The following is a 144,179-nucleotide window of genomic DNA, read 5'->3' on the forward strand; positions in this document are numbered from 1 at the left end:
ATTATTCACAATAGCCAAGATGCAGTGTCCATCAACGAATGAACGGATTGAGAAAATGTGGTATATACATACAATGGAATATTATTCAGCTTTAAAAAAAAAAAAAAGGAAATCCTACCATATGTGACAACATGGATGGACAATATGTTAAGTGAAATAAGAAGTCACAGAAGGAAAAAATACAATGTAATATCACTTACATGAGATTTATAAAATAGTCAAACACATGGAAGCACAGCGTGGTATGGTAATTGCCATGGGCTACAGAGGCAAAGGGAGGGATGGTGAGTTGCTACTCAACATGTGTAAGGTTTCAGTGACACATGATTAAGTTCTAGAGATCTTCTGTACAGCATATTGTTTGTAGTTAACAATACAGTCTTATACACCTACAAATTTTTTACAAGGGTAGATTTCATATTAAGTATCTTACCACAATATGTATATAAAATGTGATCAATGTACTTTCCTACTTCAAACACTTGGTGGATTTAACATATTTATAAGTGTGGTGGAAGGATTATTTTGAAATATTCACTTTGGATTTTAAAAAGGAAAAATTCATGATTATTACTTGTGTGAGTCCATATGGACAAGATATTATAATTCAAATGGATGTCTTAGGATCTACCAGTCTAATGGTTTATGGTGCTCTCCTGGTACACAATGGTAGTCAAGAAAGTGTGTGTCCTGAAAAATACCTGACTTTTGCTAATGTCATGAATGGAAAAGAGAATCAGCTAATGTTGGTGGAATTCTTCTTACCCTCCTCATTTGTATATTTTTGTTACTTTTAATTACTTGTTTATTTTGTATTATCTGAAAGTTATCACTGCATTAGAACACTTTATTTTCAAAAATGAGATACAAAGGTCTTCCAGGAAGGTGAAGTAGGGGTATAACCGAGGGGGAATAATAATAATTCCCCCTAATAATTCATGTATGATGTATGTAAATACAGGCATTGTATAGCTCTACAAATTGACCAAAATGTGTGTCAGCCCAATATTCAGAAAACCAAAGAAGAATGAGAGCAAGCTAAATCAGAAATTTCTGAGTAAAGAATAATTTAATTAATTCTTGATTAGTACAATGTAATTAAAATTGATTGTATTTGTTTCATTTTTTCCTAAAAATGAATACAAAGATATTTTTCAGGTCTTGTTCAGACCTATACTGAATTTACTTTTAATCCCCAATACTACCGTTATCCTCTGAGATTGCTTAGGTTAAGCATTCTACTTAGGTTAATGTGCATATGGATGTCTGCACAAATGTCAATGACAAATGTGGGACCATTTATCTCAAATGTATCTTCTTTCACCCCTAATAGTTTAGTTACTTTTAAATACATTTCTTAATTTTATAGGTCATTTTTGCCTTTAGCCTGTAACATGTTTTAAAGAGCTTAAATTCCTCCCTCTAGCTCATTAGCACCAGGACTGGAACAGACCTGCCCAGCAGCCTGCCTGCACCAGTACTGGGATGCATCAGGCCCAGCCAAGCAAGTAGCCAGGCAAGGACAGAGCCCCACTCACCAGCAGGCAAGCTGCTTTAAGACCCCCTGAGCCCACAGCTGCTGTGGGACACAGCCTGCACACCAGAGGGTCCAGGACCTGACCCCCACACACCAGTGCACAGGACCAGTGCCAAGGACCCTGAGGGCCCTGCAGACAGATATCTTAGGTAGTAGCTCTGCCCATCAGTAAGCAGGAACCAGCCCCAGAACCCCCTAGGTCCATGGAGGTTCCTCAAAAAATAAAATATAGAACTACTACATGACCAGCAATTCCACTCCTGGGTATATATCCAAAGAAAATGAAACCTTTAATTTGAAAAGATGCATACACTAATTTACAATTGTAAATAGCATTAGTATTCACAATTGCCAAGAAATGGAAGTAAGCTAAGTATCCAACAAGAAATGAATGTATAAAGAAGATGTCATATATATTTGCAACAGAATATTGCTTAGCCATAAAAAAGAATAAATTTTGCCATTTACAACAATGTGGATGGACATGGAGGGTATTATGTTTAGTGAAAGAGAAAGACAAATACTCTATGTTATCACTTATATGCAGAATCAAAAAATAAAACGAGTGAATATAACAAAACAGAAGCAGACTCATATATAAAGAACAAATAGTTGTTAGCAGTGGGAGAGGTAAGGGAGGAGGACAAGATAGGTGCAGGGGATTAAAAGGTGCAAACTACTATGAATAAAATAAATATGCTACAATAATATATTTACACAGCACAGGGAAGAGTCAAAATTTTATAACTTTAGATGGAGTAAAAGGGCTTTTCTTTTAATGTAAAGCTAAAATTTATAAGTTACAGGGATATTGTTGAGCACAATGTATCTGACAGTGTTAGCAACTAAGGTATAGATAGCTAATGGTATCCAACTGCCTTCCCAAATGAAAAAGCTACTGCTCAGTAGTATTGGCCAAATTATTCTCACAACTCTTTCTGTTTCCTATGAGCTCTAATTCAACCTCTAGGATAACAGAAAAATCTCCCTCCCTGGCATGTGATTTCTGCTATTTTACTTGCTCAAGGTCAGTGTTTCTTCATTACTTTAGCTCTTATCCTCTTTGCAAGCCCCTCGACCTGTATCTCAGGTCAGATTGTTCCACATATATTAATAGTGTACTCTGAGAACCCCAGGTGCTTATTTCTATACAGTCATATGTTGCTCTGGAAACAACAGGGTTTAATTATTCTTTCAGATCCTTTCTAATGATATTTTTATGATTTTTTGGGTCATATACATATTAAAACTAATTTTACAATAAAAGTAATATGAGTTAAAATACAAAAGTTAAATGGATCAGGTTATATAAAGTGAACATAGACCCCTCCTGCCATCCTAACTTCTTCCACAGTCCCAGAAATAATCTCTATTAATTGCATCTAACATGTTTTACTAAAAATGTTCTACACATAGGTGTAAGTATTGTCATACTATCATAAAATATATTCTTTCACTTAACAGTATATATATATATATATATATATATATATATATATATATATATATATAGAAAAGTTTTTCTTCTGTTAGGACATATTACTTGATCTCATATTTTAACAGATATATATATTATCTTACCACACAAATGTGACATTTCATATTGAAGCTGTATTCTACTGGTGAACATTTATGTTCTAATTTGTATAAATTATAAGCCATTTTGCACAGCATTCCTTTATACTTCTGAATGTGTTTTCTACAACCTGTGATTATACAAAATAAGTTCCTACAAATGGAACTGCTTAATCAAAAATAATGTGAATTTATTATATAGCCTGTATTGGCAAATAGACTTTAAAAATTGTAACACTTTACAAAAAATATCATTAGTATTATTTTTCTATTAACTTGATAAACTTATTAATTACTTTAATGTTTGTTAATTTAGTTGGTAATAAAAATAATCTAGTTATTATTAGTACCCTTAAATATGTGTGAAGCCCAAAATATTTTCATATGTAAATCATCTTTTTAAATGTATTTTTCTGTGAACTGTCAGTTAATTTCTTTTTACCCTCTTTTTCCTCTTTTTAATTATTTTTGAGAGATTAAGGAAGGTATCTATTTGTTTCCTATGAATTTTACAACTCCATATTTTTACTTGGTACTATCTAGTATTTTTCTAACCTTACATTTCTTGAATTAATTCCAAATGATAATGTAGAATTATTTTTATAATAGTTCTCAAATAATTTACATATGGTATCTGCATCACTACTCATAGTAAATTTGGCCTCTATTTTATTTATTTATTTTTATTTTTGTGCTGTGCTACATGGAACCCTCCACACCAGACGTACCAAAAACCAGTGTTAAAGCAGAGATGATATGAATCAGAACAAACTCTGAAACAAGGAATCCCTTACTGTTGAGACAATGTGTGCCCCATTATAAGTCTACTCTGTGACTGAGTTTTCAGTGTGATACTACAACGAGTCCTAAGTCCATAACTGATTTCATTGATTGATTTTCATTATCTCTATACTTCACAACACTTTCTAGCTTCTTCTCATTTTCGGTCAATTCTTTATCTAGTTTGGTGGCCTTACCTGACAGTAATCCAGACTTCTATCGCAGAAAAGTCTGAGAATTTGTTTTTCTTGATTTTTGTCAGGCAATGGCTCCATCAAATACACATTTAGGAGTATCATGGAGCATGAAAACACTGAGAGATTTCCCAGGGACACCTGAGCTCTAGACATGCTTATAGGTCCTTTTGTATAACACCATACCTGGCTCATAATAATATGAATTTATTATCCATGCCAGTAGTATAACTCATTTCTCTTCTTTCTAATATACCAGCTTACAATGCTTAAAATGACCAGAAAAGAAGTCATTACTTTAGATTTACTGTAATCTTATTGTATTCTTTGGAGGAAGGGTTCTGCCTAGAAAGAAGGACATGTTAACCATCAGAATTTAAAGTACCAAGTCATTGTGAGTGACAGTGAGGCCAATCCTACTTCCATTTTACCTCCAAACATACCCATTCGAGTTAAAACATTATATATCTGCACTTGACCAAGTGCATTTATTACAATTCTGAGGCTATCTCTCAAAATGTTTTCCCTGAGGTGGCAACTTATCTAAGCTTTCAGTAGGCTACCCTGTCATTCTTTTAGCCTGTTGGTTTCTCATAATGTGTTATATGGTAGGAATAGTGTGTTAATTATAGTACTTCCTTTGCCTTTATTAAATACCTTGATCTGAGACAATATTATGTTACCTTCTATGTCAGTAAATGTAATTTTCTACAAGGCTTGCCACTGCTGTTGGCAAAAATCCATAGTTGTATTAGTTCTCAATTCTTGTGAGAAAAAATTAATACCTTTTCCAAGGTGGAAGGGATATAACTGAATTAAACTGAAGCCAAGTAACTCTGATCATCTGAAAGAATGGTACAACTGGAGAATCTGTGCAAAGTTTTCCAGTAAAGATACCATATATGACAAAGTTGCTGAAAATACCACTTAAGTAAGTTTACTGAGTTCCATTTTTGGGTCTTCCTTTAAGGGAGGGATGACATACAGGTGAAATGAAGAGAAAGTAATAGGGACTACAAAACTCTGCATCCTTTAAAGTCATGGATTGCACTGAAAATTTCAACTCTTTATCTCACGACGAAGTATCAATATAACTTATGATTTATTAAGTTGGAAAGAAGGGATGGGAAGCAGCCTGGAGGGCTTCAATTTGGCCTTTTCTAAGATCATCTTTCTACATATCAAGTCAGGAAGTCACTGTGAGGACTCTTCTACCAGTGTGTGTCCATTCTAATTATGCACTAAAGTACCAAGTAAATAAACACAAATGGGGTCTGTGTACCTATTGTATCAAATGTGAGATGTTTGTGCCAGAATGCCATGTATTATCTCATCCCAAAAGGCTCCCTCTAACAAATAGGCCATAATAGTAATTCAGGATCAGTGCTAGTGAGACTCTACATATAACAGACTTAAAATACCTGGTATTCCTCTTTCTCCAATGGTCTGCTTCAAGGAAGGATTAAAGGGTGTTGCAACAATGTCCTCCTCAAGGAACCCAACGTCCACCTCAGTCAGTGTGCTTCAGGTCTGATAATAGAATTGGATCTAAAAAGTGAATGAAAATTGCAATGATATCCTTGTAGCAGCTGACTGAGCTTTCTTTTTACCACCTCTATTTTTAATTTTTTTAGTCACACAAATGAAGTAATATCCTAGATGACAGCCTATTTTGCCTTTAGCTCCTATGGCTATTATCTTGTTCTTTGTCCTCCTAAACAACCCTTGATTTACTTGGCTAATTTCCAATAAACATTTAAAATTGAACTCTCCTTTTTGTCTCTTCTATTTTCTCACCTACTCTAGCCCAAAATATTTCATTACATAATCTTTTCAGGTACTTATAAAAGAATTCAGTTAAAGGCCCCAAATAAACACACAGCTTGTCATTGGCATCTTTTACTTGTTTCCAGTTCTCTGCAGTTTTATCTTAACCTAAATCTTATGCTATTCTGCTTGAAGATAAGGCTTATACTACAGCTTTACAGTTATATTCAAATGGAGCTTTCAACTAAAAATATATAAAATTTCATTTGGAACATCAAATAGTCATTTAAAGTATGGTCATATTGTACTCTTATAGGTGACATGTAGAATAATCTAATTCAGAACTGGGAGAATTTTGATGAAATGATCTTTTCTTAAATATATCCAAATGGGGGCTTCCCTGGTGGCGCAGTGGTTGAGAGTCCGCCTGCCGATGCAGGGGACACGGGTTCGTGCCCTGGTCTGGGAGGATCCCACATGCCGCGGAGCGGCTTGGCCCATGAGCCATGGCCATTGAGCCTGCGTGTCCGGAGCCTGTGCTCCGCAACGGGAGAGGCCACAACAGTGAGAGGCCCACATACCGCAAAAAAAAAAAAAAAAATATATATATATATATATCTCCAAATGATAAGTCATTTAAAAATACAGTTATGATAAATCACCAAAAATATACAATTATAATGGCAAGTAGACAATTTAAAACACTTAATTTTTAGGTAACTTTGTCTTTTTAGCATCTATACTAATAGGTAGTATAGATATTTAAATAATTCTCTTTACATATTAGGTTCACATCAATTCATATTCTTGGTCTCATTTTAATAATGCTTCTTTTATTTCCTACTACTTTAGCAAGTTCTTTTCATATGTTCACTCCTTGTGATTAATAAAAAGTCATAGAAAAGTATAAAATCCTGTTTAAATTGAATATTTTTTATATTCTAGGCTAGAAACGCTTTCTATATTAAGCAAGACCACTTGAGTTTTAATGCATACTTACAGAAATATGATCCATTTATTTTATATTATCTGCTGGAAATGAAAACTGTTCCTGGAGGTCTTCAGCTACCTGAAATGGATCAAAGTTCACATGTTAAGGGTAATCAGTATGTACAGTCAGTCATCATTTTCTGCAAGCTGAAGGAGCCATACTGAGTACCTCTAGCCATTGAAAAAACTTAATTGTTCACTTCAGTTCATGTTGTATCAGGAATCAAACATATTAAAAATATGTTGATTGTGATTCTGTTTCAATTCCTAAAGGAATCTGAGGGATGTCTTCTGGCCTTGGGCAATGGCTGTCTGTTTTTCTTTCTTGTACTTTTTTTTTTTTTTTTTTGCGGTACGCAGGCCTCTCACTGTTGTGGCCTGTCCCGCCGCGGAGCACAGGCTCCGGACGCGCAGGCTCAGCGGCCATGGCTCACGGGCCCAGCCGCTCCGCGGCACGCGGGATCCTCCCTGACCGGGGCACGAACCCGTGTCCCCTGTATCGGCAGGCGGACTCCCAACCACTGCGCCACCAGGGAAGCCCTCTTGTACATTTAAAGCAGAAAACTAAGAGACAGCAAATTGTGGCAGAGCTGAGTATATTTTTTCATATAATATGCTTCTTAGAAGTATGCAATGCACAAGAAATCAGCAGTAATACTTTAACATACTTAATTTTAAGTATCAAGCTGCAGACTACTTTTCTCTAATACACTTAAAACCATATGGTTGTTTCTGTTTTCGGTGTCAATTTGGTTGGGTGGGCAATACTTAGGCACAACATAAGACAATTTCATTGAGTCTTAAAAGGTCTTTATTCACACTTGAGCTAAAGCAGCTGGTGGAGGGTTAGAGAGCACTCGAGTCACCAAATCTCTGGATATTGCCTTCTGTTGCACCATCTGTGCCCTGTTAAATATTCTTGATTTTTGCCAAGTTTGGGCCAATTTATATGTTAAATCAGTTACTGAAATCAGGATCCAAGAAGCTTCAGGGAGGAAAAAAAAGTGATACTAAACTGCACAACTCTTATACATTAATCATTAGTATTGGAATGGGAAGTTCAAGTACTGCCACTCAAAAGATCATTGTGAGAAATCAGGCTCGCTGAATTTTGGGAGGACTGTGAAGGTGAATTATTTTTCAAAAGCATTCACCCCAGAAAAATGTACCCCATCCTAATCTTTCAAGATAGTGTGTGAATTTTGTATGGGATGCTACAGAGCAGCTGCAGACTCAATTCTGCTCACAAATGTTTTTTAATCTTCTATACACCATAGCCTAGCAAAGCCTAATACAGTGGCTAATTACGTTGTTAGCCTAACAGTTTACTGTCTTGTACCTGACAACAGCTTCAAGTAACACAAATTAGTCAGTATGTAACTTTTTACTTTAAGAAGTATAACATTCTAAATTGCCACATGGAACAAGGGCTCAAATTAGGAAGGCTACTGTCCTGCTTTTGAGATATTGATTTTTGACAGTGAACCAGACTGTAATATTTCAAAATTAAAAGAAAATCTTAGGATATAAAAGTCAAATTACATTACATTTTTAGATCTCTTTGACTAAATTAAATATAAAGTTTCAATGAGACTAGTAGCTAAGAAGGTAAAACACTAAAAATTGACTCTGAAAATTTTAGTGCAAATAAAAGAGAAAGACTAATGGATAATTAAGAAACAGCAGGATTAAAAAAAGCATGTAGACACAATGCCCCAAAATATTTAGCAAAGCTATATACATGAAACCATAATTAATCTAATTAGAATTTTTTTTAGTGAAAGATCAACATGTTCTAATATGACTAATGAGATGGATGTTAGCTAATATTTGCCAATTATCATCTCTGTGATCAGTTCTCTGCTGAATGCATTGATTCATTACCTCATCCAATCCACTCAAACCATACATGTGTATACACTCAAAATATACAGTAAAAACTATATAAGACGTTTCAGTGTCATACAAAGGAGGCAGTAAGGAACTATTTATCGACATCAAAGCCATATCAAATTCACTCACTGCCAAAGTTCCTGTTAAATCATATACAAATGTCTTCAACAATTGTCTCACATTAACTAACTGAGACAACAATGTTTGACATCCCATATTAAGGAGTAGTAACATATTCTGCAAAGAGATAGCATTCAGTACATTGCCCCAAAAAAGAAACAAAGGTAAAAACCATGGCCTACTGGCAAACTATCAAAGAAAATTAGCCAAGCATATTTTTAGAATTATTTGAATATTTGCCAAGTTTTCAATTCAGTATTTACATCTAAAACAACAATATTCTTTTCTTTTCTTTTTTTTTTTTTTGGCTGCACTGCATGTGGGATCTTCGTTCCCTGACCAGGGATTCAACCCACACCTCCTGCATTGGAAGCGTGGAGTCTTAACAACTGGACTGCCAAGGAAGTACCAAACAACAATATTCTTTAGGATTAAATGTTAGTTTTGTTTGCCACAAGTAAAGCTAGGAATCACTTAGTCTGTACTGGGATGTTCAGGCATTCTGTCATGATCGTCAAAGTTCAGATAGTACTACCAGGTTTCGAAGTATTTTTGGAAGAAGGGAGGTCGTGTTAAATAAAACCAATAAAACCAATCTCTTTGAATAGGTCAAAGAGATTGGGGTTTTTAAAATTATTTTTCAATTCCGGAAAGAGAAACATATGTATTTTCTTAGAGAAGGTAAATGTAACTTCACAAAATTCAATATGATTTAAAAGTTCCTGAGAACCGACTGTAAAAAAATGTTAAAATTGGGAAATTTGTCTAAGTTTATGTAATTTCTCCAGGATAGAATACTAAATTATGATATAATTTTTTAAAGATCAAGTATTCCACACATTATTTTTATTTAAATGCACAATTTTCCCAGTTTACTTTATCCCTGATAAGGACAATGATAGTGAAGGTGGAGAATAACATATATATATTTAAATAACAGCTCAAGTATAGAATTACCCAAATTGTCTTCTATACCACAATCAGTCAATAGACACCATGCCCTTCAAGCAGTAAAGCAAAATCTAAATGAATGACAATGATACTTCCTCAGTAAGAATCAACCATATAAGCCAAGGTGAGTGGAGAGATCAAGATGGGGGAGTAAGAGGACATGGAGCTTACCTCCCCCATGAACACACTGAAAATTCATTTACATGTGGAACAATACTCACTGTTAAATAATTGGAAATTGGCAGAAGGACTCTTGTACAACTAAGGCTCTAAGAAAGATAGATGTGTAGTTTGGTAGGAAGGGAAGAAGAGTGATTATGTCAGAATCTATACCCCTGGAAGGGGAACTTAGAAAAAAAAGGAGCTTGCATGGGGGGAAATCCACCCTGAGGAGTGAGCAGTTCTGGCCACAGACTGGATGCTCATGTCCTGGGGTCCTACATAGGAGAGATAAGCCCCCTTAGCTGGTTGGAGGAATGCTGGAACAGACAGAATGGCTGTGGGAAGCCTGGACTCTGCTGATGAGGAGCAAGCATTTGCTGGCTAGCCCCCAGGCAGGGCAGGGAGAGGTCTGCTTTAGTGGTGGCTGGATTTCCTATGGAAGCCTTGCTGCGCACCCCAGCCTGACCTGAATGAAAACTCTGGACCTGCTTACTCCACATCACAGTGTGGCACTGTGTCTGGGGCACCCTCAACCGAGGAAAAGACTCAACCATGGGACACAGAGGTAACCAAGTCACAGGGTAGAGCCTGAGGGAGTAGTAGTGACCATTTTTGGTGCTTACTCAATGGATATCTCAGAAGTCTCTCCATCACATCTCACCTCCTGATACACTCTGAGAGTCCACACAGGCCCAGCCCTGCTGAGTGATTCCACAACAGGGTTGGGGCAGTGGAGGCTGGGGGTAGTTATCAGTTATGAGAGAAAAAGGAGAGTTGCACTCCAGGCTGGGTCTGAGCGGAGGTATGGGCACCTACACAGACAGCCAATTGGACCTCTGTCTATGCACAGGCCCCACTTGCCTCAGCACTCCCCTCTTCTGGGGCAAAGTTCCTGGTGAGGGGACAGAAAAAAACACACACTTGAAAAGGAGCAGAGCCAGCTTGGGCCTGACCCTCAGAGCTTCTGCTTCCACAATTCGGGATCACACCCAATCCCTGGTAGGGCAGTGATGGTCATTAAATCAAGAGGAAGTAGTGCCTCACACCTGGCACCAGCTCTAGCTCCTCCGTTTACAGCCCCACCCCCTACCAAGATGTTAACTACCAGCACTTCTTGAGGAAAGACATGACTTTCATCCATGTCAAATCCATCTTTCCCACCAAAAGGCACTGGACACATGCAATGGGTATAGGGATGTCCCTCATAAGAATACCCTTTCAAGACCATAATATGTAATGGTTTCACCTAAATTCATAATGGCAGAGAAATTAAGCAAAATGAAAAGGCAGAGAAATTATTCTCAAATTAAAGAGCAATGGAATATCCCAGAAAAAATTAATAAAACAGAAACAAAAAATTAATCAGATAAATAATTCAAAACATTAGTACTTGGTAATAAAAATGTTAAGTGAATTAGGGAAAGGAATTGATGTAAACAGTGAATACTTTAAAAAGAAAATAGAAAAATGAACCAATCAGAAATGACTAACTCAATGGATGAAGCTTTTTTAAAAACACACTAGAGGAAGTGAACACCAAATTAAGAGATACAAAAGAACACATAGTGAAGTGAAAGATAGAATAATGGAAATAACCCAATCAGAACAGAAGAAAGAAAAACAAATTTTAACAATGAGAACAGTTTAAGAGATCTCTGGAATAATATTAAGTGTTCCAATATACTCATTATAGGGGGTCCCAGAAGGAGAACAGAGAGAGAATGGAATGGAAAATGTAATTGAGAAAATCATGGTTGAAAGCTTCCCAAACCTGAAGAAGGAAACAGATCTCCAGATACAGGAAGCACAGAAAGTTCCAAACAAGATGAAACCAAAGAGACCCACACTAAGACATAACATAATTAAAATGGCAATAGTTAAAGATAAAGAGAGAATTCTAAAGGCAGCAAGAGAAAAGCAAACAGTCATATATAAGGGAATCCCCATAAGGTTATCAGCTGATTTATCTGCAGAAACTTTGAAGGCCAGAGGGAGTGGCATGATATATTCAAAGTCTTGAAAGGGGAAAACCTGCATCCTAGAACACTATACACAGCAAGATCATCACTTAGAATAGAAGGAGAAATAAAGAACTTCTAAGACAAGAAAAAACTAAATGAGTTCATTAATACTTAGCCTACCCTAAAAGAAACGCTACAGGGTCTTCTCTAAGTGGAAAATCTATAGGATTTATATAGGAAAATCTAAGTGGATTCTACAGGAAAAGGAAAATCTCACTAGGAAAGGCAAATATATAGTAAGGACTGAGAATCAACCACTTAAATGAGCCAGTACAAAAATTAAAAGACAAAAAATGTAAAAGCAATTATAACTACAATAAACAGATAAAGGATAAGCATGGAGATGTAAAATATGACATCAAAAACGTGAAATGTGGAGGAGAAGAATAAAAAATGTAGATATTTTAGAATGTATTTGAACTAAATGACTACCAGTTTAAAACAAGTAGATATAATTATAGGTCAACATATATGAACCCCGTGGTAAGCTCAAATCAAAAACATACAATAGAGACACAAAAACTAAAAAGAAAGGAACACAAGCGTACTAATAAAGAAAATCATCAAACCACAAGGGAAGAAACAAAAAGAAGAAATGAATAGTGAAGAACAACAAAAACAACCAGAAAACAAGTAATAAAATGGCAGTAAGTACATAACTATCAATAATTACTTTAAATGTCAACGGATTAAATGCCAATCAAAAGGTATAGGGTGACTGATAGAAAAAAAAAAAGACCCTTCAATATGCTACATACAAGAGACTCATTTCAGGGCTAAAGACACAAACAGACTGGAAATGATGGGATGAAGAACGGTATTTCATGCAAATGGAAATGACAAGACAGTGGGGGTAGAAATACTCTTATCAGACAAAACAGACTTTAAAACAAAGGGTATAACTAAAGACAAAAATGGGCATTATATAATGATAAGTGGATCAATACAAAAAGAGGATATTATACTCATTAACTTATATGTACCCAATACTGGAGCACTAAATATAAAAAGCAGATAGTATTAGATATAAAGGGAGAAATTAACAATAATACAACAGTAGGGGAATTTGACACCCCACTTCCATCAATGGACAGATCATCCAGACAGAAAATTAATAAGATAACAGTTGTCTTAAATGACACAATTGGCCATTAAGATTTAATTGCTATCTACAGGACATTCATTCTAGAAACAGCAGAGTACACATTCTTTCCAAGGCCACAAGGAATGTTCTCCAGGGTAGATCACATGCAGGGCCACAAAAGAAGTCTCAACAAATTTAAGAACATAGAAATTATATCAAGCATTTTTTCCAACCACAACAGGATGAAACTAGAAACCAATTACAGAAAGAAAAATGGAAAAAGAACAAACACATGAAGACTAAACAACATGATACTAAGAAACAATTGGGTCAATGAAGAAATCAAAGAGGAAATCAGAAAATACCTCAACACAAATGCAAATGGAAACAAAACACTCCAAAATCTACGGGATGCAGCAAAAGCAGTTCTAAGAGGGAAGCTTATAGGAATACAGGCCTTCCTCAACAAACAAGAAAAATCCTCCCAAATAAACAACCTTATCTCCCACCTGAAAGAATTAGCAAAAGAATACATAAAGCCCAAAGTCAGCAGAAGGAAGGAAATAATAAAGATCAGAGAAAATAAATGAGATCAAAAAAATAGAAAAGATAAATGAAACCAAGAGCCATTTTTTTTGAAGAAATAAACAAAACTGATAAACCTTTAGCCAGACTAATCAAGAAAGAGAGGGCCCAAATCAATAAAATCTGAAATGAAATGGAAGAAGTTACAACCAGCACCACAGAAATACAAAGGATATAAGAGATTACTATGAACAACTATAAGCCAATAAAATGGAAAACCTAAAAGAAATGTACAAATTCTTAGAAAGCTACAATCTCCCAAGACTGAACCAGGAAGAAATAGAAAATATGAACTGATCAATAATGAGTAATGAAATTGACTCAGTAATTAAAAACTCCAAACAAACAAAAGTTCTGAACCAGATGGCTTCACAAGTGAATTATAACAAACATTTAGAGAAGAGTTAACACCTATCCTTCTCAAACTATTTCAAAATATAGCAGAGAAAGGAACACTTCCAAACTCATTCTATGAGGCCTGCATCATCCTAATACCAAAACCAGAGAAAGGTATCACGAAAAAAAGAAATCTACAAGCCAGTATCACTGGTGAACATAGATTCAAAAATCCTCAACAAAATAACAGCTAAATGAATCCAACAATACACTAAAAGGTCCATACACCACAATCAAGTGGGATTTATCCCAGGGATGCAGGGATTTTCCAATACCCACAAATCCATCAATGTGATACAGTATGAAGGATAAAAACCATATAGTCATCTCAACAGATGCAGAAAAGCTTTTGACAAAATTCTACATCCATTTATGATAAAAATTTTTCAGAAAATGGCCATAGAGGGAACATACTTCAACATAATAAAAGCCATATATGACAAACCCAGAGCTAACATCATACTCAAAGATGAACAGCAGAAATCATTTCCTCTAAGGTCAGGAATAAGACAAGGATGTCTACTCTCACCACTTTTATTCAACATCGTTTTGGAAGTCATAGCCATGGCAATCAGAATAGAAAAAGAATAAAAGGAATCCAAATTGGAAAGGAAGAAATACAGCTATCACTATTTGCAGATGACATGGTACTAGAAAATCCTAAAGACACCACCAGAAAACTCATAGATCTCATGGATGAATTTGGTTAAGTTACAAGATACATAATTAATATACAGAAATCTGTTGCATTTCCATACCCTAACAGCAAACTATCAGAAAGAGAAATTAAGGAAACAATTCCATGTACCATCCCATTGAAAAGAATAAAATACTTAGAAATAAACCTACCTAAAGAGGTAAAAGACCTGTACTCAGAAAACTATAAGACACTGAAAAAGAAAGTGAAGATGACACATACAAATGGAAAGATATACAATGTTTATGGATTGGAAGAATTAATATTGTTAAAATGACCAATATACCCAAGGCAATCAACAGATTCGATGCAATCCCTATCAAATTACCAATGGCATTTTTCACAGAACAGAAACAAATAATAAATAATTTAAAAATTTGTATAGAAACACAAAAGACCCTGAATAGCCAAAACAATCTTGAGAAAGAGCACAGCTGGAGGAATCATGCTCCCTGATTTCAGACTATACTGCAAAGAAACAATAATCAAAACAGTATGGGACTGGCACAAAAACAGACACATAGATTAATGGAACAGGATAGAGGGCCCAGAAATAAACCTGCACACTTATGGTCAATTAATCTATGATAATGGAAGCAAGAATATGCAGTGGAGAAAAGACAGTCTCTTCAATAAATGGTGCCAGCAAAACTGGATGGCTACATTTAAAATAATAAAATTAGAACATTCTATAAAATCATATACAAAATAAACTCAAAATGGACTAGAGACCTAAATGTAAGACTGGATACTATATAACTCGTAGAAGAAAACACAGGCAGAATACTCTTTGACATAAATCATAGCAATATTTTCTTGGATCTGTCTCAAATGCAAAGGAAATAAAAGCAAAAATAAACAAATGGGACATAATTAAACTTAAAAAAGCTTTTGTATAGCAAAGGAAACCATCAACAAAATGAAAATACAACAGGTTGAATGGGAGAAAATATTTGCAAGTAATATGACTGATCAGGGATTAATATCCAATATACATTAAGGGCTCATACAGCTCAGTATCAAAAAACCAACAGCCCAATTAAAAAATGGGCAGGAGAACTGAAAAGACATTTTTCCAAAGAGGAAATGCAAATGGCCAACAGGCACTTGAAAAGTTGCTCAACATCATTAATCATCAGAGAAATGCAAATCAAAACCACAATGAGATATCACCTCACAGCTGTCAGAATGGCTATCATCAAAAAGAACACACATAATAAATGTTGATGAGGATATGGAGAAAAGGGAACCTTCATACACTGTTGGGGGAAATATAAATTGGTGCAGCCACTGTGGAAAACAGTATGGAGGTTTCTCAAAAAACTAAAAGTAGAAGTAATATATGATCCAGCAATTCCAATCAAGGGTGTATATCCAGAAAAAAATGAAAACATTAATTTGAAAAGATACATGCATTCTAATGTTCATAGCAGTACTATTTACCATAACCAAGATATGGAAGCAACCCAAGTATCCATTAAGAAACCAACAGATAAAGAAGATGTGGTATATATATTTACAAAGGAATATTACTGAGCCATGTAAAAGAATGAAATTCTGCCATTTGCAGCAGTGTGGATGAATCTAGTGAATATTATGCTTGGTGAAGTAAGTCAGACAGAGAAAGACAAATACTGTATGATACCACTTCTATGTGGAATCTAAAAAATAATACAAACAAATGTATATAGCAAAAGAGAAGCAGACTCACAGATACAGAAAACAAACTAGTGGTTTCCAGTGGAGAAAGGGAAGCAGAGAGGGGGATGGTAGGAATATGGGATTAAGAGATACAACCTACTATGTACAATGTAGATAAGCAACAAGGATAAGTTGTATTACACAGGGAATTATAGCCATTAACTTATAATAACTTTTAATGGAGTATAATCTATAAAAGAATGAATCATTATTCTGTACACCTGACACAAATATAATATTTAAAATATTTTATACTTCAATAAAATAATATTTTTAATTTAAAAAGGAACAACCATAAAAAATAGATAAATAGATAAACAAACAAACCAAAGTGGGTGTATCAAGGCTGATAATGTGGTAATTATTTTCCATAATATATCATACTGTCATTTATTACTTTATTAAGGATTGATGAAGTACCATTTCTATATTCACATCAAAATTTCAAATATTAACAATTTATAATGTTTGACATTATTAATGGATAATTAATGGCAATTTTTATAATATTCACTGATGTTTTATGAATACAAAATGACTTTCAGGTTGGTTCTACTTCAGGATATAGGCAGCCACTAAATTTAATATAAAGAGATGATAATGCTATTAACACTTCATAAATACCCTATGTTTCTATATATTGGTTATAAAAATTCGAATAAATAACACAAAACTTATTTCATTTTGACTAGCTGTGATTTTCAAAATTTAGACACTGAAATCCAGCCCAATAAAGAATTTGCTTTATGCTGGGGCAAAGTCCAACTATCTCAGGGCTCCTGTTCCATCCCCTTGGGCTTAGCCTCACGGGCTTAGCCTCACCCAAGATAGGGCAGAAAATGCCACTGAGCATGGGATAAACCCTGACTCACACTTGGCTCCAGCTGTAGCCCCTCTGACTCCAGCCCTTCCTCCCATCAATGCAGTGGCTGCCCGTATATCATGGCAGAAGACGTGGACTCTGCTCACTTCAGATCCAGCTCTCTCACCAAAGCCACTGGGCACATGTAAACTGCATAGGCATGCTCCCACACAAGGACATGCCTTCAAGACCAGGATAGGTTACGCTTTCACCTAATTTCATAGAGAAAAACTGAGAAAGTCAAACAAAATGAGAAGAGGAATATGTTTCAGATGAAAGAAAAAGATAAAACCTGAGGGAAAAAAATCCTAATGAAATAGATAAATAATTTACCTGATAAAGAATTCAAAGCAATAGTAATAAAAATGTTCATTGAACTCAGAAAAACTTCAACAAAGAACTGGAAAATATAAAAACGAATCAATCAGAGCTAAGGAATACAATAACTGAAATGAAAAATACACTAGAAGGAATTAACAGCAGATTAGGTGATGAAGAATGCATAAGCAAACTGGAAGAGAGAAGAGGGAAATCACCCAGTCAGATGAGCAAAAAAAAAAAAAAAAAAAAAAAGAGGGATAGGGGACCTCTAGGACAACATCAGGCATACTAACATTCACATTATAGGGGTCCCAGAAGGAGAAGAGAGAGAGAAAGGGGCAGAAAATGTATTTGATGAAATTATGGATGAAAACTTAGCTAACCTGAAGAAGGAAATATTTCAAAAATACTGTAGATATAACATCTTCAAGATTAATGGTCACGTTATCCCAAAAGAACGTTTTGATAGAAGGAGGTGAATTGGTCAATTTCATAACTTAATAATAATAAGCTGTGTATTATGAGGCATTATTTTCTAAAGAGATCAAAATGTTTCTTTGGATGCACTAGACCTAATAATAGGAGAAAATTTGCATATCTCCATGGTAATTTCCACATAGGTCATAGATACTGATTAAGGTGGTGAGGTGTAATGGATATGTTCAACGGTGACTTTTTAGATTAACAAGAAAAAGAAGCATATAGCTCAAAATAAAACTTGTGGCCGCGGGGCTTCCCTGGTGGCGCAGTGGTTGAGAGTCCACCTGCCGATGTAAGGGACACGGGTTCGTGCCCCAGTCTGCGAGGATCCCACATGCTGCGGAGCGGCTGGGCCTGTGAGCCATGGCCGCTGAGCCTGCACGTCTGGAGCCTGTGATCCGCAATGGGAGAGGCCACAACAGTGAGAGGCCCACGTACCGCAAAAAAAAAAAAAAAAAAAAAAAAATCATAATACGTCTCTGAAAATAAGGTAAATGAATACATAATAACAAGAAGGGAAGAGTATTTTAGGATACATAAATGAAACTTATGTTGTACCAAATTGAGTGTTGGAAAGAAAAATGGAAGAATAAAACTTACAGGTTTCTCTTCTAGATAATTAGAAGGCTAGTGTGAACATTATCTGAGTTAGGTAAAACTATATAAAAGCAGTTTTTCCTGACGGAACTTGACTATGATTAATACAAGGAAATGAAAATTTAGATGCAAAGTGTGGAATTGGTATCAGGATCAGAAAAACAGATTTCAGAGAAATCAGAGTTAATGTTTGAAGGCTATTGTAGTAATGAGGAAAAATTGAACAAGAGTTTCAAAAGGATAAATTTTAGTTATTGCCTTTTCTTATATCTCTTTTTTCCAAATTTGCATTGTGAAGTAGGAGCAATGCCTCCTCCCCAAACTATTTTATAGAAAACTAAGGCAGTGAATTCTGTATCTCAAGTTCATGCAGATGGGAAGAGCAAATCAATGTTTAAGACTCTCAGGCTTAGCACAGGGAGATCAGGTCAGTGCTTTGTGACCAGCTAGAGGGGTGGGATAGGGAGGGTGGGAGGGAGATGCAAGAGGGAGGAGATATGGGGATATATGTTTATGTATAGCTGATTCACTTTGTTATAAAGCAGAAACTAACAGACCATTGTAAAGCAATTATGCTCAAATAAAGATGTTAAAAAAAAAAGACTCTCAGGCTTCTGCTGTTTATAACATATCTTTACACTAGGAAAGAGTTGTTTAAAATGAAGGAAAAGAACCAGGATAAAATATTGTTATTGAAAAGGTTCAATAAATATTACTCAAATGAATTAAAAGAGCAAAGAAGTGATAATTTAATGAGTCACTACCTTAAAGACTAGATAAAAATATCCAGATCCTATAAATGTTATGATTTCAGGGAGATTGGAATTCCATCAACATATATCTAAACAATCATTTATAAATGAAAACATATATAGATATAGATTCAAAAATTAATGAAAATCTGATTTATATTTTGGAGAGAGTGAATTAAAAGTTGATGTATGGAGGTTTAATACAGCTACAGGTGACGTCTTATTTGTACAGTCAGATTATGATGGAAAATTCCAACCAGGTTATTATTGAATATCAGTTCACTAAACAGCCATGGGCAGATGCAAACCCTGTCTCCAAGTCCAGATGTAAAACCCCTTCTTGACACAGTTCAAGGCTTGTCTAATACCAAAGTTATGTTGGAGAGTCCTGTAGCAGAGGAGTTTAATTTGCTTATGTACTTAGAAAGACACCTTGAAAACAAGAAAGGATTTTTTTTTCCTTTTAGCTACCAGCTTTTTAATATAATATTATTATTTCATAGTGTGCTGGTGATGACAGGAACTGTATGTAAATTGGAGTTTGACATTGATAACTGATTCGCTTCTCTGCAGAATGTAGAAGATGCATTTGCTTCAATCTATGCTGCATCTGAAGTATTCTGGCTCCTACTCTATTCCCTCTCTCCTGGGCTTTGGAAATCTAGACATGCATTAGAATGTGGGAAATGTTCTTCCTATGTGATTCACTAGCCTGACAATGGGTAATAAAAACCTGATGGAAATGTTTTATTAGGCAGTGGAAGTAGAGTAACTGAAGCTAAGTTAGAAAAAGAAAACTAGGCTCCAGTAATATATTTAATATATTTGTGTATGTTTGCAGAAGAGTGAGATAGAGAGAGAAAGAGGTTGCTTTGAAGGAGCAACGAAGGCATGCAACTAAATTTTATCATTAGGATACGTATTTTGTGTAATGTCAGTGAACACAAAGCAGAAACTTTATTGTGCATTTACAGTATAATAAAAACATTACTGCAAAGAAAACAAGAACAAGAAAATCAACATATTCTAAAATAAAAAACTTAAAAGTTACTAAGAATTAAGGGGGAAAAATAAGCTCTATAGTTTTTATATGTAATTAGAAGCTGAGATAAAAAAATCATTCAAGAAAAAAAGAAATTCTGAATGTAGACTAAAAGACTTAGAAGACAAATATGTTTTTAATTAAAAAAATCATAAAAGCGCCTTTTGAATTATGAGTCAGAGTCTCAATTAAGGCAATATTAACATATGTTTTAAGAGAGGCCAAGGACTCGTAGCATAATAAAATAAAATTACTGAAAACCACAAAGATCAGCACAAAAGCTGGATGTTCTCCAAGAAAACTTGGCATGACAAAGTAGATCAATTTATAAACTACATCTACTCTGTTAGAATGCCAGCCAATTAGACTTAATATTTTCTTGAATATACATTACAGTTTTAGATAAGCAAAAATGTGAACCATTCGTTATCAAGCTAGTTGAGAAAATTTTCTTGAAGATATGATTAACTACTAAAATTGCATTTTAAGGATTTCTTTTTTTTTTTTTTTTTTTTTTTTTTTGCGGTATGTGGGCCTCGCGCTGTTGTGGCCTCTCCCGTTGCGGAGCACAGGCTCTAGACGTGCAGGCTCAACGGCCATGGCTCACGGGCCCAGCCGCTCCACGGCATGTGGGATCTTCCGGGACCGGGGCACGAACCCGCGTCCCCTGCATCGGCAGGCGGGCTCTCAACCACTGCGCCACCAGGGAAGCCCCTAAGGATTTCTAATGTTTAAGGAGCTGTGAGTTACAGGAGTTACAAAGGTTTATTTTCTGCCCACTTATTCTACAATTATCAATGTATTAGTTAACTCTTGTTCAAATATATTTTCACATCAATATACTGGAAATTAATGTTTTCTTAAATATTAAAGTTTGATCTAAAATAGCCAATTAATAGCTTTGAGAAAAATATAACATGTTAAGAAAACCCCACAAACATATTAAATATGACCAAGCTGAAGCCAAGGGCCAGTTATGAAAGTGTTTATGTTATTTGCATTCAATTTAGTTATTTATTTAGAACCTTCTATATGTTGGAAACAAACAGGGTTGTGATAATGAATAAGACCGTATTTATTGTGTCTAATTGAACTTTCATTCCAGTCAGCTGTTTTTGGATTAGTCACATAATTTGTTGATAAATGGAAGCAAAGTTTACCTACTTTTCACTTTTTTTCCTCTATCCGAAATAAATCTGAGGAATTAACTCTCTTTTGAAATTTATATTTTGCAAATTTTTACGATGAAAGTTTCCAAAATTACAGAACAGGTTAAAATAATAAAATGATAGTATAGGTTAATCAATTAATATTTTTCACATTTGCTTTAACATCTATCTCTATGTATCTCTTTCTATCATCATCATCTAATCTATATTTATTAATCCATTTATCTTTGCTTTTTTTGTTTCTTTATTGAACATTTGCAAGTAGTCCACATTCAAATATGTTGAACCATTATTCACTCAAAAATAACACATTATATTTGGCTCTTAAATGTCTTTAAATTATTTGAATGTAATATAAACATTTTTACTATTAATTTTTTTATAAGATCAAGATAGTTGTTTTATAGACTGTACTGAAGTCTGGACTTGTCTGCTTTTACATTTGTTGTATTGTTCAATTTGTTCCTTCATACAGTGTATTCTTTATGAACTGGAACACATGTCTAAAGACAGATCAGATACAGGTTACACATTTTATTGGCAAAAATACATCTTAGTTGATTGGCTAGAACTAGGATCATAAGGATCCACTTACTGACAAGTTGTCCTACTACTAATCATGCTCATTTGGATCACTTGATTTCTTTGGAGACAATGAGATCTTCTCATTGTAAAGGTACATTTTCAGACTCTCTGATATTAGTAAGTAACATTTATGGATGATGCCTAGTCCATTAATAACATGTACCTGAATAATTATTGCTTTGAATTTAAATCATAGAAATTTTCTTAATTTGTCTTGTTTTTAATTCCCCTATTTGTTCCTTTTTTTTCTTTCTTTGTAAATTTATTTTATGTATTTATTTTTGTCTGTGTTGGGTCTTTGTTGCTGCACCTGTGCTTTCTCTAGTTGTAGCAAGCGGGTGCTACTCTTCGTTGTGGTGCGTGGACTTCTCATTGCAGTGGCTTCTCTTGTTGTGGAGCACGGGCTCTTGGTGAGCAGGCTTTAGTAGTTGTGGCTAGCGGGCTCTAGAGCACAGGCTCAGTAGTTGTCATGCACGGGCTTAGTTGCTCCACAGCATGTGAGATCTTCCTGGACCAGGGCTCGAACATATGTCCCCTGTATTGGCAGGTGGATTTTTAACCACTATGCCACCAGGAAAGACCCCCTATTTGTTAACAGGTGTTCTTTACAAAGGATTAGAGCTAATCTCATGGAGCCAATCTCATCAATTATGATAAACTACAATGCTGCCCTTGAAAATAAGATATAAGCTTGATTCTTTTTCTTTACCATTTCTTTAGTAAGGATTTGTATGTCATTTATTTTCATTTTATTTCTTTATGGGCATCCATATGTACTTACATATATTTATATATTTAGTGTATTACAATCAATTATAATGCATTTTAATGGTTAAATTGTTCTAAATTTGGCCAGGGAGCTCCTTCAATTTTTCATCTGTGTCTTTTGACATGTCCCCAAATTAGTCTTTGAAAGCTTCCTTGCTTTTTAAGATATATCATATTTTTCTTGTAATTTCCCTGCCTTATATACAGAAATACTCACTTCTCTAACTGACCCTATATTCTGTTGGTGAGGAATGGTGCTTAGTATCCAAGATTTGCTGTTTAGGGGTATTCATTGCTAATGGCCTTCTAGTAGACAGAGCTCAGATATTAAATTTTTTAGGACTATGTTTGTATTTATTTGTTTATTAATTTAAAACATTGGATCCAAAACCTGACATGTTTTATGTATTTGCTTACCCTATAATAAACATTTAATAGCTTCAATATTACTAGTAACATTGCTATATTACTTTAGTATTATATTTGTGTTATGCTTGTGAGGGAACTGTATAATTTATTTGTGGTTCTTTTTTTTCTCCTTGGGTTATATGCCATTAATGATTTACAATATTAAAAAATCATGAATAGGGTGTCAGGATTTTATTGTCTTCACTTATGAGTGTTTGCAATTGTTTTTGGAAATAATTAAATTGCTTGCATATCATCTTAGTTCTTTTAAGACTTGTTTGAAAATTTTGTAAGGGCAGGTTTAAAGTATCCTTTACTATAGAGCGAATTGAGCCCTACTGATAAAGTGTGACCTTCTGTGGTCTCTACTAAATTTACCATGTTTCCCTACTAGGGCTGATTAAAACTCAAATGTCACCCAGCATGGTTGGAGCTCCGTTGTTGAGCTTACATCTTGGTTTTTGTTTATTTGTTTGTTTTGCTGCTGTTGTGCATACATGTGTGTAGGTGCATGCTCTTGAAATTGTATAAGTTACAGCTTTTTTAATGCCTGGCTTCATAAAGCCTCACTTACATATACAGCCTAACATTTAGCCTGAAATTCATTAAAAAAAAAAAAAAACCTCTGCATATTTCTGGAGCTCCTTCTCTGTAGTTTCCTTCTCTTTGTTACTCAGCCCCATAAATTTTCACTGTTCTCGTCCTTCCAAATATTAGTCTCATTCTCAACAACTTAGAGAGACCAAACACCAGCTTGTATTTCATGGACTCCCTTCTCTAGCCATGATCCAGATAGGGCATGTGGGCATAAAGTCACAGCAATCATAGAATTGTCTCATTTGTTTCTTATCTCTAAGGGAAAAATAAAGTCACATTTTGCCTGTTGTCCAATATCTATAACTGTTATTTTTATCTTTTGTTCAGTTTTTTTATTGTTTACTTCAGAATGTGAGTCCAATATTAGAAACATTTTCATAGATAATAATGGAAATCCTTCATATTCATTTTTCATATGCTTGATAGATAATATTAGCTCAGTGAGGCACACGTCTTAGTATTTTAACCAAGTTTTCATTAAATATATAAACTAATTTAGATGGAATTGTCATTATTAAATGTCGAGTCCTCTTATCCAAAAACAAGTAAGAGCTTCCCTTTTGTTCAAGTCTACTTTTGTGTCTTTCATCTGTGTTTTAAACTTCCCTCACATTTATTTGTGTAACTTTTAAAATTTATTACTATTTTATATTTTTCTTGCTATTATAAATATATTTTGCTTTGTTATATTTTATAATTGGTTATTTGTTGAGAATATTGACTATTTAGTTCATATTAAATTTATATCCTGCTATATTTTAAAATTAATTTTTCATTGATTTTATCAATCATTCTTGGATTTTCCAGTTATTCAATCATATCATTCACAAAGAGAAAAAAAAATTATTACTTCTTTTCCAATTTGTATCCTTTCATTTTTTCTTTCTTGTTTAATTGTATTGTCTAATAATTACAATAAAATGTTAAATAGCACAGAAGTCCGTGGTCAACTCTGCCCTTTTCCTGTCCACGGTGGAAATACTTGAGTTTTCCCCATTAAGAAAGATGTTAGTCCAGAATAAAGTATATATGCTTTGTCAGGGTAATAAAGATAGCATCATTTAATATTACTCCATGTATGTGTTTTAACCAGAAATGAGTATTGAAATTTGAGGAAAGTCTTTTCGGCATTTTTGAAGATAATCATAATATTTTCCTTAGGCCTATTAATATGAAAATCTTAATATTTTAATCCTCTACTCCCTCAGCTGTAGAACACCATAATTGGGTAACTAGTTTTTTCTTTAAACAGTAGCTTTTAGGGCAAAAGACAATTAACACCCACATCAGTCTTATAAATAATCAACCTCATATAATTAATAAATTATAAGTTGTGTTTAAAAAATGAGGTATATCAAATTTAATTTCTTTTTTAAGTCATCTTGAACTTTCTGAATAAAACATCAGATGAATTTTCATTTGTATTTAACAGATATGGAGCATACAGCATTATTTTGTATTACTAAGAAGGTATTCTTATTTTTTAATTTTAAAGTGGTATGTTTTTAAAATTTTTTTTCATAGATGAATATTGTCACTAACAGACAATATATACATCATAACCCCATTTGTAAAAATGTGTAGAAATATATATAAACAAGTGTTCTAAGATGCTATTCTCTTTCATTTGACTATTGTTCTATACTTCAGCCTTCTTATTCTCACTTCAAAAATTTATATTTACTCCTAAAAATGTGAGTAAGACTAGCTAAACATATTATAGAATAATAGAAACAAGCCAATATAAGACTCTGGCTATATCTACAAAAATGTTACAAGTATATATCTTTTACCTCAGCAAGTCCACTTAAAAAGTTATAAAATATAAACTTATAAATGTCTAAAAATATATGGAGAATGATATTCATTATAACTTGTTTTGCAAGTATCAAAACTGGAAAGAATCAGTATGTTCATCTGGGACTGCTTATGTCAAGTATAATGTATTATAGGGTATATATACTATGGAATATTCTTAAACTCTTTTAAAAAAATGAAAATTAGTATATGTTGACATAGAACAATCTCAAAAATATGGTAAAAATGAAAGAAATTTTTAAATAAGTATAATATGACCCCAATTGAAAATTAATATGTGCCCAGAGAATTTCTGAGAGAGGATATACAAAAAATTTTACCTTGGAAGAAGGAATTTAAGTCAATGGGAAGGAGGTTTTTATATTTTTTAGAATTAAACATGTTCACATATTGCTTTTACAATAAGCAGTTTAAGTTAAAAAGTGTGCAAAGGTATATTATTATATGTGTCTAAATAAAAATCAAATCATGCATAGAAAATCCATGATTGAATTTTTACCTCAAATTAAAATTTTATTATTTTGTTCTAACAATCAGATTCAAACACAATTTTCCAAATTATATAAGCTTTAGAAATTTTTGGCTTCAAATAACCACTTCATTTTTTTTCTCTTTTGGTTGTTATTCCTCAGAATCAGAGAATTCAAAGCTAAATATCAATATATTGGGTAGTTAGGGAATGCACCATGCAGGGGTGAACCTATCTTTCCTTCCATCACTCTTGTTTGTATATGAAATTTATTGTTCTAGGAGGCTAAACAATAAAAGCTAAGGAGGTCTAGATATGTTCCTCTATACGTTATAGGTACGTAGTAGTTGGAGATGTCTTTGAAACTCCACTGGCCAGAAAATGTTAGATTCTGTATCTGAATAGCCTTTTCCAGCACATCTCAGAATGACTGCTTAACAAAGAGCCAAGTTAGGCTATGAAAAGCCAACCCAGAATTCAGAGGCAGCTTATATGCATCTAGAAACTGTTGAATCCCAAACTAACTGCATACAGATCCCAAAAGTGAAATGAAGTTCATAGAAAAAAAAAAATGTCCTCTGGAAGTAGACTTTCATTAGCTACTCTGGCTTTCAAGCTTTTAAACAATGACAATCTCCTTTCTTCCCAGTGCAGAGGTCTTTAACCAAGTAGTTTTTGTTTGTTTGTTTTTGTTTTTACCTGAAAAAGAAAGCTGATCTCTTAAATGCCCTTCAGTGTCTACTTATTGGACACACACAGTTGGAATCACTTTTAGATAACTTTTATATTTTTCAGTCCAAGGTGGGTGAAACAAGAACATGTTATGAAGTTTCCTCTATGAGATGAGCCCTTGGAGAAATAGATAACCTAAATAAAGGCAAGTTTGCCTATATGGGTAGTATTAAAGAAAAAAAATTAATTTGGTTGAATATCTAAGCTTTAATGTATTTTTGGCCTTAGATGGTACTTTTGGGCACCATTGTGGATCATAAAATGTAAGCTATTAGTTTGGAAATGGGCTTTAGAGGTCATAGAGTGCTAGTCCAACTTTCCTTCTAAGTATCACTTATCCCTGGAGTATGCTGGGAAAAATGAGAATTTATTTTGAACATGAATATTTTCAGTGAGAACTTGACCACTTATGAGATTGGCATAATGATTAGAATTACCTTCTTTAAGTTAAATTCTGTCTCCTTGTGTCCCTACCCAATAGTCTTTGGTTTTCCCTCAAAACAATGTAGAACCAAGTCTCCCAATTTCATAATACAACTCATAGCTGAATATTTCTACCTAAACTCCATTTAGCTACTACAAATTAATAGTCCTCTGTACCTTAAATCACTCTCCCTTGAACATAATAACCAAACAATTCAATGCTTAAGTGTAGTGTAGAACTGTCTTTTAGACCTCCTTGTCTTCTGTTTTCAAACTCCTAGCCATTCTTAAGAATCAAGAGATAGCTTATGCTACTTCTTCCTCTAACAAGCACTTTAAAATGCCACTTTTTGTCCACTCTAGCATCATACAAACTTCAAAACATCAAGAACTCTGTATCTAATTTAAAATTCAGGCTTCATGTGAGGTTTTCTTCACTTTCAAACAACAGTTGTTCTCAGTTCAGTTCATAGACCCATGGGCATCCCCAAGACAGTTTTAGGGGACTTGCAGTGTCAAACTTATTTTTAAAATAATATTAAGATGCCATTTATCTTTCACTGCATTGATATTTGCACTTCTAGTACAAAAATAATGGTAGATAAATGTGCTGAATCCATTCAATGAATCATGGTAGTTGTAGTCATTTTATTTTCACCACCATGCTCTTAAAGGAAAAAGACTGCTTAAGATTAACTTTATGAATAAGTAAAAATTATTATTTTATTAAATATCAAACTTTATTATTCTATGTAATGAAATGGAAAATATATATAACAAGGAAATGATAAAAAAAAAATGTGATCAATTACAAGGTATGACCATGAGAGAAAGAGATAAAATGGAGAAAATCATAATTGAAAGTGAGTAGTTCAAGAGACTGCGGAGCCAAAGTGTTTGTAGATCCCAATATGGATGATGATATCATTGAGGTGGTGACAACAGAGATGGAGGAGAAAAAAGTGAGGTAGAATACAAAAAATACTCTTCAGTGATTGAAGAGGGTGACATAGATATCTAAAGGTTGGTAAATGACAAATTAGGGGAGCTAATTTTTTTTTTCAGTAGTGGATGGCACAAGCTTCAAAGAAGCTGATTTTGAGAGAGTAGCTAAGATAAATGGTTTCATTTTAGAGTGGGATACAGTAAAACACTTATACTACCCCTGGTGCCTAGTTATATGGAATAAAAGGGATAAAATATCTTCCACTAGAGAAGTCTACAAGGGAAATTGATTATTCAAGAAGCAAGAGAACTCCAGTTCTCACTAAGAGTGAGAAGATTAAAGAAACATCAAGAGAAGTTCTTTAGATTAGAGAGGACTTTTAAAATCCCATGTCTAAAGTGTGGGGGAAGAGAGGAGTAAAGCATTAGGTCTATGAGAAAGTGAGTGGACTAGTATGGTAACGACTGTTCTCTGTATAATTGATGGCCTGAGATGAACAGGGATAAAAGGGATGAAGATATAAGTCCTGATCAATTTCCTGCTTTAAAGTAAGCAGCTCAGTCAATTCAAACTGTGATCCTGAACTTTCAGAAATCTTTGCAATTACTCCCTCTAGAAGCTACTAAAGATATGCCTGTGAGGGTAGAAGAGTGAAGGAAGTCTTTTATTGAAGGCAGGAGGAAAATGTTTTTCTTTCCTGTATTCTGTCTTACCTTCTGTGTTAGTGAAATACCATAAGGTGTCAACTGTTCCCATTCTTTCAAATATGTTGCTGCTCCTGGAGGTACAAGGCCCTTGATGTGATGTAACAGAGTGGCTGACGAAGAGAGAAGAAAGCAGTCTTCTTGGCTCAGATCAGTGTGATAAATTAACACAGTTGGAAAAATAGCGCCAAGATGCACATGACTGGGGGCTGAAACTTGATGTTACTATGCAGTGGCTTACATGAAAGATGCTGACTAAGAAGGATGAAGTTGAAAGCAATGAAGTGATATTTAACAAGCATACAGCATGACTCAGTGAGGAGTAGAAATCAATGAGGCAGAAACAGACTCCTCTTGAAAACAAATGAGGCTAAAATGGACCAACTCCCAGACCTTTTCAGGTTCCCTTTCTTGTTTGCAACTAAGTCAGCCAAGCTGAGTTCTAGTCATATTTCTTCCTGCTCTGAATTGCCTATATTTATGTCCAGTTATGGACATGAAAAACAGCCCACTAGAAGCATAATTGCCCATCCTCCTTACTCCTCAGCCAAAATTGCTGTTTATATTGCACTAGTTCTAACTCACAATGTGCTTAAATGTCATCACTCAGTCAGTGTCCAGCTTAAACCAAATACATCATCCCATTTCTCTTTTCAGAATACTGGGTTTGAAGTAAACAAGGACATTAGAGAGGACATGGATCTAGTGGATAGGAGTAGAATTCACACACAAACATCAGGATCCAAAGGAAATATTCAAACCAAAATTTATGTTGTATTCCTAGGAACAGGTGTGCAATTTCATAAGGCTCTGAGAATATTTTTAGTTTGGTTCAGAGTTAAGAGTCCATCTTTTTTTTTTTTTTTTTTAACATGTTGGGGGTAGGAGTTTATTAATTAATTTATTTTTGGCTGCGTTGGGTCTTCATTTCTGTGCGTGGGCTTTCTCTAGTTGTGGCAAGTGGGGGCCACTCTTCATCGCGGTGCGTGGGCCTCTCACTATCGCGGCCTCTCTTGTTGCGGAGCACAGGCTCCAGACACGCAAGCTTAGTAGTTGTGGCTCACGGGCATAGTTGCTCCGCGGCATGTGGGATCCTCCCAGACCAGGGCTCGAACCCGTGTCCCCTGCATCGGCAGGCAGATTCTCAACCACTATGCCACCAGGGAAGCCCAAGGGTCCATCTTTAAAAAATAGTTGAAAAGCATGGGATGAGTTCACTCTTGGGTAGCAAATATTCAGGCAAGGATGTGTGGAGGAGTTAGTGTCTTAGAAAAATCTATGGAATTTGTAAGGAGGCAAGAATAATGCACTCTAAGTTTCTGGGTAAAAGTTCAAATTCTCTAGTATTGTTTTCAAGGCATTCTATGATCCACTGCCTGCTTCCTCACCAGACTTATTGCTCACTAAAGGCACTGGTAACATAGAGAGAGTGTACACCTCCCCTTTGCAAGTTTTATAATGTTGTTCTCAGCATGGAATGCCAAGTACCAATGCTCAGGATATGAAAACCTTACTCTCCAAAGCCAGTATTACCTCTCTGTTTTCCCGTTCTTAAAATATCATAAATCACTTGGAGGAAAAGCCTGGGACATTTTTTTCCCTCTACACTGTGTCTAGCACAGAGTTTTGAATTATATATATTGAGGTTGGATTTTGAGATGACATGAAACATGGCAGAAAACATCCTTGAGTTGTGGACTTGGAGACACAGGTCTGATATTTAATTCTGCCTCCACTGAGTACAAACTCTGACATTTTAGAAAAATTTAGATTCTTTGTGTGTATAATAATGATAACAGATCAAATTAAATATAGCATATAAAGGGGTTTAGCACAATATAACAATAAATGATCATCTAATGTTAATTCATTTTATTTTCCAGCCTAAAATAATGACTCAAATAAAATAAAAGAGAAGAATTCTGGACTTTGAAAATAGATATCAAGTTTGGCCAAGCTTTGAAACAAAGTTGTAGAGATAGCATACCTCTGAGAAGAAAGGTATTTCTTTCTTTTTCTGAAACTTTTTTCTCTTAACATTGAAATAAGAAAAAGGAAATCTGACTAGAGTATTTTCCACTGATTTTTTAAAAATTATTTTATGTGCAAGGCCTATGTTATGCATACAACTTTGGGCAAAGACCTAGGCCTCAGTTTTAACTTTAAATGAGGAATGGGGTGATATGTTCTTTTATCCCTTAAAAGATGAAGAATATAATTCTTTATGAATATAACATCTCTTATGATTGTATTAGTGTCAGTGAGCAAAGAATACTAAGCCAACTTAAGGAATTAGTTATGGAGTTGTAGAGACAGGTGTAGTGATGATGTTTCTTAATGTCTTTAAATTTTATTACTTAAAGGACAGCTATTTTAAGGCAGGTATATCTTTAATATCTGAATATTTCAGATAATTATAATTCAGATGGACTAGCTTAGAGCTCAGAAGCAGATGCAATGTAAAAAAGAAGTAGCATTGCAGTTTGCCACTTATATCCTCATTGATTTTAACAGTGATTAATTTTGCCTGATTATTTGAAACACTAGACCATTTTGTTTATCTGAGGTGAATCAAAGTTAATCAAACAATCTTCATGTTTAATTTTGATGGATTAACAAAATATGGTATCATCATTTTCTCTTAATCTAAGTTTCTTTCTTTTTTGGCCACGCTGTGTGGCATGCGGGATCTTAGTTCCCCGACCAGGGGTCGAACACATGCCCCCTGAATTGGGAGTGCAGTCTTAACCACTGGACCACCAGGGAAGTTCCAAATTTTCTCTTAATTTAAAATGTAAAATTCTAATAACAGATTATCTTGACTTAAGTGGTAGTCTTAAGTGGTTTCTACCAACAGGTACAGGTCTCCCCTATCTTGACACATGGAAAGATTGCAATTCCTGGAACCTTGAAGTTAAGTGTGATCATGCAACTTACTTGGCTAATAGAATGTGGGGGGAAATGACATATACTGCTTCTAGGCAGAAGTCTTTTAAAGTAGATAAGTAACTGTTGAAGTTCCTTCTCCCTGCTACTATAAGCAGTCTGCATGTGTGAGTGAGGAGCACATAAAACATAGTCCCCAGTTTACATATGAAGGACTTGTCCCATCAGTGAAAACTAAAGCTTCTTTTTAAGCCACTCATACGGTGAGGCTATTTTTAACTGCAGCATTAGACTCTCCTGAGTGATCAAGAAACTGAAACCAGAAATTGAGTGTGTTCATAACAAAAATCATAAGATATTTTACATAGGCTTAATGGTTAAGTGGCTGACAGCAAGGAAACTCTAATCCAGAGTTTGAAATATGGCCATTCATGTAAGGCAGTAGCAAATTTTTTGGTAATACTGTTGCCTTTGTATGTTAAACAGGTTCTCTGGGAGAAGAAGTCACACAACACAGTATTAGTTATGTGTGTTGTTTGTTGAAGACTGTCATTGGTAGAGTATCACAGGAGAGAGATGACCCCAGAAAATAAGTGGACAATTTGAAAGCAGGAATGAAAGGGATTAGAGAGACTCTAATATTGGAAACTTTTAGGTTTAGAAGAGACAAGTAATTCTCAGTTTGGCATAATAAAATTATAAGTAAAAATGGCTGAAAGTAACAAAGACTTACTAAGGTTATCAGCAAAGGCCATTAAACCATTGTAAAAACCTGTGAATAAACTTAAAGCATGTGAGAGTAAACATCCAACCAATCATGTATTGCAAGTGAAACATGACCACTGGAAATGGTAAATACGGTTCATAAAAAGCTAAGTATCTCTGTTTTCCACCATCACACGATAGGCTCAAGGCACTCATAGTTACCTTGAAAGAGAAAGATATATGGCAGTAAGAAAGAAAGAAATATTGTAAATATGAGAATTATAACTCAGAGGACACTTTGTGGATATTAGCACATGGAGCTGTTTGGAATCAGATAAGAAGTTCACTCAATTTTTGAAAGATATAGAAGGCAAAAAAAAAAAAAAAGAAAGAAAGAAAGAAACCCAGCATCAGTTTGGCTGAAAATTATTTAAAGGCTAAAAATGACCATTGGGCCTCAAACTATTTGCATAGAAGATGAGCTGAGAAATAAGCTGAGGTTTTAGTAAGTGTAAATTTATCACTACCTAATTGAGGATAACGGAAAAGGAAAAGTCTCCCAGGTGTCAGTGCCAGAGCTACGAGAAATAATGGACAAGGATGCTATACATTAGGGAAGCGGCCTAATGAAACATCATCTCTTCCAGAATAGAAAGGGAATTTCTATACCTGCTCATAGAGATGTCAAAATTCCTACAGAGCAGGAATCAAGAACCAACGTTTGTCTTCCCCTTTTCTTCCTTTCCAACAGGAGATATTTATTTTAATTATTCCTCCTCCTTTGCCATGGACTATTTCTTCTTAATTCATAGGTCTCCAGACCAAGTAAATCCACATCTAGAAATCTAGAACCAGTTTAGGACCACTTCACAGCATCCCCAACTCAAGGATTGCCATGAACTCTCAGAGATTCTGTTCTTGGAAATGAATAAAGTGACCTACACAGGACTTTTGGATTTCTCCCTTGAAAAGGGGATATGTTTGTGTCTAGGAGAAAGAAACTGAATATTTGGTGACTAGAAGGCAAATTATGGTAGTCACTTGTGTGGTTACATTACTTCCAGTTCTCCTGTGGGAATATAGTTGTTTTGTACACACTTATAATTAGGTGAAGTCATGACAACTGCCTTGAAACAAATGAATAGAAACTATATGTGTCACTTTCAGGTTGAAGATTTTAAGAGTAAGTGTATAATTTATCATGCTCTCTTTTCTCTTATTCAGCAACCGGTGATGTCTAGATGGTGGAGGTTATGTTAAGCTGTGTATCTGAAAGAGGAAAATATGGAGCAGAGTTGTAACTAAATTATAATAACCACATGTCACACAAACAATAAGGGAGGCTGGGGTTGTTTATTACTGCAATATATCCTAACCTAACTAAATTTTGAATGTTTAAAAGGTCTATTTCCTTTAAACCACTTCAAATTATTTCTAACTGATGTATGTATGATGTGCTTAAAAAAAAAAAGGTAGACATACTCCTCCATTCACTATCTGAAATATTGAAAATCAGAAAAGAAACCCAGGTAGGATTCAATACATGATTGCTTTAACCCTCAGCCTTCTATTCCATAACTATAGATAAATTGAACAAATTATTCTACTCTGTCCCTTTCTTTGTAAAATAAATGACGTCTACCAAATTTAATTCCAAGGTTTCATGATTCTTAAATGTAAAATGAATTAGAAAAACTTAATGAATGTTAACTCCTTTCAATGCAATTAATTTAAATTTAGCAATAGATTGTAAGTGTAATTACCTACAGTGTATACATATTATTTAGCATTTATCCAGAAATCAGGATAATATACTATAAATTTTGAGAAAAATGCTGCTCATATTTCTTAAGATCTCTCTTCCTTTAGGTTTCCTCACTGTCATTAGTGGATTTGATACTCACTTTAGCTTTCCAAAACTCAGAGCCTCACTACTGTTATCTGCCTTGAGATCACCGAGATCTTTATGCCAGTCACCAAAATAAACCCCAGAACCCCAGGCCCCCTCTCATCTTCTACATTAAAATTCCCATAAGGGTTTATATATTCTTACTTTATTCCAATATCACTCTCTCTCTCAAAGTCCTAAAACTCCTACTTATCATTTTAGAAATTGTGGTCAACCATAAGCAAACTCTTTTATATATTTAGCTCCTTGCATTAGTCAGGGTTTTCCAGAGAAACAGAAGCAACAGAATAGACAAACATATATAAAAGGAGATTTATTATAGGAATTGGCTAATGCCATTCTAGAGGTTGAGAAGTCCCATGATCTGCCATCCACAAATCTGCAAGCTGAAGAACCAGGGAAGCTGATGGTATAATCCAGTCCAAGTCAAAAGACCTGAAAATTGGGGGAAGGGAGTGGGGGTTGGAGAGTGTAAGTCCTGGTCCAAGTTGGAGAACTTGAGAATCAGGAGCACTGATGTCCAAGGGCAAGAAAAGATGGATGTCTCAGCTTAAGCACAGAGAATGAATTCCTTCTTTCTTGGCCATTTTGTTCTATTCAAGCCCTCAATTGTGAGAATGATCTTTATTCAGTCTACTGATACACATGCTAATCTCTTCCAGAGACAACCTCATAGACACACCCAGAATTAATGTTTTACCAGGTATCCTGGTATCCCTTAGCCCAGTCAAATTGACTCATAAACCCATGATACCCCTTGTTCTATATTCTCTAAATGTCTTTATCTAAATGTCAATCTAAATCTGCCCAGGTTAACAGCTTCCTCTGCATTCTTTCCTACAGTCCTTACACAGCTGGTCTCAGATACAAAATATGTATCATTATCCCCACTATGGTTCCTAGACAGGTAATTCCCTCTCCCTCCTCAGGTAACTCACAATTATTTTTTGGATAATGTAACTTCTATATCACTGTAAGTCTTTCTAAAATTCCTAGTCTTAATGTTTAGTAAATTCAAATATATGTTCTGATAAAACAACTATGTAAAAGTTATGGATTTGGACTAGATATCTTATCTTCTGATTTTTTAAAAATTATTTCCCTTATATATTATCAGCTAGCATTCAAGGGACATTGTTAGGAAAAGTAATAGGTTACTAAATATCATATTAATGATAAAATACTGAGTGGAATATTTACTTTATCATATAGACTTCCTTTAAGGCCATGTTTTCCCAAGCAACTGGTTTGCTTGGAACAGAATAACTTTTATAAATGTTTATGATTACCTCTTTGTTTTGCTAACAACTCCAAAGCCCATTTGGAATCTATATCTAGCAATTATAATTTATAACATGGAGTCTTTGTTCCACTTTCTTCTTATTTTATGGCAATCTTTTTCTTATGCTACAGCCCATTCATCTATTTGTTTGCTTTACTTTATAGTAGTGTAGATTTTTCTCTGTAACTTGGCTTATATCTTCCTTGAACTAGGCTGAATATCAATCAGTTAATTTAAAAACAACAACAAAAATATGTCTGGCATACTGATTATAGGTTTCAAAGAAAACTTTATATGACATCAGACATAATGGACAGATTATCCAAGCAGACCCAAGCACTAAGGAAAAGAAAGATTCACTCTCCAGAGATGAGGTTCATGACATAGGGACTCCTGAGGAAAAATTCTGTTTATCAGGAAAATGAATAGAGCTATGTAAATGAATGTTGTCTAATGTGAGGAAAAGTTTGAGACATTTGGATAGGGCACAACGTGCTGAGGGGATTGTTAATAGAATTCAATATAGGGAAGAGGAAAGAAAAGCCTGAGGTAAGGTGTCTTGTCCTAGATGAGTTTTTCAAGGATATAGTAAATTCCCACTTCCTGAACCTAAATCCAGGTGCCTCCTCCCTCACTTAAACCAGCTTGAAACTGGTAACAGTTCTTTGTGTGTTTCCTTTAGGTATAGTCTTAATGTTATGACCTCAAAACTTACCTATAAATTCATGAGATCACTCTAGAATTTAAGTGGATTTTACTTTATGTCTGATCACTTTCACAAGCAAGACAACCCAAAGTACACTTCATGTATTCAAACATGTACTCAAAATGCATAATTTAATTTTATGTTCAGCAAGCATAGGGCATTTGTCATGATGCATGTTGAAGATTGAGAATATTTACATCTACAAAGCTTAATTATTGTGACTAAGAAGAAACTCTACCTCTTTCAACATCAGTTGACTATTTATTCCAAAATTATTTCTCAGGCAGATAAAACTGTAAACCAACAAATAATTTTATTATTTGGTTTTGGAAAATCTTGCAAACCAATTCACCCAGACAAAAATTTGCTCACATGGGCAAACAGCTTGCTTTATCAAACACTTTATCAAGGCCCTTAGCCTCTCCTTACTGTGTCCATGAATTCTACACTATTATGTCATTAAATTTGCCCAATTAATACTCAATAATAAGATAAATTGTCCCCCTTCATAAAAGATTTATCTTAAGCTGCCTGAGTCCATATCCCAAAGCCTATAGATACACTTCCCTGACCCTCCCTTCCCAGACACTACCGAAATGTTTTTAAGATTATGTTCTTTACTTCACCTATTTTAATGAACTTAGCTTTCTTTCACTAGCACTTTTCTTAGTGGTCTTTGGTGGAAGGCTGACAGCTGACAATGTAATACAAAGCATTGTATCCTTGTAGATTTGCCAGAAAGCATCATCTGTAATTTTATGACTAACATTGAAAGACAGCCAGAAATTAACAGACTTTGGAATACAAAAGGCTTGGTTTGAAGTCTACATTGTCCACTAAGTAACTATCATATCATATCCATGATACACACAATATATATCACTGTATATGCTCTACTGGCATGTAAATCCAAAAGTTTGAGTTAAATAGAAGAAAAAGTTATAATTAGGAGAACAGAACAAAGGATAAAATTAGGCACCATGAGAATGCTGGGTTTGACAGGTAGCAAAAGCAAGTGTCTAGGGAATGAGGTAGCAGAAAGAATTTAACCAAATTGATAGTAGGCCTCAAAACCCACCATCAGGAAGAAAAGTAATAATTGTAAGTAGGATTGGTGGCAACAATCACCTTAAACCTGAGCCAACTTCTTTCAAGAGGATCTTTGTAACTTCCTCATGCAGAGACACACTCATGATAACAAACTTGCTACAGAACACTACATATATTCTCAAGAGGAGTTCAGGAGCAGAAAGCCAAGTGGGTTCTTGGAAATGTCCTAATAACATCTGCCTAAATATTAGAACAAATGAATCCTCTTAGCTAGCATCATCTAATTTGACATAGACTCAGAAAAGGAAATGTAGCTGAGAATGTGTATGATTTGCTTCTTTTCATTTTACAAAATTGCATGAGAAGGAGGAAAATTTTATAGCTTTTCCAGGTAATTTTTAATCCTTTCTATGAGGGGATTCAAGGTAGATTGTTTTCTTTTTAGTATTTTTACTTGTCCAGGCAAGTTAAACATTTCACATGACTGACATATCTGACAGACATTGCATCAATTGAGAAGGTGCTTTTCCAAAAGCATTATTGTGAATTTCTATTATGCCAGTTATTATTTGAAGATACAATGTCGTCTCTTCCTTCAACTTAGCTGTCAGACTTTTTCTTTCATTCCATTTCCACAAAGGTAATGGCCATCACTGACAATTTCCATTTGGAATGTTGAATATGATATAGAAATGCTTCTCACTGATAAGTGTTAATGATGTGGAGTTCATTATTGTTTTACTAATAAGTTCTTAATATTAGTTGCCATTCTCAAAGGGTTTTTATTCTGAATGCTTATGATCCATTTTAGCACACATCCTTGTTGAAATACAGTTTATTTGTTCCAATTACAGTTGTAATGTTTCATTGAAGGAAAAATTTTAAAATACAGAGCTGAGCCACAGTTGGGATGTTTAATTTGCTCTGGTTAACCTTACAGACATCATTCATTTAACTATAAAATATAAAAAATTAAAAATATATGAAGAGGGGCTTCCCTGGTGGCGCAGTGGTTGGGAGTCCGCCTGCCGATGAAGGGGACACGGGTTCGTGCCCCGGTCCGGGAGGATCCCACATGCCGCGGAGCGGCTGGGCCCGTGAGCCATGGCCGCTGGGCCTGCGCGTCCGGAGCCTGTGCTCCGCAACGGGAGAGGCCACAGCAGTGAGAGGCCCGTGTACCACCAAAAAAAAAAAAAAAAAAAAAAAAAAATATATATATATATATATATATATATGAAGAGGGTAAGCTGTGACAAAGTGAGAGAGTGGCATGGACATATATACACTACCAAACGTAAAATAGATAGCTAGTGGGAAGCAGCCGCATAGCACAGGGAGATCAGCTAGGTGGTTTGTGACCACCTAGAGGGGTGGGATAGGGAGGGTGGGAGGGAGGGAGACCCAAGAGAGAAGAGATATGGGAACATATGTATATGTATAACTGATTCACTTTGTTATAAAGCAGAAACTAACACACCATTGTAAAGCAATTATACTCCAATAAAGATGTTAAAAAAAAAAAAGGGAGGGCTTCCCTAGTGGTGCAGTGGTTGGGGGTCCGCCTGCCGATGCAGGGGATGCGGGTTCGTGCCCCGGTCCGGGAGGATCCCACGTGCCGCAGAGCGGCTGGGCCCGTGGGCCATGGCCGCTGGGTCTGCGCGTCCGGAGCCTGTGCTCCACGTTGGGAGAGGCCACAGCAGTGAGAGGCCCGCGTACCGCAAAAAAAAAAAAAAAAAAAAAAAAAGGAAAATAACATGTGTTGACAAGGCTATGGAGAAACTGTAACCCCTGTGCATTGCTGGTGGGAGTGTAAAATGGTGCAGCCACTGTGGAAAACAGTTTGGTGCTTTCTCAAAAAGTTAAACATAGAACTACCATATGACCCAGCATTTCACTCCTAGGTATATACCCAAAAGAACAGAAAACAGAGATTCAGGCAGACTTATACACCAGTGTTCAAAGAAGTATTATTCACAATAGCTAAAAGGTGGAAACAACTCAAGTGTCTATCAACAGAGAATGGAAAACAGAATGTGGTATGTACATACAATGGAATGTTATTCAATCGTAAAGAGGAATGAAGCTCTGATACTTGCTACAACATAGATAAACTTTGAAAACATTATGCTAAGTGCAATAAGCCATACACAAAGGACAAATGTGGTATGATTCCATTTATATGAAGTATCCAGAATAGACAAATTCATAGAGACAAAAAGTAAAATACAGGTTACCAGGGGCTGAGATAGGGGGGCAGTTATTGCTTAACGGGTACAGAGTTTCTCCTTGGGATGGTGAAAAAGTTCTGGAAATAGATAGTGGTGATGATTATACAATGTTGTGAATGCCACTAAACTGTAAACTTAAAAATGGTTAAAACAGTAAATTTTATGTTACGTAAATTTTACCACAATAAAAAAATTAATAATAAAAAATATATGAAGAATCAAAATGAAACTTTAAGCAACACCTTACATTTTTAAAAATAAAAACAAATGTTGCCTCAAATTATTTTTTAGGTTTGAACTTTTTTAGTTTTTCTGCTTATATTTTGCTGAAATTGATCTTAGGGCTTTTGTACAAGGTATTTCCATGCCTTGGGACATATTTTCTCCTATTCATCATCTAAGTCCTATTCACTCTTCAATTCTCAGTTTTTCATTTTAACTAAAAGCATCTCTTTTGAACATAATCTACATCAGATCTCCTGATTTTCCCTCACAGCTCGCATATTTACTCTGCTAGAGTGATTATTTCTTTATATTTGCCTCTATTACTCTTATGGAGACTGCATAATGGCAGAGACTATGCAGTGATATCTATGAGCTTGTGTGCATTGTCTTTGTATTATGTTGTTTCTGATATTAAATTCAAATGCTTTGAAATTTAATCAAAATGTATCTTAGCCTAATCAAATATTTATCTCTTAGTTATGTTTAATTCATCTCTTATCATTCACTTAGTCTTTTATTCATTTTGTTGGTAACATACTGAGTGCCTACTCTGTGCTAGATATGGTGCCAGGTAATAGAAACGTAGTTTTTAAGATTAACTCAACACTTGAAAGATACTAGGTTCATATATGAAGAGAGAGAGTAGACAACAAAACTTAACTGTCAATAGTACACTAATTATGTTAGAAAAAAACAAAAAGGGGGGCGTCCCTGGTGGTGCAGTGGTTGAGAGTCCACCTGCCGATGCAGGGGGCACGGGTTCCTGCCCCGGTCCGGGAAGATCCCACATGCCGCGGAGTGGCTGGGCCCGTGAACCATGGCTGCTGAGCCTGCACGTCCAGAGCCCGTGTTCCGCAACGGGAGTGGCCACAACTGTGAGAGGCCCGCGTACCGCAAAAAACAAACAAAAAACAGAAAGGGGGAGAATCTGTATCAGTTAAAATAATTCAAATTAGGCTTTATAAATTAGGCTTTTAATACACCACAGGAGATGACTTATTAAATTTTAAGTAGAAATTAGCCAGTTTGAAAAAGACTACAGAGCATAGAGAAAGTGATGGCATGAATAAAATATTTCAGATAGAGGATTTGAATTAGACAGTAGCTGGGCATGCCCTTGGGAGTTTTTCCTCAGTTATTTTTCTCTGCCTAAAGCATTAATCTCTTAGATGGACAAATGGTTGACTTCTTTACATTTTTGAAGTTTTATGCACATTTTACCTCAGTAAGTCTTTTTGGCCAAACTATTTAAAATTGCAGTTTTGCAGATCTCTCAATACCCTTTGCCTTGCTCTGTTATTAACATATTTTTAAAACACTGCTCATTTATGAATTTTATGAAGTTATATATCTATGACTTGCTTTTATTCATTTGACATTTTGTCACTAATTTTCATAGTCTGTTATGTGAAGCTATTGTTCACTCATTTTCACAATTAAATATGACTCCAAATATACCACAATTTCTTTTTTCATTTTCCTTTCAATAGGCCTTTGCATTGTTTCCAGGTTTGTGCTATTACGAAGAGAGGTGTTAATAACTTTTGTTTTGGGGTCCTTTGGTCTACATGAGTGAAAGTAAATTTTTCAGATTCCAGGAGTACAGTTGTTGAGTCATAGGGTAGAGGGAAGCACTGCCTTTGAAAATGATGCCAAATTGTTTAACCAAGTGTATATAACAATTTACACATACATCAGTAATGTATAAAATCTTTATTTCTGTTATCAGTCTTCTCTTCAAGTCATTTTTCAGCCTAAATGAAGGACATAATCTTAGAGACATGTTCAATCCAGATCTGCCTCTCTGTTCCACATGTTGTGGTAGGACACTGATGAGGTTTAACTTCTGTAAGTGTCAGATTTCCTTGAACTTTTTCTTTAATGGTCATTTATCAAATAATGTGATGTGACTGCAAATGTACAACATTTGAGACTCTGGAAATTACATATATGAGCACTGCAACACAAATGAAAATTAAGAGAAAGATTATGGTCATAGTTGGTGGTTCACTTTTAAGCCAGGATCAAATAAAATTTAGGTTCTAGATCTTGTTTCCAAATTAAAACGTTCAGAACTATTAGACAGCCAAGAAAATAAAGAATAAGAGCATAAAGATTAAACCTGATAATATGTGGTTCTGGATTTTGTTTCATCAGACTGAGGAAGAAATAATTATTTGCACACTGGGATCCATTGGATGTGGAATTACTACACCTGAAAGGTCTTTTGTAGAAACTATCTCTTCCTGAAAATCATCAGATACTTTCAGTTTGAAGTCTCTGGCTAGAACAGTTTTCTAATATTCCATGAATTCCTGAAAAATATGCATGTGAGAATCATTGCTTTAGAATTTTTTTTTAACAAATCATTGTTTTTTAAATTTATTTATTTTATTTTTGGCTGTGTTGGGTCTTCGTTGCTGCATGTGGGCTTTCTCTAGTTGCGGCAAAGGGGGGCTACTCTTCGTTGTGGTGCACAGGCTTCTCATTGTGGTGGCTTCTCTTTGTTGTGGAGCATGGGCTCTAGGCATGCGGGCTTCAGTAGTTGTGGCACATGGGCTCAGTAGTTGTGGCTCGCGGGCTCTAGAGCACAGGCTCAGTAGTTGTGGCACACGAGCTTAGTTGCTCTGTGGAATGTGGGATCTTCCCGGACCAGGGCTTGAACTTGTGTGCCTTGCACTGGAAGGCGGATTCTTAACCACTGAGCCACGAGGGAAGCCCTTGCCTTAGAATTTTATTTCTGGGCTTGCTTTTATAACACCCAACAATATCCTGTATTGAGGTTCAAGGGCTATCTTTCTCTGCAGTCTTCCAGAAGACACAGTCTCTAGATTTTAGGTGATAGAGAAGTTCTTTAGGCGGATGTTGAGGAAAATCTAGCTGTATCAGCTGGTGATAACAGAATGTGAATTTCATAAGCCATTTGCAGTATTTTGCCATGTCTGCTTGTAATAGAGCAGAATCTAGTGTCAAAGGTGGTATTTCTACATGCATGGGTGTCTCGTTACTAATTCATAAAAGTAGGAAAAAAATTAAACAGAAGGAGTTGATCTCATTGTTCATAGAGCTGTTGACACTACTTTTTAGATGTGGAAGTTTGACAGTTTCTGAATGTTTTCTATTTTTAATTCAGAATTCCATTTGTTCTTTCTATTTTTTTTCAGGTGATTTCTGTAATATGAACAGTGAAGTTTCTGAGTAAATGTCAAGGGTTTTCAAAGATTTCCCAGTAAAATGAGCATATAGTCCCTAGAGAAACAGATTGGAATTCTCTAGAACAAGAACACAGAATCAAACAATTTTGTTTTGGTTGTTACTATCAGAGCCAGGGATTTCTAACAAGGAACAGCTACATTCCATTTTGGGAAAAAGAAAATAATAAACAGAATATATTAAAAATCCAGTGCATGGGTATAGTTCCATAAAATGCACTTGGAAATATTCAAAGCAGCCTTGAGCTGTGGTCAATTTTCTAGGCCCAGTCTTTACAGTTTTACAATGACTATGTTGGTGACAGACAGGACATGAACGGAAGAGAGTCTCGGCCGGTTTAGTATAGTTAAGCCAACAATGTTGATGGAGTACATAGGTTGTCCTTTGTGTGGTGACTGATTTTTATGGAAAATTTTTGCAGGGTTCCATGTGAGAACATTGGTAGTACATAGAGAGCCATCCTGATAGCATCAGGGGTGATCATCATGTAATACTCAACAATATTAGTTTCTGATTATGGAGTCAATTATTGACCTTCCATCATAGCCCCTCGGAACTTCTTCACAGAATTAGCTCTTGGGGTAACATAGGGATAGGGCTTAGTCTTAGATATAAAGCTAGTTGATAATCTAGGACATGTGCTTTGGTCTCCATGTTACTCCATTATACTGGTCACTTTCTTACAGAACAATAGAGAACTTAAAAATTATTTAATCTGATGATCTTTCTGCATTGGGGTCTCTGCTGGGGTCAAGAATTCCTACTCTCTTAAAAGCATTTCAAAATTATGTATTACCTTAGAGGTGTACTCGCTTGTTTGTATATAACTGGCAATCTCTACTGAGTGCAATGAGTTCTATCTTCTCACCTGATTTAGCCTCTGGACATGTTAATTTTGATGGGTGGGTTGAGGCCTTTTTTTTGGCGGTACACGGGTCTCTCACTGTTGTGACCTCTCCCGTTGAGAAGCACAGGCTCCGGATGCACAGGCTCAGCGGCCATGGCCCATGGACCTAGTCGCTCCACGGCATGTGGGATCTTCCCGGACCGAGGCACGAACCCATGTCCCCTGCATCGGCAGGCAGACTCTCAACCACTGCGCCACCAGGGAAGCCCAGTTGAGGTCTTTTATAATGTTATCTAACCTGATAGTTTACTCTTCCAGTTGTAAACAAACAAGAATATATTTGGATTTTTAAGGGGTTATATAATAAATTCTTTGGAATTTGGATAATTCCCAGATAAATCTAGTCAATTTTAAGATTGTTCTTTTTCCAGTAATGGAAGGAATGAAGCATGGTTTAGCTATTTACAAAGATGGATGGAAATCTGTGAAAAAAGAAAGCAATATAATCTCATAAATGGTCACCCTAATTGCAGAGAAATTGTAGTTTTTGTTGAGCAATAATTAGTACACAATCTAAAGGAACATCAAATTTGAGGGAGGCCCTAAATTCACGTAAGCAGAGACATTCATTCATTTAATTTATTCACCTAACAGCTTCTATTGCCCTGAGACAAGATGTATAAGCTTTTACTACTAATTAAGAGAAATGCCATGATAATCTACCTATTTCTAATCATTTCCATGAAGCTGAATCAGAACATCGATGACAGTTCACATCATTTACATAAACTTGGAAGAAAGGTTTATGACAGTTAAAAAGGCCAAATAAGGGAAGCCATCCAAGAGTTCATTTTTTAAAAACTGCCTATTCATCCTTAGGATGTAAAGGAAGAATTCTGGATACTAGCCCCTTGGTCATGTCATATGGCGTGGCAATTTCAAGGAAGTTGGAAATTCAGTATCTGAATTACTAGGAGATTCACAAGAATCTCCCTAATTGACACTTAGTAACCTGCCTGGAAAATATTTGAATGGGTTATAAGTCTGCCAGAAATGAGAGATTTGGGGACAAAGACAGGCAGAGAGGCAAACAGTTAAAAACAAGAAAGTATTTTACCAAGAAAATGGTATTCTTACATATGAACAGTCATTGAAAACATCCCTAATAGAATCGTCTTCATTCATAGGAGGCAGAACAAACACAGAATTTTGGAAGTCAATGAAAATAAAACACAGCTTTGATATAATCTGGGACCTGCCTCACTGTCATGAACACAGAGGCTCCTTGGACCTAAGGGAATATGGTCTTCCTGGATCAAGGGTCTCGGTATGTGAAAATGAGGTTGTCTTGGCTGGCACTTTGTGAGACACCAGGCATGCCAAAGCTTCCACAAACACTACAAGAAAATAGTTACTTTAGCAAAACTAAGGCTACCATATTTACTACAACAAGTGAAAATGCCATCATTAAAGAGCCCTTTAGTGTCTCAAGGTTATTTTCTAAGATATCTGAAAATGTATATTCCCTTAAAAATCTGCTTTTCATTGCCCCTTCACAAATATTACATTTATTAATTACTGCTAACACTGTAATAAATAATAATAAATTATTATAAATAACAGTACCATTATAGCTGATATTAACTGAGTGCCCAATATGTGTTGGGCAATATGAAAAATGTTTTATTGTGTATGGGTTTCTCTTGCATGTCTCATAAAAGCCTATGGTGTAAGAAATAGTACAGATAAGAAAATTGAGATAGAGACATCAAATTGCTATGTGTTACAACCGAAGTTGGAATCAAATCAAATTCCTATTATGTACCAGTCACTGTTATAAGCACCACAGATTCAGAAAGATAAAAATGCTTATATTTGTGGAGCTTATATTCCACTAAATAGAGAAAGACAGTACGAAATATAAGCAAGGGAAATGGTTGGAGGGTGATAGTCAAAATGTGAACAATATAGCAGCAAAGAAAAGTGGGGAGGGAAGAGGAGGTAAGATAAATGTGATGGTCAGAGAAGGCCTATTGAGAGGAAGCATTTGAGAAAAGATAGAGATGAGCTGATGGAGTAAGCCGTGGGGTTATCAGAGTGAAGGGAATTCTGACAAAGTTGAACAACAAATAGAAATGTCTCAAGAGAGGGCACTCCTGACATTCCAGAAATAACACTGAGATCAAAGTGGATTTAGGAAAGAGAAGACAAGGAAGGGTTAAAGGGAGGTCAGATCATAAGGTCCACGGAAGTCATTTTATTTTACTTATTTACTTTTCTACTGAAGTATAGTTGATTTACAATATCATATCATATCAGTTTCAGGTGTACAGTGTAGTGATTCAATGTTTTTATAGATTATAATCCATTAAAAGTTATTACAAGATAATGGCTATAATTTGCTGTGCTATAAAATATACCCTTAATGCTTATTTATTTATGCATAGTAGTTTGTAGCTTTTAATCCCATATACTTATCTTGCCCCTCTCCATTTCATTCACCCTACTGGTAATCACTAGTTTTCTATATCTGTGAGTCTGTTTCTATTTTGTTATACACATTCATTTTATATTTTTAGATTCTACATATAAATAATAACATACAGTATTTGTCTTTCTCTGTCTGAATTATTACACTAAACATAATATTTACTAGGTTCACCACATTGTTACAAATGGCAGAATTTTATTCTTTTTTATGGCTGAGTAATATTCCATTAAAAAAAATATATATATATATACACACACACACATAAGCCAATGGATAAAGAAGAAGTGGTATATATACCACTTCTTTATTCATCCATTCATCTCTTAATGGACACTCAGGTTGCTTCCGTATTTTGGCTATTGTAATTAATGCTGCTGTGAACATTGGGGTGTAAGTATCCTTTTGAATTAGTATTTACATTTTTTACAGATATGTACCCAGGAGTAGAATTGCAAGATCATATTGTAGTTCTAGGTTTAGTTTTTTGAGGCCCCTTTATACTCTTTTCCATAGTGGTTGCACCAATTTACATTCCCACCAACAGTGTAAAAGGGTTCCGTTTCTATACATCCTCGCTAACATTTATTTGAAGACTTTTTGATGAGTCACTCTGACAGGTGAGAGTTGATATCACATTGTTGTTTCCATTTGCATTTCTCTAATGATTGGTGACACTGAGCATCTTTTCATGTGACTGTTAGCCATCTGTATGACTTTGGAAAAATGTCTATTCAGGTTATTGGCCCAGTTTTTGATTGGGCTGTTTATTTTCTTGATATTGAGTTGTATGAGCTGTTTATATATGTCAGATATTAACCTCTTATCTGTCATATTATTTGAAAATATTTTCTCCCATTAAGTAGGTTGCCCTTTTGTTATGTCAATAGGTTCATTTGTTGTGCAAAAAACTTTTAAGTTTAATTAGGTTCCATTTGTTTATTTTTGCTTTGATTTCTTTTGCCTTAGGAGACAGATCCAAAAAATTTATTACTAATATACATACCTAAGAACGTTTTGCCAATGTTCTCTTCTAGGAATTTTATGGTTTCAGGACTTACATTTAGGTCTTCAGTCCATTTTGTATATGTCATGTGGAAATGTTCTAATTTAATTGTTTTACATGTGGGTGTCCAATTTTTCCAACATCACTTATTAAACAGACTGTCTTTTATCCACTGTATATTCTTGCCTCCTTTGTTGTAGATTAATTGACCATAAGTGTGTAAGTTTATTTCTGGAAACTCTATTCTGTTCCATTGATCTATGTGTCTGTTTTTGTGCCAGCACTATTCTGTTTTGATTATTGTAGCTTTGTAGTATATATAGTCTGAAGTCAGGGAGTGACATACCTCCAGGTTTGTTCTTTTTTTCTTAATATTTCTTTGGCAATTCAGGGTCTTCTGTGATTCCATATAAATTTTAGGATTATTTGTTCTAGTTCTGTGAAAAATGTCATGGGTATTTTGATAGGGATTTCATTAAATCTGTAGATCACTTTGGGTAATATGGACATTTTTACAATATTAATTCTTCCAACCCAAGAGCATGGGATATCTTCCCATTTCTTTGTATAACCTTCAATTTCTTTTATCACTGTTTTATAGTTTTCAGAGTGTAGTCCTTTCACCTCCTTGGTTAACTTTATTCCTAATATTTTGTTCTATTTGTTGTGATTTTAAACCAGATTATTATTAATTTTTTGCATTCTTTCTGATAGTTTATATTAGTGTATAGAAAAGCAACAAATTTCTGTATTTAACCTTGTGTCTTGCATTTATTAAATTCATTTATTAGTTCTAATAATTTTGGGGTGGAGACTTAGGGTTTTCAATATATTTATTATGTCATCAGCAAATAGTGAGTTTTACCTCTTCCCTTCCAATTTTGATGGCTTTTGTTTCTTTTTCTTGTCTGATTGCTATTTCTAGGACTTCCAACACTATGTTAAATAAAAGTGTTCAGAGTGGAAATTCTTGCCTTATGCCTGATTTTAGAGAAAAGGCTTTCAGATTTTTTTCTTTACTTTTCTTTTTTTTTTTTGGATTTTGGACCATAGTTTATTCCTGCAAGTCACATTGAAAAGAAAAAAACAGCTAACATGGAGGTGGTGGGTGTATGCTGTTGTTAGAAGCTTGCACCACTAAAGGTCTCCATGGAACAAATTATACCCCTTTTGTTGTCGTAATAAATATACAAAATTTTTCTTTATTAATTTTTTTACATCTTTATTGGATTATAATTGCTTTACAATGTTGTATTAGTTTCTTCTGTACAACAAAGTGAATCAACTAGATGTATACATATATCCCCTCCATCTTGAGCCTCCCTCCCTCCCTCCCCATCCTACCCCTCTAGGTCATCACAAAGCACTGAGCTGATATCCCTGTATTACGCAGAAGCTTCCCACTAGCTATCTATTTTACACATGGTAGTGTATATATGTCAGTACTACTGTCACACTTCTTCCCAGCCTCCCCTTCCCCCACTGTGTCCTCAAGTCCTTTCTCTATATATGTGTCTTTATTCCTGCCCTGCCACTAGGTTCATCAGTACCATTTTTCTAGATTCCATATATATGAGTTAATACACGGTATTTGTTTTTCTCTTTCTGACTTCCTTCACTCCGTATGACAGACTCTATTGACTGTTGAGTATAATGATAGCTGTGGGTTTGTCATAAAGGCCTTTATTATGTTGACATATGGTCCCTCTAAACCCACTGTGATGAGGGTTTTATCATAAGTGGATGTTGAATTTTGTCAAATTCTTCTTCTGCATCTATTGAGATGATTATGTGATTTTTATGCTTCCTTTTTTAACCCTCATGTATCATAGTGATTGATTTGCCAATATTGAACCATCCTTGTAATCCTGGAATAAATCCAATTTTGTGGTGTATGATCCTTTTTATATATTGTTGAATTCAGTTTGCTAATTTACTGTTGAGCATTTTTACATTTATATCATAAAAGTTGTCACTTGTATTTTTCTTTCACTCGTTTTGATATCAGGGTAATTGTGGCCCTGTTGAATGAATTTGGGAGTGTTTCATTCTGAAAGATTTTTTGGAATAGTTTGAGAAGAATAGGTATTAGCTTTACATTATAATTTTGGTAGAATTTCCCTGTGGAGCCATCTGGAACTGGATGTTTGTTTGCTGGGAGGTTTTTATTATTATTATTATAATCAGTTTATCTACTAGTGACCAATCTGTTCAAATTGTCTGTTTCCTCTTGATTCAGTCTTAGCAGATTGTATAAATTTATCCATTTCTTATAGGTTGTCCTATTTATTGACATATAACTGTATGTAGTTTTCTCTTATGAGTTTTTTCTGTCTCTGTGGCATTGGTTGTTGTTTCTCCTCTTTCGTTACTTATTGTGTTTATCTGACATTCTCTTTTCTTCATGATGAGCCATGATAAAAATTTGTTAATTTTGTTTATCTTTTCATAAAACCAGCTCTTGGTTGTATTGATATTTTCTATTGGTTTTTCAGTCTCTATTTTATTTATTTCCTCTCTGATCTTTATTATTTCCTTCCTTCCACTGATATTGTGCTTTGTTCCTCTTTTATTCATTCCTTTATTTGAGATTTTTCTTGTTTCATGAGGTAGGCCTGTATCACTACACACTTCCCTCTCAAAACTGCTTTTGCTGCATCGCATGGGTTTTGGAAAGTTGTTTTCCCATTTTCATTTGTCTCAAGGTATTTTCTGATTTCCTCTTTGATTTCTTCATCAGCTTATTGGTTTTGTAGTAGCCTATTGTTTAGTCTCTACTTGTTTTTGATTTTCTTCTTTTTTGTTCTGTAGTTGATTTCAAGTTTCATACTATTGTGGTCAGAAAAAATGCTTGATATATAATGTCTAGCCTCTTAAATTACTGAGACTTGCTTTGTGACCTAGGATGTTGTCTATCCTGGAGAATGGTCCATGTGTATTCTACTGGTTTTGGATGGAATGTCTCACATATATATATTATGTCCAACTGGCTTATTGTGTTATTTAAGACTACTGTTTCCTTATTGACTTTCTGTCTGGATGATCTGTACACTGATTTAAGTGGGGTGTTAAAGTCCCCTCCTATTATGGTATTGTCAAATTTTCCCTTTATATCTGTTAATATTTGTTCTATATATTTAGGTGCTCCTGTATTAGATGCATGTATGTTAACAAGTGTAACACCCTTTTCTTGTACTGATTCCTTTATCATTATATAATGTCCTTTGTCATTTGTAATAGACTTTGTATCAAAGTTTATTTTGGGGGGGCTTCCCTGGTGGTGCAGTGGTTGGGAGTCCGCCTGCCGATGCAGGGGACACGGGTTCGAGCCCTGGTCTGGGAAGATCCCACATGCCACGGAGCAGTTGGGCCCATGAGCCACGGCCGCTGAGTCTGCGCATCCGGAGCCTGTGCTCCGCAACGGGAGAGGCCACAACAGTGAGAGGCCCACGTACCGCAAAAAAAAGAAAAAAAAGTTTATTTTGTTTGATATAAGTATTGCTACCTCTCCTTTCTTGTCCTTTTTATTTGCATGAAATATTTTTTCCATCCTCTCACTTTCAGTCCATGTGTGTCTTTAGTTCTGAAGTGAGTCTCTTGCAAGCAGCATATAGATGGGTCTTTTTTTCCCCCTCCAATTAGCCACCCTATGTCTTTTGATTGGAACATTTAGTTCATTGACATTTATTACTTGTTTTACTGTTGTTTTTGTAGTTCTTTTCTGTTCATTTCTTCTTTTTTTGTTTCTTCCTTTGTGGTTTGATGATTTCCTTTAGTGGTATGCTTGTGTTCCTTTCTTTCTAGCTTTTGTGTATCTATTGTTTGTTTTTGATTAGGGATTACCATGGGGTTCATATATGTTGACCTATAACTGTCTGCTTTTTTTAAACTGGTAGTCATTTTTAAGTTCAAGCACGTTATAAAAGATCTACATATTTTACTCCCCTCCCCTATATTTTTTTCTTTCTGATGTCTTATTTTACATCTCCATGTTTATACTTAACTATTTATTATAGTTACAGTTGCTTTTACAATTTTTTGTCTTTTAATCTTCATACTAGCTTATTTAAGTGGTTGGTCTCCAGCCCTTATTATATATTTGCCTTTCCTTGTTGGATTTTTTCTTCCCTATATATTCTCACTTATTGTTATATCCTTTTTTTCCACTTAGAGAAGACCCTTTAACATTTCTTTATAGAGTACATTTAGATTTGATGAACTCTTCTGGTGTTTGCTTGTCTGAGTTCTTTATCTCTCCTTCAATTCTAAATGATAATCTTCTGGGGTAGAGTATCCTACATTGCAAGTTTTTCCCTTTTAGGACTTTGAATATAACATGGCACTTCCTCTGCCGTGCAAAGTTTCTGCAGAAAAATCAGCTGTTGGCCTTATAGAAGTTCCCTTGTATATGACGCTTTTTCTCTCACTGCCTTTAGAATTCTTTCTTTAACTTTACCATATTAATTTTGATATGTCTCGGTTTGGATCTCTTTGGGTTCATCTTGTTTGGACCGTCTGTGCTTCCTGTACCTGGATATCTGTTTCCTTCTTAAGGTTTGGAAAGTTTTCAACCATAATTTCATCAAGTACATTTTTGACTGCCTTCTCTCTCTTCTCCTTCTGGGACCCCTATAATGTAAATGCTTGTTTTTTTTTCCCCCAGAGATCTTATAAAATATTCTTATTTTTTAAGTTGTTTTTCTTTTTGCTGTTCTGATTAGGTAATTTTCATTACCCTATCTTCTGTATCATTTACGCATTCTTCTGTATCATTAGTCTGCTGTTAATTACTTGTAGTGTTTTTTATGTCAGCTATTGTATTCTTCAGTTCTGACTGCTGCTTTTTTATATTTTCTAGTTCCTTGTTAAAATTCTCACTGTGTTCATCTACTATTTTTCCCAATTCAGTTAGCATTCTTATTACTAATGCTTTGAATTCTTTAACTGATAAATTGTTTATTTCTGTTTCATTATTTATTTTTACATGGGTTTTCTCTTGCTCTTTCAATTGGGACCTATTTCTCCATCTTCTCATTTTGCTTACTGTTCTTTATGTCTATGAATTTAGGAGAAACAGTTACCAATTGCAGTCTTGAAGAGGTGTTCTTATGTGGGAAAATCCCTATACAGTCTGTGTGTCCCCAGGGCCTTTGGTGGGAGTGCTGGATTCAATGTGAACACCAATCATGTTTTTACTCTGGGTGTGCTGGCAGCTATCACCTTGATAGGAGGTGGGGTTAGAGATGGAGGGGCTTAGGCCAGAACCAGGAGTGAAGTGCAGCTTCCCTTATACTCAGCGCTGTCTGAGCCCTATCTGGGGCAGGATCAGATCTCAAGTAGCTGGAGGAGGCCCCCTGAGGGTCAGATCTGAGCTGGGTCTGTTCGCTCTAATCGTGTACTCTCCCCTCTCCCAGCACTAGCACCCATGCCTCAGATGGGAGCAGTGCTGTAGCAAGAGAGGCCCATGAGGTCTCTAGGCTTGTTTTGGGGCCAAGGCTGTGGCCGTCTGGTTACAGACAAAGGTCTTGGCTGCTTCTGATGTGCTGCCTGTGCAAGCACCAGTAATGGCTGCCTACACCCTGCTCAGGCACTGCTTCCTCACAAGAGATCTTTCCCCTCAACCTCTGCTGCCCCTGCCCTGGTGTGGAACCTTGCCATAGGGCAGACAGGGATTGTGTGGGCTCTCAACATGTGTTGGAGTATGGGCTATGGCAGTCCACCTTTCCTCAGAGATTGGAACTGCTTCTGATGCCTTGTCTGTGTAGCAGTAGCTGCTCCCAAATCACTGAGACACTGTTTGGGGTTTTAGTTGCTTCTGTGTCTCATGGCTGATCAAATTCCACAGTTGTGTCAGCCCTCACTCCAGTTTGGAGCTTCAAAGTGAAGTAAGCAGGGTTAGAGTATTCCGTTGGCTTAGGCTGGGGCATGTGCCAGGGCAGTTGTGGGAAACTAGGAAGCCACTCATGCAGTTTTCAATCTGCCCTCTCCTCCCTGCTTTGGGAGTAAGCATGCTCACAAGCATGTGCTCCTCGCAAGTGAAATCCGGGCTTGCCACAGCCCTCCTGTTAGTCCCACCAGCCCTCCGACCAGCAAGAGAGCTCGCCTCCCCTGTGGTGGACATCAGGACTGGAGCCACCAATATGTGGCTCGAACTACTCACTCTCCAGGGAGGATTTCCACTTCTGTAATCATTTTCCTCTGAGTCTTCTCCCAGGGGAACAGGTCCCAATCTGACTGCTTCTTTTCCCTTCTTTCTTAATTCCATGTAGATCTTTCTTACAGGCTTGGTTGTACAGAAGTATTTCTGCTAGTTTCCAGTTAGTTTTCAGTGAGAATATTTCCATGTGTAGATGCATTTTTGATGTGTTTGAAGGGGAAGGTGAGTTCCACATCCTCCTACTCTGCCCTCTTGCTCAGTCTCCAAAGTCTTTTTATTTTTATTTTAAATACTCTTTTATTCTGAGAGGGCTTGAGAGATATTAGAGGACAGGATACAACTGCACTTCCATTTTGAAAATCTCTTTTTGGCAGCTGTCTTCAGTATAGTTTGTAGGAGCTCAAGAATGGAAGCAAGGAGACTATACAGGAGAAATGGTGGCTATTAGGATATTTCCTCTCAGCTTAAACCCATTCTTCTATGTTATGCCTTGTGATCTGTGGTAGTACTCTCTAAACCTGCTACCTTACAATTAGTTGTGTCAATAGAGGTGCCAGTGGCTGCCTGGAAGCTGAAGGAGAAAGGAATGACACTGTCCTTCCCTTTTGCTCTTCCCCTTTCAGCTGGACCCCAGCAGTTCATTAATAGTTCCAGAGGCAGTAACTGATTCCAGTTTGTAGGTTCTTCACAGCTCCATTAACCAGCATCCTTGTGCCTTCTCTAAGCATAAGCATCAACACTTCAGTGATTCTGAGTCTCAGATCCATAAGTCCCCTGCTTGAGCTCCTGGGCTACCTTTTTTTTTTCCCTTGTCTATAGCACCGTTTAGAGATCATGAAACACATACACGAACTGAAAAGAAAAGCAAGTGAGTGACTACTATAAATGTCAGAACAGTGTTTACCCCCAAAAAGATCAAGAGGATCTAGAAGGGGAAACTTGGGGGGGATGGGGACTTCTGCTGTGATTGAAACTTTATTGATATGGGTAATAATTTTATAATAATTTGCTGTATAATTATTCACTATGATGTATATTTCTGTTTTATACACTTTCCTGTGCATTTTTTTCACAATAAAAATCATAGAAAAATTTAATGTAAATTGTAGAAATATCCTCTCAATATGTGAACAATATCAATAAATTGCTTAATAGATCTCTAAGTTATTAAAACAAAAGGAAATCTGGGAAAATCTACCAAATAATTGGGTTAACAATGTTCTCTCCTCAATTCAAATTTGTATGCAATGTTTTGATACATGTCTTTTGAATTTTTTTCCAATCTTTTTCTTCTGCTATTGAGATATATATGATGTTTTTTCCTTTTATTTGTTATTGCAATGAATTACATTTATAGCATTTTAATGTTAAATACATCTTTCCTTCTTAAAGACAATTTGTCCACTGGCTTCTGAAATTTAAATTGAAGGAAGATTAAAAATACAAAATTTTATTTGAATGCTTATAGGATTACTCAGACTTATCACTTTTTCATAATTTAGTTAGTAATTTTATTGAAAACTTAAAATTCATTTGCTTTGATTTATTCATATAAATACTGTATTTTAGTTTTTTAATATTTAATTTCATTTTATACTGTAATTCTTGTTTATTTGTGCATTCTTTATCAGTCTCAAAGTTATTTTTTAGCTATTATTCTTTTAAAAGTAAACTTTGCCTTTGCTAACTCTTTACATCTTATAATTTTATTTTTCCATTCTCTTTGCCTTCATCCTCTTATTCCTCTTCTAACTTACCTCTGTAATTAAAGCATTAATTATCAGCTTCTCTTTCTCTTCTAAGAACATATTATTCTTTAAAATACTACATAAGAAACTCATGTTTCTATATGTAACAACTTTTGTTTCCTTGCATTCTCAATGGGTTTTAAACTTTCATTTTGTGGATATTTATATTTCTAAATGTACGAAATTTTAAGTTGGCTTTTGCTTACCTTTTAGCTTCATTATATAGTACATAGAGAAGGCTGCCTATATGTTACAGTTATTTGAAATTTGTTGATATATTTTTCAGGGCCTAATATATTATGATTTTTTGCAAATGCGTCAAGTGTTCTTGAGAAGAATGTGTATTCTGTAATTGTTTGGTGCAGTATTTTATATGTGTACTTGTTAATTGAACATTAAAAATATATTATAGCTCAACTATCTATACTTGGGATATTTGTCTTGGCAGCTCTCACAAGATAAAGATTTAGCTTCTCTTTGAACTTCTATCAATTTTTGTTTCATATATTTACCAAAGCTCTCTTGTTACATGCAGACAAGCATAAAACTGTTAATTCTTTCTGAGTAATTGAGTTCTTCATCATTACATAGTGATTTCTATATGATGATTTTGCATTAAAATCTATTTTGTGGTAAATCAACATAACTTTATTTTGATTAACATTTTAGGGGGGTTTCCATCCATTAAATGACTTAAAGACATTCAACGTTAGAACATTCTGGTGCCTATCTCATACAAAGCCTGTAGTTTGATTTTGCATTTTCATCCAGACTGACTATTACAGTTTTGTGTTTTTAATCTAGCATGCTTAGTTTGTTTGCATATTGTATTCTTACTGATATTTTGCACATAATTCTATATATTGTGTACTTCCAAATCACCTCTCTCTTTTTTTATCCTTCTTTTATTCTCTTTTATTACCATATTATGGACTGCATAAGGTTACCCTTTCCCATGCCACTTTATTTCTTGCTATCAATTTGGATGTATATAACTTAAAAAAAATTCTTTTAGTTGGCCCTTTAATATTTTTACCTTGAATACTTATTTTTAAATTCTAGAACAAATTGGTATTTTAACCTTCTTAATACCAGATTTTAAAACATTTTAACACACCTCCCCATCCAAAATTACAAGATTTTAGTTTTGTCTTTTTACTGTCAAACACATGTGATGCATTCTGTAGTCTTAGAGTTTATTGCATATTTATTGCATTAACATCAGATAATAGTTAGATAATTTTACAAATTTCCGAATATTTAGCCTAATGTTTGATTAGAAAATATTTTAAATTAAAATTTATTTTACATTTGAAAGATAATTTTCTTCTGAATTATGTACCTTTTTATGGGATGCATGCATATATTTCTCCAATTTTATTTCCCTTTAGAATTGCCTTGTAGTATTTTAGGTAATAGCATTCAAAGTTCCTGTCTTTAGATAATGTTATTTAATTGGTCTAGGTTGCAACCTGAGCATCTGTACTTTTATAGACGACTTCCCCTCCACTCTCACTCAGGTGATTACAATAGCAGCCAAGTTTAAAACAACTGGTAAATTGTGGGCTCTTTGAAATCTGAAAAAAAATGTCTTGCTATTTTTTCTATTCCTAGTACACAATACATCAGACACAGTGGTTGCATATTAGACAAATAAGAGAACAACCACATATCATAATGACATTCACAGCTCATATGGTACCAAAGTCCAGCATGATAACACAGTTCTTCAATTCAGGTTAAAAATTAGAAACAAAAGTAAACAAAAATAATATCCATTCACTTTTCTCTTGAAGTGATTTTATTTTTAAGGTTTCATTTGCTTTTTGAGAATAGGATTATTTCCATCATCATAATTTTCCATCTCCTTATTTTATCCATCATTTGAAACTGTTAGCCATTGTTAGTATTTCACAATGCACCTATTTATCTTCATTATATAAAGTCAGACTTATTTATTTGCTGATTATAACTGAAAGAGTTTGAAGTTAGTGATATTTTTAAATGCAAGCAGCAGTTTTGACTTGTAGCTTATTCCACAGGACAGCGCTGAACTAAGGTTGTTTTAGAACTGCTAGATCTCTGATGAGGTAGGTAGGCTTAATTAATGCCAAATGATGCTCACACCAGGAAAGAGATTTCTTGTAGTGAGGGAGGAAGCAGCACATTTAATTTGTTATTACTAAAGGAAATGTGATACTGGGATTGGATGTTGTAGAAGGCAGAAGGGCCTATCTAGCAATCTGTCAGTTTAGGCTCATTTGCATTCAATAGATAATAAAGCTCTATTTAAATAAATATCAATACAAGCTATATTTGTGCTAGATTGATTGCTCTTAATTTTGGTTTCTAGCATTTTTTGAAAGTCAAATTCATTGTGGAGAGCTACAGGAGAAATGTCATTCAGTCACATCTCACCATTACTATAGATCATTCTGGATCTTCCTTGATTGCCAGTTTATGTATTAAACTTTCTATTTAATCATTAATTCATATTCCTGGTTGAAGATATATTGGCACATATAATAAACAGAGTCTACATATATTTGTATGTGTGCATATAATTCTCATATATATGTTTTTATTTTCTCTAGACACATTATTTTCTAACATATCTAGAAATGAAGTTTACAGAAGTCTATTAATAAGACTGAACTTTTTTTCAAGTTTTCATTGTAGTTCTAAACTTTAAAAAATGTATTTAACTGATTTGTTATATGGTGCATACAATTTTAGAACTACTGTGTTTTCTTTATAAATTTTGAACTTTATCATGACCCAATGTCCTTTTATACTCCTCAGTGATTTGTATTTTAAAGTCCATATTTTCTTTATTTGTATTTTAGTATGCATGACTATTGATAGGTACTGTTCCTTGGAATAACACCTGTAGAAAGAAGGTGAGAAGACACTGTTGTATACATCTTTTAGCATGTTTATAATTGTTGCTTTGAAATTATGGTCTGATAACTCCAACATCTGTGTCATCTCAGATGGTCTTTGCTTTTGAGAATTAATCCCATTTTTCTTATTTTCCATATGTAGGCTCATTCTGGATTGTATCTTGGACATAGCAAGTATTATATTGTAGAGGCTCTGTACTGTTTTATGACTCTGAAGAGTGTGGGGTTATTGATGTTATTGTTGTTCTTATAATAAACACTTAATTTTGTTGCATTCAAACTGCAGTTAATTGAGATTTAGATGTGGCTGTTAGAATTATTTTTAAAAGTAGGAATCCACATGGGAAGAGCTAAGAGGTCTCTATTTCTCTGAACTTGGCATGCAGAGGCAGGCTTCCTGTGGAACCTCTGTTGATGGTTTCCTGTTAGCACACATAAAGAAAGGCTCCTTACTCTCCAGGCTCCCTGTACTCTTTGAGGTAGGTAAGACTCAGCCTACATAAACACTTCTTTTGCTTTTAGAAATCAGAGTGTACTTAAACTCAATGAATTAAAAGAAGCTAATTTCTGCAATGATCCCTTTAACCATAGATCTCTGAAGCCAAACTCTGCCACTTTCCTCAAACCTACACTCTAATGCACTTCTCTTGATATTTTAACAGGTAATGAGGGAGACAGCCCTGTCTTGTCTGCCAGTTTTATCTGCCAGGATCATAAGAGTGGTCCAGTTCATTACACAATGTTGCTGTGTGGATCCAAGAAATCTTTTGGCTTTGAAGAGGCAAATAACTTGAAGCTGGGCATGGTAAAAACTGAACCATATTCAGATCAGCATGATTTTAGAACCCCCAGATTTTGCCTATATTCTCTACCTTGGCTAAATGTCCTGCTTCTGTAGTTGACCAGTTCTTGGTTATACAGACCTGGCTGTACCCTGGTTTTGGTCCTAACACACCACAACTTACTCCACTGTATCTGATATTAGGTTCCTTAATAAATACAAGTAAAACATTTCTGGTCTATTATACACAGGGAAAAACTATAAAGATTTTATAATATAGCTGATATGCATATATGGCAATACATTTTAAGTAAACAAATTAGTAACAGTTTTCAAAAAATTATAAAATTAATATTCATTATTCAAGGGATGTGACTATGGCTTTGTATGTCTTCCAATAAATTGCTACTCAAAATGTAGTCCGCTAATCAGAGCCAGTCTGAGAACTATTAGCTGGTCTGTCACAAGGTAAGTGCAGACATCAAAAGTGTTTTTTAATACATTTCTATAGAAATTTGTTGAAGCAATTCTTATCTGAGAATTGTAAAAATAATTCAAAGTGATCTTGCATTTTAATGTCTTTGTTTCTCTATTTTCTAATAGTCGCTTTTTATTATATTTTGTGGTGTTATTTGTCTGCAGTTGATTGGAAATTAAAAAATTATATATCATATTCTTTAACCAAAGACAAATTATCTTTAACACTGCCTTAGCAACTAAGGATATGGCTGTAAGTGTAAGTATATTGATAAACATGCCTGTACCTGGTAGAGAATAACACAAGAACTTCAGTCAAGAAAAGAATTTGAGACAACAGAGTTTAAGAGGATCATTGCAGTGTCAAAGTGAAAGAGGCCTAAGGAAAAGAAAAGACACAGCAAAACTTAGTGTATGAGGTGGAAACTGAGAACCTGTTTCAAGATGACAGTGGGGTAGGAAGAGTAGAAATAAGACTTGAGGGATCTTGATAAAAAACATCAGTAGGCCTGGATACATTTTCTCAAAGGGTATTGTTATACTGTCAAATAAATCCAATAATACAAAGGATTTTCCTGTGGGACATAATGAACTTTGTGACAGTTTTGGAGTCACAAGTCTTCGAAGAAATAAAATGAATAACATTCTACATGTATATTATGTCTAAAGACCCATAATCTCAAGAGTATAGTACTTTAGGATTCTTTATTTATTTATATATATATATTTATTTTAGGCCATGCCATGGGGCATGCAGGATCTTAGTTCCCAGACCAGAGATCGAACCTGGGCTCCCTGCACTGGGAGCGATAAATCTTAAACACTGGACGGCCAGGGAAATCACTAGGATTCTTAAAATGTACAAATTTGCTATTATAAAGTTTTCCATGGAAAAAAATTTTTGAGTACAAATTTAATAAGACATTTCTAACTTGAATATAATTTTAAGAGAAAAAACAGTGAAGAAAAAATATTTGTTTTATGTGTGATGAAAAAAACTGGAGGGGAGATTGTACAGAAATGTCAATGTCAGTCTTTACTTTCTTCTATTTATAACAACTCACAAATAATTATGAAACCTATGAAATATTTTAGAAACATATTCTATATATCTAATCAAGCTGATTTTTAAAGTAAATGCAACCAAAGCATTTACCAACAGTGATTATCTTTCCTACAGTCTGTTAGTACAAGTTTAGCACAAATAAATTCCAAAGATGATTAAGTTCAGAACAAATAAATATCTCAAAATCTAAATTAATGCAAGTATTCCAATACAGTCAGATGATATAATTATTCTTACAAGTAGCATTTATTAATTAATTTATTTGAGAACCTCTGCAAGTTTTTTTTTTTTTGCTTTATTTTACTTATTTTTTAAAAACTTTATTGGAGTATAATTGCTTTAAAATAGTGTGTTAGTTTTTGCTGTATAACAAAGTGAATGAGCTTTACCTATACATATATCCCCATATCCCCTCCCTCTTGCGTCTCCCTCACACCGTCCCTATCCCACCCCCCTAGCTGGACACAAAACACCAAGCTGATCTCCCTGTGCTACGTGGCTGCTTCCCACTATAGATTTTATATTTGATAGTGTATATATGTCCATGCCACTCTCTCACTTCGCCTCAGCTTACTCTTCCACCTCCCCACGTCCTCAAGTCCATTCTCTATGTCTGCATCTTTATTCCTGTCCTGCTGCTAGGCTTTTCAGAACTTTCTTTTTTATTTTTTACTTTTTAGATTCCATATATATGTGTTAGCATATGGTATTTGTTTTTCTCTATCTGACTTCACTCTGCATGACATTCTCTAGGTCCATCCACCTCACTACAAATAACTCAATTTAATTTCTATTTATGACTGAGTAATATTACGTTGTGTACATGTGTCACATCTTCTTTATCCACTCATCTGTCAATGGACACTTAGGTTGCTTCCATGTCCTGGCTATTGTAAATAGAGCTGCAATGAACATTGTGATACATAACTCTATTTGAATTATGGTTTTCTCAGGGTAAATGCCAAGTAGTGGGATGGCTGTGTCATATGGTAGTTCTGTTTTTAGTTTTTAAGGAACCTCCATATTGCTCTCCATAGTGGCTGTATCAATTTACATTCCCACCAACAGTGCAAGAGGGTTCCCTTTTCTCCACACCTTCTCCAGCATTTGTTGTTTGTAGATTTTTGGATGATGGTCATTCTGACCGGTGTGAGGCGATATCTCATTTTAGTTTTGATTTGCAGTTCTCTAATGATTAGTGATGTTGAGCATCCTTTCATGTGTTTGTTGGCAATCTGTATATCTTCTTTGGAGAAATGTCTATTTAGGTCTTCCGCCCATTTTTGGATTGGGTTGTTTGTTTTTTTGATATTGAGCTGCATGACCTGCTTGTAAATTTTGGAGATTAATATTTTGTCAGTTGCTTCATTTGCAAATATTTTCTCCCATTCTGAGGCTTGTCTTTTCATCTTGTTTATGGCTTCCTTTGCTGTGCAAAAGCTTTTAAGTTTCATTAGGTCCCATTTGTTTATTTTTGGTTTTATTTCCATTTCTCTAGGAGATGGGTCAAAAAGAATCTTGCTGTGATTTATGTCATAAAGTGTTCTGGCTATGTTTTCCTCTAAGAGTTTTATACTGTCTGGCCTTACATTAAGGTCTTTAATCCATTTTGATTTTATTTCTGTATATGATGTTAGAGAGTGTCTAATTTCATTCTTTTATATGTAGCTGTCCAGTTTTCCCAGCACCACTTATTGAAGAGGCCGTCTTCTCTCCACTGTATATTTTTGCCTCCTTTATCAAGGATAAAGTGACCATATGTGCATACTCCAGGCTTTCTTTTGATTTCCATTTGCATGGAATATCTTTTTCCATCTCCTCCCTTTCAGTCTTTATGTGTATCAGGTCTGAAGTGGTTCACTTGTAGACAGCATTTATACTGGTTTTGTTTTGTATCCATTCAGCCTGTCTGTGTCTTTTGGTTGCAGCATTTAATACATTTACATTTAAGGTAATTATCAATATGTATGTTCCTTTTACCATTTTCTTAATTGTTTTGGGTTTGTTATTGTAGGTCGTTTCCTTCCCTTGTGTTTCCTGCCTAGAGAAGTTCCTTTAGCATTTGTTGTAGAGCTGGTTTGGTGGTGCTGAATTCTCTTAGTTTTTGCTTGTCTGTAGAGGTTTTAATTTCTCTGTGGAATCCGAATGAGATCCTTGCTGGGTAGAGTAATCTTGGTTGTAGGTTTTTCCTTTTCATCACTTTAAATATGTTCTGCCACACCCTTCAGGTGTGCAGTTTCTGCTGAAAGATAAGCTGTTAACCTTATGGGGATTCCCTTGTATGTTATTTGTTGCTTTTCCCTTGCTGCTTTTAATATATTTTTTTAAATTTAATTTTTGATAGTTTGATTAATATGTCTTGGCATGTTTCTCCTTGGATTTTTCCTATATGGGACTCTCTGCACTTCCTGGGCATGATTGACTATTTCCTTTCCCATTTTAGGGAAGTTTTCAACTATAGTCTCTTCAAATATTTCCTCAGTCCCTTTCTTTTTCTCTTCTTCTTCTGGGACCCCTATAATTTGAATGTTGGTATATTTAATATTGTCCCAGAAGTCTCTGAGACTGTCCTCAATTCTTTTCTTCCTTTTTTCTATACTCTGCTCTGTGGTAGTTATTTCCACTATTTTATCTTTCAGGTCACTTATCCGTTCTTCTGCCTCAGTTATTCTGATATTGATTCCTTCTAGAGAATTTTTAATTTCATTTATGGTGTTGTTCATCATTGTTTGTTTGCTCTTTAGTTCTTCTAGGTCTTGTTAAACCTTTATTTTCTCCATTCTACTTCCAAGATTTTGGATCATCTTTACTATCATTACTCTGAATTCTTTTTCAGGAAGACTGCCTATTTTCTCTTCATTTGTCTGGTCTGGTAGGTTTTTACCTTGTTCCTTCATCTGCTGTGTATTTCTCTGTTTTCTCTTTTTGCTTAACTTACAGTCTTTGGGGTCTCCTTTTCACAGGCTGTAGGTTCTTAGTTCCCGTTGTTATTGGTGTCTGCCCCCAGTGGGTAAGGCTGTTTCAGTGAGTTGTGTAGGCTTCCTGGTGGAGGGTACTGGTGTCTGTGTTCTGGTAGATGAGGTGAGATCTTGTCTTTCTGGTGGGCAGGACCATGTCTGTTGGTGTGTTTTGGGGTGTCTGTGAACTTATTATGATTTTAGGCAGCCTCTCTGCTAATGGGTGGGGCTGTGTTCCTGTCTTGATAGTTGTTTGGCATGGGATGTCCAGCAGTGGAGCTTGCTGCTCGTTGAGTGGAGCTGGGTCTTAGCATTGAGACGGAGATCTCTGGGAGACCTCTCGCTGATCGACGTTACGTGTGGCTGGAGGGGCTCTGGTGGACCAATGTCCTGAACTTGGCTCTCCCACCTCAGAGGCTCGGGCCTGACACCCAGCCAGAGCACCAAGACCCTGTCAGCCACACAGCTCAGAACAAAGGGAGGAAAAAGAAAAATAATATAATAAAATAAAAGTTATTAAAATAAAAAAATTAAAAAATTATTAAATAAAAGAAATTAAAAAGTAATAAAAGAAAGAAGACAGCCTCCAAACCAATAAACAAATCTACCAATGATAAGAAGTGCTAAAAATTATACTAAAAAACCCCGCAGAAAACAGACAGAACCCTAGGACAAATGGTAAAAGCAGACCTATAGAGACAAAATCATGCAAAGAAGCATACAAATACACACTGACAAAAAGAGAAAAAGGAAAAAATATATATATATTAAAAAAAGGAAGAGAGCAACCAAATCAATAAACAAATCTACCAATGCTAATAAGCTCTAAATACTAAACTAAAATTAATATAAAACCAGAAACAAATTAGATGCAGAAAGCAAACCCCAAGTCTACAGTTGCTCCCAAAGTCCACTGCCTCAATTTTGGGATGATTCGTTGTCTATTCAGGTATTGCGGAGATGCAGCTCACATCAAGTTGATTGTGGAGATTTAATCCCCTGCTCCTGAGGCTGCACAGAGAAATTTCCCTTTCTCTTCTTTGTTCGCACACCTCATGGGGTTCAGCTTTGGATTTGGCCAAGCCTCTGCATGTAGGTTGTCCTCTGGTGTCTTTTGGGATGTCTCAGGTCTTCTGCCAGCGTTCAGTAGGTGTTCTGTAGGAGTTGTTCCACATGCAGATGTATTTTTGATATATTTGTGGGGAGGAATTTGATCTCCATGTCTTACTCCTCCGCCATCTTGAAGGTTCCCTTCTGCAAGTTTTTAAGCTAAGGGTCACCTAAGTAAAATTCTTCAGTGGATATCTTGCAAGTCAGAATCAATTGCATTATTTATTTCTACGTCCTTCTATAAAGAATGAAAAATGATTGGAACTTGATTAGGATAAATAGAAATATGTTGTAGTGATTCCAGGTATTTTCATAAAGAAATTTATTATTGAATAATTTCATTCCTAGCTGAAACAGAGATTTTAAGACACAAGGAGGATGTTTTTGTAAAAAAATAGATATAAAGAAAATGATAGCAATAGACACACAGTTTGAATTATGCATATAACTCTTTGGGTTCATTGTTCACATAGGGTATTTTATTTCTGACTTTTATATAGTCTAACATATTAAGGTAGAGTATATGGAATTATGCCAGATTTAATTAAATGGAGATTCTGTTACTATTTGAGTGTGTGTGTGTATTTGTCCAATATCATATTTTTATGCATACTGGGCATGTCAGCGAATATCCTTAATACCTTAAGCCCAGTTTGGGTGACATATGCCTTTAATGTATAATGTGGTTACAGTCCGTTTTCATAGTTTTGACCACTAACAAAAAAATAAATATATAAAAGAGCACAGCTTTAGTAATTCATTTAAACTCATTTCTTCATGTAAATTAATCTACCTATATAAGGTTCAAATACATTTGGTGCCTAGATAACTGTTCTGTCAATTTTATAGCCCCTTGCTGCCTCTTACTGCCCAAATTCCTCAGTAAGCATCATTTCCATCCATTTGAAGTGTTCTATTAATACTGAATCCCCAAAGGGAACTGGTCAGTCTCTCTTCTCCCAGGAAGCTCCTTACTCCTCCACTAATTTACACACAATGAACTGCATGGAAAAGTTTTGGAAGAGACTGTCTTTGAAAGGGTGTATACAGCAATTTGTGACACCTTTCCACTCTTACAAAACAATGTATTTTACTTTTCTTACACTTATGTTACTTATAGGAGCCTAAAATGGGTTCTACTACAAAGAAGCTGCCTGAGTGTCTAGTCTTCTACATGTAAGATGTTTTTAAAAGTTGGTGGCAATCGAAAAGTAGAGCATTTTTCAGTGAATAAGTGAAATTTAAAATTTTAATTTCCCTCTTATCAGAACACCTAGCTACATCTTACTTCTCCACAGAGTCAAATTTAGAAGAATGGGTTTAAGGTTCAAATATACATTACACCAATTTCAGATTACTATTTTTGGTTTTTAGGCTTGATCTATCTTTTAATTCCAATGATGAAAAACGACACTCATCAATGAAAAGCCCTAGATATTCAGGTAGGTGTATGTGTCTGTGTGGTGCAAGGGGAAGGGGGTCACAGAGGGGATATGAATAAGAGGAACCTATGTGGGTCAGTTTACATTGTTCAATTACATAATAATATTTGATTTTTGACCTGTATACTGGTGTAATTTGCTTGTCGTAGAGTAGTTTCTGACATAGTACCTCTAAGATTATTGGGCTACCATCAACAAATTTCTATTTTCTTTTATCTGTGTAATATCTAAGCCATCTGTGTATTCTGCTCTACAGAGGAGAGGAAGTTAACACCAGTAACATCTATTCTGTAAATAAATCCCTGCCAAAAAATTAAGGAATCATTGTGTGATATCTTATATAGTTAACAAAACTACATAAAAGCAACAAAGAAACAAACCTAAAACCACCAAAGGCAAAAAATAAATAAATAAACTATTGGAATTTTTACATTTTAATTTCCAACACAATAAAGTTAAAGAAACATTCTCACTGGCACAGGCAACAGTGCCCTTTGTTCTCAGCAGAATGTGAAATTTTGCTATTTATGCTATACATGAATAAAACAGATTGCTAGCCTTCACAGAATTATACTTGGGACAAGCTTTAAATCAAATGTTTTTACCTTTTTTCTTCCTTTTTTTTTTTTAAATAGCAACTATCTCAGCAATTTTGATATTAATTCATTTCTATGGTCCCTGTCTACAACATGCTATGTGTGGTTTATTTTGCTTATCTTATCTTGGTACCTTATTATTATTATGGCAGTTTGTCCTTTTCTCTTATTTGCCATAAACAGATAATCATTCCTTTATCCTTAGGTATTATGATTTTCTAACATATGTTAGGGCCTTGTTTTGGTCCTATTACTTAAGATATTCACACTCTTCACAGTTGAATGTTTTGCAGTAGTGGCTGATATAATTCTTCCAGTAAGAGACAAAACTTTCTGGACTTCTTCCTTAGTACTTGGGCATTAACAACCTCTCTAAGACCATATGGTGCAGATGGCCATCCCACTTCATCTGGTATCTTTCCAAATTCAGTTCAAATTTAATTCCAAATTATTCAAAGTCAACTTATTCCAAGAAGTTAATCTGCCTTCTTTTTAGTAACAACTGGTGTGTGGCTATAGATAAATTTAGAAATGTGATTATTAAGTGGACCAAAAAATGCATACATTTGTTCTCTCTGAATTAATATATTAATATTTTCTAAATTATCATGTGTGGAAGCTGTTACAATGTCAAGGTGTTTGTTTTTTTTTCCTTTTTATGAAGTAACATTTATTACCACAAACTAAAACCATAGGGTTTTACATCAAAAGCAAATATCTAAAATCTTTAATAATAATATATAAAATAATACTGGATAAAGCCCACAGTAAAAAATGACTTGTTGTGAAACATTTTAATACTGGAAAAATACTTGACGGATGAAATTCAAAGATAAAATAAAGCATATTCTGTTTCCATTTAGATTTTGACAAACTTAACTAAACTATTGTTATCTTTAATAAATTACTAATAAAAATAAATATTTCTGTATGATTAAATTCCTAAACAGTTAATAAAATATGAATATTTAAGAGATATTGATTAAACACCTAGTGTGTTCAAAGAATTGTGTTAGATTTGGAAACAAATGATGACAAAAATTTTTTTCATCTTCAAGAAACTCACAGTTTAATGAAGAACACATTTGAATAAATGAATAATGGCAATATAATCCAATATGCTGAGTGTTATAATACAGATTTTAACAATATGTTGGGGATTTAGAGAAAAACAGCTTTTATTTCTGTCTAAGAGAGTGAAGGAATGTCTGACAAAAGGGAAGACAGGAGCTTGTTTTCATTGAATCCAAATATCCTAACTACCAAGAACATTAAATGGGGAGGAAAAGGTGCAAAGAAAGATATGAACAAATGATAATGCCCAGCACATAGGTTAACCAGAATGTAGTAGAAATAATGTTGGTAAATGTCATAGTGTCAAGAATTTAGCTGAGCTACTCCATAGTATTGCTACCTCAGCCTCCATTTTGTTTGGCCAAATGGCCTGCAGAGGTGCCTTAAACTGGTATTAGCCCCTCATGCAAGAGCATGTCCTACATAACAGCCCTCAGAGTCACAAGTAAATGTAAGTTCCTGATATGACTTCCTCAGTGGCCCTTGTGATAAACAATCTCCCTCGCCTCCCAAGGCCTTCCCCTTGCGCACCCATTATATAAGACACTGCAGAGCTTACCAAAACCCCACCTTTTTTTTTTTGGTTTGAATTGACCAATCTGGCTTTAGCCTGGGAATCCCAAAGGACTCCACCGACAGACCCTAATAAAGGCATGTGCACCAGTTCCTGTGCTTCTCCCTCTAACTGCATCCTGCTTTGACCTCCCCTCACGGCCCCTGAAGGCATGCATTTTATTTCATCCTGGACTTGTGAGGAATAAACTACTCTATTTCAAATCCCTTGTGGTCTTTTGTTGAACTCTGGTTCATCGTTCAACACCCTGGGCTCTACTTAACAAGTGTTAATTTAACTAGGTCACAATACACAGAAAAGAAAGATTAGGATATTTTATGAAAGAGCTTTATCTCATAGTACAGGGTTTATGTTTTGTCTTTAAAAACATTAATTGAGTGAAGGTCCTCAAACATAAACATGACATAATAGAATTCCGTTTTTAACAAGAAAATTTTGGTATTTCTGTGGAAGAGGGAGAGAAGTCAGAAGAGACACTTTGCAGGACAAAGTAAGATATCGGTGTAATAGAGAATGTTGGTGAAGTAGAACTAATGTAAAATTGGAAATAAAGATGAAGAGAAATATTCAAGTGTTCACCTCCTCACCTTTGTAAAAGATAGAATACTTGGTGTTTATTGCATGTGGAGAGAAAGAAATAGAAAACATCTATATCATCCAGGTTGGAGGTGATTTGTGATGGAATTTATACTGGGAACATCCCAACTTTTTTTTTACTTTACTGGATAACCTATATTTTTCTCTTATATTTTATTCCTGTTAAAATAATGGGAAGTCAAGCCCTGATTTCCCATACATCTTCTCCTGTTGTCACTGTCAGAGAACTAGCTTTTTAGTATCTTAGTTTCTATCATATATCTGATGAAGAGTGAATTTTCCAATTATATAAGGGACTCGTACAACTCAATAGCAAAAGGACAAACTGCCTGAATGGACATTTCTCCAAAGAAGACAACAAATAGCATGGTTATCTATGAAAAGATAACCAATATCAATGATCATCTAGGAAATGAAAATCAAAACCACAATGAGATATTACCTCACACCTGTTAGGATGGCTATTATCAAGAAGAAAACAAAACAAGACAAAACAAAAAGATGGTAAATGTTGGTAACAATATGGAGAAATTGGAACCCTTGCATACTTTTGGTGGAAATGTAAATTGGTACAGTCATTATGGAAAACAGTATGGAAAGTCCTCAAAAAGTAAAAAGAGAACTACCATATGATCTAGCAATCCCATTTCTGGGTATTTATCTTACAAAACAGAAATAAGGATCTCTAAGAGATATGTGTAGTGTCGCATTCACTGCAGCATTTTTCACAATAGCCAATATGTAGAAACAGCATAAATGCTCATCCATGGATGAATGGATAAAGAAAATGTGGTATATACATATATGGCATATTATTCAGTCTTGAAAAAGAAGGAAATCTGACAATATGCAACAATGTGGATGAATCTGGAGGGTGTTATGCTAAGTGAAATAAATCAATCTCAGAAATATACTGTTCGATTTCACTTATATAAGGTACCTAAAATAGCCAAATTTGTAGAAGCATAGAGTAGAAATGTAGTTGCCACGGGCTAGAGGTAGGGGGAAATGGGGAGTTGCTAATTAATGAGTATAAAATTTTAGTTATGCAAGATGATTGTTTCAGGGATCTGCTGTACAACAGCACATCTACAATTAACAATATTGTATTAAACACGTAATTTGGTAAAAGGGCTAATCTCATGTTAAATGTTCTTAATACAATAAAAATGGCATTTTCTATTTTCTCTTATAACATTAATCTTAAAATGATGTAGCATTAGGTCTTTGTTCTTTGGTATGAGTAAACTAAATTTAAAAATATATCTGATGCACATAACTTAGCCTGTAAAATTACTAGAGAGATATGCATTCTTAAACATAATTTAGCCTGTAGAATTATTAGAGAGGTATGCATTCTAAAGTTCACATATCTTGAAATATGTGAACTTTAGGATAGTGGGTAATTCAAATTTCCTTCTTTCAATATATGTGTTGTTTGTCAGACAGAAAGCATTTGAAATTTTGTATCATCTTAATTGGCTTTCCCCTACAACTCTTAGTCAACAAACTACTCAGTAGGGTACAGCACTTCTAATTTCAAGTGATAATTTAAAGGTGAGCCTTTCAATCTTAACAGAATCTATTAAAAATTTTCTGGAACATTTAGAAAAATAACACATTTATCTAGTTGTGCCAAAGTTTGTTACTACAGTCTTTACAATTTCTTTACAGTGAAACTAGACTCTAAGTCTTAAGAACTTGCATTGTCTTTGTTCTGGGTTTGGTTCTTCCATTATTTCAGTTATAATGTATGAATATGGAATCTCCCTTTTTCTTCCTCTCTCTCCTCTCTCTCTATATATTGTCCCTAATTTCCAAAGATAACCCTGTTAGACTAGTACTAATTAGTAAATGATATTAATTTGGCTTTATTCATTGTAACTATTGGCCATCACCTAAACTACTATTACATGCAGAGATAACTCTGGCATCCATCATTACCAAAAAAGAGATACAAATGGGAGAAGATAAATCCATCCAATCTTGACTCAAATTAACTTTTCTTCCATTTTCAATTGAAATTTTGTTTGAAAGAGAAAGAGAATAGGAAGGAGGGAGGAAGGGAGAAAGAGAGGGAGAGAGGGAGGGAGGAAGGGAGAGAAAGCTATAATATTACATTTTTCCATGCTAAATGTATTACTTTTAAAAGTATTATTACTTTTATAAACTCCACACTGATTATTAATGTAGAAATGTCTAGTGTTGCTTGTTTTTCCTTCCTAAAAAGCAGAAAGCTGATTATGAAACAAAATAATTTTTAAAGCCAGTGTAAAAACTCAATAATTTTGGTTATGTAGACCTGTAAAATTTAAATGTAGAAATATTAAATATTGTGAATAGTATTGACTTCATATGGTTCTAGAAGCTTACAGCAGACACCAATGCTTTGAGCTTTGTTTAGTACATTTTTTTATTCAAAAATAATTTTTTATCATATCCAGATCCCTTAGGCACCATTTCTACCCAAATAGATTTTAAAATCAAAACTCATTTAGTGCCATAACAACAGTGCTATTGCACCAGCAACAGCACAACTGAAGAGTTGTTCCTAAAGACAAACCTAGGATCACTATTTATTCTCCTCGTGTAAGCACTAGGTAAGCTGAACGACTCAACCTGTTTTCATTAATTCGTATCTGACTAGATATGAAACCCCCATTGCTGATATACAGTTGACAGAGTCTTTGTTCTTCTCGTTATTGTTGTGTTTTGGGGTTCATATTTTATTGCCCCATTAAAAATAATGGATTGTATTTAAATTCATTAACAGGATAACAAAACAAAACAATTACATAGGCAATAACATCAGTAACCCAACACGTTCAAAATAAGAAAAATCAACTGATAACAAAAGACAAAAACTAGAAACTGTAATTTTACAGTTAACGCAAACTTTATAATTTAGTTTTAGTATAATATGATCCTTTACATTAAGGCTGTAATTAAGAAAGTTACGCTTTTTAATTCGATTTGTGTTTACTTTGTAAATTTTTTGTTATCCAAAAAACAAACAAACAAAAAAACCCAAAACAAAACATGGACTATAAGCTACCCCTGAACTATCAGTTCAAATAAAGCATATTTAGCTTTATACTTATGTGTAAGTTGTACTATAAGAAAATTATATAAAGAATATCTACAAGAATATCTTTCTATTAAAAGGTCGAGCAATGGTTATTATTTTTTTTAATTCCTTTAATGGCTGGTGTTACTCAAGGGTATAACTTTCTTTTTCTCTTACTCTCTTAGGGTGATACATCCAAGGCTTCATTTATAATCTGTATGAATTGCCTTTATTATCTGTTATGTATTATGAATATTGAGTCACTTTATAATGGAGCCCTTTTGAGAAGCTGCAGTTCAACCTTCTTGTGCAATGCACATAATCTTGGTGTGATTTATAACATACTGGATGGTATTATTAATACATATATTTATATGTATACACACATACATAGAGAAATTACAGGGTAGATTTCATTGATAGCTATATTAAATTAATGTAAAATTCTAACTTATGCTTTCTTCTGGAGAACTTTTTATATAAGGAGGTTTTTATATTGGTACATGTAGTATATGAAAATTAGTGATAAGAATAGTCACCATTTAATCTGGACCAAAAGCTGTGCTAGGTGCTTTCCATATGTTACTTCATTTGATTAAAAAAGGAAGACTAAAATCTTTTAAGTTCACACTTTTTAATAAATAAAGTAGGAATTTCTGCCGTGGTTAGTAAATTTAACTACAAAACTAAAGCTTTTCACTACCACATTCTATTAGTATCCTTGGAAAGCGCAATATTGGAAGAGTCAGGGACCCATAATAAGACTTGCTTGGCAGGGTGGAAAAATTCTGCTCTTAGGGGATGAAAAGTGGTTCAGGATATTCCTGAGTATGTATGCTCAGAACTCTGTCTAGTAGTTCAGAGTATAATTGTGTACAGGTATTTACATATATATATATATATGTAGGTTTGAAAGTGCATGTGCTAAGAACTCTAGTCTGAATTAGAACCAGTAGGGAAATCATGCAAAAGTTGGCATTAAATATATACATTCTGAGTGGTGAGAAATTTATATCAGTAGGAAGGGCAATAAGGAATTCAGGGGATACCCAAACTGTAAGTATTCAGGAGGTCTTTCAGTAAGTAACAGAGCACTATCCAAAAGCATTCTAGTCCCCAGAGAAGACTGCTGGAAATGAGTTCTATCCTAGAGGGAACATACTAAGTCAGGTACTAAACCAAGACTTTGAACTTAGTGGCAAAAATCTGTTTACAAAAATGAACTTGTGGACTTCCCTGGTGGCGCAGTGGTTAGGAGTCTGCCTGCCAATGAAGGGGACATGGGTCCGAGCCCTGGTCCAGGAGGATCCCACATGCCGCGGAGCAACTGGGCCTGTGCACCACAACTACTGAGCCTGTGCTCTAGAGCCTGAGAGCCACAACTACTGAGCCCTTGTGCCACAACTACTGAAGCCTGCCTGCCTAGAGCCCATACTCCACAACGAGAAGCCACCGCAATGAGAAGCCCGCACACTGCAATGAAGAGTAGCCCCCACTCGTCCGCAACTAGAGAAAGCCTGTGTGCAGCAATGAAGACCCAACACAGCCAAAAATAGATTAAAAATATATTAATTAAAGAAAAATGAACTTGTGTTAAGTGAAATAAGCCAGACAGAGAAAGACAAATACTGCATTGTGTCACTTATATGTGGAATCTCAAAAAGAAAAAAAAAAAAAGTCGAAATCATACAGAGTAGAAAATTGGTTGACAGGGGCCAGGGCAGTGGGGAAATAGGGAAAGATTGATTAAAGTGTATAAGCCTTTGAGGTACAAGATGAATAAGGTCTGAGGATCTAATGTATAATAAGGTTACTACTGTATAACAGAAATTTGCTAAGAGGGTAGAATATAAATGTTCTCACCACCAGCCACCCCCCCAAAAAAAAACCTCACAAAAGAACGAACAAACAAAAAATACCAAAAAGCCAAAGGTAAATATGTAAGGTGATGGCTGAGTTAACTCCATGTGGGAAAATCCTTTCACAATGTATAGGTATATCAAATCATCACGTTGTACACTTTAAATATCTTACAATTTTATTTGGCAATTATACATAAATCAAGCTGGAAAAAATGAAGCTGGACTGGATTATTATAAAATGATATTTATTGGAATTAGTTATCTATTGGTGCATCAACAAAATGTTACTCAAAATGTACTGGATTATGGCAACAATAATTAATAGCTCACAGTTTCTTTGGGTCAGGAATCCAGGCACAATTTAGCTGGGTCTTTTAGTTCAGGGTTTCTCATATGCTGCAATCAAGTGGTCAACTGAAACTGTAGTTCTCTCACGGATCAACTGGGAAAGGATCTCTTTCTAAGCTTAGTTTCTGCGTGGTTTTAGGTATATATCTCTATGCTGACAACCTGTATTTAAGTAAACGTCTTTGCATTCATCAAGGGAGAATAGTTTCTTTAATAGTTTAACCAGAAAACATTCATAAAAAAAATAGTACCTGAGTTACTTATGTTCATTATAGTTTGTGCTTCTTGTTTAAATGTCAGTTTGGTTTTATATGAAACTCCAGACTAACATTTTTTTGAGTATCATATGTGTTAATTATTGCCTACTGACCAAAAGCATATTTGTTGAAAAGTCTGAGATTTTAATCATATTTCAAAATAATTTTAGAAAACAATCTTAAAGTTTAGGTGAAAGAGTGCTAAAAATTATAGCTCTTAAAAAGAGAGAGCAGAGAAAAATAAATGGAGTCCAATACTATGAATATAAATGTTTTTGTTTTGTTTTATCTTTCTTGTAATAAGAACACAACATGAGATCTACTCTCGATAATTTTTTTTTTTTTTTGTCTAGAAGCTATTTTATTTCAAACATAATTTTGTAGGGTGAACTTTATTTATTTATTTATTTTTTTATACAGCATGTTCTTATTAGTCATCCATTTTATACACATCAGTGTATACATGCAAATCCAAATCTCCCAATTTATCACACCACCACAACCACCCCCTGCCGCTTTCCCCCTTTGGTGTCCATACATTTTTTCTCTACTTCTGTGTCTCAATTTCTGCTCTGCAAACCGGTTCATCTGTACCATATTGTAGGTTCCACATACATGTGTTAATATATGATATTTGTTTTTCTCTTTCTGACTTACTTCACTCTGTATGACAGTCTCTAGATGCATCCACATTTCCACAAATGACCCCAATTTCATTCCATTTTATGGCTGAGTAATATTCCATTGTATATATGTACCACATCTTCTTTATCCATTCGCCTGTTGATGGGCATTTAGGTTGATTCCATGACCTGGCATTGTAAATAGTGCTGCAATGAACATTGTGGTGTTCAATGTAAACACCCCAATAAAATTGTTGTCTTAAGAGTCTATTTTCTGATATTAATAGAGCCACTGTCACTCTCTTATGGTTACTGTCTGATAGCATATCATATTTTACCCTTTTACTTTCAATTATTTGTATCTTTAAATCTAAGTTGTGACTCTCAAAGACAGCACAGAGTTCCATCGTGTTTTTGTTTTTACCCTTCTGCCAATCTCTGCTATTTCTTGGAGTGCTAATCCATTTACACTTAATAACTAATAAGGTAAAATTTATGTCTGCATTTTGCTATTTCTTTTCTATGTATCTTATTTATTTTTTGATATACCTCTCTATTATTTTCTACTTTCATGCTAAAAAAGGTATTTTCTAGTATACCATTTTATTATTTCTTTTGCAATATATTTTTCAGTAATGTCTCTGTGTTTTCCCAAGGGGTTACAATAATCAACAATTCATTCAGATTATTACCAACTTAATCTCAATAGTACAAAATAACTTTTCTCTAAAATAACTCTATTTCTTCTCCCTTTATGGTGTCATGATTGTCATACAAATTACATCTTTAGATATTTTAAACCCATCAACACAAGTTTTATAATCATTGAATATATGCTTGTATCACTTAATAGTTCTAGAATTTTTTGGCGGTGGATTCCTTGAGATTTCTTTGTAGAAAATCATATTATCTTCAAATAGGGATAGGTTTACTTATTCCTTTCAAATCTGTATGACTTTTTTTTTTTCTTGTCTTGTTGCAGTGGGTTGAACTTCCAGCACAATGTTGAATAAGAATAGTGAGATCCTTTGTCTGTTTCTGGTTTCAAGGGGAAGGCTTTCAGTATTTCACTACTTGGCATAATGTTAGCTGTAGAATTTTTTTGTGGATTCTGTTGATCAAAGTCAGGAATTCTGCTCTATTCCTCTCTTCCTCAGAGATTTTTTTTTTCAGTGCAGTTTCTTTCTATTGTTTAGAGTTGATCATTTCTATTGTTTTATCTTTCCAGTTCATTGATTACTTCCTCTATCCCCTCCAATCTACTGATGAACCCATTCACTGATCTTTTTAAAAATTTTTGTTAATAAATTTTTCAGTTATAAAATGTTCATTTGATTCTCCTTTATATTTCCTTGCTTAGAATTTCTATTTGTTTTCTGAGACTCACTATTTTTCATTTGTTTTAAATGTTTTCATATTTACTTGGTGAAGAATTTTTATCATGGCTGCTTTAAAATCTTTTGTCAAGTAATTCTAACCTATTTCTTATGTCTATGTTGGCACCTAGTGATTTTTTTTTCTAATAGTTTGAGATTTTCTGGGATCTTATTATAATAATTGATTTTCAGTTGAAACAAGGGTATTTTCATATTATGTTGTGATTGTTGAAACTTTTAAAACTTTTAAAAAACTTAAGCTGGCTACCTCTTACATTACTCAAACACGGGAAGGGGAGAGAGGCACTGTTTTGTAACTTCCAATTAATGGTAGAAGTATAGGTTCCTGGTTCAGCCTCCATTGTCATTTGAGTGAGTTGGGCATCTAGGTAGAGGTGGCAGTTCCACATCCACTGACATAATGGTGTGGTGGTAACTTCTGCAAGTGCTGACTCTCCATAAGGTCTCCTCTGAGAGCACTACAGTGGGGAGGGGTAGGATTTCCCTTTACTGCTTGGCACCCGTGAAATTCCAGGCTTCTCTTATAGTCTCCACTGAAATCATGATGGGTGGAGGCTTTGTTATCACTGGTGAAGTTGAATGGTCTCTCTACTTGGCTTTCTCTGACAGCACACAGGTGAGGATTCTGGAGATACTAATTATAGCCTCATGAGTATGGAAGTTCAGGCTCCCCATTAACACTTTGCTGGTGTAGGTGAGTGTATGGCCACAATATCTTCTGTGATGTTTGTTTGGAGTATAGTGGGTATCGTCTAAAGTTTTTGTCTTGCTAGATTCTCCCTTTTCCTGGTCATTTGGCTAGAGAGAGAAGACTTTGGTTGGAGATTTACGTCTGTCTGCAGCCACAGGCATTTCCTTTTTTTCAGCTTCTTCAGCTCCAATTGTGACATACACAAGACAAAAAGAAAACCCAGGAACTCAATATACTTTGCCCCTTGCTCCTAGATTCGTAGCTTATCTACCTTCTTTCTATCTCTCAGTCTTCTTATATTTGTTTTGTATATATAATACTCTTGGGATTTAGTTATACTTACTGGGAGGATAGGAAAAAGTATATATGTCCATCTTCCTAGATGTGGAAGAAGCTCTTCTTCATATTTGAAGAATTCTTTTCTTGGATATAGAATTCTTAGTTAACATTCTTTCTTTTCAGCACTTTGAATATCATCCTTTTCAAGATTCTCTCTTTTCTTTGGCTTCTGACAGTTCAGCTATGATGTGGCTTGGTGTGGATATCTTCAGGTTTAGGCTCTCTGGAGGTTGTTGAATTTATTGTATATGCAGATTAGTTTTTCATCAAAATTAAGAAGTTTTTGGCCATTATTTCTTCAAATATTGGTCTGCCCCTTTCTCTATTGATATTTTCTACTTGTCAAGATATTGTTCTCATACTTTAATTCTTTAGACATGGTTTCCTTTTGTTTTTTAAATATACTTTTAACAGCTGATTTAAAGTCTATGTCCAATAAGTCAATGTCTGGGCATTTTCAGAGAGAGTTTCTATTGACTTTTTTCCCTTTCCAATTTCTTTACATGGTTTGTAATTTTTTGTTGAAAACTGGACATTTTAAATAATATAATGCAGCAATTCTGGGAATTAAATCTCTTCCACTACTCAGGAATTACTGTGGTTGTTTTAGTGACTACTGTTTATTTGTGATTTCCCTCAATTAATTCTGTAATGTTTGTATTATTTATTGTGTATGACCATTGTGGTATCTGCTTGATTATATTAAGAGTAAGCTAATGATTGGACATACATTTTTCTTAAATGCCTTGAACCAATAAGTCTCTGAGCCTTTGCCAACAGATTTTGTGAGTACCTTGGGGGACACTTTAAACACTCTTGTAATTTAAAATTCTTCCTTCGCTTTACTTACTGCTATCACTTATCCAAAAGATCAGGCTACGATTATATACTGGGTGGGGTCGTGTATAGATCTCCACACGCATCTGGCTTTTTAGACTCCCAGGAATAGACTGGAGCTTTTCAAAGGTCTCTCCTGACATCTTATTCCCAGCATTTTATTTAACAATTTTTAGCCAGCTTCTAGTTTACACAAACTGTTACTGCTGTCTCAAACAGCTGCAATGATAAATAATTGCCACTAATTGTATTTGATAAGGGTTCCAGGGAAAAGGCTGTTAACACTGAGTGAGTTCTTAGGTCAAATAAAAACAAGCAATGCCAGTGGCTGTTTCCACAGAATTCCAAGACAAGTCAAATAATAAAGATTATCTGGTGTTGGGACTTTGTGGGGCGGTTGAAACACATTCTTTTTAAATGACTGCTGATCTCCCTAGTGTCATAAGTAACATGATTATGAGGTTGTTGGTGTTCAGGGTTAATGTGGAGTAGGGGATGGAATAGGGAAAACTAAAATGCCACTGAGCTCATCATCCTTAACAAGAATCAGCCATTTTTCTTAGATAAACGTTTCTCAGATTGTTGCAAGTCTTTGGTTAATTTCCTGAATTCTAAAAAATTGATTCAGACAATTTTTGCCAATGTTCTTGTACGGTTATGAAGCTGCAGGCTTACAGAGATTTTTACTCCATCATTGCAGAAATCTTCCTCAATATTACTTCCTAAAAGTTTGATTGAATTTGCTAGGGAAATCTTCTGGTCAAGGAATATTTTTTTCCTAAATATTTTTATTACACATTCAATTTCCTTAATCCATACAGGCTTACTCATGTTACCTATTTTCTCTTGAGTATACATACATAAACTCTTTTTTGTATTACTTGTTATATTCTCTCATTATATTTAAAACGCCTTTATGGTCTGTAATAATGTTTCTTCTTTCATTCTTGTGATTTGTGATTTATGTTTGTGATTTATGTGTTTGTTATCACTCTTTTTTCTCCCTGGCCAGTCTAACTAGAGGATTTCCATTTTATTGATATTTACAAATAAGCAGCTATTTATTCATTTTCACTATTTTCTCTATTGTTTTCTTGCTTTCAATTTCAGTCATTTTGTTCTTATGTTTATTACCTTCTTTCTGCTTTTTTGTAGGGTAATTAGTGTTTTTTTTTTCTAGCATCTTATAGGGATAACTGATGCCTTAAATTTCCATAAAGCCCTGCTTTAGCATCTTTCTTCAAATTTTGGTAGGCATAGTATTCATTTTCATTCAATTCTTTGGGAGGGAGAAGAGGGAGAAGCTCCTTCTTCTCAAATCAGATAGTAGGCTGGGCTCTGCTTGGGAGCTCTCTCCCTGTGCTACAGGATGGGAGCTTTCTTAAGGAACTGTAGAGCTCATCTCTTTTGTTTTCTATCTTGTAGGGATTATTGCCCTCCTTTGTCATCATTGTGTCTTTCTCTCAGTGCTCCCTTATCTCTAGCCTTCACCACAACAGAGGGTTTCTCCAGTCTCCCTGCAACTTTGCTCCCAATTCTGCTTGTACATGCTCAACAAAGAGGAAAAAAAGACTTCAAGTGGGTGTGAATTCTCCTGTCTGTGGCTAAAAGCATTCTATAATCTCCTGCTACATCATACTTGGCCTTCAGCAATTGGTTAAAATCTGTAACTAAATTCTCCTTTCTGGCTTGTATTAGGGCTGGCCTCTTTCAGATAAACAAGTCCTTGCATCACGTTTCTTCTTACAGGTGTCTGTTTTTCCTTGTATTTCAACTTAGTTGACTGCTGTACATCTTCACCTCTGAAAGGCTCAAGAAAAATTGATTTTGCTCTTCTGTAGTAAATTTGGGGGAGATACTTTCTGGTTTTCTCCCTCTTATGTGGAAGCTTACACTTAACTTTTAAACATTTCTCTTGTAGGGATGGGGGTAACAAATGGTGACAAGAAACAGGAAAGATTAATTATAAAAGTGCCTAACAAGCTTACATTTTGTCTTTAATATGTGTATTAGTTTGCTAGGGCACCATAACAAAATACTGTAGAACTGGTGGCTTAAATAACATAAGTTTATTTTCTCATAATCCTGGAGACTAGGAGTCCAAAATCAAGATGTCAGCAAGTTTGGCTTATTCTGAGGGTTCTCTCTTTGCTTGTAGATGACCATTTTCTCACTGTGTTCTCATGCGGTCTTCCTGCCATTTGTCTTCTGTGTCCTAATCTTCTCTGCTTATAAGGACACCAGACATACCCAATTAGAACACCCCCGCCCCCAATCTGACCTCATTTTATCTTAATTACCTCCTTAAGGGCCCTATCTCCAAATAAAGTCACATTTTGAAGTACTGGAGGTTAATATTTTGAAATATGAATGTGAAGGAGGACACTTTAGCCCATCAGCATATTTAAAGCAGCAATCCTGCAACTTAGAGTTCATTTTTTTTTTTTTTTTTTTTTTAGGGAATCTTCCTACAGCTAAAACATGCATGGGAAACCCAGAGGATGGTACACCGTGTGATCAGGAAAGGTTTCTTTTTTTTTTTTCTTTTTTTAAAACATCTTTATTGGAGTATAATTGCTTTACAATGGTGTGTTAGCTTCTGCTTTATAACAAAGTGAATCAGTTATACATATACATATGTTCCCATATCTCTTCCCTCTTGTGTCTCCTGTCTTCCTCCCCACCACCCTCCCTATCCCACCCCTCTAGGTGGTCACAAACCACCTAGCTGATCTCCCTGTGCTATGCGGCTGCTTCCCACTAGCTATCTATTTTACGTTTGGTAGTGTAGAGTTAATTTTTTTTTTTGCGGTATGCGTGCCTCTCACTGTTGTGGCCTCTCCCTTTGCGGAGCACAGGCTCCGGACACGCAGGCTCAGCAGCCATGGCTCACAGGCCCAGCCACTCCGCAGCACGTGGGATCTTCCCGGACCGGGGCACGAACCCGTGTCCCCTGCATTGGCAGGCGGACTCTCAACCACTGTGCCACCGGGGAAGCCCTAGAGTTCATTTTTAACGTTGTATATTTATAGTAATTTATAAAGCACTTGCTAAAATATTTGAATTTGAAAGAGAAGAGGCTATTTTTAGATGTTTAAGAGTCACTTCTCATATACAAGTGCAAAACCAGAATACCAAGGAAATAAATAATAATTGTGAAATAAATATTACCTTTTAAGTATATTATCCACTTAGCTACTGTTTCAGCATGTACACACAGTCAGTTCTGAGAGAAACTAAGCAGTATTTCAACTCCATAATTCCAGCTGTTACCTTTATATTGGAAGACGAGATCCCATTAGGTTAGAATGCTTTTTAATAATTTTAAAGATGATAAAATTTACCCATTCAGTATTTGTAACTATGAAAAACATATACTTTACAGAAAAAATTTCTGTAGATCAGCAGAATCATATAAATTAGAATATAAAAACCCAAGGCCTCAGAGGTAAATTAGATATCCTAGGGATGGTTTCTTTCTTATATTACTGTCAATGATATTTGCTTCAATTTAAAATGCAACATAGCTGTTTCCTGCAAAGTAGCTTAAAATGTTTGTTTCTTTGTGGCACATTATTACTCCAGTTATTTTACTTCAAATTATTCTATTGCTTTTCTTATTTGACTTTTACCTGTATCAGTTGTTAGTTTACGTAGTTTATGTCTGTACACACATATACCACACATATACATTGTGTGTGTATGTATATATACATATATTTATATATACTCTCCTTTAGCTATCGCATTCTACGGTGCATAAATGTATTCTCTGAATTTTTTTTTCCTCTATGATCAGAGGTTTTAAGGATGGGAAGGCATTCCCATATACTATTCCAGTCCTTAATGCCACAATGAAATTCACCACAGTTTAGAGCTTATTCATGCACGTATTAAGTCAGTCTTCTAATACCACACTCCAAATTTATACCTTTCCTGTATGCTTTCTCCCTCATAGATTTTTCAGTAGTTTTTCGAGGCTTAGCCAATGACAGCTACTTAATTTACATGTAAAGCAAATTTTTTAGGAAATCTCTCCCACCCTTTAACTTCTGAAACTCTATTTCTCTGCCACTTGTAGCACCACTCTTAATAAGCAGGTTGGGGAAAGGAAGGGAAACTGTAGTAAAAAATAATGGATCAAATTATATCCAGCTGGCAGATCTCTTACATTATTTGAAAGTAGAAATAAACAGTATTTTTCTGTCCACTGCACAAATTTTCCCATTGTTCCATCAACCACTGAACTCAAAGAATTCACACACTTCTACCTTTTTCCAGCAGGTGATACTTTTTTGTTTCTTCGGCAATATTGGTTCACGATCATGCACACAAGTAAACAAAGTAGAAACCATTTATATTGACTGGTAAAAGCTGATATTTGCATGCATTCACAAAGAACTGATTGCAAGTATACCTAAATACATAATCTTGAAACCATATGTATGTAAAGGAATAAAAAACATGACAAGTTCTCAAAACTGTTTGCTTTAAATGTGAACATCAGAAGTCTTATGTTTTCCCCAAAACAAATGGGTTTAATCTTGTTGATTCAGATTTGAAGTGATCTTCTAGGTCAGTCAGATATATATTCCTGTATTCATATGGAAGTCAGCAAGATATATTTGAAAGAGTAAGCTGGATAAATATTAGAATATATATTTAATATTTATTTGAGAGATTATAGTTATCTATAACTCTAGCTTTCACAACGAAACACAGAGTGGTAGACATAGAGATAAGGCAAAAACACAAAAACAATAAAAAGCATCTGTACTTTGAAATAAAAACAAAGCAACAAACAAATAACTATCTTTTCTATGGCACAGTACTGCAGGTTAGCTGATAGCCACTAAAAGCCCTTTACTCTAATTTTTCTTGCCTGCAAAAGCCGTTAGGTAAATAATGGCCCATATATAATTGTTTCCCTTGTTTTTCTTCACATGATTTTAATATGTGGCCCTGACCTTAAGGAATATTCTCACTAGTTGTGGAAGCCACACACACACACACACACACACACACACACACATACACACACACACACACGCACACACGTGAAACAAATAACAACACAAAGCAGTTTATGTATAGGAGCCTGTGTGAAAGGTTTGGAGAAAAATCACTGTTGAGTTCAGTATTGGTGATGAGGATGATAATTCTATGAATGTTAGAACTAATATAAATGCCTCTACATTTCCTCAAAGTATGGAGCTCACTCAGGCTTTCAGAGGTAATGTTAGAATTGGTGGGAATGGGAATGGAAACTAGTTTATAGGAGAAAAGTATGGCAGGGAAATCTGGGGTTGAGATAGGCAGCCTATGGATAGTGAAAGCACTAGACCAGGAACCAAGGTATCTCCTAACCATCTTTGTGACTCCGGATGTGAATTTAATCTCTTAGGTCTCACACTCATAGAATGTGAGGTGGAGGACACAGTGCAGGCCTCAAGTCTCCTGACACTGCTAACCCCACCAAAGAAGGTCTACTGTCATCTGTCATGTGTGTCAAACATACATCTGTTTGGGCATCAAAATATAATTATGTTTGAAAAATGTTATATTAAAATTTTTTGAGAATCAGTGGCTTCTAGCTATGATGTTTTACTGAAATATTGAAAAAACTCACTGATCATGGTAAGAGTGTAGTCTTTATACCACTAGAAAATTCTAAAGACAAATTAACTGCAGATCCACATTAATAGTTTGTACTGTCATGAATAAAGCCCAAGTCATACTCTCATATATGCCAGCAAACAGCATCCATGGCCAGAGGGTTAGGGTGCTATACCAGAGAAAGGTAAGTCAATTTAGCTGAAATTTGGAAAGGAACAAAAGCACATCTATCTCTCTCAGCCCTCTTTTCCTCACTCTTGGCTCCCAGTTTTAAGCCTCTATCCTTTGGCAATATAGGCATGCTCAAGTGTCTTTGCATCTTTCTCTTATACTGTAGCTTCTAATGCAAACTCTGGGGTATGATTCTCATGCCTAATGACCCTCCTTACATCACTGTTGCCAACAGTCACTCACAAGTATCGCAATGTTTCTCTTGATTTTCAAAAACATTTTCTTACCAGGTTAAACATCTTTTAAGCCATAAATTAAGGCAGACTTGCACTGTGTTAAAACTTCTATTTTATTATTCTTTTTTAAAAAATTTGTCACAAGATGCTAGGTAAGATGATGATTCAAGTGCTCATACACGGACCAACACTTGAAATTTTCTTTCTTCAATACTGAGTCAATAAATATAACTTTAATTTTCTCCAATTTCAAGAAAATTTATTGTTAACACACTGTAGTAGAAACAGAATGGACTCGGTAGCTCAAAAGTCCTTGGTTCATACTCTAATTTTTAATTTTCTAACTATAACCTTGGGAAAATTACTGAATGACTTACAGCATCCACATCTATAAAATAGTGATTTAATTTTTTTTCACAAGATGGTGTGAGAACTAATTGCCTAGTGAGATGCTGGGAACATAGTAGGAATTAACAAATTGAAATTTCTCCAATTTCTTCTCCTGCCAGCACATTAATTTTGAGTTTAAGAGGACCTGTGTTTGCCTCTAATTTCCTCCAGCATGTCTGGCCAAGATGCACTCTGATAACTGTGTAATCCCGCAGGCCCAAGGGTACCTTATGCAAATTTCTGTGGTAGGCATAGAAAGAGCTCCTTGTGGCATCCTGACTATGTTTTCTTCATGTGTTAGGGCCTGACGTGTAATATCTCCCAAGTAAATATCTGACCTTTTCATATACAGATTTCATTCTATTTCTAGAATATGTCTTGGAGTTTCTAATGCCATCCTGCTCCTACTGGAATAAATACTATTTCCAATTGTCTGCAGCAGACATTCTCTTAAGGCTGCTATTCAAAGCTTCCCTAACACTGCTGTAAACCCAGACCAGGAAAACATGAAAGTTGGCCCTGGTTTTCTAAGTGAGCTGAGCGTTGCCTAGTTATTCATTCTTCCAATAAACATTTGTGTAGTATTTATGTGCAAGGCACTGTTGTAAGCACTTGGGATACAATGCTGAAAAACGCAGGCAAGGTTGCTCTTATCAAAATGGGGATTCTATGGGTAAACAAACAGTTAAATAATGTAAATTAGGGCTTTAGACAGATGAACACTGCTTAGGTGTCAAAGGAGATTAGAAAAGGAATTCCTGAGGATAGGGTACTTAAACTGAAACCTTAATGCTGGAAAAGAGCTGACTCAGAAAAGACCTAAAAGGTTGTTATGGAGAAACAGTATGAAGTTTTCTAAAACAGTTTGTATCTATGTCATTAGCTTGATAGGCAGACCTATTACCCTTTAGAAATTTAGAGATTTTTTAATAAAAATGTTCATTACTATTTTATTTTTCTGTGATATTTATGTTTTCCTTATAAAAAAATTGAGCAAGGCTGTTGGTTTTAATTTTGAGGAATATATTTTGTGTGGTTCAGTGTTCAGTATTTTACCTAATTTTACATTTATTTTTAATATTTTCAGTATTAGTTTTTAAGAAAATCACTAGTAAAATCATAACAATTTATTTATTGTGGTTGTGTCGTCTTGCACTTTTCTAATATCCCCATATATTTAAATATAAAATTTAGTTGGAATAAATTATTTTCCCAAGAAAAAATACGTTCTTTGCTTATTTACCTTGTATTGTCCTATATTGAATGTCCTCTCAAAATTATTGTTTCAACTTTTCAACAAGAGTATATCCATCAATACGGTTCTGGAAAAAATTAAACACAATTAAAGTCAAGTAGTTTATAATTTGTTGGTATAATTGATTTTTCTGAAGGCTTAGGCATCTAAAATTAAGTATACTTTCCTAGAACTGAAAAGTATATTCTTGTCCCTATGTTATCTCTTCATTAGTAAATGCTGGCATGTTTAGTAATTGAGTAGTATGTAAGCAACACAATGCAGGAGGATTTATTTTAAGTTTCCTTAGATTTGTATAGGGTCTAGTGGGAGCAAAATTTTCAGTTTAAACCACTTTTTGTTGTTTTTATTTTGATTTATTAATACTTTAATCTGAAGTAACAAACATGGAAAAATATAACTGTTTTTCATAATACAAAGCTCTGTTGTTACACAGAAAGATTCCACTGTCAAAAAGACAAAAATTAGAAACTTAGCAGGAGCATTACCAACAATTTGCCTACATCTAATTCTACTATGAGGTGATATTTGTAGGTCTAGAACAGCAAGTCTCAATTCATGAACTATTGGACCCTTGGAGGTTCCTGGGATACTTTGCAGGGAACTGTGAGATCCAAACAATTTTTATAATAATCATATACTTTTTTATTGCCGCCATAACAAATTACCACAAACTTTTCAGCTTAAAAACAACACAAATTAACAGTGTTGTAGATAATAAGTCTAACACAGGTCTCACCAGACTAAAGTCAAAAGGATCGGCATGGCTGTGATCCTTTTTGTATGGTCTTTGGGAAAACCTGTTCCCTTATTAACTCAGGTTGTTGGTAGAATGCAATTCCTGGCAGTTGTAGGACTGAAGTTTCATTTTCTTGCTGGCCGTCAGCTAAGGACCATTTTCAGTTTCTAAAAACTATGCACATTCCTTGGCTCATGGTCCTCTCACTCAATCTTCAAAGTCAGTAACAGTCAAGTGCCTCTCACACAATGCAAATCTCTGTCCCCACCCACTTTCTCTCTCTCTCTCATTGTAGCTTGGTAAGGTTCCCTGCTTTTAAGGGCTCAGGTGACTATATTGGGCCAACTGAATAACCTAGGGTAATCTCCTGAACTCAAGGTCCATAAACTTAATGACATTTTCAAAGTCCCTGTTATGTAAGATCACATATTCACAGGTTCTGAGGATTAGGACATAGATATCTTTGAGTGATATTATTCTGCCTACCACATTAAGACTTTGTCTTTTTAACTCTGTTAACATTTGAACTGAGAGTGCAAAGGCAATAGTATATAACTGTTAGCATTTTAGCACAATCAAGGCATTGACATCAAACCGTATTTGAAGTTACTATATTTTCACCTCCATGTGTTTGCAGTAAGATAAAAAATAAAGCACATAAAGATTGACCTTGATGAAGCAGCAAATTATTAATATTAATGACAATCCTTAAGTACACATCTTTTTAATATTCTTTGTCATGAAAAGAGAAGTGTTCATAAATATTTCTGTTGTATTCTGAAGTGTGATGGTTAACTTGCATAAAAACAACTGTGCAATTGTTTGAACTATATACATAACTAAACTTTTTTCAAGAAGCTGCATTTTTGCTTGAATGAACAGCAGACAAATTACGGTCATTTAGACTTGTGTATTTGGCTGAAAAGTACAGTGCACATGACACTTCAAGAAACGAACTCATACTGTTGCCAAAAAAAAAAAAAAAAAAAAAATTAAGACTTTAAGCCAAAATACAAATTCGGAAAATTTTTATGTGCCACCATGAAGTTGACAACTTAACCGGCTTCAGGGGTAATAATAATGAATGCTATTTTCAAAAATACATTTTAGGGACTTCCCTGGTGGTCCAGTGGTTAAGAATCTGCCTTCCAATATGGGGCATGCGGGTTCGACCCTTGGTCGGAGAGCTGGGATCCCACATGCTGCGGGGCAACTAAGCCCACGCGCCATAACGGAGAATCCTGCATGCCGCAACTGGGACCCGATGCAGCCAAAAATAATTAATTAATTAATTAATTTAAAAATATATATTTTATAATGAAATGTGGTACCACTTGGAATATCTGCATAATTCAATGAACCAGTATTTTTCAAATCACAAAGCATGAAAATATGTGAAGGTTTTATGATGGTCATTTATAAATGAATTAAGTATTTTTTAAAAATCACTGTTTTGGACTTCCCTGGTGGTGCAGTGGTTGAGAGTCTGCCTGGCGATGCAGGGGACACGGGTTCGTGCCCCGGTCCAGGAAGATCCAATATGCCGTGGAGCAGCTGGGCCCGTGAGACATGGCTGCTGAGCCTGCGTGTCCGGAGCCTGTGCTCCGCAAAGGGAGAGGCCACAACAGTGAGAGGCCTGCGTACCGCAAAAAAAAAAAAAAAAAAAAAAAATCAGTTTTAATGTCAATACGGTAGATATGGGTAAATTAAATCCCCATACCAAAAGTTCTTTGGGTTTTCCATAATTCTTGAGATACAAACTAATCCTGAGATCAAAAGTTTTAATGAAGGCAGAATTAATTAATGTTTTAATGTTTCATTTTAGTAACTGTTAAGTCTACTATTAATGACATTGTTAGATATTAAGGATAAAAAGTCACATCTATGCTGTTACATGATGGAAGCATATTACACGCATACCTCAGAGATATTGTGGTATATCCACAATGTATTGTGTTCCAGACCATCACAATAAAGCAAATATTGCAGTAAAGCAAGACACACAAGTTTTTTGGTTTCCAAGTGCGTATGTTATGTTTACACAATACTGTAACCTATTAAGTATACAACTGCATTATGTCTAAAAAAAAATCTTAATTAAAAAATACATTATTGGGCTTCTCTGGTGACGCAGTGGTTGAGAGTCCGCCTGCCGATACAGGGGACACGGGTTCGTGCCCCGGTCCGGGAAGATCCAATATGCCGTGGAGCAGCTGGGCCCATGAGCCATGGCTGCTGAGCCTGCACGTCCAGAGCCTGTGCTCCGCAACGGGAGAGGCCACAACAGTGAGAGGCCCACGTACCACAAAAAGAAACCAAACCAAAACAACAACAACAAAAACCATTATTGCTAAAAAATGCTAACCATCATCTGATAATGCTAAAACTGTTTTTTTTTTTTTTTTTTTTTTCAGTACGCGGGCCTCTCACTGCTGCGGCCCCTCCCATTGTGGAACACAGGCTCTGGATGCGCAGGCTGAGTGGCCATGGCTCACGGGCCCAGCCGCTCCGCGGCACGTGGGATCCTCCCGGACCAGGGCATGAACCCACGTCCCCTGCATCGGCAGGCGGACTCTCAACCACTGCGCCACCAGGGAAGCCCTAAAAGTGATTTTTTAAATCTGTAAAAAAAATGCAATATCTGTGGAGCACAACAAAATGAGGTCTACTTGTACATAATAATAAACAAGTTATTGGTTACTTTGTAAAGGTATAATGATATTTTTTATATACTGGGAAATATTATTTTCACTTTGTTAGCAAAAATATATGCAGCTTATAGATTTAAGAGTACATATCTCTCTTTTCAGTTCTGTCAGTTTCTTTCTCAAATATTTGGAAGCCCCGTGTGTTGTTGAGTGCATATATATTGGGAATTGTTAGCTTTTTGTAGTTAACTCCTTTGTCATTACATAATGGCCCTCTTTGTCCCTGATAACCTTCTTTGTTTAGACTTTGTTTTGTATGAAATTAATATAGCTCTTTCAGCTTTCTTTTGATTAATCTTATCATGGTATATATATTTTTATCCATACCTTTACTTTTAACCTGTGTCATTATATTTAAATCCATTTCTTATAGACAATATATAGTTGCTTTTTTGTATCCATTCCAAAGGTCCCTGGTGTGCTAAAACTATTGATATATTTAAAGTGATTACTGAGGTAGTTAGGTTAATAGTTACCCTATTTGTAACTGTTTTTTTATTCACTTTATGATATATAATTATCTACATATATATATAATACAATGAATGCATTATAATTAAGGGTTCACTAGAAAGGATGTAGTGGAAAGATACAAATAAATCTACCTCTCTTAGACCATGAATAGGAATATTAAAAACGTGGTTTACAGGGCCTGCTCAATGGAGAGTCATTATTTTGTATAGCCATTAAATCAGTTATAATAGAAAATTCTAATTTTTGGCTATTATTGGTTTTGGTTAGGGATATTTAAGTCTATATCAAGACATACTGGGAAATTTAAATTCAGATAAATGATCTTAGAATAATTAAGCCCTGATTCTTATCTTTGCTCCATCAAAGATCCATTATCTGAATTTTGTATTTTAGGACCTCCCTGGTAGTCCAGTGGTTAAGACTCTGGGCTTCCACTGCAGAGGGCGTGGGTTCGATCCCTGGTTTGGGAAGTTCTACATGCTACGTGATGTGCCCCCCCCCCAAAAAAAAGAATGTATTTTGTATTTTAATTGGAGATCTATTATATCATAGAAGCTAACAAATTTTATATGGCAAGAAATGAAGACTACGATGGTATAAAAAATTTAGTTTATCAACCTGTACACTAATTATATGTGCTTAGTATGTAGTCATTGCTATTTGATTTGAAAATCCTGCCTTTAAATTAGACTTTTAAAGAACAGAATAAATTGTCCTTGGCTTTTTTCTGGCTTTCAAACTTGTTTTTAATAACAGAGAATTAGTATAGCTGTGTGGCATTCTGACCTAATGAAAAAAAATACTTAATATGAACATATTTAAAAGAATTAAGAGTATTGTAACTCAGGTCCACCTTAAAAAAAACCTGTGGTCTAATTCAGGCAGTTCACTTTTCTTTCATTATTAAAGAGAACTTGGATTAGTAGTTTAATATTGATATAACTAAACATTCAAGAGACAGTATAACTTTACCACTTAGTTTTTCGTAAATAAAAGTAATTATTTCAATTGTTTCAAAGTGGTTCTTAACTGTGTTTGAAAAGTTCATAAAGGAAATCAAATTACAAAAGTTGATGATGAGAAATAATTAAAAGCAATCTTACACTGTCAGTGCTATGATAGTGTATTATCAAATTCGTTACCCCTATTTTATTTTTTTATCAGGTAAATTGTTTTTTCCTAGTGCAAAAATATCTTTCCATCAAAGTAATTCTTTAGTAAATACATGTTTGTTGTTACTGAGCTTAGAAAGTTTATTGGTATTTCATTGAGGTCCTTCTTTTACATGGCTTTATTCTAAGTTTTCTAAGAGACTGTCAAAGGTCAACCCTTAAGAGCAAATCAATGATTTAATTTAAATCAGATTTTTAGAAATTGCTAATCCTTCATTTATTGTTCAACAATCTAATACACTGGTTTTAAGAAGTTAAAAGGCTATGAATTCCACTGAATTGTACACAGTACAGACGTAGGATTCTCTCTTTAATAGACTGTTTTGGGGGATTTAATCATTATATCCTGTGAGTTTCTCCTCTCCTTCTTTTCTTCTCTCTCTCTCTCTCTCACATCCACAGACCAAATACTACTTGTCAGTTATTTTTCTTTGTCATAGGTATCATCTTACAAAACACATACTTTGACTATCTTAAGACAAAATTATTTTCAAGAAAATAGGTAAAAATTACTGAATAGATACAATGCATTATAATTAAAGGTCCATTAGGGTTTAATGAAAAGACACAAATAAATCTACCCCTATTAGACCATGAACGAGAATATTAAAAATATGGTTTATGGGTCCTAATCAATGGAAAATACTTATTTTGTATAGCCATTGTATAGTTATAATACAAAATTCTAATTTTTGGCTATTATTAATTTTTTAATGAATATTTAAGTCTATATCAAGACTTTATGTTGGCAAAAAAACTGCCTATACATGAAAAATAAAAGAGTATATGTGGTAATAGGGATTCTTTCTCTGTTATTGCATTACAAAATTGAAATATTAGGTTTATGCCTGTAGTTATTTATGACTTTGTTGGAAACAGCTCAACTTATTTTTTAAAAAAAACTTCTGATATCAACAGGAATCGAGATGGCATCAGATTATAAAAAGAAATTTAATTGGTTCTTCATTTCAAAGAAACATGAAGGTTTACTGAATTATGATACTGAGCTGCTTGTTTTCCAGGCTAGAGACATCTCACTTATAACCTATATTCTAGTTTTAGTGCCTAATTGCCAACACAGAGTCTTAATTTATTCTATTCTGTATCATTAGTACTAAAAGGAAAATAAATGTTAAAATGACTATTTTTTAAGACAAATTACTCAGCAAAATGCTATTACTAGTAACTGTCATGTAGCTATGTCATATAGATATGTAGAGACCTCTATGTCCATATCATGTAGTTAGAATATGTAGAGACCTCTATGTCTATACCATGTAGATTGTACAGTGTCATGGTAAAAATGCAGTTTCTAGAGTCAAAATGGTGAAGATTTAATTTTAATGCTATATATCTTTACTATGGGACTTGGGTAAATCATACAATGATTAGTCCTTAGGTTTCTTATCTGCCTAAATGGGAATATTTATTATAGATTTACTTTAATGATTAAATGCAGAACTATGTAAATGACTCATCAGATTTGCTGTCACATAGTAAATTCTATAATAAGTATTAGCTATCTATAAAGTATGATTGCTATATGCCTGGAAAATCTTTGCCAAATAATTATTTCCCTCCCAGTGTCTTAAATTTCACAATTATAATAAGAGAAGTTTATGAGTTGAAAGGGACATCAGAGGTCAGAAGGTACTGCTTGACTTAGAATGTTGTAAAGCTTTCATAAGAGAGCTTGTGGTTAGAGATAAATGCTTTTGTGTTCCTCCCTTGGTGATCTTATCTTAGAATGCAAATGCTCTGGGGAAGAGTAATTTCTTGAATTGATTCTCACAAAGTGATTAGCTGCTGAAGAGGGCAACTATCTTTTATGGGAAGGCACATTTGCATAGTAGTTTTAGAAACATGGGACCTGAAGTTGAATAGTCGTTCTAATAATTACTACTAATTCTGGGTAAATTATTTCATTTTCCTTTGTCTCAGTTACCTCTGTAAAATGTGGATAAAAATTTTACCTACCTCATCACGTTGCTAGAGTTAAATAATAATTGTAAAGCATCAAGAATGCCTAGAACATAATGAGAACTACACAAAAGCCTTTTATTATTATTATCATATCATTATTAATCCAACAGATATATACGAAGACATGAAGAGGTACCATGGAGGAAACCACTTTTAAAGAATTGCAGCTCAGCTGCAAATCATCTCATTAGTTGAAATTTGAACAAGGTGGTGCCAAATTATTAACAATCCCAGTCACCCAGCAGAAAATTATGTATATCCTTTTTGGAAGAAAATGACAATATCTAAATCCACAACATATTTCTATAATTAATACTATGAACACACTGAGACAAAATAATTATGAATGTGTAGAGAAAATATAACATAGAAGAAAATCAACATAGGCAACTGGAAGAAGAAACACACACAAAGGTTAAAATTATTATTGTTAACAGACACAGCCTTTAAAATGTATATGTTGAATAATATAAACAACACATTTGAAAACTTCAATAGAAATTGGAAATTATGTAACCCAAATACACAATGTAGAAATTTAAAAATCAATAGGTGAGTTTAGCAGGAGATTAGAAAGGGTTAAAGAGAGAGTTACTGTACTTGTAGATAGATTGTAATAAATATGTAGAATGAAGCACAGAGACAGAATATAAAAAACTATCAAAGAGAGGGAAGAGGCATAAAGTAAATGATGAGAATAATTAACATATTTTAATTACAATCCCAAAAGAAGAGAGAGAGAGAGAGAGAGAGAGAGAGAGAGAGAGAGGAAGAGAGAGAGGTCATACTTGGAAAAGAATGAATGAGAACTTTTTAGACTGATATATTAAGGGAGAGATTAAATATACCCTAAGAAACACAAACAGTATAAACAAACAAAAAAATCCACAATTACTCATGCATAAATATTTTTACAGAAAAAATTTAAATAGAAAAGTTTTTAGGGGGCCAGAAAAATAAGGCAGATTACTTTCAAAGGATCAAAATGAGACTGACAACTAACTTGTAAATAACTAACTTGTACCAGTAATGGAAGCTAATTATATCTTCAAAGTAGTGATAAAAAAAATCGCCTCAAAAGAATTCAATAGGATAATTCATCCTAATTTGAAAGTACCCTTAAAGAAACACTGACATCCTCAGAAAAACTAAAAAATAATTCATATTTACTATAAGTACTATAGGATAGAATAGGGTATTTTTCAGCCACAAGGAAAATAATCCCAAATGGAAAACTGACAGAGAGCACAAAAATATTTCAAAATGAGTGTACAATTTTACACTGAAATGAAGTTTTATATGTCCATTTGCTCCACATGCTGCAGAATATTTGGTGTTTTCATTTTAGCTATTTTAGTGGCTATGTAGTTGTATCATTTTTATATTTATTTATATTTATTTACTGGCTAATGATGCTGAGAATTTTTAATATATTTATTGGATTTTTCTTTTAAGAAGTATCTGTTTAAGTATTTTTCCAATTTTCATTGGTTTATTCACCTTATTACTAAGCTCCAGGTTTTTATTTTAAAAAATATACTGTGGATAGAATTCCTTCTCACTCAGATATGTGACTTACAAATATTTTCTAATAGATATCTATTGATTACACTTTTTGATGAGCATAGATGTTTGGAATTTTTGTAAATTCCAAATTAACAATGTTTTATCTCATAGTTCATACAGTCTTTGTCCTCTCCAAGATATCTGGTCTAACTCAAAATTGTGAAGATATACTTCTGATTTCTTCTACTGTCCTACTGATTTTAAGTTTTGGTCTAACGGTCCATCTCAAATTGATTTTTGTATAAGCCATGATATGAGCCAAGAGCAGCAGCAGCTTTTGCTGCTGTTTTTTCTTCTTCTTCCTCTTCCACCTCCTCCTCCTCCTCACCCATCTCCACCCCCCACTATGCAAAACCTACACTTAAGAAGTGGTGAGTTATGATTCCTTTTCTCAAGGATAGAGTATCTACATTAATTATTTAAAATTCTCCATGGGAGATTTGTTTATTCTCCTCCATTTTTAAATTAATTCAATCATTTATTTATATCAATATGGACTCATAGTTATTTTATACATTGGTTTAAAATCCTATACTACTTGATTTATTTTGTTGTTCATATTGTTTTGAGACTCATGAGAGGAGAAGCCAAAATTTTTGGTGACTCTGTATTGCAAAGTTATTAAAGGTTAATTTTTAAACAATTGACTAGATTGTTAAAAAAAAAGTAACTGTGGATGTAAATGAGACAGAGAACTCTCTGTACAAATGATTTAGTCTAGAAATTAATTAATATAGCACTTGGCATCAAGGGTCTAAGTTCAATAATTAATGCCTTTACATGTAATAATCAAAATTTAAGCATAAATTCTTCAAATAAATATTATACAAATAATATATATTTGTATAATATATATAAATTATATATATTATATATTATATACATTATATAAATATAATATTTATAAAATATAATAAATATTATACAAATAATATACAAATAATATACAAAATAACACACTTGAAAAGAGGAGGAAAAACAGCTGCCTCTGCTTTGCAGAAACTATATTCTAACATCCAAAATCAAGTTAAAAAACAGACTTAAGATAATGTTTAACTCCCTGAACTAAGAAAATTTAAATCAGTGTAGGCTTTTATGAATGGTTGAAGGAAACACCAACAAGGAAAAAGCAGCATATCCTTAATATAATACCTAAAATGAAAAATATTTCATTCTGTGGGATGATATAACATGAGATGTAATAGAAACATGTTTGTCTCTTTTATTCTAAAAACACTACTGTTTACATTGGATTATGGACACAATACAGATAAACTTCATGAAGTTGCATGTAAAAGTCTGCAATGCTTAAAGGGTCCATAAGTAAATCAACAAAAGATGATTTACTGTTAAAATGTTCTTAGACATTCTATGTGGCATGAATAGATGAGTGATGTACAGTCTTAAAATGAAAAATTTATTCACTTAAAAGTGTTTAAAATTATTTCCAAGGAGTGATGATAAATAACCCCTATGTTCAGTGAGAAGCTAATACAGAAAACAGAAACATTTAGGAGACTTCCCAAATAACATCATTACATTTAGTAGTAAGGGGAGTAAAGCCAAGTTTCTGTGTATTATTTGCATTTTCTATATTATCAGAAAACAAATTCTAAATGTAACTTTGAAATTGAAGAACCATCTACATTGCTGAAGACTTTAAATAATTTAACTACCCACAGAGATATGACATCAGATATGACACACAGAAACAGCATTATTAGGGTAATTTTTGACGTAGGAATTTCTAAATCAAAGTCTTTTTTTCCTATATCTGGGGATAAAAGTTGTTAAAATTAGCCACATGAATTAGTTCATTTTACAGGTAAGCTGTTTGTGCTCAAAAAATGTTAATGACCTTTTCATAGTAGCAGAAGCAGAATGAAAACTCAAGACCCTTCCCTTACTCACAGTTTCATTTTTCTATTCAAATGTAAAATAGACATTTTAAAGAACTAGAGCATTTATACATTTTAAAAACGTGATGGTAATAAAACTAAACTTATCACAAGTGTTCATAATCATTGTGTCTGGGAGTTGTCCACACGGCATCCTATATCTGCTGTTGGTGATAACGAGTAAGGTTACAGAAATGGGTATGTAGCTCAGATTCTGCAGTTTAGTGTTCAAGAGACAGCAGCATAGTGGTAAAAAATAGTGTTTGCTGTCTTTTTTTTATTAGTTACCAGTTTTGTGGGTGTGAAAGGTAACTGTGAGGACACTAGCTATGAGAAAAGCAACAGTAACTTTTCTCTCATTATTAGTTACAGCATTAGCTCTTGAAATCTCTTGCCCAGTTTTAGCTCCACTTACTTCCAATACTCCCTCTTCCCAAAAAGGTTTTAAGCAGGATTCCATCTACCAGTCTATTTTTCAGTTAAAAAAAAAAACTGTGCTAACTGTGACAAATTACATCAATAAACCTTGATAGTATAAATGTATCATTATATGACTAAGTCTAAAATAAGTCTCCTTCAAAACCTTTTTTTTTTCTTTTTGGTAGAAGGAAAAAAAAACACACTACTGAAATTCTCATTGAATCATTACAATAAGAAAATAAAGCAATTATCCTGTGATCCTCAAATTATAAGTAGGAATATTCTAACTCATATGTTAGAGAACTTCACATGTTGTGAATTTTATATTTCATAATCTTTGAGCCAAGTTTGGTCTTATAAAATCAGAGGTATTCAAATAATACGCCACACCCTTTCTCCCTTGGGACCTACAATTTAGAAGTGGAAAAAACAATTAATTTCTTAACCTTCCTTGAGAGTGAGACGGCCCTGTGACTAAGTTTTCATCAATGAAGTATAAGGACAAATAAGCAACTTTTCTAGGGAACTTACATGAAATTTATTTCTGATTTTAAAAAACATAATGGAATATCTCACTGGCAGGTCTTTTTCCTATTCTTTCCTCACTGAATGGTAATATGATGTATAGAGCTGTTGAAGTCACATTGTATCCACAGGCAATAAACACAATAAACCAAAGCCAACACACAAAACAATGGATGAGCAAAAAGATAGAAAGAGAACATGAACTTAATAATATCAATGAACTACTGAAACAATCTTTCAACTTCCTAGCTCCAGATTCCTCATTAAGTAATGTGTCATCTTGTGGTTTAGGACACTGATAATCAAGTGTTCTGTTGCTTGTGGCTGAATGTATTGTGAGCTGAAGCCTTCTCTGAGATTCCAGCAATCACATATAAAATTGAGATGTAGTTCCAAAGACTTGGTGGTTTACATTTAAGTAAAAGTGAAATTATACATAGAGAATACCACACTTAAGCAAGTAAGACCTCTGGACTCAATTTTTCAAAAGAATTGGGTTCATTGTGCTTTACACAACTTTGGGGCCAGGGACAGCATTTATTTCTGTCCTTCTAGATTTGCAGATAAACACTGAAAGAAGGCCCCTGACCTCAGTTAAATAAAAAGAATTTGAGATATTAATCATGGTGAATGCCATAAACTATACCAGAATATTATATGGAAAAAATACCGCTGGCTTCAATAACTTTAAAGAACTAATGACTACTCTACAGTGTACACTGAAGTCTTAATGTCAATCTCCAGAAATTCTAATTATTCATCCAATACGATCTTGTATATAATTAAGCAACAATTCTTAGGCATCATGTTGCTGGATTAGCTAGTATTCAAACATTCAAGTGAAAATTATATCTTCATAAGTAGAAAAAGTATGCAGAGGTTAATAACGTAGATGATGTTTTTTCTAAAATACAAATATAAAAGAGTTTAAAGTTTTTGAATATTTCAACTTTGGGTACTATTTTGTAAGAGATTCTTAAATGACTGACTTCAAGTAACACTGTCCCACTTAAGGCACTTGTGATAGCTTAAGTACCTTACTTGGCAACAACGATTGAACGAGGATTTTTTTTTTTTTTTTTTTTTTTTTGCGGTACGCGGGCCTCCCACTGCTGCGGTCTCTCCCGTTGCGGAGCACAGGCTCCGGACGCGCAGGCCCAGCGGCCATGGCTCACGGGCCCAGCCGCTGCGCGGCATATGGGATCCCCCCAGACCGGGGCACGAACCCGTATCCCCCGCATCGGCAGGCGGACTCCCAACCACTGCGCCACCAGGGAGGCCCGAACGAGGATTTTTAAATCAAAAAAAGCTTTATCTATAAAGATAATGAAATATTAAAGTGGAATAACTAGACTCACTAAATAGAACAAACATTTTGCATGTAACATTTAACATGAGCATAATTATATTGTTATGGCTGTGTTTACATAGAATCTATCCACCCACGTTGCATGTATTGTTACAAAATGGATATTTTTGGCTTTAATCTTATTTTTCTGAGACTCAACTAGATTCAGGCCACTCAGTGTGTAACAGCAGCCAGTAACACAGCTCTAGTTCACATGGGATTATTCTAAATGAATCACATCATTGCTTCAAGGTTGTTACAATAATTGCAGTGATAGCTCAATCACTCTCATTAATTTACCAATATTTTCTTCCTGGGGTATTCGTTCTTTCATTATCTTTTAAACTCGTTGCTGCTTTCATCATTTCATTATCAGAAAAATTTTCTTTTGATATTTCCTTCCTAATTTAAATAAAAATAAAATTAGCTAAAATCAGCACATTGCTTTTTTCTGGGCCTATTCCTCCTCTGGGAGGCATTTTTAGAAACCATATTTTTATTTTTAGGTGGGAATCATTTTACCTTTTTGGTTGAATGATGAGTGGTAGCCAAACTTTTATCTATTGTTTTCTTTCAATCAAAATCTCCGTATAACCATAAGGCTACACTAAAATATGAGGGCCCTATTTTAAAACAGAACAATAACAACAAAAAACCTAAATAAATAATCAACATGAACAAAAAAAGACCATAATGGGTAAACAATAGTTTACATTTATGTGGGGAATAAAAATATTTTTATACTGTTAGATGATCATTCTATAAGACTGGTGAACAGAAAGCAGATTTAAATAATAAGAAATCCCCCTTTACTATCAGGAAAGAACATTAAATTTGATGTTGAATTCTTTTGAAGAGGGCTCTTGATACAAACCTAGAAACATAGGCGAAAGTTGCTTTGACGACTATTCAAGTTTTGTTTGTTTGCTTAATGTTTGTTTGATGAAAAGCACTATTTATTACATCTGAAATCCCTTATACTATCCTGAACCATCTAAAGAATAGAGGCAAAAAAGTTAAGGTTTGAAGCCTTTTAGAATGGCAGCATACTGCACCAATCCATACTGGAACACAGGGTGTTGATGGTATTCCTCTGGCTTGCTTCTAATCTTAAACCACTGACCAAAACCTAGGAAGAATGAGCAGGCTCACCGTTTTTATTTCTAAGAGACAAAATGCAATAAGCAACATATGTTCATGCTCACACTAACACAAAAGTCTCATTTTGGTTATTAATATTGCAAATACTCAGAGTGAGTTAAACCATTAATTATTGTGACAGCATTTATTCTCCCAGTGGCTTATATATGATTAACCATAATATATGTTGCACTGTTTAAAAAAAAAAGTAAAGCAAAGGAAGAATCAGTGAAGAAAAACTGCATTTTTTCTGGTGATGTGATGAAAAACACGCCTGTACTCTCTCCATTTGTCTCTGTTACTCTAGCCTCTTCCTTATGTCTTAATTTGTGTATCAGGAAGGTTTAAAAAGATCTTCAACTGCTTCTGCTTTGAAACAGAACTTACATTTTAGCTAGTAAGACTTTGACATCTGCATGCCAAAAATGAAGAAAAAAATAAATATGTTGAATGCACGTGTCAGTCCAAATCTCAAAGGCAGCATATTCATCGGAAGTATCAATTAAGGTGCAACATTTTGCTTTAAGGGTAAAGTTTTGTTTACATTCTTTAAGGGGTGTTGCATCATTTTAGATAACAATACTGAGCGTATTTAATACACTAAGTCCCCTACATATGAATGAGTTCCATTCTGAGAGGGCGTTCATAAGTCCAAATCTGTTCATAAGTCCAACAAAATTAGCCTAGGTACCTAACTAACGCAACTGACTAAATAGTACTGTACTGTAATTGGTTTATAATACTTTTCACACAAATAGTACATAAAAAACAAACACAAAAAATAAAGAAACTTTTTTAATCTTACAGTACAGTATCTTGAAAAGTACAGTAGTACAGTACAACAGCTGGCATACACTCGTTGACATCGAGTGAACAGGCAAGAAGAGTTACTGACTGGAGGAGGGAGAGGAGATGGGAGATGGTAGAGCTGAAGGATCACCAGTAGGAGACAGAGGGCAAGCTGCAATTTCACTCACGCCTGAAGGTACATTCACATCTTTGAAAGTTCACAACTTGAAGGTTCGTATGTAGGGAACCCCCGTACGTGATTTAGTTTATCTAAGAAAATCTATCTATGGATCATTATTCATAGGAAAAATATTAGGATAAAGTGCAAGTTGAGGAAATAGGAAAGGCATGTGTACATCTTAACCTATAAGCTGTAGTTTATATTAATATTAATATCCTGGGCTTCTCCAATTATTAATTTTCAAAGGGAACTTATGACTTTTGTAAGTTGTATATAGAAACAGATCTCAGTTGGAAATGGCTCCCCTTTTTTATGAGATTTTATATACGATGTTTACAAAATGAGGAACTATGGCAAAACTCAGGAGGTAAGGGATGCTTTTGTATAATTTTCATAGGACTTTTGCTGCTCTAAACATATATCCTGTGATTACTAACGGGCAAACAATGAGGTTACTGACCTATTTTGGCAGATTTTAAGTTGCTTCCTTCTGATTCTGCTAATTGCATCTGGTGAATACTAGAAGAGGAACTGCTGGGCTGGAAGGATTGCTGACATACAACCAATCAGGTGTACACACAGCCAGTGGGAGTTCTCTTCCCGCAGCATACAGCCCTGAGGTGGTTCCAAGCAGCTGGTGCCCTACCCGAACCTTGTGTCACATGGCTCTGCACACAGAGATTCCCTACAGTAAGCAAGGGCTTCCCTGCAGCTTTCCTATTTCTGTGCAAAATATCCCCTTCTTACTGAGAAAGTGCTGCTAAATGTCTATGCCTGCAAAGCTCTGGAGAATTGAGGAAGCAGAGAAAAATTGCCCTTAGTTCCTGGTACCCTGAACTTTGAGCAATGTTAATGGGAGTTATGTGAGCATAAAAGAAATGCAAGGGCAGCAGGACTGCACCCTCAGTGGTTTGCAAAGGGAAGCCTAAGCTGCAAGACCCATTAAAAGTTAGCTGAGCAGTATCAGAGGCTATTTCAGGGCTGAATACATTTACCATACTGCTCTTCACTTATACCAGCTGTCTCCAAAGTAGTACTATTACTATGAACTGAAGGGGTTTTTTTGTTGTTGTTATTTAAAGTAGCTCCTCTTCACTCAAACATGAGTCTTACACTATGATAAGCATTTGTTCTTTCTGGATTATTGGGCCATGATGAAAAGAGTATATTTCCTGCTAATTATTTTTTTCTTCAAAGAGAGAAAGGCAGTATGCTGCAATAGACTGCATGAGAACTAGAACTGAGGGGCCTGCCATTAGTCATGTGCGTTTTCTTAAAAAGAATCACTTAACCTTTCTGAACCTATTTCCTCATCTTTAAACATAAGTTAATACCATTTAACTTCATAAAATTACTTTTATATCTCAAAAACAAGTAATATATTTGGTAATTACTAAAATGGTATCTATTATTAACATTATCATCATTAGTTTAGTCACTTTCAAACCACCCAGAGCAACAACAAATGCATACTGAGACACTCTTTCGTTGGAAGATTTGTTTATGCTTATCTTGTATGTTCAGTATAATTCCTAAGGAGGTGACTATTGTAAATTTTGGTTTCGACTAGGTTTTTCAGTTGTTTCTTCACACAAAACAGGTTCCTGTAATCAAAATTTTCTTAAGTAAAAACGAGGATTAGAAAGGAAAAAGGGAAATCAGAATCCTCCTATATAAATCTCAGTTTACTACGGTAAAACCACACACAGAGCAAACTATGAAAGTCTTCAGAATTCTATGTGTGCCCCTGGTGCTTTACAAGCAGTTTTCCGACATAAGTGCATTGGCGAAATGGTCAGAAAATGGATCGTCAAGATTCCATCCAGATTTCGTTCTCTAACTGTTCTGTTTGAGCTCTTCAGTGCAATGTGCATTTCTATTTCCCACAGTGCCAAACCTCACTCTCTCTTCTGATATTATACTTACCGACAAAGGCTCGAAAACTTGCCAGTTTATCCAAGTTCAGTCTCCTTCAGCGAATTTCAAACTTATTTTTCCTAGCTCCTTCTCCTTCTACTTACTACTAGAAAACCTAAGTATATGCTATGTAGTTAGAAGACACTATTCTCCTTAACAACAATTTCTCTCTGAAAATACTTTCCACAAATTGTCTTAAATAAAGCATTCCCCAGACAAGCAGTAAAACAACACCTACGTCAGTATATCTACGTAGGTGGAGCTACGGACGTAGAGGAGGCGCTAGGAGACGTGACGTGAGGTACCCGTCATAGATGAGGCGAGACGTGACGTGACGTGACGTGACGTGACGTAGACGTAGACGTAGACGTAGACGTAGACGTAGACGTAGGTGTAAGCGTACATATTCCGGGCTTGTTTGTGGAGCGAGTGACTTTTCTCCTCAGTTTTCCGCCGCTTTTGGAGAATGGCCTCCAGGCAGGGCGTATTAACCTGGTTAAGCAGAGCCACAGGCATAGAAGTTACTTCCAGCACTTCTCCTGTCCAGCTTTGTGAATTTGGGTAAGTGACTTTAATTCCCTGAGCCTCATTTCTCTGAACATTCGAGAACATGATTATAAGTAATTAGTTGAGAGTAAATTATATTTAAGCAGCACACTGGACCACCCTTCACATGGTAATTGTAGCATTTGTTTTTGGTGTATTCCTTGCTCTTAAGGTAGTGCCTCCCCCCCAACAAAATTTTTTTTAAAAATTAATAAATGCCTCCAGTGCAACAGCTGGGTTTAAATAGACTGCTGCCTCATTGGTATTTTTCTATTTTACTGTTTAGTGCACATGTTTTACAGACTAGTCTGTATCTTCGCAGAAGGGTACCTTATGAAAAATCTAATACTTTTTAATCCAGGTCTGATGGTTATAACCCTCAACTTCTAAAGTTTAGATTTTATAATCTACATTATAAATTTTGTTGTTAAAATGATATTAGTCGTAAAACAACATGGTATTGTTAGAATAGGTACTAGATTTGCATTGTTAGGATTTTTGAAAAAACAGCAAACGACAGATGCCAAGGTTAGTATTTGATTAATGTTAGGCTAAATTTGGAACGTAAGAAATGTTAATTTTCTACATTAACTTCAAGGCTCTGCACGAGTCTTCGTTCACAGAAGTGCACAGGGTAGTAAACATTAATGATAGATGACACAAATAGAGTATGGGTGTTTGATTTTTCATCCAGATATATTTGCATTTCCATATAAGGTTTCCTCATCCTCGTCCATTTCTTCTTCCTCCTCCTCCTCCTACTCCACCCTCTCATAGAGCAATTTTGATGAAATTATATTCCATCATTTTCCATCCTCCTCATGTGTTGTTAATGTATTAAATAGTAAATAATACATGGCTAGCATAAATGAGATTCCGACTTTTCTGGGCTAGTCACGTGACAACTGAGTAGAAGCTAATTATGTATCATCTTTAGAAATTTGACATATTTGTGTCACTTTCTTTTTAAATGCACTAAAGTGCCATTTGCCCTGCTTCTTATCAGTCTAGGAAAGCTCCAAACAGGGAGTTACTGTAAAAGTTAAAGGAGATTCCAACTGTGATATGTCCATAAAATGTATCTCTAAAGAAAGCTTTGATATACATTGCATATGTGGTATAGCAATTACATTTTTAAAAAAATATTTATTTATTTATTTATTTATATTTACTTTTGGCTGTGTTGGGTCTTCGTTTCTATGCGAGGGCTTTCTGTAGTTGCGGCAAGCGGGGGCCACTCTTCATCGCCGTGCGAGGGCCTCTCACTATCGCGGCCTCTCTTGCTGCGGAGCACAGGCTCCAGACGCACAGGCTCAGTAGTTGTGGCTCATGGGCCCAGTTGCTCTGCGGCATGTGGGATCTTCCCAGACCAGGGCTCGAACCCGTGTCCCCTGCATTGGCAGGCAGATTCTCAAGCACTGCACCACCAGGGAAGCCCAGCAATTACATTTTAACACTGCTTGTTGCCAGTTGAGTTTTCCAGCACCAGAGATTGAGATGGAGTTTGACATGCAAGACATTTATTAGAGATCAACATCTCTAGCCTGCAGTTATATAGCAGGATAACCCCGCAAGGAGCTCTGGAATATAACGGCTCATCAAAGTGCCCAATATGACTTCTGCTGAGTTCTGTGATGCCAAAGGTAGAGACCTGGGCCTCTAGCACTGCATAGACAGAACTGTAGGGATCCAGGTCTTTTTCCCATTGGCAGCACAGCAGCATATAAAGGTTTTGATTCACTGTATATACTGCATCCTAAGGATGGTGCCTAATTCTTGTATAATAGCATCTTCAAGCTGATACTTCAACTGCATATTCAGGAGACCATACCATTCCTCTACCAGGCTGACAAAAAAAAAATGGGTGATATGGTATTTGATACAACCAGTAGACCCCATGTAACTTGGCTTACTCCCATATCACCTTTGCTATAAGTTGATTCCTCTGGTTTGGTACAATATTGCATGGTATTTTATGCCAGTGAATCAACCAAACTATAAGCCCGCAGATCATGGTGGTAGCTGGGTCAACACAGCAGTTGGGAAAATGCATATCCTCAGTATTTATCTCTTTTTGGTAGAACAAATATTTGGCCTTTCCAAGTTAAAAGGACTATAATATATGGTTTTCCACCAGCTGGCCAGTTGTTCTCCTTGAGGAATAGTGTCATATTGGGGACTGAGCACGTCTCTATTGCTGGCAGATTGAACATTCAGTATCAGATATATATAAATGAACCTCAGTGAATAGGAACTCATATTGTTGGTCCCATGAGTAGTCTCCATCTCTCCCAATGTGACCACTCTCTTTTGCATACAGCACGCCAACAGTAGTGTGACTGTTGACTTAGGCTGCCTGACATCAACTAGCTGAGTGTTCTATCTGCTTCTTAATTAGTGTCTCTTCTGTGGTACATGCTTTAAGATGTGCATCCATACAAAGGTCTTCACACTTTGTTCCCACTCCCTTATGTCTGCCATAGGTTCATACCATGGACCCGTTCCATACTTTCTTTTCCCAGGGTCCTGACCAGTCAGGCCATTTGCCACAGCCCATGAGACCATATAAATTCTAATCTTAGGCCACTTTTTCTTTCTTTACAACAAAATGGGTGGTTGTATGGACAGCATGAAGCTGTCCATTGGGAAAAATTTCATTCATCATCAATTTTCCAGTCCACTCCTGAAGAAAGCGTCAGTGAAGATGTTGCTTATACTTGGCCCATCCGTAAAGAAAGTGTCACTTTTTACTTCATCGCTCTTCAAACAGTATTCCTTATATACCAGAGGTGTGACCTGAGAGACTGGTGCAACAGTGGTGGGTGATATGCAGATCTGAGCTGTTTGTTCATGCAGCCTATTTATGACCTCTAGCTCTAATCATAATTGATCACAGAGGTGCAACTTTAATATGATGGATTGCTTGTTCATGTACCTGAAAATCTTTAGACTTTGTCCATCTGACAGGATCCAGCTCATGGGGATAGTTCAGTCTCATGGTCCCTTGCTATCCCTTCATCAGGCACTCCTCCACCAGAAGCACGCCAGAATTTTTTTCTCAAAAGGCCTGTACATTGTAGATGGAGTGGCCTTGCTCCAGAGCCCCAGAGACCTTTATTATGATTCTTCTACTAGCGTTTCCCGTAAGTTCCATGATATATTTTTCTCCACCCTCACTACCACCTCTAATGCCATAAGGTCTTTCAGAATGTATGACAGCTCACACTACAGCCTGGATCTGCTGTACAGCCCTTTCCTATTTTGGGCCACACTCAAAGCTAGTAGCATTGTGTCACACAGTATACGGCCCTGGACAGTATTCCTGGATGTGGAGTGTATTCCTCTAGAACCTAAAGAAGCCTACCAGGTAATATATTTCTTTCATCGTGGTTGGAGATACATGCTGCAATTATTTGTCTTTTAATTTGGAACATATATTCTGGCATGCTGGTGATCACTAAATTCCTAAAAATTTTACTGAAGTGGAAGACCACTGAATATTTGTAGGTTCTGTCTCCATCTGTCGAAGTGCATGTGTTTTACCAAGATTTCCAGTGAACTAGCCACTTTTTGCTTCTGTGGCCCAGTTTAGGTTGGCTGTTGAACTAAATGGAAACCACTACTCTTGGGTATTACAGATCTTTAAGAATGGGGTTATTTTTTTCCATCCCCTTGGGATGTGATGTTGTTTTTGAATTATTATCTTGCTTAGGTTAGGGGGTAGTTTTAATGGTCGCTATCTGGCCTTCTGCATAATAGCTGTTAACCTATAGGCCTAGGCCCAGTGTTTGGCTTGCACAAACTGTTATGTATGCCAATCTCAATTATATAGTTGGGGAACAGGAAAATTAAAATTACGTAGGTCTTTGGACACGCTGGAACCAAAATAATCTGAATCTTAACCAGGACTTCATTTTTTACCTATCACATGCTCCCACTCTCATATCAGGGCAGGGAGGAGTAAGGAGAGGGGCATAATGATGCATCACATTAACGGGTATCAATGTCAACCTTTTATGTAACATTCTTCAGTGTGACTGGATATTTCCCATTCACTGATGTACACTTTTCTAAGTAGATAATTGTAGGAATCTTTGGGGAAGCACTTACAGAATTTTTATCAAAGTACTTTCTGTAGTGTTGCAGGGTCTTAACTTCAGTGGGCCCAGCTGAATCTTCAGGCAATGGGTTCTGCGTCTGAAAACCGGCAGGAGTTTGTGACCTTTTTCTGGGGGGGAGGGGTGGGAGGTTTAACTCCCCTCAGCTGCTTGGTAATCGAGCCTTAATTTTTTTTTTCTTAAGGTACAAGCTGAGTGGTGTCCTTATTGGCTGCCCATTTATATTTTCCCTAGGGACACTAAGTTCTTTTAACCATTTCCATAATTTTCTGTGGGTCATTACTCCTTGTCTGCAATTTGAACCTGTTACTCATTACGAAATTTTAGTCTACTTCTGGCAGTTAAGCATTGTACCTTGCCTTTATTGTTTTGGGATCCTGTTGTGCCCATTTTGATCAGGTAGTCAAATTCTGTAATGACTTTTCCCACTAAAAGAGGACGGCCACCATTGACTTTTGTATTATGCCAGTGCCCCCTCACCAGCATACTCCTTAAGGTTGCAGTAAATGGTGCATCATAGGCCATCTCATGGACATAATTCTGTGGGGTGTCTTCCATTGGGCCTTTTAATCCTTTTCTAAAGCATCAGCCACGGAAGTATTGAGTTGACTGAAAAGTCCTAAAGCACTGTAGGCCCAACAAGCTTCAGCCATCATCATGGAGGAACATACATTGTCCACCAGGTATCCCACATTAGGCCTAATGGCTAGGCCTTTATATCAGCAGCTTCATGAGTCATTGGATAAAGGCCACACTCAGAAGCGTACTCTCCTGGGTGTGATGGCTCATTGTGGTGAAGGGAACCTCTGAAGGAGGTTAGTCGGAGGCTCTTTGTTTACAGTTGAGCAGCAGTTACTTTCATGGTCTCTGTGTCCACAACTCTGCACATAAATCATTCAACAAACACTTATCAAGTATGTACTGGGTGTCAATTACAGTACCAGACACAGGGATTACAAAAAAGCAGGAAGAAAATAGATGCAGGCCGCACTTCCAAAGATCATAAAAGTTAATGTGGGAGATTGATAGATAAACGAGTGCTTATAACAGCGTCTAAAGAGATCAACGAAAGAGATATGCCTTGACAGTCTGGGAGTATCAAGAATGGGCAGCTTACGCAGACGATGAAGAACAGTGAAAGGAAATGGAGTATTTGAAGTAAATATTGAGTAGGTATTAATGTAGATAAAAATTAGATAGAACATTCAAAGGACTGTATAATCATATGGAAGTGGGAAAAATATGGCCTATTTGAGGATGTATTTCAGCATAATTTGGGCATAATATGACAATGGGAAAGTCGTAAGAGTAAAAATGAAAAGGTATGCAGGATTTGGATGATAAAGGAGAATGCGTGACATGCAAGGGAGTATAGCCTGTAGGAAATACAGAACCATTGAAAAGTTTTATTCCAGGTAGTGAAATGATCAGCCTTACACTTTAGGATATTTACTCTGGAAACAATGTGTAAAATGAATTGTAGTAAAGTGAGCCAAGGTACAAGTTACTGTGGTAAATAAGTGAGAAAAAAAATGGGAGACTTAAAACAGTGGCATTTTTTGCTCCACAGTAGAGTTGTGTTTTTTAAAATTTCTATTTTAATATTAAACAGCATTAATGAATATACTATTAATTTAATATTAATTAAATGTGGGATCTATGTATATTCCCCCAAACTTATAGTGCCTCAGGGAAGGTTGCTCCAGATGCTAACCTTGGGTAGCTAGTAACATCATGACTGTGGTGAATTAAGATGAGAAGGGGAAGGAAGCTGGTTTTGTTTAGGTCACTAGCTTGAAGCCTGTCCCCCATATCCAGTGTATCTAAGTTGTCTCATAAATATTTTCCATGGCTCAAAGAGTCCATAGGAAAATTCCTTTCTTCCCTGTGTCCATTCAGGTCAGGAGAATTTTGTATCCTCCGCATACACATTATTTTGAAATTCTTTCAAAAGATTACTCCTTCTTATCCTTTTTTAACTATTCTCGTCGTTTCACATACTCTCTCTAGAATATCAAATGGTTCCTTTTTTAGCCCAAGTGTTCAGGTTCAACTAAAAAACACTGATTTTCACAAACAATATATGCCCATTTTGTTCACTGCTTGTGGAATCATATGCTGTCTTATCTTTGTCTTGAGCCATCCCTAGTCTGTAAGTGTGCCCTGCTTGTTTTAAGTTAGTGCTGGGCTACAAGAGCCTCTTCAGAGGTAAGTAGATGAAAGCGCCCTTTGGGGAAATGTTTTAAATTATCTATATACTGCATTTTAAGCAAATACTTGACTGAAAATGCTCCTTTTTCCAAGTACAGCAAGGGTAGAGTTGTCAAGCTTTTTCCTGTTTATTGCTACCAAATTCACATATGTATCTTTAATATTCCATGTTGTAGTGTTCTCAATAGTTAGCACATTAATCATGCAGTATCTTTAGTAGGAAGCTGTAGATCTTTTTAAAGTATTTGTAAGACATTTGGATTTGAGCTGTACCTCATAACTTTTTACTTTGGGCATGCATAAAGAATAGGTTCTCTAGTCTGTTTTGTAATGGTGTGACATCATGACTATATTCAAATCAATGGAAGTGATCTGTGCCAATTCCTGGTTGGACATTTTGGGAGGGTAATTGTGTCTCCTTCATACTCTCTTTTCTGCTGGTACCAGCTGGATGCAGAAGAGAACAGGACCTCAGAAGAGGGCAGAGTCCCAAGATAGAAAGAGCCTAAGCCTCTACATGATAGTTTGGAGGAGAGCTGCCCTGCTATCCTAAACTCCCACTAGGGCATGTTATATGAGCAAGAAATAAAATCATGGGGCTTTAATCCACTGAATTCTTGAGGGCTGTTTATTCCTTTGTCTTACCTGATCAGTACAGTGTTTAGGCACACTTTTGGCTGGAATATACTTTTGTAATGCATCACACCCAACTTACCACTTAAAACTTCAGTGGTCCAAGAGTATAGCCCACTTCCTAGCCTGATCCTCAAAGACTTAAGTAAACTGGTTTCAACCTGTATTTCCAACATCATCTTTCACCACTGCGCCCTCCTGATACTAAATTATTTTCTACTCCCTGGAAATGTCATGGTCCTACAAGTTTCTTAGCTCTTGGCACACATTGTTCCCTCTGAATTCCTTCCGGTCCACTTTCTTAGGAAATTTCCACTTCACTTTCAAGACCCTGCTCTTATATTAGTGGTTTATTGATATCTCAGTTAAGCATTAGTTGCTCTTCCCTAGGTATTTCCAAATCCTAGATGTCCATCATTATTGAAACACTTAGAGCTTTTTATTGTAATCATTTGCGAATGTATCTGTTTCTTATTCTGTACAACAGATTGTTCAAGAATGGGAAACTTTCCATATTCATCTTTATATTCAGTGTATGTTGAAAAGACAAATTAGCAGTGTCTGTTTAAAAGAACAGATAACCTACAAATTAGTCACTTAAATTCTCTTTAACGTGAATGTTTAATTTGATTGACCTGAAACTACTTTTATTTACGGTTCACCTCTCTGTGCCCTTTTTAGGACATCTACTTAGAGTTTTAGGGATTAGCAGATTAACTTATTTTCTGTAATTTTCACCTACTCAACTTGTGAAATATGTTTTTTTCTTACCATTTCAAAAATTCTTAAAAGAAAATACTTCTAAGGTGGGTAATACAAATGTAACTTATAAGTCTTTCTTCCTAATAATCCCAAACTCTCCAGCTACTTAAGGCCATCCAGTAATTTAAGATTTAGAAAATTGGCCTCACTCCCATATGGTGGAAAGCATAGCAGTCCTGTCAGTGTCTCTAAGGGATACTCTGGGCAGCGGATGCAAAGCAGTGTTCCCCTTAAGGATTTTTGTCTCAAGGTTGATGATAAGATTCTAAATGTCCATTTTCCTTTTTACCTCAGATATATTCTTTCTCTTTTCTGCATCATGACAGCCTGTTGGATACCACTTTGATCCCTTCGCTCCTTAAAATATGACTCAAATCAAGGCTAGCTTTAAAGATTTCAATTAGAAGGATATGATATTGCTACATAAGACTTAAATCTGAAAATTAGATATACTGTTTTTATTTTTTATATTTTATTTATTTATTTTTTTTTTGGTACGCGGGCCTCTCACTGTTGTGGCCTCTCCCGTTGCGGAGCACAGGCTCCGGACGTGCAGGCTCAGCGGCCATGGCTCACGGGCCCAGCCGCTCCGCGGCATATGGGATCCTCCCAGACCGGGGCACGAACCCGTATCCCCTGCATCGGCAGGCGGACTCTCAACCACTGCGCCACCAGGGAGGCCCTATACTGTTTTTAATAGTTTTTTTTTTTCTTTTTGCGGTACGCGGGCCTCTCACTGTGGCCTCCCGTTGCGGAGCACAGGCTCCGGGCGCGCAGGCTCTGCGGCCATGGCTCACGGGCCTAGCCGCTCTGTGGCATGTGGGATCTTCCCGGACCGGGGCATGAACCGGTGTCCCCTGCATCGGCAGGCGGACTCTCAACCACTGCGCCACCAGGGAAGCCCCTGTTTTTAATAGTTTTAATAGTCTAATCATTCCTTCCCATAGAATTAAATTGGTCACTTCCTATAAAGGTTTCAGCCCTCCAATGTACTCTTCGGCCATGACCTTCCTTTCTGACTTTCCCTCTTTTTCTGTGTAGATTCTTGCCCCTAAACACCCAAATCCCAGTTTTTGATTTTGTTTTTTTCCAGGAAAGTGGTATGCACTGTTTCACAAAATATGATTAAAATTTTAGTGATGCATTATATCTCCTGTCATATAAGCATGTAGTCTGGTAGCTCATACTTAAGACTATTAGCTCCCTTCAAAATGGCTAAGAAATCATAGCTCCCTTGAATCAAAGGATTCACGGTTTGGTTTACTTTTGAAGACAGTTGTGGAGTAAACTGGAGTATATTCAGTTTGTGCTGTAGCTGTTTCTGGAAGCCACATGGATTCACTACTTAAGTTTAGCCCTAGGAAGTCAGTGGACAGTTCTTCACTCTGGATTGTGTCAGACTCAAATCTATGTAGAGGCTCAAAGGAAACCCATGCTTAGGTTCAAAGAATATATCACTTTTATGACCCCGCACATTTGCCATTGTTCCTCAAAGCAGTTTACTGTGCCACAGTGTTTAGGTATCTATGTTTTGAGATCGACATGGGACAGCCAAGCCAGAATCAGACGCATTCCCCATTGTTAGTAATATACATGTTGTTCAATAATTAAACTCCCTTTTCCCTTGAGTTAGTATTGTTAGGGACCTAATTACCTTTTCTAGCCATTTGACTTTTGCCATGTCTAGTATGTTGGAATCTTTCAAGAGTGAATTTGTTTGTTTTGTTTTTCCTTTCTAAAACTTTTCTGGCTTAACAAAGCCCATATTTCCTGCCCAGTAGCAGGATTGGATGTTGTCTTGCAATTCTACACTTAGAGTAAACTCTAACCAGGCTAATTGTGCCAGAGAACTTGGAGAGAAATCAGTTGCTTCAAAAATCACTGGTAACCGAAGTCAATTCAAAGAATTCAGTAGAATGGCACCTTTGATTCCAAAGTTTGCTTCACTTGGTGCAGGCAGAAATACACAATTCAATGAGTGGGAGATTTACTTGCTTTGTTTGCAAATTTTATATACAGTGAATTTCATTTTATCCTCAAATCAAACACTTTTCATTGTGCTCTGCACAAGCACCTCTTAAGTGCCATCTCTATTCTTCCTTAATTCTTGTATAGCCAGATTGTCAAAACTGTACAACCTTCCCCTTGTTAGCATTCTAATGTACTTAAAGAACCAGTTGATGAGCCATGTTGTAGACAAAGTCCTGTTCATCTAATTCTAATCGTTCGGTTAAATTATAAATATCTCCCCAATTTTTACACGACACTTCCTCTAAAGATAATACACACACACACATATAAATGCATTGATCAGTAGAGTTTATTTCTGATTTAATACATTTTCTCATAATTAGTACTTCAGTTAGCTTATTAAATAGCAAACTAGATCATGCCCTCTGTATCCTTGGAATGCCTTACACCATGCCTATGGTTCCCTATTCTAGGAAAGTCAATTTAAACTCTTCTGAGTTTTATTTTGGGATACAGAGCACAAGCTGTGGTGTACATTGCTTCTTTTTAGAAGACTAAAAGTGGAAGTGAACATTACTTTGCGCCTCTCCCCATCTCCTATAAATTTCCTGTGTATCCTGCCTCTCCTGCCTCTGCCTCTTGGTCCCTGTTTTTCTAGATTTTTGCTATAGGTAATTGGAAGAGTCTGCATTGTTAATGGAACCTCTCTACCTGTGTGACCAGGGCAGCTCCTTTCTCAAGTCCTTCTTACATTTCCAGAGTATTGCTTAAATGAACAACCAAACAACAGCAACAGAATATATATATGAAAAAAAAAATATGAAAAATATGTGTATATATGTGTGTGTATATACATACATATAGATATAGATATGTATCACTTTACCTCGGGGGCGGATATTGCATGATCCAGTGTTAGAAACTGTGGATACTGCCTCCAGAACAGTGCTCTGTGTCAAAGGTAACTGAGAACACCACCTCCTAAGGCCAGGGCATGAATCTCAGAGTTCCTTTGGAAGTCAGTTAAACTTCCTTCTCTTTTTTAGGAACTGGGTTTCCTCCTGTTAAAGTTTCTTTACAGATACAGGGAGATTAGGTGGTGTTTCCTTAAGTTGAATGTGTCCCCAAAGCTCTTTGTAAGGAGTATCTCTAGGAGATATTTACTGAAACAGCATTCCTCCGCCCCCCACCCCCCGACTCCCTTTGGAACCTTTTGTTCTGTGATTCCTGGAGTAAAATCTCCAACAGAAGTACAGAGGATATGACCAGAAAGATTTGTACATTTGGCAATCATGTTCGGGTGATTCTTCAAAGTTCTTATCATCTGCACTGTGTATCCTTATTAAGAACTACCTCAGTAATTGGTGTCAATTAATTCTGATAATCAAAGTCTGTTGATTTGAAGAATATCAGTGGACTGCAATTATTCTTACCTTAAAATATTTACAAATTTTTTTTTTTTTTAAACAAGGGAAGGTATGTGTGTGTATAAATGAGATGGCTAGCTCTAGTTTGAATACATTGTTCTCTTGTAAGGATTTTCCGGGAATAATAAGTCACAGCACAGATTCCCCTAACATCACAGAAGATGAGTGTTCTGTTTCACAAGGTACAGCAAGCAAACATTTTGTCCAATATTTGGTCACCTCTAAACCAGGTTTACTTATTTCTCAGGCTGGGATTATGGGGTACACACTATCCAGTTCCTTCCCTCCTCTGTCAGATAAGTCACATTTTAGGATCTGTCACTTGCAGCATGCACTTCTGGTATAAAAATATCTATGGGCATTTTATATTCTGCGGGTAGCATAAAATCCTACTGTAGTGGTTTAAAGAGATAGAGAAGTGTCTTTGTTTTGCACGGTAAGCAATCTAGTATTACAAAGGAACAAAGGTTCTTCTTCTGGTCACTCATTCCTAGTATGTAGATCTTCCTCTTGACATTTGCTGTATTATGATTACACAGTGGAAGCCATGCCTTTGCCACTTTTATCTTATTCCTGACAGAAAGAAGAACATTCTGTAAAATGCAGAGGGTGAATTGGTAAAAAAACAACAAAAAACATTTTTTTTTTTGGTAAGGACTTCTACTTATATATTATAGACCAAAACTGCGGCCCAAGTTTGGCCCAATAATGAGAGAAAAATGAAGAGAAGGACCTGTGACTGTTGTGAATGGGGATTTCTTTAGGCAGCCTAGAGCATTTGCCTCAAGAGTGAAATTGCAAATTTTATGGTTTTATTCAAGAGATTAGTTTCAAAGCAATTTCAAAGATAATGCAAATAAATTATAGGATGTATAAGGTGATTTTTAATACATTATCACTTAAGCATTGAATTTCTTTAAAAATTAATAAACAGAGTTTATGTACATCCTGATAATTTAATGACACTGCAGTCCAAGTTTGTAAGAATCACATGGTATCAAGAACCTGCTGATCGCCCAGCCCTGTGCATGTTGCCAATAAATTAGTTAAAATTTTCAGAAAATAATGAAACTTTGTTCAGTTTATAACAGAGTGGTGGATGGTAAATTATGAGAATTTAGAGTTATTTTCTGAGAAGCAGAGCTCAGGTGCAGGAGAAAGACACTCACATATTTGGGTTACAACTGTTAGTGGGTTGAGAAATGAATTTAGTGGACCTAGGTCCACTAAATTCATTACACAACAAGAGACAATTTTGAGAGAGAAATGAGATGCTACGAATAATAACAGTTTGTCAACAGATGTATACCAGCATTTTTCTGAGAAAATTAATATTTATGGTCGTTCCAGTAATGACTGTTATTTTAAAATGAGATAGAAAACAGAATAGAATATACATTATTAAAAGTTATTACATAATACAGACATTGTTTCATTATTTTCTTTCCTCTTTTTCTTTTTTTTGAGTACCTACTGAATATACTGTGGAAATTATAGACAGAATTTTTCAAAGCCCCTGGACTAGAGTAGAACCACAAGAGCATGCAAAAGTAATTTCAGAGAAAGAAGTGATAAAGACTTCTTAGAGGCCTAGTCACTGTGGGACTCTTGTTTTTCTCTAGTAAAAAACTGTTGGCTCTGATTGACTCTTAAGTAGTTTAGAAGAGACTGTTGAGAATGTTAAGAATAATACCACCTCATTAGCCAGGTTTTGTTGTTGTTGTTAACAAGTCCATCATGTCACGTATTTATCTTTTTTTTTTCCTTTGGTGAGAACATTTAAGTTCTAGTCTCTTAGCAAAAACAGCTAGTGGGTCAAAGAAGAAATCAAAAGAGAAATCAGGCATTTTGAATATCCTCTGGAAGGTTGGAGAAAAGATGACAGCAAAAGTAATGAATCTAAATGACATCAATAATACACTCAAACAAGATTGTGCAATCTTGAAGAGCGGACATCAAGCCCGTTTAGAATCTGTGTAGGCAGGACCAATTTCAGTGTTATTCATTGAACCACCAAAAGTAACTCATCTTTTTTCAGCTACTAAAGATATTGAAGAAAAGGATGGAAGAAAAGTGATTGCTCATGCACTGTGAGCGAAGGAAGTCAGACAGAAAAGGGACAGTTTTAATTACATAGTCATAGTACCTGTTGGAGAAGGTAGAAGAGGACTTATCATAAACTTAAAACCCTTTTCTGCTGGAGTAGCTGAGACTTAGTTTAGCCCAACCCCCTTCACCTTGGAGTCAAATCTAAATGCTGGAGGGCTTACATGGCATAGAGGCGTGTGTGGGTTGCACCAGTCTCTGGTTGGCTCATATCCATGTCCGCTTATGATGAACCTTCCATTACCTGTCCTGTTCTTAAGCACTGATCAACCAAAACCACTTTGGGTTTGTCATCTCCACTGACAATTCTGTGTGATGTTGGAGGGAAGTGAAAGAATTAATTTTCTTTCTTTACTGGTCTGAGTCATGAAATCGCTCTGCCTAGACACTGTCTCTCCATGGCGCTGGGGAAAGAATGCAAAGCACAGGAACTTTGGGCCATTTCACTAACATCTACATTCTCCGCAATTCCCTGATAGTTCTCCTTCACTTTCTAAACCTGAGAAAACCTTTATTAGCTTTGAGAGATGGGAAGAAAAGCAAAATCGTTCCCTCTTAAAACCCCATATCTTTTGACTAAATAAAAGAGCCCTATGACATTTTACTTTGGAGTCTGAAATCAGGAAAATTACTTTGTTTCTTTGCACACTGTCATATCACTCCTTTGAGGTGCTGAAAAGAGAGGTGATTTATTGTGAGAATGTCCTCTCTGAATAAAATACCTTCTGTAATAACGCAAAGATTGAAGTTGCTCACTCATTACCTCCAGATATAAGCCAAACAACGAGGCTTTGGCATGTTTAGCATGGGAATCCAAGAAAGTGCAGGCAGAACCCCTCGCTTCCATACAGAAATTGTGCATTCTACTAAGTCTGTGCTTTAAGCTGGATCCTTAAAGAATTTGGCTAACCTGCTGGGCTAAACATGAATTCTTGTTTCAAAAAAAAAAAAAAAAAACCAGATTCAATGTGAATGTGGATACACCACCACTTTTCTAGCACTCTGCAGAGCTGGAAACCAAATTTCCTTCCTTCGGCTGGGTCAGATACAAGAGGAAAGCCTTGTTAATGGATGACTGGGACCACACAGAGAACAGGCCCTGCAGCTGCAACTATCTTCAACAACAATTCAGCTGTTGTGCTGCTGCATCCCAAGCAAGCACCAGCCCCACTGCGATTCTGTGATCCCCACCGACAGTTCTTAGAGGAACGGAGTGTGTGTTCACTGGTGGAACTGAATATTCCCGCACACCCTTGGCTTTATCCTTAGTAACATGCTTGGAATAAATTCCCAAAGGCAGGATAATTGGGTCAAGGCATACATACAAGGCTTCAGAAACTGCCCTCTGGAAGACTGTACTAATTTGAATCCCACCAAAAGTATGTGAGAAAAAAAAAAAAGGGAGGTAATTTAAAAAAGGGAAAATGGCTAAGAAGGAAAATAGGAAGTATCAATGTATATTTAGAATATATGTAGAATAAAATTGTGGATTATGTGCTATATATTTTTTAAGCAGATTTTAAAAATAAGGTAAAATATAATGTCATATATTTATAAACATTTATAAAATAAGACTATAAAATATAACTTACTATTGAAGTTTTTAATTTAACAATATTTTATCATTTTCTATAAGAAATATAGAAGTAACATAATGTTATAGAAATAATGTTCACTTGAAGAATATAAAATATTTTTAAATGCTAATTTTTCTAAATAAAATATAGTTTCTCAATAAATATTTGTTAAACCAATTAATGCCTACATGATGGACTTTTTTTTTTTTTTTTTTTTTTTGTGGTAAGTGGACCTCTCACTGTTGTGGCCTCTCCCGTTGTGGAGCAGACTCTGACGTGCAGGCCCAGCGGCCGTGGCTCACGGGCCCAGCCGCTCCGCGGCACGTGGGATCCTCCTGGACCGGGGCATGAACCCGCATCCCCTGCATCGGCAGGCGGACTCTCAACCACTGCGCCACCAGGGAAGCCCCATGATGGACTTTTGATTGGGTTTCTATATTAATTTCACAAGCTCTGCTACTGCAAAAGTTATGTTTTAACATTTCCTTTTTCAACACCACTCCACAATAATTGACCTAAAATTGGGGTTAGGAACTTAATTTTTATTTGAATTTCCTCTTCACCTATGAAGAAGAGCAGTCTGGATTATAATGAGTTCCTCATTAAATAATTGCCGAATATCTGTTTTTAAAAACCTGCTGTGTTCCTGTTTTAATTATTCCAAGTTTTCATTAAAATCTTTTTATCAGTTATTGTTTAATGTGTTGGTGATTCAAAATTAAAATAATTAGCATTATATTTATAATCTCAAAAATTTGGTATTGTTTATGGAAAGTTAATTGAGAAATAATTACATTGTAACACAATATGTGACAACAGAGTTTGTGAGAAGTCTTACAGTCTCAGGGTTGATTTCACTCCAAAATGCTATCACTGAGTTACAGCTATTTTCTGTGGCCTGCTATTTAGTGCTTACTCCTGTCCCTGAATTCTGGGTAGCTATGATGGTTATTGGTCATGTCACCTTCTAGTCTGCGTTTTAACTTTATGCATGGCTTCTTAAAGATGATCCTGTTGTATTTCATTTTCTTGCCAGAAGTCTCGCAGGTGCACCAAAGCTGCCAAATTTGCTGCCTCATTCCCAATATTTAGGTTTTATAATGTAACCAGTGTGTGTTAAGTTCATCTCCAACTGTGTCACATGATCTACCTTGCCCCTGAACTTCCTCTTTGCTGCTGGTTGAGAGTGGTGGTGGTGGTAGCAAGGGGTGGGGGGGTCTGCACAAAAAATTGGCAGAAATATGTAATGGAATTTATCTTAACTTCCCTTTTCCTTTATCGTGTCATAGAGGATAATGGAACACAGGATATAGCGGATAATGGGCCAGAGACGTGTCAGTGACTTAGAAGTGCAGGTGAAGTGGGTGACTACCTTAATAGAAAGAATTTATCATCTTAGATGTACCTCTGATAGGAAAATGTCAGTTCTCATATAAAAGACATTTAGAATGGCTCCCATCCTAATAGAATACTGCAAATTGCTATAGTACAAACAAGGAAGGGATGGCTATCTTGTGCTGTCAGGGGAGATTTCTCAGAGCTGGGTTTGAAAGAATAAACAGCAGTTCACCATTTTTAAGCTTCGAAAGAATTGTACGCATAGAGACAACAACGTACACACACACAAATATATGGAATTATGGAAGTGCGTGAAGTGATAGTTGGTTCTGAATGGATGACATGGTGAAAGGCCATGCAGAAAGAGAAGAAAGCTGGTAGGAAATCAGTCTGAATAGCAGACTGGCTGGAGATTTGGAAGGACTCTGTCTAGCGCTAAAGTTTTAGGACTTGATTCTAGCCATAGTGTTAATAAATCAATAACTGTTAAGCTTGTTCTCTCTAATTTCAGTGAAAACAATATAGAAAGATTTTTTCAAATGATAAATTTGAGATCCTTTGTGATTGCTTCTCATTTAACCTCTGGCAGTGTTTCGAGAATAATTTCTATTTAGATGACCATTCAGCAGTTCTCACAACCGACAGTTTACTTCAGAGTAAGCCTTCAGGGTGCACCTTCAGGAAGTTATGCCAAGAGTTGTATCATTCGGATTTATTCTTTGTTTAACATCTTTGTAAATCTATGGAAAGTCTTAAGGATATAGAATATTGAAAACTTAAATCATTGTCAGTAAGATTGTCTTTTACACTTCAAGTCCTTATTCAGTATGTATATCTTTTTAGGACACAAGGGAAATAACCTTGCTATGTCCCTTCTGTGCGACCTTCAGTAAAATCTTTTGTAAGTTTTAAATTTGCAGCAAGTGTTAGAAATGCATTAGAGACTGATGTGTGATCAAGCTATAGTTTCACTACAGCTCCTTTTAATGTTTCATTACACTTCCTAACACCGTAGCATAGTTTCCGTACCATGGTATTAACTGCTTTCACTCCTCTTAACAAGACATTTTATATTGAACTACCTACTGGATCTAACCATGAACTGTGTTGCTAAGGAAGAAAATTTTCATGGGATTTAAATTGCAGTCATTTTCCAGTTTGCAAATTGAGTACTAAAGATGATGACATTGAGATTTTTACCCATGCAAGTACCTGTGCCATAGTCAATACCTAAATACCTAATGCAGTTGTAGAGCTAGAGAAAGATAATGTATTAACGAAGGTTTCCCTAGGATAGGGGCCACACTTCTACCATCCTTACCGTGATGACATTCCTGAAAATAGCCTGTCAAAAATGAGACAGAGCTGGGAAAACTTCATGGCAAATTTAACTGAGGAATAACTGTTTTCTCCATCAAGAGAATTGCCCGATCAATGTTTTGCAGAATTTAAAAGTCATTCCAAAATTAGTTTCAAAGAACTGACTGTAAATGACAGTCCCCAAATGTGTTTTTTTCTTCTTCTTTTTCTCCCTGTCATTGCCAACTCAGAGCATTAAGGAAATCTAACATTGAAAGGACTACTCCTGTGAGATGTGAAAATAATTATATGTTCTGCCTGAACTGATAGGCAGAGAAACGTTCTGTCTCAGATTCTGCAAAGCATGTCAATTTTGAGTTTGCATGTTTTCTGTTTCTAGTACCCACCAGTTGGAGAAGCAGTGATTGGAAAACAAAAGCATTATCCCTACAGCAAGGAACCTTGAAAATTGGATAGATGACATACTTTTCCACTTTTAGTGTAAAATGAATAAAAAGTGATGTTATTTCTCACTGTAGGTTTTTGGGTAGATAATAGAAACAGTTTTGCAAATTTGAGCCTCAATAATTTTAATATAACTAGTTCTGTTGCATTAAGAATATAGTATTAAAAATACATATTTATGGAGTCAATGTGATTTAGAAAAAATGTTTCTAAGAATGATATTCCATAAAATGAATCTAGTTTTTCATTGACTTCAATTTTTATTTTTTTATTGGAGTATAATTGCTTTACAATGTTGTGTTTCTGCTGTACAATGAAGTGAATCAGCTATATATGTACACATATATCCCTTCCCTCTTGGACCTTCCTCCCACCTCCCTCCCCCATCCCACTCATCTAGGTCATTGCAGAGCACTGAGTTGAGCTTCCTGTGCTTTTAGCAGGTTCCCACTAGCTATATATTTTACACATGGTAGTGTATATATGTTAGTCCTAAATCCAAGTTTACGTCCTATTTAAAAGAAATTCCCAAAAGAGTAAATTATAAACAATTTGAAAATGAATCAGCTTTTTCAGATTGTTGGATGGTATAATACTAGTAGTGATTTTGCAGAAGTCGAATGCTGTAATACTTCTAGTGATTTAGCAGATTTCCATTACTTTGCAACATTCCAGTATCTCATTCTTTGCTGTTGATAGTCCCCAGGCCCCATTCTTGCTTTTACCATATCTGGTAGACCAAACACTTTTTTTGTTGACCTGAAATCAACTCTTCTTTTCCAGTTTTTTTTAAGGTCTTGGACAGCTTAAGTAACACTGAAAGTAAAAAAAAAAAAAAATGTACAGCAAGCATTACCAACAAATTTGTTCTTTCTTTGGCATGGGATGAGAATATCTTGATGAACACAAATTTTAAAATAACATTTTCTGATTATAGCAGGGATACATCTATTTTGTAGAAAAAAATTAGGCAAATTCAGGAAGGCATTAAAAATTGCTCTAGTGATATCTCATATTAACAATTTTGTACATTTTTAATAGTCTTTTAGAAAAACAGGTGCTATTTGCACAACTTATTATTGGATAAGATGCCATATGCAACTTTTTTCCCCACTGGTGATTTTTCCAGCTTATGTTATTAGCTAGATACAAATGCATGAATGCCTATTACCACACTATATGAAAGACTTGTAATCACTTTTACAGTTTTCAAATATTTTCATATTTAGGTTGTTTTTCAAATTGTTAATAGCATAAGGGAAATAAAGATGACTACACAATCCACATTAATATTGGAAACAGATGAACAAACAAAAAAATAAAGATACCCTAAGTTCCTGTCTCAAATACTGTGAGAATTACAATGCCCTTCTCAAGATTTTGGTTTGTTCTTGGGGACTTAAATTGGTGTGTTGTCTCCTCTTTTCCCCTCTAGTCTCTCAATATTGCTGATATCTTGCCTTCAGTGGCTGATATTTTCCCTTTCACATGTATCGCTAAATCTGGAGAAAGTAGTCCTATTCTTCAGAGCATCACCAGCACAAGATTGTTCTATTTTGGTGTTTTTGTTAAAGGAGTAGGGAAATGGGGAGGATTACATAATGGCAGAGCAAATTATTTAAAATTGAGCATCATATACTGCCACAATAAAAGTTCTCAGGAAATCCCACAGAAGGTACTGACCCACTTGTCAACAGTTTTTTCCACGCTCCCTGTCATCCCACCATAGGACTAAATATTCTCTCTCTCTCCCCACCTCCCTTCCCCACTTTCTAGCCCTCTACCCTTCCGCTTTTTTTTTTTTTTTTTTAATCACCAACTGTGTTATTTCTCTCTGGCTATGCCTGCCACTTTGAACACTTCCCATTTTGTTACACAGGGCAGTTGAGGAATACCCACATGCCATTTGTGAAGAAGGGTCCTTGTCTTTCTTAATTGAAAGCCCCATCAAAGTCCATTAAAGTACTTTTATTTTGTTTTTTTGAATGAACCATTTATTCTACCAGAGAGATTATTGCTATCTAGAAGGCAGATATAGCCAGAGTCAGCTACTTATTGCTCTCTAGAAGGCAGATATAGCCAGAGTCAGCTACTTATTGCTATCTAGAAGGCAGATATAACCAGAGTCAGCTATTTATTTAATAACATTTATTTTCACAGCATAAATAAGGCAAAATGATTTTATCAGCACAAAAATAAATGATAAAATCTCTGATTACTCAAAAGAAATTAATAGATGGAAATTCTGGTATCAAAATAAAAAGGATAGGGCTTCCCTGGTGGCACAGTGGTTGAGAGTCCGCCTGCCAGTGCAGGGGACACGGGTTCGTGCCCCGGTCCAGGAAGATCCCACATGCCGCGGAGAGGCTAGGCCCGTGAGCCATGGCCGCTGAGCCTGCGCGTCCGGAGCCTGTGCTCTGCAATGGGAGAGGCCACAACAGTGAGAGGCCTGTGTACCGCAAAAAAAATAAAAAAAATAAAAAGGATATTCTGTACAACAAGATGTTTTGTCAGGAATTATAATATTTATTTTTATTACCATTGAGATATAAGTTGATGTGGAGGTTGTCCTAGAATATTAAGATTATTATTTTTTTCTACAAGATTGGGAACTCTATTCTGCCAAAACACCTGCGCCAAGTGCTATAGCTAGCCACTCTACATGGCAGCCATTGAAGTTTGTTCACGTTTGCAAATGTAGTCCAGAGGACGTGTAGTGATCCTTCTTTAAACACATAACTTTTCTGATAATTGAACACCTGCTAACATCAAGTATAGGTTTGGAAGTTTGGACAGATCTCCATCTGCTTAAACTTCACTCCTAGAATACCTCTTAAACGTCATTGCAATGACCAGTAATTTTTCCAGGGCCAATACCTGATAGTGATATTGGAGGATGCAGTTATGAAAATGGTACTCTTCTTTCACAGAATTGACCTCCAGCTAACACCGTCTATAGCTCTGCGATATGTTAAACAGATTTTTCACTTTCTGAAGCTTCTGACCGCACCCTCAATTAGTATGGAAAAGACCTTGAAGTCCCCATTTTCTTTCTGCCTCCTGAGAGTACCTAAAAAAATGTATCAGCTTGGCAGTAAGGAAATATATTTGCTGCAAAACCTCCTATGATAAATCCTTTTAAACTATTCTCTATCCTTATCCACACGGAACACCTCTCTCCCTTTCAGAGCAACTATGATGTATAAACCAAAGTTTCATATTATTCTTGATCACGCCAATATTCTGGCAGCCAGCAGTAATCCAGGGTTACAGACCCCTGAGGGAACATCCAGGATACTGTTTCATGTATAAATCATCAGTGTAAGAATGACAGCTAATGGTCAGAACTACAGGAAGATATAATCAAATAAGAAATGTAGTTTTACTCAAGTTCCAAGATATCATTCCCATACCCGGGAACTTAGAGAATTAGGACTTGGGCTCCTTCACAGTAATGTCATAGTGAGCCTGGTAAGAATTTTCCTTCTCCCTAGAGATTCTCCCTATGTCATCACTTCTAGTAACCCCAAGCCTGCTCTTCTCCATGTGCATTTTTCCTATTTCTTAATGTTTTTGTTGTGACTAGTCTGTGTAGTTGCTTCCTACTGCCCATGGCCTACCCAGTGACTAAGAATAAGTGTCTTAAGTGTGCTGTAATAGAGCTTCCATATTTCTCAGGTGATGATATCTTTCTATAGTACCTGAGAGAGAGATGAACCAGAAGAGCAGCCACTGCATTATACATAGCATGTCAAGAAAGTTGTAGAGCACCCTTGGGCCTTATAAGAAGAATATATAAACCCAAATCCCACTACAAAATCTCACTATAGTAATGCTGGTTTGGGGCAGAATCTCTTCTACTCTGCCTCTTAAAATGGAGCATATATTTAAAAAGCTAGATATGTTAAATGATTACTTTGTCTTTAGAGGTTAAATAGGCCACCACCTATTCCATACCACACTCCCTTTTTCTCTTCTTATCTGGCCCATCATTTTATCTCTTTTTAATTCTAAGTACATGTTAAATATACCATTAAGTCTCAAACAAGAAATTAGTGAATAAAAAATTATACTTCCTCTCCAATTCCATGAATTGAAAATATGTCTAAGAAGCTCTTTGACAAGAGAAGGAGATTAAACAGGTTTAACTGACACTGCAGGTTGGGCTTAGATGGGCAGGCATTAACAGGAGGCCTCGCTGTATCCTAGCAGGGCGATGATTACCATACTGCCGATATCCAGGCACTAATATAAAGAAATAAAATAGCAGATCACTGTAATCATTGAAAAGTATGAGAAACAACTTTCATTGTCATTTTAGGGGAAAGACAAGGCGTGCAGGGATAAAAGAAAAGGAAACTTTTCTACCATTATTATTTTCCTCCTTTTTAGAAAGACCTTACGATCAGTGCAGAGGCAGAGGATACATGTTACTATGTATAATCATTGTGGTCTATTTTACTTTCATTTTCTCTGTCTTTTTAATCTTCTCATAATATATTTAGATAGTGCCCTCTTGTTGAAATTGAAAAAAATGTCCTCAGGCACAAATAATAAACTCCTTTCACAGTTATAAACTCTAGATGTCATTATTGGATCTTGAACTCAGATTTTCTGGCTCCAGAAGCACAGATAAGGTTCTGGAACATTTGCTTAGATTCTAAGTGTATTGAAAGATAAGGGCTACATCATACTTCCTTGTTCATCATGTCTGAATATTACACAGCATCTTGTTTGTATATATTCACTTCATCCTGTGTGATTTAATTTAAATTAGGGCAAAGAAGTGTTTGATTAAAACAGGTGTATAAAGTCTTAGAAGCATTCCTCAGCATCATTTATTAATGTGCTGCAGTGAAATTTGAAAATCTTACCATGTCTACAGATAATTATAAAACATACATTGACATATGCTCTTTGAGTAGGAAAAAGCTGGGTTGGATTATATATCCATCTAGATTTAGAATTGCAAGCAATAGTATATTCTATATTAGAAATTAGAACTATGCATTTATGATCTGTACTATGTCTAAGCTTGAATATACTAGCGTTTGGATTCTTAAAATTTATAATACAGGGACTTGGGTTGCATACCACAAACTTTAGTCCAGATAAATGATTTCAGTGTAATTAGTTCTCTCTCCATCATCATCCCAGTTTCACTTTTTACTATTTTTGTGAAATAAGAGGAAACTATCAGTGTTTCCCTGTGCTACTTTTCTGGGCACCATTTCCTAAATTCATTTCATGCACAGTATCCTACTTGAGCTTTTAGAATCAAATATCTTTATTATTGCTTTTGTTTCCCCTATCAGTCCTATCACACTTTCAAACATTACTCATTTACTCTGAATTTTTGTCTTCTTAAAATAAAGGATGTTTTTAAACCATATCTTCTATGTTTACCTGTCACTTTTACCTTATTGCCAAAAGTTTATAATATTTTTCCTTATTTTACCAGACTTCACTTATGATTCTTACAGCACCTTTAAACCATCTTCTTCTCTTGCTAAGGATTGTTTGTAAATGAAGATGAAACCTGGTCTACTACACTCTAAAAATCAACCTGAAAAATTCTGATCAGAGGAGAAAGCAAAGCAAACACAATTGTAATCTTCATTTGGTCATTGAGAAGCAAAACATTTGAAGAAAGATTGAGTCCTTGAATTAGTCTCCCTCTGCATTTCATCCAGGGCTTAAGAAAACTTTATGTGCTTGTGCTATTGATCCAGATCTGTATTCCCCATGACCTCATTATCTGAAAAAATGTTCTTCAAATGTAGTGTACCAGAAGGGTTTTTCCTCCTAAAAAAAACCCCCAAAAACTGAAGAAAGGGTTTGATATGTTCTCTTGAAGAAAGAAAAAATAGTAGATATTGTTATGGGGGAATCCAAAGTTGCTTTTCATGGGTAAGTTTAGAAAGAGGGGAGATTTTCAAGGGCATACCCCATAGTACTCTAATTAAGACTATTTCCAAAGGGTATAAATCCTTGCTTATTGGACTCATTGTGAACCGTGGAGGTTGGAATCTATGATTTCATTTTTCTAAGCAAAATTACACATTTTTAAAAAAGGCACATTTGTAAATGGACTCTTCAAAGTGTAGCTTAAAGAAAAAACAAACATATAAATCAATAAAGCAAGCTTAAACAATTATGATGTTATCCTTACTCTTAAACTAGGAGATTTTAACTCTTCAGCAATAAAATTAACAAAAGATCCTAGGCAGATAAATGACTTCAATAACAAACCTTAGCAGTTTCAAATTACATTTATTTATTTATTTATTTATTGACTTACTTAGTTTTGACTGTATTGGGTCTTTATTGCTGCGTGGGGGCTTTCTCTAGTTGCAGAGAGAGGGGGCTGCTCTTTGTTGCAGTGCACAGCCTTCTTATTGCGGTGGCTTCTCTGGTTGTGGAGCATGGGCTCTAGGGTGCATGAGCTTCAGTAGTTGTGGCACGCAGGTTCAGTAGTTGCGGAGCACGGGCTTAGTTGCTCTGCGGCATGTGGGACCTTCCTGGACCAGGGATCGAACGAGCGCGTGTCCCCTGCACTGGCAGGCGGATTCTTAACCACTGCGCCACCAAGGAAGTCCCTCAAATTACACTTCTTATCAAGTCTTGTTAATTTCCACCCCCAAACTAACTCCTTTTCCTTCAGAGTCACCGTTTTTCCTCCTGTCCTTCAGACTGGAAGTTAACAGTCTTCTTTCTATCTTGTTTTTTCCTTCAGTCTTTTTATACTTCCTTTCAAAATTCTGTACAGTTTTATCTTAAACATAGGCCTCTCATTCATCCTTTTCTTCCCTGCGTGGTCTGCCACTACTCTTTCCAGGCTATTCACCATCCAAGGGGTGAGTTCTGAGTGTGAATTAATACCTCATTAATTATTACCCTTTACCTAAGTCGTCCCTCATATTACTCCCAATCTTTTAAAGACACTTTACCACGTGCTACTCCATGACTTTTTAATCACTTTCTGTCTGGTGCACCGTATCAAATACATATTTCTCGTCCTTTCTTTGTTTTTTTTTTTTGGTTTGTTTTTTTGCGGTACGCGGGCCTCTCACTGTTGTGGCCTCTCCCGTTGCGGAGCACAGGCTCCAGACGCGCAGGCTCAGCGGCCATGGCTCACGGGCCCAGCCGCTCCGCGGCATGTGGGATCTTCCGGGACCGGGGCACGAACCCGTGTCCCCTGCATTGGCAGGCGGACTCTCAACCACTGCGCCACCAGGGAAGCCCTCTCGTCCTTTCTTTGGAGTTTTCACAACAGCTCATGCGTGTTTTGTGTCGGGAACTGTGCTAAGCAGGAGAGGACAAGACACAGCCCCTGCAATTTTTGAGTTTATAGTCTAGTAGAGAAGACAGTCACTGAACAAGTAATTACAAGGACATTGAGTTTTATAAAGGAAAAATGCAACAGGACATGTGAATATTTACAGGGGCTCTTACTATTTTTATTCTACTTTATGTGCTATTCTTTCCACCTCACTTTTCTCTAGCGTGGACATTCCTTTGCAGTCAAGCCTGCTAAACTCTTTAACATTCACTAAAATACATCACACTGTTTTAGTAACTGGTTGTTACTCTCCACCCTTCTGCTGTACAAGATCATTAAAAACCCAGGGAGAAAAGCACCCCAGAAACAGCACTTTCTTCTGTGGTTCTTGTGTGTCCTCTGCATACTTCTATTATGATACTTATCACATTACACGTAATTATAGTTGTATGTGACTGCCTTGTTAGTATCTTGAGGGCAGGAAGTGTGTTTTACAAATATTTGTAATATTCCAGCATCTTGCATGATGATTGTCCTTTTTTTTAAACTACTTAATAAAGGATGTGTTGGATTGCATTGAATTGTTTTTATAGATTAGTTGTTTTCTATTCTCTTCTAAATATATTATCAGGTAATTAAATAAAGAGAATTACTATAACTCATGTTTTCTATGGTTCTACCCCAGTGAACATGGCATGTGTCCATGTGTACCATATTTCTCACATACACTGAAATCCCTTTACCTTGCCAAGCGCTTATTTGCTTCCATGGCCTTGTTCTTACCATTTACTTCCTGTTTTGTGCTTCTCAAACTGGTGTGCATATCCTATAATTTTGGAAGTAGAAAGCTTTGTGTAATTATTGGATAAAGTAACAGAATAAACAGTCTAACATCTGGGAACATCAGTTTATCTCTAATATTTAAAGAGAAATAAGTAATTCAACATTTAAATAATTTTGAATGTTTTTAAAACAACTGCTGATGTATAGTATAATACAAAATGTAAATCATTTCCAAGTAGAAATGTGAGACTTCCAGAAAACTTTAAACTTGCAGAGAGCTGTTGGACCTAAGCTTTGAAAATGTACAAAGGTACTTTGGTGGCAGAGTATAAAGAGTTCTGAAGTTGAATGGAATGAGCATGGACTTTGAAGGTATCCAGGTCTTCATTACAAATCAAGGGTCTATTTCTTACTAGCTGTGAGTCCTCAAAAAATTAGTCTCTTTGAACTTTAGTTTTTTCACCCATAAAATGGTGATAATAATTACTTAAGCAGGTTATTCTGAGTATTAAATGAGATGATGAATGCAAAGTGCCTGGTACATATTAGACAAAGTATGACTGAGTCTCAGTAATTGAGAATATCAAAGTAACATCTGAAGAATGTTTATCAGAGATATCCTGTGATCAATAATATTATAATTTCTAACTTAGAACTTTCATAGCCATAGGTTTTCTTTGGGCACAATATTAAGCAAATTAGTAAAGGAGAACCCTGTGTCATAAGGAAGTGTGCTATGGAATAGTTCACATTTAAGTATAAATTTAAACTCAGTTTTATTTTAACTAAAAGAACTACCATCTGGTAAGTGTCCAAGGTCTCTTAGAAATGAATTGGAGGTTTCATCTCAATGCTTAAGGGACACAAGTATGCATAATAGGATAAACTAGAGGCTACTACTAGATTTAGCACTCTTGTCAAATGCTCCAGTGGAAAGGACAAGGTTCAAGTGGCACAGAGCAAAACTCTTCTCACATTAAGTGCTTGTCTCTTAAGCAAGGCCTTTGAGAGCATTTCAGTCCCTCAGGAAAGAGTATTGCAAATCTTTCTACAATTACCATGGGAGCAAACAGGAATGTCAAGTGATCAAATTGGTAACAAATTGAATAAAATTAGATGTCTAAAGGCAAATAGATGCTGTTCTCCCTTACCATTTCAGACAAAAATTAATAATCAACATGTTCAAATCAACCCTTCTCCTTTCTCAGAGGGAAAAAAGAAAAAGCTGGCTAGGATGCCAAAATAATTTATACAATATGTATGAAAATGTGTCTTTTTTTTAATGTAGAGAGTTTTCCGTTTTAAGTATGTCCATAAACACTTAAAATAGAAAACATAGTAGTTTCAATTTATTAGTTGTTTCTTAATTTACTTCTCCTGCTGTCTCGTGAAATTAGCAGGATTCCAGACAGGCAATTATATATCCATTTGAAACTGTTAATTAATCCTATCACTGCTTTTCATAGAACCTAGAGAAACCATTGTTTTTTGCTGCTTGATAGTAGGAATTGTAAGAAAATCACTGGAAACACAGCAACATGATATGAAATAAAATTGTTCTTTGAGTGTATTTCTTGAACATGCATTTTAAGTGGAGAATTCACTGTGTATAACTCTAACATTCACTGGTGATGTGGAGTAAATTGATTTCCCTGAAGTCACTTAACTAACTGAACTATAATTGCAAGTGTAATCAATTTACTGCAAGGGCTTAAATTCCTTCTTTTGTCATGCTTTCCACAAGGAATGTGTGTGAAATTGTGTTACTAAACAACTGTTTAAAAAAATCATTGCCAGGTACAAGAATTCTCTATTTTAATATTAGGGGTCTATTCTGAAACAGATTTTTATGGAACTGTAGTTGAGGAAAGAATCCTACTGGGTAGAATATCTGGCAATTTTTTTTTTAATCACAGTGAAAGCAGAAGTATATTTATTCTTTCCAGGATAATGAGATGCTTTGGCACATTATTTGCTTTAGAAATGGTACAAATAAATGAACTGTGGTACATCCAGAAAGTAGAATATTATTCAATACTAAAAAGAAATGACTTATTAAGCCATGAAAAGACATGGAGGAACCTTATATGCATATTGCTAAAGAAGGCAATCTAAAAACACAGTGTACTATATGACTGCAAGCATATGACATTCTGGAAAAGGCAAAACGATGTCAAGAGTAAAAACATCAGTGGTTGCCAGGGGTTGGAGTGGGGAGAGGAATGAATACGTAGAGCATAGAGGATTTTAAGGGCAGTGAAAACACTGTGTGATACCATAATGATAGCTATATGTCATATATTTGTTAAAACCTATAGAATGTACAGTACCATCAGTGAATCGTAATGTAAACGATGGACTTTGCGTAATTATGATGTGTGAATGTAGATTCATCAGTTGTAACAAATGTTCCACTCTGGTGGGGGATGTTGATAATCTGAGACCATATGCATGTGTAGGGGCAGGGGTTGTATGGGAAATCTCTGTACCTTCCTCTTTTGCTGTGAACCTCAAACTGCTCTAAAAAAGTAAAGTTTAATAAATTTAGGGCTTCCCTGGTGGCACAGTGGTTGAGAGTCCGCCTGCCGATGCAGGGGACACGGGTTCGTGCCCCGGTCCGGGAAGATCCCACATGCCACGGAGCGGCTGGGCCCATGAGCCATGGTTGCTGAGCCTGCGCGTCCAGAGCCTGTGCTCCGCAACGGGAGAGCCCACAACAGTGAGAGACCTGCGCACCGCAAAAAAAAAAAAAAAATTTAAACCGAAATACAAAAAAGTATTTTTTAAACTAAGAGAAAATGGTACAAATGTATTTCACAGAACAACTTTGTAGCAGTACCCCATGTTTTATACAGCAGGCCCATAAATAGCTATTATATGGGTTTTGATGAACATACTAGAATTTTCATCAAAAGTAACTTACTTTTATAAAGTCTAGATGTATTTTGGATTTTTCTCGATTTTTTATCCCTTCATTTTTGATAATTCTCAAATGATATGGTTATTTTGTCACCAAATTCCAATTTTGTTTTGTAAAATTAAAATCAAGGTAACAATTGGATTCTTCAGTCATTTAATTTTTTACTTTTCTGCCCTTGAAGTTATTTATTCACATGGAATGTTATTCATTTAATAAATACATTGGCAGAATGAGCCTTCAAAAAAATGCTGAGCTAATTGTAGTTACCTTTTCTAAAACTTGGTCCTTAGTCACTTTTACAATATACATTGAGAAAGTATTTTCCATATTCTCTTTTTGTATTCTGAAAAGTATTTCAATGAATTTGTATTCCATTTGCTCTTCATTGTATTTTTATTTCATGTTTATGGATAAATGTAAGTGATGACATTTTGTTCCAAGCTATCCTCATTATAATACTTTCTATTTTTTGAAGCCAAGATATACCCTTCTATTACTATGTTATGCTCACAATTCTTATCCCTACAAGTTCCTAGGACCACATAGACCTGTTAATACTAATGTTTAGTTCACTCTACTTGTTGATTATAATACTTAACCTGGTACCTAGACATCTGAAGCCATGAAAATTCTTAGGATTCTTTTCTTGTGTTCTTAGAAATACTTGTTATCTATATAATGTCACTTTTGGTGATTTATGACGTCTAAATTGCTCAAGTTTAATTTTATCTGGAATATTTACTGCTTTACTATTAATTCTAGTTTAAAAGTTTAGGATTGGGGCTAGATGTTTTTGTTTTGTTTTGTTTTGTTTTGTGGTACGCGGGCCTCTCACTGTTGTGGCCTCTCCCGTCGCAGAGCACAGGCTCCAGATGCGCAGGCTCAGCGGCCATGGCTCACGGGCCTAGCTGCTCCGCGGCATGTGGGATCTTCCCAGACCGGGGCACGAACCCATGTCCCCTGCATTGGCAGGCGGACTCTCAACCACTGAGCCACCAGGGAAGCCCCTAGATGTTTTTTATTAAACACTTCCTTTGGGTTTTTGTGGAATGCACTTTGTCATTTATGAAGCATCTATTAATCTGGCAACATAAATTATGGTGAAGAAAAACAATTTACATCTTAATTTGTGTTCTAAAGGCATGCCTTTGATTGAAAGGATAAATAAAAACTGTCATTTGTATTTGTTAATTTTTTGAATTTTTGGACAGACTTCAAGTTATGTATTTTAGGGTTCCTCTGGCCCTGTCACTCATAGAAGAAGCTAGTGGTGAATGGGTGTGTGAAATATGGCAGGCTTTCTATCACATCTGGGTACCTAAGCTTTATGCTTAGTTTTAATGCCTATAGGTTAAAGTTTCCTGAAAGGATGTCATAAGAGTTCTCAACTATGAACACACAAAAAATATAGTCCATGAATAGGCTACTGGAATAGGCCTGAGAAATATGGAGAGAGAGATTCTAAAATTCAAGAAGTATGTCTCACTGACATTCTTTTCCAAACTCCAATCTAGGTGTGGAGACTCATGAACTTACATGAATTCGTAAGCTAAAGCCAGGGTTTATCTTTGGTCATGTGCTACTGGCTGATGCTAAGGCCAGTCTTTCCTGAACTCCCTAGGGTATTTTACTGCAGGTTAAGTGCAAGTAGAAAAATTTAGAACAATAACCTGCTTAACCTTCGAAGTTAGCTGACAAAGATATATACTCCATTTCTATGACGTAGAATTGTTGCTGAAACTAGATACCCATGGTAAGATTACATCTTCCAGCACCCTGTTCCTTAGTGGAGCTCACATGATTGAGTTTAATGACTAGACTATGAGTGAAAGTGTCTCTTTCTAAACTGAGGTGGTTGTATGCAATATGTCTTCTGTTTTTGCAAGCTTTGAAAACCTTGTGTTGAAGGTAGTAGGTAGGGTCTCAAGGTAGATGGAACATGGATCTATGGATCATTTCTCGTAAGAGAGAAGCCCAGGAGAGTCACTTAGTCAGAAAGATCATCATTGTACCTTAAATAAGGGAGAAATAAAATATTATTGTTTTAATCTTATGAAATTTGAGGTGGAAATTTAGGTCATTGATATGACAACCTTCTTATTTTCTAATGTAAACAGTTTTTGCTTATACAGAAAATATAGACGCTCTCTAAACTTATAAAGCTCTCTAAACTATGCTTTATTTGCATTCAACAAATTTTGACACATTGCGTTTTATTTTCATTGAATTGAATTTTAAATGTTTTGTAATTTTCTTTGTGACTTTGTCTTTGACCATTGGGTTACTTAGAAGTGTGTGACTTCATTTACAAATATACATTTTGCTTATATTTCTCTTTTATTGACTTAAATATTTCTTATGATTTCTATTGTATAGTTTATGAGATTTATTTTTTGATTCAAAATATATTTTGGTGAATATTCCAAGTTCACTTGGAATAAAATGTGTATTCTGCTGTTGTTGATAGAAGTGTTGTATAAGTTTCAATTAGGTCAAACTGACTGATAGTGTTTTCCAGATTATTTATATCCTGTCTGATTTTCTATGTATCTTTTATATTGATTCCTGAGAAAGGAGCATTGAGAATTAAACTATAATTGTAAATTTTTCTGTTTTTATCAATTCAGTAGTCATTTTTTGCTTCATGTATTTAGAAGCTCTGTTGTTATTACCTAAACATTTAGGATTGTTAAAATCTTCTTGGTGAATTTTCCTCTTTATAATTATGCAGTACTTCTCTATCCTTGATAATATTTTGTTCTGATGTCTACTTTATATGATATTAATATAAGCATTCCAGGATTCTTTTATTAGTGTTTGCATTCTCTATATTTTCCACCCTTTTATAGGTTTGCATCTATCTCTGTCTTTATATTAAAAATGAGTTTTTCATAGACAGGTAGACAGTGTCTGTTTGGGTTCTGATATTTTTAATCCAATCTGGCAACCTCTGCCATTTAATTCAAATTTAATACAGTTATTGCGGTGGATAAATTGAAATCTAACATTTTTCTAGTTACTTTTTATTATTGTGGTCATTCTTCATTTGTTTTTGGTTACATTTTCCCTCATAGCTGCCTTCGTTGAGTTGCATTATTTTTAAACTAACTCCATTTTGTCTTAAGTATTAGATCTTTGGTCATTCCTCTTTATTTAGTTTTACCAGTTTGACATAATGTTTATAATATATTTTAATGTATCACACAGTCTATCTTCATATAATATTATGCCACTTAAAATAAACAGTTAAAACCTTAAAACAATATAATTTTAATTCTTCACTCTCACTTTCTGTACTATTATTGGCACAAATTTTACTTTACTTTTACATGTGCTATAACTTACCCCCAATACACACAAACATACATATCATTGTTGCCATATTTTTTCATTTAAGAGCCCATCATCTTTTAGAGAAATTAAAAGAAAAGAAAAATGCCAAAATATTTTATATTAATGTTTGTATTTATCATTTATGGAAATATTCAGCTCTTTGTGTTCATTCAAGTTTCTGTCTTTTGTCATGTTATTTCTGCCTGAAGAAATGTCTTTATGTTTCCTACACCACTGGTTTCTGTGAAAACGTTTATTTTGCCATTATTTTTGAAAGATATTTTCACTGGATATAGAATTTTAGGATGAAAGTTTTTTGTTTTTCTTTTTTTTCTTTGCACTTTGTCATAGATGTAACTTCATTATCTTTGGCATAGTGTATAACAAGAAGTTTGACATAAATCCTATCTTTGTTCCACTGAATATTGTTTCATTTTTTCTCTGAATACTTTCAAGAATTTGTTACTATATATGGTTTGTAGTAGTTTGACTATAATAAATTAAGATGTATGTATGGGTGCGTTTTTAACCCGTCTTGGCAGTTCTCTGAGTTTCTTGGGCTTTAAAAAAAATCTTTAATTATATTTGCAAAATTATTGTCTATTTTCTCTTTAAATATGTTTTCTGATTATACTGTCACTTCTGTGACTTCAGGTATCTACAGGCAGCACCATTTGATATTGCTCAGCAAGTCTTATTAATTCTGTTCTGTTTTTCTCATTGTGTTTCTGTTATATTTCAGTTTGGGTAATTTCTATTCATGTTTTCTCAGATTTTATTATTTCCTTAGCTGTGGAAAGTTTGTAACTGCACTGGAGTAAGTATTCATCTCTGACACAATGCATTACCTTATTTCCTAGCAATTCTATTTCATTTTCATATTTTTATCTACCTGGTGAGATTCCTCTTTGATTTGTGGATGGTATACACTTTTTCCATTAGATCCTCTAATAGCAGTGTTATTTTAAAGTCCCTATCTAATACTAACAACATCCGTATCATCTCTGAGTCTTGTTTTGCTAACAGAATTTAATATAACATGTATTTTTTCATGTATAGTAGAGTAGAGACCCCTTTATCTTTGAAGCAGTTAGTGTGATAGAGTTGAGTCAATCTAATCAGAGGTTGACCTAGATTTGTTTTTTGTTTGGTTGGTTTTGGTTTTAGTGTCCAAGGCTTTGTATTCCTCTAGCAGTGGAATGATATTGCCTTGTGATCAGATTGGGTCCAGGTGATCCTGAAAGTTTTATTCAGTGGTAACACTTTACTTTCAACTTTCAGCCATCCCCCAACATCTGCACATCAGAGGAGCTCTCTCCACACTCTGCCCATCTCCAGCAGCAGACCGCTGTTACTTGTTATACCATACTAAGCTTGTATTGTGAGAAAAAGGCTTCTTTTTAGTTTTGGTCCAACCTCAGTCTCAGGGATGTCCTGTGCATCTGAACCTCAGGGGTGAGGCTTTCTCAGTATTCTTGTTCTTTTTCCTTATGGCAGTCAAATTCTTTCTTGTATGTGTTGGTGGTCTTGGGTAGGAGTTTTATGTCTCTTCTCCATTGATAGGACAGTTCTTGTTAGTTTCTGTATAGTATCTATATCATTCAGGGTTCTATTACAGAAAATGAACCAGTAGATTTATTTTTTCACCTTGGCACCCATACACATCTCCTTAAACCAAACTTAATCTCAAAATGATAACAAAGTCATATTTCTTTTTTTTTTTTTTTTTTTTTTTTTTTGCGGTACGCGGGCCTCTCACTGTTGTGGCCTCTCCCGTTGCGGAGCACAGGCTCCAGACGCGCAGGCTCAGCGGCCATCGCTCACGGGCCTAGCCACTCCGCGGCATGTGGGAATCTTCCCGGACCGGGGCACGAACCCGTGTCCCCTGCATCGGCAGGCGGACTCTCAACCACTGCGCCACCAGGGAAGCCCCAAAGTCATATTTTGACTTCTTATAATACAACTATCCTGTGTGTGCAACTGTAAACGTACTGACACTTTCCCTGGAAGAGAATGCAGAGATTTTGTATGATATTCACTCTTCTCCGTGAAACTTAAATACAGTGAGTTTAACTATTAGTAATATATATTTTGCCATGTAATAAGGGAATAAGAGAGGTAGGAAAACAAAAGTATTTGCTTAATATACATATTAAAATATATATGACAGAGTAAGGAAGAAATACTAATAACAATTATATTCCTTATTTCTGCAGCTGGTCACATGATTGTAGCTGGTTTTAAACTACCTTCTTCTACTACCCATTATATATTTCCTTTGTCCTCAGTAAGCTCCTCAGCTGGTAATGGTTCCTTGCCTGGTGGGATCATCTACACTTCATTCCTGAAGGCCCTGGGCCATTAGCTATCCTGATGGAATTGAGTTGTAGTTTTCCATTGACTTCAATCACAGGACATGGCAGTACTAATATACCCTAAGGGACGTCTTGTGTTCCAGACATATTCTTCCTTACCTCAGTTGTGTAGTAGCATTCTAAATTCTCCTTGGTAATAAGGGTCAGTCACCCCATTCAGCACAATAACTCCTTTCTTTGCCAGTTGATTCAGAGACATGAGAGGCTCCAGCTGTACAGGTGACAGTCAAATTTTAGTTTAATGAAATTCATTGTTACGTCTCTTAGTGGAAACATTCATCCCTTTGGGACTAAGACACATAGACCAGAAGAGTATATGATCACAAGGATGAGAAGTACAAATTTTTCTAGTGGATCAGTAAGGGTAATAGTGATTACTCCATGAATCCTGGACTCAAGAGAATCCTGGAAATGAGAGAAATAGCACCATATATTGGACATAGATTTAGAGCATATATAGCCTTCTTGAGGACCTTGTCCCATCCATGCAAGATATTTTCAGCTAGCTAGCACTATATTTGAGTTTTCAAAAGATCATTCCACAATTCTATCAAGCCAGCTGTTTCAGGATGATGGAAAACATAGTAGTATCAGTGAATTACTTGGGAGGTTGGGAGTTCAATTTGTGTTATAATTTAGTCACCTTCAGCATGAGACCCTGGATTTGGTTTTCAGAAATCTTAGCCCTGTGGCTACAGGTTTTTTTCAGGGCACGTATAGATACTTCCATGTCATTTATGTAGAGCTTGAGATATGGATTTCTAGCCCCAAACTCATCCTTTTCTTTCTCCATATTTTCCAGTGCAGTTAGGAGCAGCTATTATACTTCCTAGTTTGACTAAAATATTCTAAGATATCAAAAACATCATCATACAGAACCTTACCTTTAATAAGTATTTGATTGGAATTAATGACATTGTATGTACCTCTATTGTCACATCATGCCATGAACTACCAGTGTCCTCTTACCACTGGAAATAAGAGTCTTTAATGTCTTTAAATCTAATCAGATTAGAGAACCAATTCCAGAAAAAACAGAACCAATTCAGAAAATTCATCCTCAAGTTCCTGTTCCTCTAGAACCACTCTCAGTACCAAAATCTATGTTAGAGTTTTACCAGAAAAAAAACAGAAGCAGTAGGAAGTATCTGTATATGTAAACACAGTTATTGAGAGCTCTTGAGTTAAGTGATTGTGTGGACTGAGGAGGAAGTCAAAAGCTGGAAGGCAGGCCTGTAGACTGAAACTTGGGCAGGAGCTGACTCTGTGGTCTACAGGCAGAATTTTTTCTTTTGCAGGAAACCTCAGTTTTGCTCTTGAAGCTTTTCATCTGATAGGCTGAATCTGAATAAACTCAGATTATTGAAGATAATCTCCTGTACTTAAAGTCACATGTGATTGTAGATGCCAATCAAATCCACAAAATACCTTCACAGCAACATCTAAACAACTGGATTAGTGTTTGTCTGAATAACTGGATAGATAGCCTAACCAAGTTGACACATAAACTAACCATCACTGTACTTTATGATTAAGATGATTTCCTTTTCCTCACCAAGGAGTAGAGAGTTACATTTTATACCCTTCTCCGAACTACCCTGAGAGGAGAGGAGAGGAATTTGTAGGTTTTGCTTCCCCTTTTCCACTAGCTGAAGACTTTTGCCTTCTGGGAGACAAGGATCCAGAGAAAGTGGTGGGGATGTACTTGTCCTCACATAGATGATTAACTCCTTTGAGAGAATATGTGTCACTCCCCCAGCATTTTAAGGCCTTTTCTTTTGAAAGAAGGGTTTCAGGAAGTATGTAGTTCTTGTCTCTGCTCCCCACAAGTAGTTAATCACCTTCTGTCACCTGAACCAGACAGCATGCTCTTTCTGACATCTTGCTCTGCACTCCATATTTCTCGAGAATATCTGGTTGAGTCCCAAAGAAAAGATCTTTATGAGAGGGCACAAAATCTGCTTGTGTGTGGAGTCCCCAAATATTCCAGACTGACCTACGAGTCCATCCTTAATCTTTAAATTCATTTCATTATGGTTTTAGCTGATTTCTTCTTATCTGCTTGTATGGATGCTGGTGTCTCTTCCTCCTAATCTGTGTTACAAGTGAGATGTGAGTGTGTCCATTTTCTCATTAAAGGGGCTTGTCTCTCTTTAGATACCTAGTCACATGGTTGTCTTCTGACCACTGCTTAGTAATGGCTAAAGAAAAGTTATGATTATGTAGCTTATGTAGCTTTTAGTCATTTTAAGATTAAAGTGACCTCTTTGAAGCCTTCTACATCATAAGTGGAAGCGAAAGTATACTATAGTCTCTTATTAAAATCATATTCGTGATGTATGTAAAAGTAATGTTCTGCTCTTACCACTCAGTTTGAAATCATAAAGACATTTCCTTAATTTTCACGGTCATTCTTTTTTAAAAGAAATAAAAATTTAATATGGTTTTAAATCTGTGAGCTCAAGCTTATTATAAAGTCCAGATTAGAATAGAGAAAAAGTTTAATTGTTAATACGGTGCAAAAACTTGAGAAAATTTAGTCAGGAATTAGAGCATGGATTAGTTGTCTTTTTGGATCAATACACATAACTCACTGGCTATTACAAATGCTCAGTTTGATCATTTGTATGTTACTGATTTTCTTTTATAAATTTATTTATTTATTTATTTATTTATGGCTGCATTGGGTCTTTGTTGCTGTGCGTGGGCTTCTCTCTAGCTGTGGCAAGCGGGGGCTAATCTTTGTTGCTGTGCGCGAGCTTCTCATTGCGGTGGCTTCTCTTGTTGCGGACCATGGGCTCTAGGTGCGCGGGCTTCAGTAGTTGTGGTGTGCATGCTCAGTAATTGTGGCTCACAGGCTCTACAGCACAGGCTCAGTAGTTGTGGTACACTGGTTTAATTGTTCCGCGGCATGTGGGATCTTCCTGGACCAGGGATCGAACCTGTGTCCCCTGCATTGGCAGGCGGATTCTTAACCACTGCGCCACTAGGGCAGTTCCTGTGTGTTATTGATTTTTATACCGTATTGCTATTGTAAAAGATGTAAAACTGTACTTATCCAGATGAAAAACTCTTCATTATAAAAAGACCTTGATCAAGGATTATGAGTATAGGCTTTATAGCATGGACTAATCCCACCTGGTATAGATTGACCAGGTACTTAGCTCCTGGCCTTCCTGGAGTATGATGGTGACTGTTGATTAACTCTGTGGAATATATACTCAAAGAGGAATGATTCTCTATTTTTAACTTTGGTCAGTAAGTTGTTTGGGAAATAGGGTATACAATTCTAGATTTTATATTTACACTGGGTTTTAGAGAATCCTAGTGAGGTTTGACATTTAAGGCATGTCAGATAACTGGAAAGTGCTTAATTGACAAGCTTAATATAAGAAATCCCCCACCTTGAGGTGACTTTGGGTCTCACGGTAACTTGATGCTTCAAACATGCATCAATGGTAAGTAAGATCTGGAGGCAAAATGCATCCTATGTGATCCATGAGAGAAAGGACAAAGATAGATATCCCTTTGACATCTCCAAACCCCTTTTGGTAAAAATGTTTTTGCTGTTGCCTGTTACTGTATTATACTTTGTTTAATAAAGCTCTTCTGTGAGGATAAACCATTTGAGTCCTATGAGTCGTGTTAGCAATCAGTGTTTAAGGTAACCGATGTGCAAATAGCACACCAATATTAATAATGTGGTGTGTATCCTTATATCACTTCCTTTAGTATAAATATAAGCACATAAGTTTTCCTTCTATATATTACATAGAGGTAAGTTCATCTTATATGCATTACTTTAAAACTTGACTTTTTAATTAAACTCTATTATTTTTTTTCTCCCATATCTATACATAAGGAACCATCTCATTCTTTCCAATAAATAAATAGCATTCTATATTAAATAAACATTTAAATTTCTGATCCCTAATAAACATTGTGTGAAAATTGCCATCTCTTTAAATATATCAGTTTTTAATCTATGTGTAAAATCTAAACTTGGAATAAAAAGGGCATGATCATCAAACTGTCTAATATTAATGATGTGACTCATTTAATCATGGAGAATTAAATAGTATAGTTCTATTCAGTCATCTAAATTTAAAGAAAAATATAAAACAAGTACAGATATTATAGCAAAAATAATTCATAGAGGAATATAAGGGAGATATAGTATAATTTTAAATATAACTAGCAAGGTGATCACAGTTAGGGTTTGGTTGCATAGTAGAACTTCGTCATTCACCAGAGATATATTCCAGGACATTTTGAAATTCATAATTGTGTAAAACTGTAGCATATGATTTATTATTTGTATGATCTGTGGCTCTGGAGATTAAATGTGTTTATATTTTAACTGAGAAACACACCATATTGTGATGTGTGTACTAGGTGATTGTATTGAGAAGATAAAGTTTTGACTATATTGTTAGAGTGAAGGCTCAAAGTCAAAATTAAGTTGAGTTACAAACTGAGTTTTGTACTCTGTATACATTTTTCTTCTTAAATTATGCAGGTTTCTAAGAATATGCTAATACTTGGCTTCATCTTAAAGACATAGAATATGGTGTTTTATTTTCATTATTTTAGAAAAAATAGGCATGCATCAGTATTTTTATTTATATTTATATCATATATACTTATACCATTATATATTATTTTATGTATATACTAGTATATATAAAACATGTATCTACATATGTATATATAAAATCAGTATTTTGAATACGATTTAAAATTTCTATGTTTTACATGAACTGCTTTTCTTTAATGAATGGATAGCAGTGTGGTAAAGTTTCTTATTACTTCTGTGTTTTTGTCCATTATGTTAAGCCAATTCTAGGATGGTCAAAGAGGCCTAATAGAGGAGGTACAATGGCAATGGCCATTAGTCTCAGGGTTTCCTTATTTCAGTCTTATAATTCTCCAGCCTTTGTGTTTTTGTTAATTTTATTCATATTTTAAAATTATTTTCGCTATATATGTATTTTGATTCTGTGCTAGTGTCACATAAAAATTTATGCCTGATGTACCTCTAATATGGTTGTTCATGAGATTTAATAATATGAAATGGATCTTTCTGCTCTATGTAATTATTTTCTTAAATATACTTCGGAAATAATTTTGCCATCTTCTTTCTCTTTTTTACCATCTCCCTGTTTTATGCCCATCAATTATTTCTAAACTTTCTGTGTTGTCTTGGTTTTGTTAAGTCTTTTGTGTAAGCAGCCTTTACTCAGATTTCTTTAAAAATGTTTTACTATGCAAATAAGATACATTAATTTTAGATAAATGGATAAACAAAAAAAGGATTATTTGTAATTACCTCATACCAGAGAGTAACACTGTTTACGTGTTGGCATATCTTTTTAGATGTTTTATGTATACTTATTGCTTATTATATCAAAACTGAAATAGTTTTGATGCTGCTCTGACCTTAATAAAAATGCCTATAATGTTTCACTAGTAAATTAAAAACATTGATGGTAAATTATCAGAATTTGTACTTATAGTATTTTAAATTTTATTAAATGAATTTTAATATCAATTTTAGTGATTTCTTTTTGTTTACATTTTTTAACTGTACCTGCATTGGATTTTGTTAATAGATTACCTATTGCTGAATTTATTTTATGGCTTTGGATTAAAACCTAAATGTTTAATTATATATAATTATTTGAGTATCTGCCATGTCAAATTATTAAAATTTATTTGGGACTTTGGCATCTAAGTTCCTTGCTGAGATCGATCTTTAATTAATGTGGTATTTTTTCTTAGGCATTTACATCAGAGAGCTTTTTGTTGTTGTTGTTTTTTCCTTCTATAAAAATGGGCTGAGATGATTTCTGTCTTTAATTTAAATGTGCTAAAATTTAAATAGTTTTTTGGGATGTTCTGAGAATAGGCCTCTTTCAGAATTTTCAAAGT

This window comes from Hyperoodon ampullatus, assembly GCF_949752795.1.
Source record: "Hyperoodon ampullatus genome assembly, chromosome: 6".
Taxonomy (NCBI): Eukaryota; Metazoa; Chordata; class Mammalia; order Artiodactyla; family Ziphiidae; genus Hyperoodon; species Hyperoodon ampullatus.